A 144,179-nucleotide genomic window follows, 5' to 3' on the forward strand; every position below is an offset into this window, starting at 1 on the left:
TGAGCATATCACAGTTCTTTGTTTGCTTAAGGCGTGGCCCAGTGCTTTGGTCTTGTCCACCTCACTTAGTAACAGCAGGCAACTCCGGGGAAGGAGACCAGCAAGCACCTGGCCTGCTCTCTAGTGTTGCAGGCCTCTGGCATCTGAACCCTTATTCCTGAAACGGTTATAGCTCTTGTGTGGGTGTAAGAAGTCGGGATTCTATAGCCCTTAACACCAGCTGGTATTGCTGTTCCGCTTAGCACTAATCACAGCTATTGAGGTTTGTTTTGACAAATCACAGTATTAATCAAACTATTCCTCTGCTAGACCACCAAGGGCAGTCCTCCTCCTCCTCTTCCTCCTCCTCCTCCTCCTCCTCCTCCTCCTCCTCCTCCTCCTCCTCCGGCACAGGTAGAGCTGAGTTCTCATTATCTAGAGTTCATCCGGGCTTGTCATAGCCAAAAGTCTGGTATGAACTGCCTCATGCAGCAGAGCTGAGGAGTTGGGGCCACAGCTACAGGCAGCATGTGGTTTTCTCCAGGCGGCCACAGAACGCTCTGTATGACTGGCACTAGCAGAAAGATCATCCAGTTGGCCATTTAACTGACAGTCCCGTTATTTGAAGATGCCAGGGCAGGGGAGAAGCGTCCAACAGCTACTAATCAGATATTCAAGTTACCCCATCCCCCGGTGTCTTTACTTATAGGAAAATGAACATCAGAAGAAATGCTTACAATAGGAGCTCATCACTGGGTTGGGGAGCTGGCTTAGCAGGTAAAGGTGATTGTTGCCAAGTCTGACCATCTGATTTGACCCCTGACCCCATGCTGGAAGAGTAAAATAGCCTATTGAAAGTTGAACCCTTCCACACAGTGTACTTACACACACACACACACACACACACACACACACACTACATTGAATCTAAAAAATTTAAGAATTCATTACCTAATAATTATTTGAATGGTTCTTGACACCTGCCTAGTCCAGGCCCCTTATCTGTCTCATACATACAGTTACAATGGGAGCTACTAAGGAATTAATAAGGACAACATAGTACAGTAATAATGGGTGCTTGGTTTGGGGGTTTTGTTTTCTTTTTTTATACAAGTATTTCCTACTCTCCTCAACCCCACACTTGGTTAAATACAATAATTAAACTCCGACTCTGTTGTATCAATGCCTTGTCTTGCTGTTTCTCTATTGTAGACATTGAACAGTTACTGGAATTCTAAACAAAGTGATATTAAGGTAGGACTGACCAAACGGTACGTGCAGTGGAAGATACATGGCTTGTCAGTTATACAGTTTACTCCAACGCAAGCACAGGACAGCTTTTACAACCTAAGAGAGGTCATATGCCAAGTCAGAAGGCTTTGTGTGCCGTTAGGTCTCAGTGGGGCTGGAAGGGACCCTCCTCTCCTACCTCTTCTGCACTAGACTCTCTGCCATTTCGAACTGCAGACAGTTTCCCTGTGTCCAGGCAGCCGCTCCCAAACAACCGCACTGAGACTAGGCCTACAGTGAACGCTCATACAAGCTGGAGCACAGTTCGGGACCTAAAGTGTCTGCAGAATACGTTCACCACTCCAGGTAGCTCCCATCAGGCTTGCTCAGCGCTGGTCCTTTCTGCCTTCTGATGTCAGACACAGGTGACGGAAGGCGCAGAGCCGACACTATTACCACGTGTTTTCTAACAAGCTCTTTTTCTAACAGATGTCTGTCACCCTACTGGACAGTTCTCCTGCCACCAGGGTTGGACATGGACCTTCCAGTCTCCTTGGAGACACTTACAACTATAACTCAACAAAGGTGTGAGTGACAAGCAATAAAGACTGTGTGCCACGTAAAAAGCAACAGGTCCCTGAAGATCCATTGGTGAATGTGGTTATTAAAAGGGTAATCCTCTCCTGCCTTTTCTGGAGAGCTGTGATGGACAGATATGATTGTAGGAGGAGGGCTTGGACCAGGGTGGTGACCCAAGCTGGTGACTGGGGACACTTAAGAGGGACTGTAGGTGGTAGGTTGGTCAGATACTGCTTGGTGGCAGAGGGGAGCAGATATGGAAAAAGGAGGCTGAGGAAGCTATGTAGTGCTGGCTAGAATTAGGGGTGCCTGGATGGAGCATAATTACATTTAAATGGTAAATGGGGGTGTAAACAGAGAGGAAGGCAGATGTGTAAGTGCATGCACACACACATAAACACAGAAATTTCCCCCATCTCTGCTGGTCTTCTAGACAGTAGTGATCATACCTACCAGTCATTTATTTCTAAATACCCATCTTCTAGGAGCAATGGCTGAGCCCAGGGCTGGGAAGGAACAGAATTGTGCCAGAGAGAAAAGTGCTCAAGGAATGAAAAGCTATTAAAGAGAGCTCCTGTTGGTGAAATCTGGATTATTTGATTTCTCCAAATCACTAAAGGCAGCCAGCTGCAGCCAGCTGAGAGAAACAAAGCAGGAAGGAGCTCAGGCCACACCGAAGACAGTAAGCAGTGGGAGAGAGGACACTTTCCTATTCCTGTCAGGATAGGAGGGAACTGGGAAGTTTGTCTGAAGCCCTAAATGCTCACCTTACATAACCAAATCTGAGAACATTCCAGTTACAGAGAACAATATATTTGCATGCAACAATCACATACCCTCTGGTGCATCCAAACTTGGGTTGCTTGTTACACCACACACCTGAGTGCCGCATGCATGGTTGCCGCACTGCAGCAGTGCTTAGGGGAGCAGGTGAGAGAAGCCTGCAGATGATCAAGGAGACGCCACTTTTAAAACCCAGTTTTTTCTATGGTTGATGGAATCCAAGGGTGGGAAGCGGCTCACGGACAAGATCTCTGGGTCCTACTGCTCCTGAAGCAGTTTCAGAAACCAAGACTGTATAGAAATGGCTGGCCATTGTGCACCTGGGACTAGCTGGAGTGAAGTGTAAGATCTCTCACCACTCTACAGGGCTTTGGTGCCGAGGACCCAAAGACTGGATGGGTCAGCAGAAAGCTCTCTTCATCAGTCCAGAAGGACATGGGGCAATGTGTCTGACGGTAGAAGGCACTGCATTCTGAACCCTTTCCTAGGGGACACTTGATACTTGATACACGTGTGGAAAAATTCAGTGTGGGCTGAGCCAGAGATGTCCCCAAGCCCCAGACTATCTGCCTACATTCAGACAATATCCTTACAGCAGTACAGCTCTACTTTCCAGCCCAAGGAAGCCAAGAGACACCCTGGGACTGAGACAAGGGATAGTTTGAGTATCAACACCACTACCACAATTTCCGGAGGGCAAGAGTGAGCCAGGGAAAGTGCCCACAGAGAAACCTGGCCATGGAGCCCTACTTGATCCCTAGGGCTATCACGGTGGTCAGGAAACCAGCCTTTCCCTGCCTCTACCTTCTAGGGCCCAACCCACCCAGCCTGCAGAAGGTGGCCCAGAGCCAGGGCAAGTAGTACGTTCTTCCCTGAACTGGTAGCAGCTGTGGAGGCCTCACAAACCTCAAGGTCATTTACCAAGGGCAGAAATACGGCAAGGCTGGACAGGACATATGCGAGCCCATAGGTGAAACTTCCGCACCCCTCCACGGCAGGTCTCAAGACAAGCGGCCTTGGGGTCACCTTACACATGGGAAGGACTTGAAACAGCCGTACTCCACAGCAGCAGATCTGTCCTGAGCCTACAGCACCACAGAGCCAAACCTTCCAGGAGATAGCACGAAGGTACAGAGCTGCTTCCCATCATCCCTCCTCCCCATCCTGCATCTGCCCCTTCTGCTGCTGCCTGACCCAAACCAGAGGTCCGGTGGGCCCCAAATCAGCACTCTTGACTTGTTACTGAAGCAGGAGTAAGGACTATAGGGTCTATGCAGCCTGGAAAAGTGGCAATAGCCAGGTACACTTAAAGGCCAGTCGTCAACACGCTGGACCAGGCCCACACACTGCAGCTCACCTAAACAGGCAGGTCTCGGTCACTTTCATTCACCCAAGTCACTTTGAAACACTGCTCACATGACAGAGGAACAGAGTGTGCCCCAGAGGAAAATCTGGTCAGCCCCGTGCCCCTAGAACACACTGGACACGTGGTCACCACTCACCCCAGGCCACAAGAAGTAAATACACAGGAGTTTTAAAATAATACAAAAACTATTTTTATTGTTTTAAAAGCCAGCACAATGGCTTTTGGCATAACTATCCATTTTCTAATACAAAACTGGATTAAATAAATATTATCCAATGTATAAATAGACCATGAGGCAATTCTGAAGATAAAAAGAGAACTTTTCTGTAAATTAAAAACTTAACTTTGAATTTTCTTAGTGGCGGCTGAAGAACAATCACTATGGCATTTTAGAACTTGTCAAATATACAAATCGTGATTCGATACAAAAGTCTTCATGCCGTAAGCATCACACATAGAAAAGATCAAACAGCACGATGTTTTGATTACTGCCTATTGCCCCCGACACACTAACAAATCTATACCACTCAGTCCATACAAAACATGACCACAGTGCCTGTGTAGGTAGGGTGTGAGGTGGAACACACGTTCGCCTAACCGTGAGGGTGTCTGGGAAGACAGGCAGAGGCAGCAGTGGCCGACCGACCATCACACTGCCCGGGTGTGCAGTGCAGGCATCCAGCTTCCCGTGAATTACATAGCTCTCATTTTTAGACAGCAAAGAGGGTGCAACCAGATTTCAAGTTGTTTCACTAAAATAAGATTAAAAAAACAAAACAAATAAACATATTAAATGACAGTAAATTGGGCTCTCGTGGGTAGCTACTTTGAAATACTTTACTTGGCTTTTGGTTTTGTTGTTTTGAGACAGTCTCAAGTAGCCAGGCTGGCCTGGAACTTGCTATGTAGGAGAGGCTGACTTTGAGGTTCTGATCTTCCTGTCTCCCAGTGTTGAGATTTCCCAAGTGTTGAGATTACAAGTGTTTGCAATCAGAGTCCACTTGAGACTTTCCTCTAAATTACATGAATTTTACCCACATCACATGAATATAAACCAGGTGCAGAGAAAGAATGGACTACAGACCAATCTCACTGGGCACGATTCATGAGTCAGCAGCACCAGGCCCTGGAGTCACTGTTGATGGGGTCTTGGGAGGAAGGGCAAAGTATGGATTTTGAAATAGGGTATGGAGAAAACCCTTATGCAAGGAGACGTGAGCTATCCCTCGACCCAAGAGCAGGCCTATAGATACACAATTCCTTATAAAATGCTACTTACATACATCTGTGTGGTGCCATTTACGTTGGAACCTGAGTCTTAGTGAGTGAATACACTTCTCAAAAGAAGGCGCACTGGAAGAACTGAATCTCTCTCAAATCTGGACTACACAGATGTGTTCAATTCGTGGTGTTCCTGAGAATTCGGAGGAACAGAACTTAAGGTTCTTATAAAATGGTGTAGAGGATACACAAAGCAATGCACATTTTCTGGTGCACACAGCCCACTGTACTGGCACCTCACTATGGAAGCCATTTCTGAGGAGCCTCTCTGGCCTCCTAAGGCATGCTTCTCCCCTCCCTGATTTCTCTGTGCTGCTACATAAGCACCCCAGCACTGACAAGTGCCCCAGGAGAGCTTGCTGGGTGTGAGAAGCATTCCTGTTTACATCACGTGTCCACTTTGATCTATGGCCTTCTGAACTGTCTGTCCATGCCAGATTCTCCTGCTCCTCGGCCTCCTCAGCTGTACTCATGGGTAGCTACACCATGCCTTCAGGGATACGCTTAGCTGTTCTTCTCCCACCCAGGAGCCTCCTCCAGGGACCAAGTGGCTCCAGAGTACTGAAGGAGCAAGCGGCACCCGAAACAGGACTTGTCAAGGGCCATGTCCGACTGTCAGCCTTCAGGGAGATGGCAAGAGGAGACGCACTCTCCGGACTTCACACAGGTAAAAGAAATAGCATTACAGTTTTGTTTTGTTTTGTTTTCTGCTAAAAATACCTGAAATTTATTTCCCACTCAACTAGTGATTCTGAAACATGATTTAAAAACAAAAGAAAACACATACAGCACATTTCCTAATGTCATTTTGCATTTAGTTATTTCAAAACAGATATGTTATATAGAGTGAGTTCTAAAAATAGTTCTCTATCCTCCAAACCCTGGTTATACATGAGGCTAGAAATCACCTTCCTAAAACAGTATTTCAAACATTAAAATACAGAGATCGACCTGTAAACCACAATATTCAAGTGAGTTATCTTCTCGAAACCTTGTGTTCTCAAGGAATGTTGGCAAAGAAGCAGCTTTGATGGTAAGAAGTAAATCAAAATGCACACACGTCATGTCTGTCTGCTAGTAAATCGAGACAAGACACAAAAACTGATTACTGATCGATTTTCTTTTCTTTAACCAAAACAAAAGCAGGCTTCCGCTTCCCTGGTAAAGTCTTCCTTCACAGGTGACTGCCAGTCAGCTCTGGCACTCACCACACAATCAGGAAGCAGCCACCTCTACACATGTCCTGAGATGACATTTAATGCTGAAAGGAAAATAAATAACCCAGCAAGAACAAAACAATTTAAATCCAATCATTTCAATTTGGGGGTATCTGTTCATTAAAATTAATTAACATTTCTAAAATACTTTAATAAAAAGTTAAAGAAAAAGTGCATCAACAGCAGAGACTTTAAAACTCTCTCACGAGTACAACTCTTCTGAAAACACTATCTCAGCCGGTGTACACCGACATTCAGGGAGCCTCGGGTTTTTAAGTCCAGTATTACAAGGAGTCAAGTAAGGCTTTTTTCTTCTTAAAAAAATATACAATACACAAATCAGTTTGGAAAAAAAGTAATAATATTTAACAATTCTCTGACTTAAATATTTTCACATAACAAACGTTTTTATGTCACTGTCAATATTACTTATATACAGACGACAAAACGAACAAATCAAAAGATGCCCTTTAAAATAACAGTGAAACGTCTCTCTTCAGGACTTTTAGGAACAAGTCCACATAATATTTATAATAAAACTGCTCTCTTCTGAAACCAAGGAGGCAATGAGAGAAAATAAAGGCAATTTTTTTTCAGAAAAAAAATAGAGCCCAGCTTTATGTTACAATGAAAAAGATATCCATTTATTAACAGAATGAACACGACACCGGTCTGAAGTGCACCAGGGAGTGGCCTCAGATGCGCCCTGTGATGAGGACTAGTGCTTCTATTTACAAAATATACTTCTCAGCCACACGGAGGCCCAGATATCTGTCTATGTACACAGGTATTCACATATAGAACATATAAATAGTTGAGGGACTGATCGGAAGTGGGGACCTACTGTCTTTGGAATGCTGAGGCGCACACACTGCTCAGTGCAGGAGGGTTTGGTTTGGGACACGTCTCAGGTAGCACTGCTGACCCGGAAGGACCCCCTGAAGTGGCAGCACATCTCCGCAGGCCTGAGGAGGAAGTCGCAGGGGTGGGGGTCCTCAGCCGTAAAACACAGGTAATCTACTGAGGTGGACAGGGACAGCTTCCTGTCCCATAGGAGACAGTTGTCTCTCCCTGCTCACAGGGTATGGCTTGTGCTTCTGCAGTGACCTAGTACATGTGACTGGACAGATTCATGCAGCAAGCGTGTGGACATCCATGGGAGCAGCTGGTCCTTGCCTGCGGTCACATTTTCTCGTGGCCCTGCTGTCGCCAGATCTTGTGTTCTTCTAACTAGGGATTAGGTGTCTGTGATGGAGAGAGAGCTGGTCCAGCCACCTCTCAAGGCATCAGTTACATGAACAGAGTGGGCTGAAAAGAACTGACTGCTACTGATTAGTAAACCACGGAGTGAAAGTGGAAAACATCCATGTGTGGTGGCACCGCTTCTGAACTTCATGAACTACCATGCAAGTGTTTTCCCATCTTGTCTTTTGCTAACACCAATCCCACTGCAATGATATTCAGATCCAGGTCATCTGCTAAGGACATACCCTGGCCAAGAGAAGGTAAAAGTGCCCACGGTAGTGCTCGGGTTCTGTGATCTGTAGACCAATGAAAACAGTGCCTTTGCATTTTTTCCTATTAGTCTTTGAGTAACAATGATTCTTCAAATAATTTTAGTTAAAAAACTATTGTGGTAGATTTTTAACACCAAGTTTTAAAACAGAAACTCTGAGTGATCTAATCTTCACAAATGTAGCTTCATGGATGCTCTCAGCCTTCTTCCATGGCATCAGAACACATTGGTTAGGGTCTGCCACTCGCCCGCCGCCTCCTGCACCACTTCCTCTAAGTGGAGGGTCCTTAGCTCTTCCCCATCCTGTTCCTGGACCACAGCAGCTGCCTGCAAGGTTGCTGCAGAAGCAAAGAGAAAGTCAGCCTCACATCTTAGAAGCAGGCCAGCATGCATTTTAAAACAAGAGTATATGGGAACCAGAGAAAAGAAATCTCTAGCTTGCTTTGCTTCCCATCTCAGTGAAATGAAATCATCTGGGCCAGTACATCAACAACACAGACAACTTCTCTAACAACATGCGGGAACTGCTGGCAACGGTGACCTTCCCCCACACAGTGCACAGTTCTTCTCCTTAGGCACCCCAGATACATCTAGACACTACTAGCGACTACACAAAGGTTATCTTCGTTCACTAATAAAACATATCCTCTTACAACTAAATGAACTTTACATACACAGCTGTAAAACTCAAAACCCACCCCAGGGCTTGACTCAGATTTTAATATTCCATACTCCTGCTTTGTGTAGCTCCCGCCACCAGTGCAACAGGACCTAAATGATTTAGTTTGTTAAATAAAATGCTACTGCCATGCTACTTTGAGGTCCAAACCTCAAGCAGGACACAGTCATGCCCTATGACCCAATTCTGATGGCATCAATACTTGCAAAGCACAGAGAAGGCCCGACTTCTGGCCTGGACCCAGTAGATAGAATGGAGGCAATGGCGTTCAATGTGGAGTCTACAGGCCCCGCCTCCTGACACTAAGGTGACTGCTGACCAGCTCTCCAGACAGTCATGATGCCCACACTGCTTTAGAAAGCGCTGTCTGAAGCTGGGCATGGTAGTGGAAGACAAAATCCCAGTCCTCAGCAGGTTAAGGAGGAGAGTGAGAGTTTGAGGCCTGCCTGGGTTCTACAGCTAAACTGTTTCAGGAGAAAGAGAGAAGAGGGAAGCAGGGAGAAAGAGAAATAGCAAGCAGAGGAGGCGGAGAGGGAGGGAGAGAAGGAGGAAGGGAGGCAGGAAGGGAGGAAGGGAGGAAGGGAGGGAGGGAGGGAGGGAGGGAGGGAGGGAGGGAGGGCGGGCGAGGGGACAGGGAAGCAGACACAGCACAGGCTTCCAGCCCTGCCCAGCCTCTCCCCAGCTCCCTTCTGGGGACGGACAGACATCTCACCCACGAAGCTGTGCGCTCGCTTCATGTGCAGCTTCATGTTGCTCTTCTGCGTGAAGCCCATGACGCAGTAGTCACACCTGTAGGGCCGCTCGCCAGTGTGCTTCTTCATGTGCACCTGCAGCGCACTCTTCTGGTTGAAGGCTTTCTCACACAGAGTGCAGTGGAACGGTCGCTCCCCTGTGTGCGAAAAGCACGTCACACTCAGTGTCACTCCCACAACTGCACACACAGCACACACTGTCCCTCAGTCCACAGATGGTCAACACTGAGAAAGACTCAGTGACATCCTCCTCTACCACCACCTGAGTGCTGACTAGCAGGATGCTGGCAAAGGTACTCCATGCTGAGACAAAAATGAAACCTTATTCAGTGAGTACCCAGACCCACAAAAACATCCAGAAATAGAATACACATAATTTAAACAAAATGCTCTAATATAATTTACATGATACAAGAAAAAGACATCTGAACATGAGACTATCAGCTCTATTTAAGTGGGCTTTTCTATAATCTTTAAAATGCTACTGAATGGCTTTCAGGTGAATGCAGAACCCGAGGGAGCTGCCCAGATGAGCACACACCAGACTTCAGTGTCTCCCTCGGCCAGCCATGGTGGTCCTGCTTTCTGGGAGCAATCCCCCAACACTGAACCATTTGGGGGACCTGGGGTGAGGTACAGCCTCCCCCTGGCATCCTCTTACTGCAGTATCAGGGCCTTTTCCCACAAGGCCTCCCAGACTGTTCCCGAACAGCAAGGATCCATGACTCCCTGACTACATGTTGAGCTGGTCCTGTTCCTTCTCATCAGGCACCATGCATAGCAACTGGGACTTCATCTCAGAATCCTAGGGTGAAGCCCCCAACTGAAAAGGTTCTGACCATCCTCCTCGGTGATTCTGAGCTGTTCCCCAGCTGCCTCTAGGGGAGGAGATAACAGGCAGGCCTGGCTAATCACACTGCTCTTAGAGCAGTTATCTGGCTGGGAGGAATCCACACCCACAGGAGCTGGGTTTGGCCAACCTAGAAGTCAGAAATGGCCTTTTCTCCAGAACGCCCAAGCAAAGGGCAGAGCAGCCCAGCTCTCCCCACTAAGGACTGGGAGGTAACAGTGGTCTGTGGGGGCAGCCACACCTGCTACAGAACAAAAGGTGACAAGACCCTACCCCCCTTGCACGGGTTAAGATCTCAGCAGCCTATCGATCCGGCCCTAAAACCCGGTCAGGAAAGTTCCTGCCCTCAAAGGGAAGAAGAGCTCCTGGCCTGACTGCAGCTGAGTGGAGCAGCAGGCCAGGAGCTCTGGAAGCATGAGCACAGGGACCATCTCACTGCCTCTTCTGCACAATGACGTCCCTTCCAGGACATGTGTGCTCGGGGCTCAAGGCCCTCCCAGTCAAGGCAGTATGTCTACCCCACAATGACCACGCAGTATCGTTATGGACCATCAATGCATATTAGAGGGCATGAAGCAACAGCCATCAAGTTCAACATTTTCCTCAAAAAAAAAAAAAAAAAAAACACAACTTTAAAATGTTTAAAGTTCAATCTCCACCACCCTTAGCTATAGAAAGTAAAGTACTGTTAGCACAGTGCCTCACTACAGAGGAAACAATGGAAAAACTCAGAAACAAGAACATAATTTTCACCAGCCAGTGGTGGCTTCATGCCTTTAATCCTAGCAGGAGGCAGAAGCAGGTGGATCTCTGAGTTCAAGGCCAGGCTGGTCTACAGAGTGAGTTCCAGGACAGTCAGGACTGAAACTCTGTCTTGAAAAAACAAACAGAAAACCACAATCAACTGGAAGCATTGTCTCGACTCTGTGTATCCTTCTATGCATTTGTATGTGATGGGGCACACAGGCTTTGCAGGGGAGGTGGTCATGCCCCAGGCGCTGTCTATAACGACTTTTTCTGTTTGTTTTTGTTTTTGAGACAGAGTACTCCTGCTGGCCTGGAACTTGCTATGTAGACCAGGCTAGCCTCGAACTTACAGAGATATGTCCGCCTGTCCAGTGCTGGTTTAAAGATGTGCGCCACCATGTCCGGCTTCTTCATTGCTTTTGAGACAGAGTCTCTTCCTGTCTGGTACTTGACAGGAGGCTAAGCTAGCTGGTCAGTGAGCCCCAGTATCCTCGTCTCTGCCTCCCCAGCAAGGCAATGACAAACATGCTACTGGCCAAGAGAGCTTGTTTCTCTGCCTGCTTCTCCTCTGAAGAGGCTCAAGCAGAGGCAGGCAGAAATGCAGCAGAGTGCAGTCAGCAGAGAGCTCACAGCAGTGGGCCTTGAGGGCTGGAGAGGTGCCCTCCACCTTCTCAATCAGAGAGAGAGGAGCCACAGCCTGGAAGCACTCCTATTCCCCAAGGTCACAGGGAGAACTGTCAAATCTTAAGTGAAAGAGTTAAGGCGGTAAGTTGATCAAAAACTAGGGCAAAGTATCTCGTCACATGAATCTTTGCACATGTAACCCCTCCTCCTCACCAGTGACCCCATTTCGAGCACAGCAGAATGTCTCGTCTCACTACCTGTGTGGATGCGGCTGTGTCTCTCCAGCTGGCTGGGTTTGGCAAACGCCTTTTCGCAGGTGTCACATTTGAATACCCTGGGCTTCTGAGAGCTGAGCGAGGGGCCAGCCTGGTGTGTCAGCATGTGCTCCTGGCAGGACACACAGAAACAGCACGTTAGGACACACGGAAACCAGCACACATTAGGCCCTAATGGAACTGAGAGGTCTGAAAGAGCAACAGAAAGGAATCATCATTAAATCCAATTAGCCTCTCAGGCCAACCTCATGGGTGACGTCTGACTGGGATTTCAGGACCTGGAGCCCATCACAGTTGCATGAGGGTGAGGAATCATGGCCGTGGCAGCTTCACGTCCACACAAGTGGCAATATCTCCCTCCTCTCAGGGAGACTGTGGCCCTCACACAGTATACTCCAGTGAAGCCTCTCTGTTCCCACATTTCATAAGTTCACCTGGAAGTCAAGGCCCACAGCCAGCTCACAAAGGCTTGGCCTAAAAGTCCAGGGAGATGGAAACTGTCTCAGAAACTCTCACAGCACACGTGTGGCTCTGGGTGGGTTCTGCCAATTATATAACAACACTGGACAACACATTCCACATCTTCTGACAGCATCAGATAATTGTACTTTGTATGGGTGTGACTCAATCTGTCAGTGATTCTACATCTGTGTGATTTGGCTTTCTGAGAAATATGACAGCCACTATGCTGTGTCCCCAAGGCTGGCATTGAAGCTATTTTCAAAGTTTTATGAAGTGCACAGTCACCCTGACAGAGGAGTCTTTAGACTGCCTTTTGCCCTAAAGCAGGGTTCAGAGAAGTGAACTCTCCACTGTTTGCCCCTGCACCACAGATTCATAGAGAACACTACTCCAGCAGACAGCCTGTGAGGTGGGTCAAAGGACAAACAGAAAATGAGAAAATTACTCTTAGCCTAGGTGCTGAGGTCAGGCTGCAGAGCACAGGACTTCACAGTGACTTTAACACTGTGCTGTGCCTACTCTTAATGCCTGGAACTCACACTTCACTTATGGAGAATTGTGTGAAGTCATCTACTTATGGAGCTACTTCTTTTACAAACCCTAGGCACTTGATGCTTAGAAGGCAGAGGGATATAGGAGAATAGGTCATCTATTATTGGGAAGGACCGTGTTGTAACTCTATAAGCCATGTCCAGAGAAGGGAAGAAAGTTGCTGCAACACTGGTAGTGTGCACAGCATGGGAGCTGCTAGTTGAAGCTGATGCAGTGACAAGCTGCACTCTTTCATGCAGTAGGTAGAGTGTGCTGCACAGAGACGGAGAGGCTCTCCAGAAAGGATGAGCATGCAGGCAGGCCCCTCAGGTGCGGCTCTCACATTGTCACCCCGGACGCTGGCATGTCTGTTCTCTGCAGGGAGCTCCTGCCTAAGTGCTGAGCAAAGGAAAAACTGAAGTATGTAGCAGACAGACAGACTTCCTCTGTTTGGCCAGGTAGACAGAGCGGAGACTGAGGGAGGGGGTGTCATGGCCCTGGGGAGTCATGCCCAAATGGAGCGGGTCCAGGGAAGGAAGCCATGCTCTCACTAACCTTCCTGTACTGCAGATCAGTTCCTCCAGGCCATCAGAAAAGGAAAATCAACCCTCTGCCAGGAGTGATTTGTTTAGGGGGACGCAAAGAGGGTTACCCAGCAGCCCCTGTGTCCTGTCCGGGGATGGCCCCAGATACGGCCCACATGCTTTCCTGGAGCTTCCATGGGAAAGAGCAGAGGCTTAGAGGGCATCAGCAGGATAAGGACAAGGACTTTCCAGCAGGGAGACAGCTGGGGAGATGCATGTGAGTGTTGTGCGAGCCCTTGTGTTAGGTAAATGGATTTGGGACAACTCACATTTCAGCCTCAAAGCACAAGAACATGGACAGAGAAGACATTCCTCCTGGAGATGACGGCACAGGACTGGCTTTGTGTAGGCCGAGAGGTCCACTACAGGGACCTCTCAGGGTGAACCCTGCCAGTGATCCCCAAAAAAGCAGACTAGAGCTTTTAAATGTCTATCTACCCTGTCTAATGTTTCTCTTTCCAATCAATTTCCTCTCCCTCACTCCTACCAAGGCACTCTACATGATCTGTAGACATGGAAAAGATCACAAGCAATCCTGGTTTCTTTCATCTCTAAGCCTTCATGTGTAAACACTGGTTAGTGAGGCTGTGACTCTGATGAAAAGGAAGGAAGGATACCCCAGGCCTATAGAGTGAAGACTGGAGTACCGCACACAGCAGAGATGGGGTAACCGGCTCATTTAAAGTGAGGTCCGCTCCCCATGGTAAAGGCAGATGGAGGATCAGACTGTCCAGGTTCCAAGAAAACAAAGAGGTTGAGCTCAGGTGTGCATAGTAAAGGGGAAGCATTTTCAGGCTATCTGCAGACACAGTCCTGCAGGAGCCTCTCCAGGAACACAGAGCCCAGGTTCACAGTAGGCCTCCTTATGTATGTGGCTGACATAAGATTTACAGCAAAGTAGGTGAAAAGTACATGGAGACACCATGTAACTAACTATCCACCCCTCACAGGCACAGGTTCCCCAGCCTTACCTTTTCTACTGGCATGGAACATTGTTGATTCAGAATAGCAGTGATACACTATTATCAGCTTGAGTGGACACTAGTTCTTTCCTGACCAGGCCCAAGACACACATTAAGCTGTCATGTTTCCATACACTCCTCTTTGCCACAACAGGTTCTCAGCCTCTCCTGGATTCTTATGTTTTCTGAAGGACACCCCACCGGGGATTTGTTGGATACTTTTGTCACAGTGAGGTCACAGCTTCGTTTCTATCACATACTAGCTGTGTGATGCTGGGTCTGACTATGGCCACTCTCTCAAGCAGCCCTTGTCAGGCTTTTCCACTGCAGCTCTGCTGGTGTCTGCTACTCTCCTTCCTCCTACCCTGCTGTCCACAGGGTCCCTTAAAGGAAAAGGGAAGGCTGAGTATGATGGTGCACACCTTTAATCCCAGCACTTGGGAGAGGCAGAGGCATGTGGATCCCTATGAGTTCAAAGCCAGCCTGGTCTACATAGAAAGTTCCAGGTTATCCAGGGCTAATAAGTGAGATGTTGTCTCCCTATATTAAGGGGATGGGATGGGACCTTACATTGAAATTACTTCCCAGGGTTCTGCATCCTTCCTGCACATATGTAAGGCCCTCCTTGGGGATGCCCATCCTTTATCTCCCACCTTGCTGAAGTGGCCTACAAGGTGAGGAACCCTAAATGCTCATCGTGTGTAGCCAAAGGGGTCCCTGCAAGGCTGCTCCCAGGTGAACAACAAGTTTTGTTAGTCACCCTGTGCTTATCAGGGACACTGTGTCATACTGCTGATATGTTTTCCCATAGCCTCAAACATGCTGACAACTTTTCACATTTCTGTCAATATGATGAGTGAAACATGATAGTCTGGTGCAACTTCAATTTACATTAAAATTGATTTTGAACTGCACATAAATGTGTAATCTATTCACAAAACACTCAACAGGCCTATTATGCCTACAACTGGGTACACACATTTACATCACTGTTTCTAGAATAGCGGGAGATATGTGTCATCACTCAGTTTTTACTTCGCTAGAAGTACAGTGGATCCCGTAACTGGGGGCTGCCCACTGCCCCCAGGGTGTACCTTGAGGTGTGTGGCTCGCTTGAAGGCCTTCCTGCAGACCCGGCAGCCGTGGATGCGCTCCTTCCCGTGCACCTCCTTGCTGTGGTGCATGAGCACAGCAGCTGACGAGAAGGCACGCTCACAGTCCAGGCACTGGTGTAAGGGGCCCTCCTTTTCAGGCTGGCTGTTAGGGGTCAGCTGGGCAGAGACATCAGTCACCTGGAGAGAGACAGGAGTTCTAGATTACTAGAAAAGTGTGTTCTGCAACTGCCAGATAAGAAAGATAATTGCTATGCTACCTAACATGAGCACAGCTGTCCACCTTATTCCAGGGAAAGCCTTAGAAATTCTACAAGGCCAGAAAACACAGCTGCCTTGGCATCACTGGGGTACTTAAGGATACTGGCTAATGAAGGGTTGGGGGATATACCCACCAAGATCAGCCCAGCTCCCAAACTGCTCTCTTGAACACAGCAGAACAACCATGAGGGACCACAGAGTCACCATTGGGGCTGATAAAGACCAGATAAGGCATATATGAAAGGTTTTGGCACGTAAAATATCAGACATTGCTTTAAAATGCTGTGGTTTGGACCAGTATGATGTTCAGCTGATACAGATACCTATCTCCAAGCCTAATGACCCTGGGACCCACATGTTGAAAGGAGAAAACCAACTTCTCCATGTTGTCCTCTAGTTTCCACCCCATGTACAACTGTCCTCCCATACACATGCATATATAAGGCACACAAACATAAAAGACAAACGTAACAAAATGCTGTGGTTTGGATCTCCTTATACTGCCCTAAAAAACTTTTAATAGTAATCAATGGTGTTTCATTAGCTTTGTTTGAACTAAGTTATTATACCTAAACTGTGGGTCACCACTGAGTAGGTTTTCAAGTCAATTTCATGGGATGCCACCAGAACTTTCAAAAACAGCAAATAAAACAGAAGGCTTACTGTGCATCCCACAGAAACAGGAGACCTCAACTTTAGAGGTAAGTAATGATCTAATGAAACAAGTATAAAGAAAATTTATATGACCTGCCAACATTTTTATTTCTAGATCGTTGAATACTAGAACTAGATGTTTTCAAAACATCAGAATATTCAGGAATGGCTACAAAAAATTAAAAAGAACAAAACAGAGGCAGCAGAAGACACTGCAAAGATGGCATTTTGAAATATTCATGTCAGAGAGAGTATATGTGTGTGTGTCTGTGTGTGTCAGTGAAAAATACACAAATATATTAAGGTATTCACATAAAATGAATTACTTGTGAATGAAAAAAGTTTGAAAGGCCCTAGAATAAATGATTATCAATGTCATTCTGTAATAGTGGATGAAAGACTGTGGTGATGGGAAAAAACGACCAACCAAGCTGGGGAGATGGCTTGGCAGTTACGAGGACGTGCTACTCTTGCAGAGGACCTGGGTTTTGTCCCAGCACCACATGGGAGCTAACAATGGCCTGTAATTATGGTTCCAGGGCTCTGGTGCCCTCTTCTTGCCTCTGCACACACTGCCAGCACATGACACATAGGTGAAGGCAAGACACTCATAAACATAGAATGAGTCTTGAAAAACAGAAAGAAAGAAAGGAAGGAAGGAAGGAAGGAAGGAAGGAAGGAAGGAAGGAAGGAAAGAAAGAAAAGAAGAAAAAAGAAATGGTAAGCAATGAAGACTGAGTGCAACAGAAGCCTGCTACCTCACCGTTGGAAATGTACAAAGCTGCTTCTGAACAAACATTTTAGTCAGGAGACGTTGATCCTTGCCCACTTCACTCATTCCTGCCAATGACTTACCATTCTCTCTCTAAAGTTCCCACTGGAGCCAGCTGACTCAATGAACAGGAAAGCCAACACAAATGTCTACAACTGCGCTCTATCCATAAACAGCATAGTGTGCTGTTACTGGGAAAACTTGGGTTCCTGGGCAGCTCTGGCTCTTAGCAGCATATTTTTATCATTCAAGGTTATCCCCACATCCCAGTTCCCCATGTGCTGTAGTGACGGCTGGACACAGTGGAACCACACTGAATTACACTGACGTGTTCTGGAGTAGAATCAGACTCAGCACGCAGGCAGCTTTCCCTCCAGGAAGCGGTGTGAGGGAGGGAAAATGCCAATGGCTGCAGTGCAGGCTCCCACTATGTAAACCTCAGCTGACTAGTCTCAGGCTGGCACCAGCTCAGGCTTCCTGATCCTCAGGGGAAGACGATGGAAAGAGTTACTCTGGTCTTTGAAAGGCAGGCTATATGTGGCTTGTAGGAGAGCTACAGACAGAAGTGCATGGAGAGTATTCGTCATAGCATTTCAATTTGGATTTCTCTCCAAATGAACTATATGAAGAAACAAGAGAAAGAAAAGACAAGCCTTTTGCTCAAGGATTTGACTATGGAACAGCAAGATCCCACCTGTCAATCCTTGTAACAGTTATTACCAGCTCAACATGTGCTCTGCTAGGACCTGGACTCAGATTCCTTACACACACTGTCTCTAGGATCTACTGATGAGATAAGCAGACTTCACACCAGTGGAGGACTCCCTATAGCTAGCTAGCTAGAATGTGTTGGCACAGGGAGGTATACACTGGCCAAGGGTAAAGCCCAAGTTCCTCACCACTTTCACAGTCTTCTACCAAAGGCATGGGGGCAAGCAAGCCAGGCAGACTAAACTCAGGGTCTAGAGGCCTTAAAGCATGGATAAGGCTCAAACACTGCCAGAGGCAAACAGTAACTCACAGAAAACACCTATGAAAATGCCTCATACTAATTGCTCACTTATGCAAATTCATTGCTGCCCCCTCGTTTTTTTGTATTTAACATTTTAAATTCTGAAAAACATAACCACAAGCTAGATCAAGTTTTTGGTATTTGGTTCACTTCGTGACTACTACTACTCAAATGGATTAGAGAAACTTCAAACTAATTTTAAAATAGGAATGCTCTGTGGCACTGGAGCTATAAAAACATGTGCTCTGCTAGGACCTGAATGCTAGAGAAAGGCACAGATGCAAGGACAGCATGTACTAATCACACACAATAAGTGGGGAATGGGTACCTTGGTACTGAATTGGGAACTTAGAAACTCAGGGGACTAGACAGAGACTGGAAGCCATGCAGTGATAACCAAGGTGGACAGCTGAGGACTAGGTGCTAAAACCCCATAGTATGACTTGAAGAAAGGACTCCTCGGGCATCCTTCCAGGTAAATGCACTCTGCTGGTGACATCCTTGACCATGCCAGGCAGTTTGCTAACTGGTCATTGATGGTAGATACCTTGTTTTGTTAGTCTGGGGACCTGGAATCTTGAGTAAGCTGGGGTAGACGCAACCGGTAGCTAAGTTAGCGACAGGGGTCTCCATTCCTACCTACCCAACTCCAAGGCTTGGAAGGTATTGTCCTATCACCACTGGGGACAAACAGCACTTCCTAGAACACTCCATTGTGGCATACAGCTAGGCCCAGGTGCTGATCTGAGCTCCTCCCAACCCTGCTATTTCTACTCTGCACCCGTCCACTGAGGCAACACACACCAGAGCTCTCTGTGCAACACACACGACTCCACATGATCACACCAGAGCTCTCCGTGCAACACACACGACTCCACATGATCACACCAGAGCACTCTGTCCTGGGAGTCTTTGTGGTAGGTACTAGAATTTGACACAATGAATTAATTATACACACTGAGATGCAGCTTTAAGCTCTGGTCACTGAAGATGAAATTGGGGAATTCCTTGATACTGCTGATATTCTAATCTTATGAAAAAACAAGTCCCTGTCCTGCTGAAAAACTGGTGAACTAGCTGATGTCTCATTTCCTAAGAATGTTCACACAAAGTTTAAAGCTCCCCAGATTCACATCATCAATCACCTACTCTTTACTTCTGACTCAGCCAAGTGCTGGGAAATGTTTGTAGACTTTATTATATTCAAACTGTCATTTCTACAAGTATGGGTCCTAAAACAATCAAACAAGAAAAATATCTTATCTATACATATGCAGGTAATATATACATGAAAAGTAAAGGAAGAAATAAAAGAACCAATAAGTACTTCAAGAAAATATACAAAAAGAACTAATACATTCAAGTAAAAAGCCCTACAGCTGAGCAGGAAGCAGACACCAAACACCGATTTGCAAGCACATCACATCACTGTTGCCCACATCTACTACTGACCAAGGTCTGGGAGCTGTCATCTGCCCTGGCCATGAGGGCCATAGAGCTCAGCACCTGTGCCCTTGGTCTGACAGGGCACTCTTCACTCACAAAGGGCCACCCCACATGGCCCCTTCACTGTCAGTCCTTCTGATGCTGACTGTGAGTAACACAGGTGCCACATACCTGGTAAGCTATTTCTTCCCCAGCAGCAGATGAGGACTGTGGAGTGTGGCTCACTAATATGACTTGTGGTGAGCCCGCTCCACCTTGGCCTGAGAGAGAGGGATCCGTGAGCAACGCTGGGAATTGCTGGCCCTGGTAAAAGATTATTATCATTTTAGAAGTTGTCACATTATCAAACCATGAGTAGTATTTTTTAAAGACCTTTAGGGGTTGACAGCGTGGCTCAGTGGGTATAGAATCTGCTGCCAAGTCTAAGGGCCAAAGTTTGGTCCTCAAGACCTACATGGTGGAAGGAGATAACTGACTCATACAAGTTGTCTTCTGAGCTCCGCATGAGTGCCAGGGTACAGACCTGCCTGAACTCACTCACTCTCTCTCTCTCTCTCTCTCTCTCTCTCTCTCTCTCTCTCTCTCTCTCACACACACACACACACACACACACACACACACACACACACAAGATCTTTTATGGCACAATCACTTTGGAAAGTGAAATTCACCATATGACCGCAATGAAAGAGGTCCATTTGATGCCTGGCAGAATGTCTCAGGAGCCTGAATGTGGGAACTACTAGATATGTAATGGACTAAGGGGTATTCATACAAAGGAGTATTATTGTGACCTAGCCACATGAAGGAATATTTTTCAGCAATAAATAGGATAAAGAAAATACATGCTATATAACATGGGTGAACCCTGGAAACCCATCCAAGTAAAAAGGGCCATTCCCAAAGCCCCACATGATGTATGACGACATTTACATGAAATACACAGCACAGACAAACCTGCGGAGAAAGAGTAATGATTGCAGAGGCTGCAGGTAAGATCAGGTTAGTGCTAATTGTCAACTGCATCTAGACTCACCTAGCAAACCTCTGGACATGTCTGTGAGGAAGTCTCTAGACTGAGTGACTTCAAGAGGGAAGAGCCACCCTGAACGTGGGCAGTCCATCCCGCTGGACGGAATTAAAACAAGACAGCAAGCTGAGCGTCAGCAGCGTTCATCTCTCTCCCTACTAGGGATGCCACGTGACCAAGCTGGGGAACTGGCCTGGGCTAACCAGGGCTGGACACCATGGCTGCCCAGTGTGGTGGTTTGATGAGGAAGGCCCCACAGGCAGGCTCATGTATTTGAAGGTTTGCTTCCCATTTGGTGAACTGTTTAGGAAGGACGAGGAGGTGTGGCCTTGTTGGAAGAAGTATGCCACTGGGGGGTGAGCTTTGAGGTTTCAAAGCCCGGGCAGTCCCAGTCCCATGCTCTCTCTCTGCCTGCTGCCTGTGGCTCAAGATGAAAGTTCTCAGCCACTGCTCTAGCATCATGCCTGGCTGCCTGCCAACTGACAACTCCTGATGACAGGCTAACCCTCTGACACTGTAAGCAAACCCTCAATTAAATGTTTATGTTATGTCTCTTCATAGCCACAGAAAAGTTAATAAGAGAGCAACTGATTATCATCAGGTACATACAAGTCAATCTAACTTGCTACTCAATGTTATAAGAAATCTCCTCAGCAGTTCATAACTTCCCCTTTCGATACTTAATATATTATTTTAATGAGAAAACAAAACTACATATTTAGTAAAGAAAAAATTCATGAAGCCTTTTCAAAGGGTCCAAGAAGTTCTCTCTAAAGGACACTCACCTGAGAGGTGATGTTCAATGTAACCGTGTCCAGACCTCCAGACAGCATGCCCTGAGTATCAGCCAGGGTCAGTGTGACACTGGCATCACCACCCACACCTGATGAAGACATGACCAGGTTCTGGGTTGAAATGGCTGATGGTGACATCGGTGTTGTGGTAGGAAGGCTCCCACTTGTAGGATTAAGTTCTGAAAAGAGAAGCAAAATAAATAATCAGCAGAAGGCTGAGGAAGTGCTCTCCTAGGGCCTGGGAAGAGCAGTCTGAGAGCTACTCTGAAGCCACAAGGAAATCACGGGACATCTTTGACGCACTCTTCGTTGGTTTCTAAGCACGAACAAGGGAACATCCCCTGCTTCTTCCAAATAATCCTGCAGCTGTGTCCAACCTTTTGACTCTTCGAAACAGCACTATCATCTACAAAGTTCATGCTTAAGAACCATGCAATTAAGTTACAGAAAGGAAAAAAAAATCATGTTTAAAGTAAATTCACAATTTTGTGTTGGTCAGTGCCACATACAGTTTTGCAAGTTAGACATGCCTGCCTGATATAGAAAAACCAGAAGAAGGAAGATAGGCCTCTGGCCCTAGTCAGTGCTGGCACCACAGAAAGAAAGCTCAGAAAGGATTTCTAGGACCACAGACCACTGAAGAAAAGAACCAGGTGAGACCCCTGAAGCAACTAGTTACAAAGTTTAGTGAACAAATTTGACTCTGGTATCTCTTCACACTCACAATCCTAAAGGTCTATTTATTCTGAAATGCAGGCTGTCAAAAGAAATCTCACACAATTCTTATAGTATTAACATATCCAGCATGACATCTTCATTTTCTTTTGATGCAACAAAACCTTCAAACGTTTTACTGAGCAGCCAATGCTAAGAGAAAGGAAGATATCCAGAGCAGAATAAGCAAAACCAGACACACCTTTCCTTTTAGAAACACACTCCTGTGCTCTCCTGGCAAGTGAGATGGGCTAGAATAGGATTATCTGTGTCCTGCAAGGGCACCAGCATTAAGCACACATGCACAGCCAGGTCTACATGCTTTGTTCTCACAACCCTGAACCCTTAACCTACAAACATATGCTCATCATCCTGGACCAGGCTGAGTTCATAAAACTACGTCCCTGTAAGTTATAAAAAGAAAACAGGCTCCTACCAATAACTCTCTGTGACCTGTATGACACCAATCCAGAGCCTCTCCTAAGAGTCAGGGGCCAACAGGAAAGCCAGGCTACTTACTTGTAAGTGGAGTTCTCCAAATACAAGGCCTCCATAGATCCACACTCGTGGAGTCCCATAATGTGCTGCACAGACCTGGAACCTTCAAAAGCAGTATAACCATTAGGAGGCTAGGATCGTGTGCACAGAAGCAGCCGCTGGGGCTCCCTCCCACATGCTCCCACCGTGCATATTGCTAATGCACCAGACAGGAGTATGGGTCTGTGGAGGGTCTCATGCACCAGCACTACAGTTACAGACCACCACAGGTAGGGCTCCTTGTGCTACCTACACATGTCCTCGCTCATGCACTAACACACAGTTGCTGCACAAGTGAATAGAAACAAGAAAAGAAAAGTCCTAGGTGACACTGTGAAGAGCAGTGTCAGAGAGTAACTGCCTGGAAGTCCAGGGTAACTGGACAGAAGCCTGTTTCTCAGAGTCCCACCTCAAGTCACTTAAAATGAGCACACTAAAGCTGGCACTACTCATCACTACTGGATGGCCCAGAACAGCCTAACCCTGCCTGCTGAGGTCAAGGGACCAAAGGGCCTCTCCACTTGTTCAGGGAGCAGCTTCAGATAATGCCACAGCTCCTACTCTACACAAACAATCTTTCACAGCAATCTCAAATCACTTTTCACAGAGACAGATGCCTGCTGAGAAGAGCTGCCCTTAGTACAACTGAAAAGGACACGAAGCTACAACAGGAAAGCAAAGACTTTCTCTTAAACATACAATGAGGATAAGCTATAAACAGCTCTTGGTTACTATCTGTTAAAATCTCAAGAAGATACAAATGAAGTCTAATATTTAAGTAAGTACTAAACATTTCTTTTTTGTTGTTGTTGTTGTTCCTCTGGGATACAACTCAATAAAGTCTTATTTTACTTTATAATTACAATAAAAAAGTAATCTTTAAGAAGTACTGAATAAATCAGATATGAAAGAATATGCCGATAATGCCAGTATACAGGAGACCAAAGGAGGAAGAGCAGGAGTTCAAGGCCAACTGTAGCTACATAACCTGAAGCCAGCCTGGGCTACCTAAGATCCTGTTTCAAAAACAAAAACAACAATGAAACAAAACAAACAAAAATCATATTCTGTGAAGTCACACTTGTGTCAACTGTTGGCCTTAATTGTTGGGCAAATGAAGTCCTATTCAGGAAGTCCTTTTCTACACCCACATCATGTAGGGTACAGCCTACGCTTTTTTCTAGTGGTTTCAGTGTTTCAGGATTCACATTTACATCTTTGATCCATTTTGGTTAATTATTTTGCAGAGCAATAGATATGTGCTTAATTTCATTCTTCTGCATGTAGACATCTAATTTTCCCAGCCCCATTTTTGAAGATGCTTTCTTTCCTTCAGCATATATTTTTTTGGCTTCTTTATCATCTATTAAGTGGACTCATGTTTAGATCTTCTTCAATTCTGTTTCATGGTCTACATGTCTGTTTTTGTACCAGCACCTTATTGTTTGTATTATTATGGCTCTGTAATATATCTTCATAAAACTAAAAAGCTTCTGCACAGCTATAGAAGCTGCCCACAAACTAGGAGAGAATCTTTGCCAGCTATATATCCGACAGAAGATTAATTTTCAGAATATATAAAGAACTTAAAAATGAGTTTAAAAAATGATCCTTGGTCCTGATTCCTGAACAGAGTTCTCAAAAGAGGAGAGGCGTGGCTAAGAAATATCTCTAAATAGGTTCATCATCCCTAGCAACTAGGGAAATGCAAATCAAAACAACTTTGAGATTTTATCTTACCCCAGGCAGAATGGCAAAGATCAACAAAGCAGCCAACAAAAAGTATTGGACAGGATGTAGAGAAAAGGGAGCCCTCATTCACTAACTGATGGGATTACAAACTGATTTAGACACTGTGGAAATTAGTGTGGAGAATTCTCAAGAAGCTAAAAATAAATCTACCATATTACTCAGCTACACCAATCTTGGCATATGCCCAAAGGACTTAACAACCTACTCCACAGATACTTGCTCACCCATGTTCATTCACAATGGCTAGGAAAGAAAAAGAACCAAAATGTTCTTTCTTCAACCAACAAGCAGATCATGACAATGTGGTACATCCTCACTGTGGAATACTACTCAGCTGCAAGGAAAAATGAAATCATAAACTTTGCAGGTAAATGGATGGAACTAGAAAAGACCACACTGAGGGAGGTAACCCTGACCAAGACAGACAAATGTTTCATGTTCTCTATCATTAGAAGCTCCTATCTCCAAATATGTAGATGTGAATACATATTCTGGAATAAGTACAGAAGCCAGGAGAGTAAACAGGGACCAGTGACAGGGAAGAGGGGTTGGGGAGCAACAGAGAGAATAGCAGGGTACAAGGGATCTGATCAAGGAATGGGGCAGGGGCTCCTTGAGGAGGGGAAGGAAGTAAACACACAAGAAGGTTGGAGGAGAATAAAGGGGAATCACAGGATACAAGTGATCTGATCAGGGAAAGGGGGGGGGAACTCTTAGGGGACCAGAAGGGAAGAAATACAGAAGTGGGGAGAGTAAAGCAATAATAAGGATGTCTGGAAAACTTACAAGAAATCATACTATTAACTATTTGCTTTAAGAACCCCTTATAATACATGTAATTCTGTGTATAAATATACATATGCAGTTTAAATGAACTTCCTTCATGTAGGCTGACCACACTCCCTCCAAGTGTCAAAGACCACCTAACAAAACCCCCAATACCAGACATGAGAAGCCCGCCTTTGAGTTGTTGGTCAAAGCTGTTCATGAGATTCCCAAAACATATTGCTATTGCCCCTCGTTGCCCCTCAGAGGTGGAAGGTAGATCCTTATTGCTGAAGACACCATGCACTTCAGAAACAGGGACAGAGAGGCCCCTGAGCTGGAACTGACCTGAATGTCTCCTCCCTGAGGCTCTGGAAACATTGTGGAAGAGCGGGCAGCAGGAAGATTTTAAGAGCCAGAGGATCACTGAATTTGCTGTAAGATTGTGTCAACTGGTACCACAAGAAGGTGTCATGCAAGCTTCCAAAAAAGGGAAGCAACCAACAATCCTCCCAGCTATGATGCCGAGGAATCACACAAATGGGCCTGGCACAGGAACCTTCATGAGGTGGTAACAGTGGAACACACACCTTCACAGTAACCAACAGCTCCCTAACGGGATTAAGACCTGCTCAGCAGGGAAACCAGGACTGAACTGGAAACTCAGAAAACTGCTCAGTGCTCATGAAGTCATAGATCTTGGAGGAGAACCTGTAACTACCTACCACTTTACTAAAGCAGCATAATCCCTAACAATGATCTAAACATCTGTCCTTACACCCACAGCCAACTGAAGTCCTCACTGCTCATCAAGGAAACTCTCTTTGCAATAGGCAGAGACCACAGAAAACCACAACCAGTTCAAATTTGGAATTGTGGAGCCCAGTCCCAGTGGATACATCTACAAAATACTTCCACAGCTAAGGCTCAAGGAACACTGTGGAAGAGAGGTGTAAGAGGCAGAGCACCAGACAAGGTGCTGTGAGACTGTGTCTATCAGGAATGTCAGAAGGCATACTCAGAAGGTCTTACCAACATGAGCACCTAGACATGAGCTCCAAAAGGACAACAAACGACATGTCCAAGTGGATGGGGAAAGCCCAGGAGGCCTACACAAAACCACAGGCGCCTAAGAATGCTGGGAGCTGGACAGACGGTCCTCTACAGGGAAGAGCACACTGATTAACAATCCAGGAGGAAACTGTCAGCCCTCAACATATACGCAAGTAACAGCAAACAGACTGCTCAGGTTATATTCAAGAATATATAGTATATGCAGATACATATATACATGTAACAACATTCATGAAAAAATGCCACGAATCTGAATAGAAGCAAGGAGGAAAGGGTTTGGAGGAAAAGGAGGAAGGGGAAATGATGTAATTATATTATAATCTCAAAAATAAAGAAAAAGCATGTTAATAAAAGCAGAAATTGCTTTAAGTTTGTTGAGATAAGGTCTCATCTTCTAAGCAAGTGTAATAGAATTTTATAAAACTTCAGAAGTAGTTTAAAGATACACTAGTTTTTCTCGGAAGTCATAAAAGCAGAAGACCAGAGATGGAGGCTCAAACAAGGGAAGGCTCAGCCTGGCCCTGACCCCTAGGGCTCCTATCACTATCATGATGTAGCCACAGGCGCGGGAAACGCTTCCGCTGTTGTAAAAGACGGGAAATGTTGTTTTTGAACTGTTAGAAAGTAATGGACTGTTCTTAAATCTAGAGGGAACTAAAGCTAAAATAACCTATCCAGTACTAGCAAACAAAGAAATCGCCTTTTACTTTCACAAAAATTGAAGGGAGGAAAAGCAAAGCAAAACAACACAACTCTCTCATTTCAAATCAATAAGTAACAGAATTAAGTCCTATGACACTGCACTTTAGAACCAGACACAGCAAGGCAGGGACTGGGTAACTTTACAGCAGCCAGGAGAACAGGGGGCGAGCCAAGGGTACGGAGGGATGACGGTCCCCAGTCCTGGTTTTGGACATGCGTGCACATGCTAACGTGCCATCCAGACAAAGCTCTCAGAATGCCCTTGATCAAATAAGAGGAAGAGACGGTGGCTGGGAAATTCCTCTGAGGTCCTATACAATGCCTGTGCTTTCAGCTAGAGCCTTCCTCAGGTCAGCAAAGGCCAACAGAGTTGAGCAGAAACGCACTACAGACTTCCCAGAATCCATTTCAGCTCACCTTCAGGTGTGCTCTCACAGCACCATCTTGTGCTATAGTGACAATCATACATTGACTCATGGATTTATCAACACCTGGAATACAGGTGAGCACAATTACCCTGATCAGTCAAATATTCTCAGATGTCATACAATTCTGCCACACAGTAGATGCGCAATCTTTTCCTAAATAAGCAACTGGTTAATACCGTATTTTGACTGAATATGGAGGATTAGTAAGGGGCCTTTTAAAACAAAGGGGGAAAGTCACTGCATCAGTCAGTGCACCTCTGCTCAGCCTATCGCTCCCTGTTCTCAGTGCCCTAGTACCTGTCACATACTGTATATTACCATATTGCACTCAGTGGTGTCAGAGTAGCTCTACTGCATTATGTAGCCTTGGTGTCATGGTCCTACAGACACAAGATGCCCCATGAGTTTGTATGTCACCACATTGAGGAAGGGGACTACACATGTCTCTAAGACAAAGCCCCACGCTCTGAGCTAGGCCTTTGGATGATGTGAATCCACTGAGCCAGTGCCAGTAAAACTGAAAGTGCTTCCTGACAATCCTCAGGCTTGTTTCCTGTAGGAGGAGGCCGGACAAAGACACTCTACTTTTCAGTACAAAATGCAGAAGACTATTTTCTAGACTGTTTTCTCCTTGTTTGATACAAAGATCTGGAAACTAAAGCTAACGAAGAAGACATCTGTGAAGTAGAAAACTAAGTACACATGCACTCCTGAGCTGTTTGTTGGCTGGGTTTTTCATTTTGTTTTGTTTTTTTTGTTGTTTTTTTTTTGTTTTGTTTTGTTTTGTTTTTGAGACAAGGTTTCACTTTGTAGCTTTGGCTGTCCTAGAACTTGCTATGTAGACCAGGCTGGCCTCTAACTCAGGGATCCACCTGCCTCTGCCTCTCAAGTGCTGGGATTAAGGGTGAGCACCACCACCACCTCCTGGCATAAACTGTTACTTATGAATCTGTAATTATCTTATTTGAGCTCATTTACTAACAAGAGTCTGACTACCTACCTACCTACCTACTTTATCTATCTATCTATCTATCTATCTATCTATCTATCTATCTACCTACCTACCTACCTGTCTGTCCATCTATCTATCTATCTATCTATCTATCTATCTACCTACCTATCTACCTACCTATCTATCTATCTATCTATCTATCTATCTATCTACCTGTCTGTCCATCTATCTATCTACCTATCTATCATCCATCCATCCATCTATCTATCTATCTATCATCTATCTCTATCATCTATCACCTATCTCTCTCGATCATCTATCATCTATCTCTATCATCTATCTATCACCTATCTCTCTCGATCATCTATCATCTATCTCTCTATCACCTTTTTATATATCTATCTCTATCATCTGTCTATCTATCTGTCTGTCTGTCTATCTATCTATCTATCTATCTATCTATCATTTGAGACAGAGTCTCTCTACAAAGCCTTGGATGTCCTGGAACTCACTCTATAGATCAGGCCGGCCTTGAACTCACAGGGATCCATCTGCCCCCACCTCCCAAGTACTGGGACTAAAGGCATATCCACCATGTTTGGCCTGAATCCGACTTTAGATGCAATATAGCCAGAAGTCCTCAGAAAGCCTTGTTAGTCTTGTTGGTCTGCCATCCAGAGCTGAGAAAGTCATGGCCCAGAGCAAAAGTATAAAGCAGGACAGAATTCCTCCACAGAATTACACACAAAGCATTGATCTTTATGAAATAACATGTCACATGACAAAACCTGAAGCTGATATATTCTTTGTGCTTTAAAGGGCATCTTCCTCCTCCCACCTCCTTTGGAAACAGGGTCATGACACAGAGCTTAGGCTGACCTAGAACTCCTGACATTCTTCAGTGCTGAGATGAGGTGGAGCGTACATACTCTAAGTTACTCCACACTGTATGAAACATTAGTTCTCAGCTGAGTACCACCCAGATTACAAGCAGCTTCTCACTCCACTCTGAGAACAGCTGCATCCCTGGGTGGATCAGAGACTGCATCACCTGCCAGGTACCATGCATCCAGCAGACTGATCAAATACTTATTCCTAGGAGTAGAAAGGGAGCTACTCTATAATTTACTGGGGTGAACTGAGGTTGTAGGGGTACATAGGTGTCTTAAAATCAAACTTGTGGGACACAACAAACCAAGGTAAGGGTGTAACTCTCTCACCAGGGCCCCAAATAAAGCCATGGACACCTAACACTATGATGGCATGGCCTCACAACAACCTATCATCTGATACTTGGTGCATATGTCAAGGATCAACAAGCAGAGGACTCCTCAACTGTCCCTGGTCTTTCAGGTTGGCTTGGTGCCTGCACTGGACAATTCTATGTCAACTTGACACAAACTAGAGTCATCAGAGAGGAGGGAGCCTCAACTGAGAAAATGTCTCCATCAGAAGCAGGCCTGTAAAGCATTTTCTTAATTAGTGGTTGATGGGGAGAGCCCAGCCCATGGTGGGTGGTGCAAACCCTGGGCAGGTGGTCCTGGGATCTATAAGAAAGCAGGCTGAGCAAGCCTGTAAGCAGCACCCCTCCATGGCCTCTGCATCAGCTCCTGCCTCCAGGTTCCTGCTAAGTTTGAGTTCCTGTCCTGACTTCCTTTGATAACAGACTGTGATGTGGATGTGTAAGCTGAATAAACCATCTCCTCCCCAAGTTGCTTTGGTCACACTGTTTCATCCCAGCAGCAGCAACCCTGACTAAGACAGTCCACTGCTGGAGTTGGCTGACTCAGCTGCCTGCCTGTTCATCTGTTCAATGGTCTGGACCTGAACCCATTGTATTCTGTTCTCAAACCCTGATTCAGCCTTTTACCTCACACCTGGAACAACTTCCCTCTCCAACCATGACCCTAGCAGCCTCCTCCTGGGTCTGGTTCATTACCTTATCAATACAGACTCTTTCTCAGCCCACTTCTGAATGAAACTCCTTAACTCTACCGCAGCCTCTTTATTAGCTTGTATTCATTCTGTAAACCACATATATAGAAACACTTACTGTATGCTTTATGATACAAAAATATTAGTAATTAAAACTAGAATAAAAGAACCTACATTCATCTAATCCAGGTCACCAGGGTAGGCAGAACTATACGACAAAGTGCTGTCACTGAAATGGCTAAACCCTGTATATTTACTGCTATTTAAAAGATTCTGAAATTGTGGAAAGGAACAAACATGCTTACTGTTTCACGACACTAAGCCTCCAGAGTATTAGACTTATAGGCATGGGCCACAATGCCCAGCCCTAAAATACAGTCTAGTTCCTCCACTTATTAAGTGCAAGCTCTTTACCTAGATATGATGATGTCTGCCACAGTAAAATCCATGGCTATGTGCCTACCTAGTGTGATAAGGAAAGGTGCATGAAGAGCTACCTACAGACTGGTCACTGGTCAGAGATACCAACAACAACCTTATTCTTCACTTAGTTCACTATATCCAAAGTAACTGAGCTCAGTAAGCTCTCCCCCTCCACAGAAATATATCTCAAAACAGACCCAATCTACTCTTTACTAAGTGTGCTCAACATGCAGTACAGTCCTCAAAACTTTGGGGTTGCTTTTGCTTGTTTTTTCAAGACAGTGTTTCTCTGTGTAGTTCTGACTGTCCTGGAACTCCATCTGTAGCCTCCAAATTAAGAGATCCGCCTGCCTCCACCTCCCAAGTGCTAGGATTAAGGGTGTGCACCACTACACCCAGCTGTCAAGCTTTTGTTTTTTAATAATATTTCATAACGTTCAATAAGTGTATGACCTATATTTCTCTCAATGGAAGCATTTATCATTACTTTTTAAACTACTTTATTTAGGAACTTAAAACCATACCCCTTGTTGAATAACACTTTGAATGAACTGAAAATACTTCCAAATGTAGTCCACTGCCAGATGCAGTAAAAAAATGTTTAAATGTATGTAAGTGACATCACCAAACGCTAAGAGAACCCTCCTTAGCCGACTTCCATACAATAAGCTTCCCGACTCAGCCAATGCTGAGCATCCCTGTATTAGCATGCTGTAACATGTTCCTTCCTATAAGGTTCAAAACCTGCTTGAGCAGCTCTATTGCCTACTGTACCTAAATGATATACAACACAGTGAAACTATCTACAGAAGCTTCGATGAAAACCACACTAATGCTTTGGAAGACTTAAAAAAGACCAGATGCCTTGGGACTCTGTTGCAACATCAGGAGTGGGTGAGATAAAGACTCAAGGGAAAAGCACAGCAGAGGGTGAAGATGCTGTACTGCAGTTCTGAATGCTGACCTGGGCACTCCACACAGATAAGAAGTGCAGCCACGCAGTACAGACCCAAGTCTGGACAAAATAAAGAGAAAGTGCTGCTGTTATCAGCGAAGCAGGCCAGGCACTCAACAGACCCCAGGACGTGCTCCAAGTACTCAGGGTCACGTTATTGATTCTTACTAGCTATCACTTCTTATTAACAACTGGCTGCAAACGTCCAGTGAAGCCACCTGCTGTATATGGACACATCCATTTGGGGAGGAGAAGACTAGCCTAACTTTTATACAATGTTTTGTTTTTTGTCTCCAAATGCTAGGACTTACACACCCCTATAAGTCTACATGACTTAAATAACATGTATGTTCACACAACATATCACATTGTACATTATACAAACCAAGTGACAATTTGTATATGGCACCAAGATGCTTCCAGCAAGCGGCGCACAGAACTCTGAGAGCTGAGTGACTGACCAGAAACTGTCTTTGACACAACAAACCTTTTAAGTAAAATAAATGAAGACTCAATGGTATATCCTGCTACCTTTCTACTATCCCACAGCAATAGTATAAGAATATGGCTAAGTATAGGAAAACAGGAAATACAAAAGTGAAGAACTTAATTTCTAAGCTATAAGCAGAATTCTGCATATGTTTTTGATAAGATCTAGTACATATCCAACACTGAGAACACTCCCCCAAAAAAGGTTTTCAACAAAATAGCTATTCATCACCACCCTGATCAAAATAGCTTTCTTCACATACCCTTCTATATTTCTAACATGAAAACTCAATATTTATAATCAGAGACGAAGGGCTACTGAACCATACAAAATCCAAGGTTAATGTGTGTTGTCCTGCAGCAGGTCAAAGTCACAGCTTGTCATTCAAAAGTACAGCACATATGAAAGTAAGGCCCTCCTGGAAAAAAAAAGCTTTTACTCGGATTTTTGGTGAACATGTCCTCATTTTTGCCTGTAACACTGTAGGTTATGAGGTTAAATGCACTGTTAAATGAGAGCAAGTGCTATTCGATTCATTAATTCAAAAGTAACAGTGGGCTGGCTGGGGGTGCAGCTGCCCGCCTAGCAGCACAAAGCCCTAGGCTTGATCCCTAGCCTTGATGCTGGATGTGGTGATGTGGATGAGAAACACCTCCATAGCTTGTGTACTCCAGGACTTACTCCCAGCTGCTGCTGCTGTTGGGGAAGTGGAGAGCCTTCTGCTGGAGGAAGTAGGCCACTGGGGCATGCTCGGAGTTTACAGCCTTACCCTACTTCCAATTCACTCTTTTCTGCTTCCTTGGGAAGCTGAGATGTGCTCTCTCAACTTTTTTCTGATCCTGATGCTTGCTACCATGCCTCACCTGCCATTATGGGTTCTCCATCTGGAACCATAAACCCAAATAAACTTTTCCTTGTATAAACTGCCTTGGTCATGGTGTTTTATCACAGCAACAGAAAAATAACTAATACATTAGGCACAGCGATACATCCTTATAACTCTGAGCACTGAGGAGGCAAAGGAGGGAGAATCAGAGCTTCGATATTATTCTTGGCTACACGATGAGTCTGAGGCAGGCTGAGCTACATAAGATTGTGGCTTTGTTTTTTAAAAAGACTTCGTTTACATGAAGGAATGAAAGCTGCAGAGCAAGGAAGCATGTGGGCACATCACAGCAGGGCACAGCACAGCAGGGCAAAGCACACCCTGAGAGGACTCTGAGGAACAGGGAGGCGCAGCAAGGAAAGAGTGACAGCGTAGACCAGTGGCTGACATTTGGAGTGACTTGGTAATGTACTTCCCACTTACTTGTTTTTCAATGCTCTTAGCATATTTAAAAAAGTCTATATAATCTTAGTAGTGTTCTAAAGATACAACAGTAGGAGAAGTTTTTAGCTTCCTGTTGTACACAGCTCAGATGAGTGATGTTTCTTTCGAGTACAGAATAGGAGCAAGAGTCAGGAAGCTCTTCATGCTGCTCTTGGCTAAGCAAAGCCATATGGCAAAAGTGGCCTACTCTAAAGGTTAATTCCATAATTAGCGCTACAGAACCCGGAAGTCGGTAGGAAACGATACTAGATTTCACTAGATTTGAACCTGTCACATAAATGAGATGTGATGTCTTTACACAGCCGAGTGCTGAAAAAGACACAAACAAGATGGCCCGATGCTGTAAGCCAAAACATCTAAAATGTGAACTTACTAACCAGAGATTGTCAGCGTGATCTCCTGTGGAGAGCCCGAGGACGAGGTGGCAGAGGGGCCAGCAGCCTGGGCAAGGACCTGGCTGAGACTTGAGTTGTTGATGGTCAGGGTGATCTCGTGGGGGCCCGTCGAAGTGGACACGAGGCCTTGTGAAGTCATCACTTGAGTGAGGTCCTGTGTCCCTGCTCATCATCACAAAGCGAATTAACACTAAGGAAACACGTTTCTCCTAGTTTATATGAAAAGCATCTTAGTTAAAGGATTATTTTTAAAAGACAAACACTCAGAATAAATCATCAGTTACTTCTAATTACTTTCTCTAAAAGGATAAAACTTGCCCTAGAATTCATAAGACCCTGTGATTGAAAGAGGAGGTAAGTGAAATGATAATACAAGAAGCCAGTGTGAGAGAAATAATTCCATGAACAATAAAATGGACATATGCTGAGTGAGCACCATCGACACTAAGAAAACTTTAGGGTTTTTATTTCTTTGGTGAGCTTTACAAAGAAATGAGAAGTGGCATTACACTAACCTAACAGCAAATGTGGTACCATGAACAACAGAATGAAATCCCAGCTTCTACAGTAAAGAGTAAGGGGCTCTTACCGCTGCTGGTGGTGGTCAGCACAGAATCCTGTTCAGAGAGCGGGCCAATGGTGAGGTTGGCAGACGTCACTGTGGGCTGTAAGGACAGGCCGGAGATGGGCTGGATGACGACACTGGCTGGGACAGAGCTGTCGGACGTCTGCACAGAGGTGTTCTGTGAGCCTGTGCCAGACTCCCCTGTAACCGGCTGAGCAAGCAGGCTACCCTGCTGCAGTGTCTGCTGCAGAATACTTGGGTCAATCTGTAAAGCAGCACAGACATGTGGATGTGAAAAGTCTGTGCTTCCATGTGATTCAGCCAACGTTGAAGCACAGAAAACAACGGCAGTCACCACACCTGCAATGTGATGTTGTTGATGCTGGAGGGATCGAGTCCAGAAATCTGCACATTTGGGCCAACCAAATTAGCAGCCAGCTGTAACTGGATACCTTCCAGGGTGGCCAAACTCCCATCAGTCAGAGACACTGTCAAGTCCCCACCAGCTGGTTCGAGAATGAGAAACAAAAGGACTTAATACTGTAAATGCTTTAAATCTAAAAGAATTCACTTTTTCCATAGAGATTTTAGAATACAGAAGTTTTACATGTTATAGTAATATATCTAGTTAAATACTACAAATATTTATACTACAGACATATCATCTGCCTTATAACAAAACAGTGCCTATGAAATAATCTTTCCATTTCAGACTTCAGAAAACAGGCTGAAAGAGATGACTGATTGGGCCACAAGTAAACACACAGCAGCCACTGAGTGGCAGTCTGGCTTTCAGGCCTCAAGTGGAACGACACAGAAGAGAAAGACCCACAGGTGTCAAACGCCTGCAGGAGTTGTGGCACTTACTTGTAAGTGCACAAACAAATCCAAGTGGTGTAAAACTTTTTAAGCCTTGTGTGACCAATGTCAACAAGATAACTCCACTGGGTTAAAGTGGTGAGTATATGCAAATGACATGGCTCAGGACGGAATCTAGGAGCATGCCAACCGGGAGGGAAGTGTGCTGAGACTCAATGAAGCCAGAGCTTATTGGTGTTTAAAGCAGACACCGTGGGAAAAGAAAGCAGCTTTCCCCACTGCCGTGTAAAGGAAAGGCTCCAAGGACCATCTTACTTTGGGAGCAACACAGGAACATATGTCGGTCTCTTACCTGAAACAGAGGCGGGAAGGAGAGCTTGACCCACGAGCCCTTGCTGCAGCACACTCTGTTCAAACTGTCCCGTTAGCACAGAGTTGTTCATGATGAACACATTGGGGTCAGGGGAAGAGGAGTTGAGGAGGTTCACAGACTGGAGACTTTCTGACGAGCTCCGGGTCACAGGCTTCCTGGCTTTCTTTGGGTCTGACTTGTAGTGGAACTGCATGTGAGTCTTCCTTCGCCCAGAGGTGCGGAAGCGCAGCTCACAGTGAGGACACTTGAAAGGCTTCGCCCCCGTGTGCAGGCGCATGTGCACCTTCAGACTTCCTTTTGTGGAGAAGGCGTTGCTGCAGACATGACAGCTGAACAGCTTCTGGCCTATAAGAACATCAGTACAAATAAGCGGGCACCAGTGACAACCCGAGCTCACAGGAAGTGTGGATACACTGCACTGGCTTCATGGACCAAAGTGCTATAGGTAGGCTCTGGAGCAAGGATCCTGTGACAACACAGGCAACTGTAGAAATCTACCTGTGCATTGTCTCCAGTCTGGTTAGTGTTCCCACAACCCTCTGAGACTTCCTAATCTGAAATCACTACATTCCATGGAACCTTGACTCAAGTATTTGATTTACTTTCACTAGAAGACTTAGCCCTGGACAACATTCCTGTCATTTTTGTTTGTACAGAGGTTATTAAAGATCTCAGTGTCTATTTTCTCTCTGCCAAACTGGAAGAGATGTGCCCGCACAGACAGCACCACACGTGAAGAATGGGCGTGGGAATCCCATCGTGAGCCCGCAGGCCTTGTGTCCAGTGTTATGTAGCCTATTACTGCCCCCCTGCTTCTTATCATCACTGCACAGTAAGAGCCACCAATGCCACTGACAGTGACGGCCCCAGAAGAGCTCAGGCTCAGAACCCAGGAAGTAAGTGCCTCCTTTTACCAGCAATGATCAGGCAGACTCACAGAGTAAGTCTGAGATCCTATATTGTTGAGGGAGGGTGGGGGAGTCTCCAGAAGTCATCTTGTCATTCCAAAGGGGGAAAACAGTTCCTCTTACCTATGTAGCCTAAGCTGAATTCCCACCCCATATAGACTGGACAGCTCTGCTGATCTCAGGGAACACACTGGGCACCAGCATGGGAACACAGTGTACTGGACCTGGGTCTTCCAGGCTCAGCAGAGTCAGCCCATCCACCCTCAGCAAGTGCACAGCATAACATAAGAGACACTGGGAACCTGACGGAACAACAGGACAACTGTGTATGAGGAAGTCTTAACAAATGAATTCATCTCTGGTTAGTTGCCAAAAATAATCCATCAGGAAAGAATCACAGAACTTTACATAAACATAAAAAAATTCCATTTGTAGTTACTTGTTCAAACTCATGACCAGAAACTCTGGAACATGGGTAACTTCCATGATGCTACCCAGTGGAGCCCAGTAAAGACGACAGACATTCACTGAGGAGTTCCTGTCCCACAAGCCCAACACTCTACTGGCTAGTTATGTCTTAATACAAATGAACTCTCGGTGGAGGTGGGGACTGAGCGACTATTAGCCTCATGTCACACACCAGGTGCCGGCTCCGAGAAGATGCCTTCGAATTCAGTTCTCCCCTTCCTAACACTGGGGCCCTTTAATGCACTTCCTCATGTGTGGTGGCCCTAGCCATAAAACTCCTTTCATTGTTACTTCATAACTGCAATGTTGCTGCTGTCATGAACCGTAATGTAAACTATCTGCTTCCTAACAGCAGACCTCAAGGAGCAAAGAGTTGTATTGTTAATGCAACTGATGCTCATATCCTCAAGTCAGATAAAGAAAACGGCCAAGGTACAAGACACTATTTTCCCCTTGATAAGATTTTTCTCCTCACATTATAATGTGATAACTGTCAACAGACTTGCCGGGTCCCAGCAAACTCAACCTCTTTGGCCCAAATGAAACTAAAGGGAACCTTATGAAAGAAGAGGAATAAGTCTGAGTAAGAACACAGGTAATTTACAATTTGATTTTTGAGGTTTGACCCCTCCATCCCTTTAAGAGTTAAACCATTTTCCTTATATTAGAAATAAAAAAAACAAAACTTTGTAATCTATTTTTTCATAGTTCCTAATTTTGAGTTCTCTGTAATTTTGAAGCATTTGTGCATGAAACATTCAGACACAGCCGAAGGGATCTTCGGTGCTGAAGGGTCACTCCTTACCGGTGTGAGTCTTCACATGACAATCTAAAGTGGACTTCACAGTAAAGCTCTTTCCACATTCATCACACTTATACGGCTTTTCTCCAGTATGGATTCTAACATGCCTATTAAAAAAGCATTTCTAATTAAGGAATTTTATTTTTCACTGTATACATATTTACAAACAACTTCATAAATTTATAATCATAAAAAACCATTTCTGAATAACTCTTAAACTTCACTGTATAACAAAGTGTGCAGTCTGCACACACTGCACTAACTGAGGGCCACACTCCGCTGTTTGTCACAGTGTTCCATGAGCCTGCCCTGCTGGCTCTGTGAGTTCCTAGAGCCAAGCTCAGTGTCAGGACCACAAACTAGATGACAGCATCACTTCTTCCCACTCTACGCAGCCCTGCACGCTTTTATCTTCTCCTAGAGTGTAGGGTCCCAAGTTCTTTTTTTTTTTTTTTCTCTGTGTAGTTTTGGTGCCTGTCCTGGAACTCGCTCTGTAGACCAGGCTGGCCTCGAACTCACTGAGATCCGCCTGGCTCTGCCTCCCCAGTGCGCCACTACCGCCACCCAGGTCCCAAGTTTTTAACCACTCTGCTACACTCCCTCTTGCACACCAGCCATCAGTTACATCTGGTGGTCTCTATAGTTTGTTCTGTGCTCTGTAAGAACTTATCTGCCAGTCTTCTATACCTGGCACAGCCCAGCACTCTGGGTTCCTCAATTAATTTGGCTCATTTTCTACTTCTATCACAATCATTCAGAAAAATGCATAAGCAAGAGTTCTTCATCACCATTCTACATGAGCTCACTCTCAAGTTGATGCAGACTTAGAACCATACTCCATGGGTAACGTCCCATACCAGAGGGAACAGTCTGCAGGAGCTCTGGGCACAGGGACAGCGTCCTCACCTCACCAGGTCGCTGGGCTTCTTGAAGCTCTTAGGACAGTATGAGCAGCAGTTGGCATGCTTGGGTTCTGCCTCAAGCTCTGCCTGCTTATCCTTCATCTCACTGATTCGGTCCTTCTCCGCAGCCGACTGCACCAGGACCTTCTCAGATACTGTAGCACTCTCCTGGGGCTGAATTTTGGCCAGCTGGGCTGTCTCCTCTTCTGTGAAAGTAATGACCTCAGGACGAGGCTTTCTTGAGGTACTCCTGTCAGAAGTGTCTTCCTCTTCCTCCATACATGTGTCTATGAAAAGCAGAGTGTGGGGTAGGGCACAAAACCCCCATTAAAAGCCAGTTTCAACACGGGAAAATGAAGACGAAACATGTCAAGTTAGTGTTAATGACCGAACTAACCACATTTCAGACCTCTGACGGGAACTCACGGGAACTCACCTGACGTGGGAGAAGGAAGACAAGGGAAGAAGGACCAGGAATCTGCGCTGGTCCAAGGCTAGCTTCTGCCAGCTTATAGCCCAGCAGGAGTTCAAGAACCACAAAGCCTACAGAGACACCAGGATCTGGACATATTCACTATGGGCCAACACTGATTACTAGGTAAATACAACCAGATGCCCAAATATCAGAGACAAACATAGCAAACTAACAAAGAACCCTCAATTAATGAGAATGACCACAAAGAAGGAACTTAAAACACACACACATACACACTCATCATAAGAATAAGTTCCAGTTGCTTAACAAGACCAAACTGCTATGAAAATATAAGAATAAAAAGTATAGGACTGAGAGCAAGGGACTCATGACTGAAACACTTAAATCCAACATAAAGTTGAAACAGGAAAGTGAATAGTGTTAACTCAATTAGTAAGTGTGAAGAATTACTGGATTAATGTTCTAGAACATAATGAGTGAGAAAAGAGGCGACAGACAGGAAGGAGAGAAGGGCTGAGAGGAGGTCAGTCATTGAAGACAGAGCCAGGAAATTCAGTATGTACTCAGAAAAGTTCTAGAAAAAGGACATACCACAAATAAGAACTTCATAATACATTTGTAAACTCTGAAAGAGTTAGAAGTAAGTAATAGACAGTGGCCCCCACCAACACCAACAATGAAATATGGAGATGACTGTGTTAAAAATTTTCAAATTACCAAGATATATATATAGATCCATAGAGAACAAATCGTGAATAAGGAAAAGACAATAAAATGAAGCAAAATTTACAGCAAAAATAGAAGACGACCCAAGTCAAGGCGAATGGCTAACCGTTCAAAATGATAAGGTACTAAAGTCCACTCACAGACACCGGTGGGGCAGAGCAAACCCCAGGCAACTCTCTCCTTTGGCTAGGAGAGATGCACCACAGGAAAACAAAAAGACTCATTACAGTATCTGTAAATATTAGCACAGTGTGGCAAAGCCCTAACAGGGCCCACACATCAATCCTAATATTGACTTAATGGTATCTTTCCTTTTTTTTTTTTTTTTAAGATTTTTTTTTTTTAATGTATACAGTGTTATTCTGCCTGCATGCCAGAAGAGGGCGTCAGATCTCATTATAGGTGGTTGTGAGCCACCATGTTGCTGGGAATTGAACTCAGAACATCTGGAAGAGCAGCTAGCCAGTGCTCTTAACCTCTTAGCCATCTCTCCAGCCTCAGTATCTAGACGTTTTTAACTGCTAAGAAGAAACATGTGACTGGACTGGAACATGCATGCTTGCTCATTAGTGGACACTATCTAAACTATAGGATTTGAGGAGAACTGTCTGATACCCTTCACTGAACTGTCTGTTGATGAAGTTGCCACCTTGAAGTCAAGGTTTTTGTCATTTAAAGTGGTTTAGGCAAATTGTAAAGACTCGCTTTTCAAACTGTAAGGCAAATCTACACTACTTTCACTTTAGTCTACCACAAGAGGGATCCTATGGCGACTTGTAACCTCATCAGTAGATGACCACAAGTCGGGGATAAACAGCTGGGAAGAAAGCAAAGAACTCCTCAGCATAGCTCATCTCAGTGCTGACCAAAAGACCGTTAATGGCATGGGCAGGACACTGAGCACCATAGTAACAACACCAGCTGTAACACTAACAAAAATGACACACACACACACACACTACATGGCTGTGTGAGAACTATGCGCATTAAAACATGACACTGCTGTGTGCTGGTATCACATCTGAAAATAAAACATGCACATTCTAATACCAGCTTCACTTGTGGAATAAACTAAAAGGAAACAACCCAATAAACAGAAGCAGAATACGTATACTTAAGATGTAGGAGTTGGGCAAATTAACTTGTATAATGTTTGGTAGAAAATGAGGTTAGTCTCTAACCACACAGTGCCTAATGTGAGTTAAATGAGGTAATGCAATATGACACTGAGTAGACCTCTGGCCAGGGAGGGGGCTTCTCACAAATGTGGCTCTACAATTTCAGGAGAAATCAAAAATTAGCTCTGCCTTCACTTACAGCAGCACATCCTAATAAAACACAACTACACGGACACATGTGATACAGACCTGTGCTCACTGTGTCAAATGCATTATGAAGTACAGCACAACTCCACCACATGCATGCCAAGTGCAGCTGCAAGGGCACATGCTGAATTAGAAGCCACGGCAGTGCCTGGGGACTGGGAAAGCCAACGCCTTCACTGTGATCTCTGAATTTTTTCTCAAAGGACATGAGGCTTTCATATTCAGAAAATAAAACTATATAGAGACATAAATTATAGCTATATTGACTCAGGGGCTTCTCCAAGGCAGGTAACAGTACTTGCTACATAAACCTGGGAACCTGAGTTTAATACCCAGGACCCATGTGAAGGTGGAGGAGAGAATCAACACCATAGTTGTCCTCTGAGCCCCACACATGTAGCATGGCACATGCACCCACACACAAACATTATGTCCATTCAATAATACATTCTTAAATTAAAAATTCAAGGTACTACACTAAGCTTACTTTGTAAGATTACAATATCAAATCGATTTGTAACTTATAAGTAAAATGGACTAGAAAACTTTCAATCCAAACAGAAACTACCTCCTCCCTCTGTCTCTGCAGCTGTGGAGGTTGCAGAAGGGACAGACTGATGTCTCTTCATGTGCTTTTTACAATGAATTGCTGTTCGAAAGCCCTCTTCGCAGAACGGACACTTGTAAGGCTTCAAGCTCATATGTGTGGCCATGTGCCGCGTGAGGCTGCCATTGGTGGTGAAGGAGGCATTGCAGATGCTGCAGCTGAATGCCTTGACTCCTGTGTCAACAGACAAAAGCAAGTCAGGGAGAGTGGAACTTTGTTATCCCAAATCGTAGGCATTCAGGGGCAAACAAAGTTGGAAGCAGAGGAGTTCATCCTGCTTACAGATTTAGATTTTGACTGGATAATGCTAGAGACATGGACATGGACAGGGCATGTCTGATTCTATCCCCACTAAAATGGAGAGCTCCCAGGCGAGGCTGCTCACAAGCCAAGACTGTCCCCATCTTTGACATCTCAGCTGTAGCTTGTTTGTGGAAAGGACCTTCAAAATGTTTCTCTGGAGCATCTTCTGGAGCTGTGCAGCCACAGCTAATGGCTTGTTAGTTAGACCCAGGAAGGCCCTTTGAGCTTTCCATGCCCTCCCTTCTGATGAAGTCCAGGGTGACAGTCCCTGTCTGACAGAAGAGAGCTTCAGAAGCACCCAGTGTGACCCTGCTTTCCCTCAATGGACTAGCTCTCCCTGACTCCAGAACAGTACTTCCTATGGACCACTAATCTCACTACTACCTTTTCAACAGCCCTAAAATCACCTAGTCACCAACAGATACATCCATAGGCTTTTCTTCCTCTGCATATTTGTAAGTGGTGCGCCATCATTTTCAAATAAAGCCTTATGTAGAATACATACTGACGTTAAATGTCTATATTACATATTAAACAGAATGTGTTCAACAGATAACTATAATTAACAACAAACTATATATCTGATAAAGATCCAATGTCCAGGCTATATTTTTAAAACACTTTATCAACTTGATAATAAAACAAATAACCTAACTTTAAAATAGAAGAATGATTAGAACAGAGAATTCTCAACAAGTACAAGGGAAGAAATTCAACACCATGAACCACTCAAGGTATATAAATCATGCCCTCAACAAGTGATTGCTTCCCACTCAAGTATGGCAACAGCAAAAAGACACACAATACAATTATTGATGGGAGGAGGAAGAATCAGGACCTTCATACATTTGCTGACAGACATGGAAAAGTTACTTGAAAGTTTGCAGGTGGGCTTGATTTTGCAGTGTTTTGAACCTAGGGCTTTATATATGCTAAGCATGTGTTCTCCAATAATCACTATCCCCAAACCTAAATTGGGTTATTCTTATGGTCCAGCAATAGTGTTCCTTGATGGAGAAATAGAGCCATATCCATACAGAATTATTCACAAAAGTCAAATGGTAGAACTGATAAGTAGGTCAATTAAGCTTGATTTATCCATCTAATGAAACATTATGGACCATAAAAAGGATCATAGTACTAATGCTATAACACAGATGAACCTCAAAAAACGCACTGTACTAAGTGAAAGAATATGACCACTAAAGACCATTTAGTCTCTAGGACCTTTCTACAGGAAAGAGACAATAACCTGTGTGTGTCTTCTCGTGAGACTTGAGGACACCAGAGGAGACAAAACCACGCCCACAGAGCTTGCACTTGTAAGGTTTCTCCCCTGTGTGTGAGCGCACATGCTGCTTCAAGTGGCTAGACTTCTTGAAGCCTTTGTTGCAATAGTCACATCTGGAAAAAAACACAGAGAACTCAGATCCTGTTCACTCAGAGCATGATTGCCAAGCAGCCAGACACCTGGCAATAGAGGGTCAGTGTTCTTCAATAAATCATGGCACTGTTCCATAATCAGAGCACAGAACAGGCAGTATAAAATAGATGCAAGAACAATTAATTGACGGATCCAGTTCTGTACAGGATATTTGTAATCTTAAATGTATTATTCTGAAATTGGTAAATGCTGTAACTCCCCAGGAGACAGTATTTGGTTTCATCATCATTCAAGCCCAACAAGAACCACCTTCTGGACCCTTTATAAACGGGTGACGAGGAAACCTACTTCCCACCCCGAGAACACTGTAGAGGCACAGTTAGCACTCAGTCTCAGGAGCAGGGGCTGAGCAATGATCACCTGTAAGAGCGCCTGCTCTGGTCCTCGCTGTCCTCCAGGAACTGTGGACGTTGTGTTTGTAGGTCTAGATCCTCTTGAGATGACTCTGGAAGCAAACGAGCTGCCTAAAATGATCAGGAATATAAAGCAAAAATAATGACTACCTATAAATGAGTATAAGATGACTCAATAAGAACAAAGATATAAATGCTCATAACACAGTTTTCAAAGAAAAAAAAAACCACAAGTAGTCCATTGTAATAGTCTGAAACAGAGAAAGTATAGGTGATTGACACAGACATGATTAAGTATGTATTTACTTTCTATTAAACTATTTATCCATAGGTTATTGGAAGCAGAGTTAAGTCCAGGTAGCCAAGGCTAGCCTGGAGTGTGCTATGGTGATCAAGCTTGTCTCAAACTCATGACCCTCCTAGCTCAGCCTCCCAAGTGTTGGGATTATAGATGTGGACCTCCATGCCTGACTAATAAGCCGACTCAGTGCAAAGTATAAACAAATATGATTTGCCTTAATAAGGATTAATAAGGATTCTTTCATCAGCTTGACTTTACTGCCTGTGAAGACTGGATCTTAAACATCCTATAATACCCTAAAGGACTGACTGCTATTCTGTGACACTATTAGGGACTGGTAGAACCTTTGTCGAGAAGACCCACTTGAAGGATATTGTTATTGAGGGCATGCCCTTGTAGGGGAAGTTGGAACCCCCAACTTTCCTCTCTCCCCCAGATGCCACAAGGTAAGCATTTTTCTCTACCACATGTGCCCTCAGGATGACTCTCTGCCATGCCACATGAACCAAAATTTCTGAAATTATGAAACAAAATAACCCTTTCCTGCTTTGAAGTTGGTTACCTGAGATATGTTGTTAGAGCAGTAGAAAGTAACACACTGCTTTGGATAAATATGCTACTTTCTGAGAAGACTAAGACCTCTCTCTTGTCACAAGAGCCTAGGGAAAGAAAAGCCACCTCTACCTCTCAGAGACAGTACCAATGAGCAGTCACCTGACCTCTATTCTGACACAGTACCAGAGCCCACAGCAGCACAGCAGTCAATGCTTTCTGACTTCAAATCAAGACTTCAGAATACCTGGATAACTAAAGGGTAGACTGTAAACATGCTTGCATGGTAAGAAGCAAGGTCTTTTCTTACCCAACTTCCATGACCAAATGAGACCAAGTCCCATCTTGCTGCATCACCTGCACTAGGCAGGCCAACTTCTCTTCAGAGGGCTGTGCAGCCAAGCTCAGCTACTACGCAGCATGTTCTCCACACCAGAGTCATCACCTGCTAAAAACTACCCAAAAACTACGTGGTTTCAACATCAAAGGAAGTGCTCTGGCTTTTCATGCCTACTACTAACATCGGTAGAGTTTTAAAGAGGTAACTATTGATTTGTCTGTCATTTTTAACACTATCTAAAAACTTGCAAAAGAAAAAAAAAGTCAAACAAACACTTCAGTGTCTCTAACCTGAGTAAGAGAAAAAAATTAATTATGAATGAAAGTGTTATAAGGAAACCTATTAAAGAAAAATGTTTTGTCTTACATTTGTTTTTAATTTGTCAACATGAATTTTATTTTCCTTCTACTATTTATGATTCTGCAAACAAAATTATATTTTGTACCTAAAGCAACATTCTTCAACTTCTTACATAACACACTAGCAAATTCCTGACTTTCAATCAAAATGGCAGAGCTGCCCATGGTGTCCATCAGATGAACTAAAATTAAGATGCTTTATGAAAAAAGATGGTTCTATGTACTGCACATGATGCATCACAGGTGCTAACCCGAGTGTACTGGACCTAAATGTTATAGAATATTATTTTAAGGTGTGTTACTTCTGTTTGTGTTGTATCTGTTTAACTCTGTGATGCTGTGTTACTGTGCCTGTGTAAAACACCTGATGGTCTAATAAAGAGCTGAATAGCCAATAGTGAGGCAGGAGAGAGAAATAGGCAGGGCTAGCAGGCAGAGAGGATAAATAGAAGGAGAAATCTGGGAGGAAAAAAGGAGAAGTAGCCAGAGAAGGAGGAAGACATCAGGGGCCAGCCAGCCAGCTACACAGCAAGCCATGGAGTAGAGTAAGATTTACAGAAGTAAGAGTACGAGAAAGGCCCACAGGCAAAAGATAGACAGGATAATTCAAAGTTAAGGAAAGCTGGCTAGAAACACGCCAAGCTAAGGCTGGAATTTATAAGTAAGAACAGGCCTCCATGTGTGATTTATTTTGGAGTTGGGTGGTAGGCTCCCTAAGAGACAAAGAGTAAGAAAACATCACTACAGTAAGCCACAGTAAGCAAGTACATTGGAAATGATTGCAGCAGAAGACAGAAAGGTAGCTGCTGGATAAAGAGCTGTTCGGCCCTTCTGCACATACTCACCACATTGATGGCATCAGAATTTGGGACCTGCAGTAAGTTTTGCTGGTGGAAACTCGTAGACAAGGCCTGGGACTCAAGTGTGCTAGAATCCTGCAGCTGCTGCACAGGTGGAAATGGGGTCTGTTGATTGTATGTGTCAGTCACTGTGAAACCTAAAACAAATTAGGTACAGGAGCTCTACAAACGTTATACAACAGGTAAAAGTTAATTTATAAAGAAAAGATGTTTAGACAATTTCTGCTGCTTGAATAAGAATCACGATTATGGTAGTGTTTTAGCAGCTCTAAGTTGACTGCTAATAAGCAGGCAGGATGCTGTGCCCAGTCCATGTCCCTGGGAGACAGGCTTTATAATCCAGCCATTAACACCAGTTCTCACCTATAGTGGGAATTTTCTCTGGTCCTGCCAGGCCCCAAGATCCAGACAAATCTCTCCCACCCATGTCCTGCAGCCACTTGGTTCCAAGTAAACACACAGAGGCTTACATTAATTACCAACTGTATGGCCTATGGGTCAGACTTCTTGCGAGCTAGCTCTTATAACTTAACTCAACCCATTTCTATTAGCTGCCATGTGGCCATGGTGTTACTGATCTGCTGGCATCTTGTTGCTCCTTTGGTGGCAGCTGGTGTCTCATTCTCCTTTCTCCTTTCACTGTCTCTCTTGGATTTTCCCACCTGGCTCCATCCTGCCCTGCCATAGGCCAAAGCAGCTTTATTTACTAGCCAATGGGAGTAACACATATTCATAGCCTACAGAAAGACAACCCACAGCACTTCCCCTTTTCTGTCTAATCAAAAAGTACTGTGGGATGTCTTTCTATGACATATGCTGTGTATATATATGCTGCTTTGACTTGCTAATTAAATGAAGCTGCTTTGGCCTATGGCAGAGCAGGATGGAGCCAGGTGGGAAAATCCAAGAGAGACAGTGAAAGGAGAAAGGAGAGTGAGGAAAGACGCCAAAGTGGCCACGTGCCAGCAGACCGGTAAAGCTATGGAACATAGATTAATAGAAATGGGTTAATTTAAGATACAAGAGCTAGCTAGCAAGAGGCCTGCCATAGGCCACACAGTTTGTAGATAATATTAATGATTATTTTATTTTATAAGTGGCTGCAGGACCGCAGGGCTGGGTGGGACCTGAGAAAACTTATGGCTACACCCACAAGATCTTCACCTTCTTGGGGATGGGACCCTGCATAGAATGGCTGTAAAAGTCATTTTTAGGAGATGAGGAGATGAGAAAATATTATGTAAAAAAAACATAAATGCATGAAATTAAGCCATAAAATTTTACAAGAGCCCTCAGAGAAACACTCTAAGTTTTGCAAACTAAACACAGCATAGGTCAGCTGGTTTACAAACTCACTGAAATTCACACTGACCTTGTGAAAGTCCTGCAGACTCAAAAGACTGCTGTGGAGTAGTCTGCTCTTCAAACTGGTCCATGTGCCCTGGGAGAGGATCCTGGGAAGCTGCAAACCCATCTAGGGCAAAGAGAAAGACATGCACAATGTCTACGGTCATCTCCCATCTGCTGATCCATCTCAAAGTATACAGTCACTTTCCAGAAATTAGTCCCTCATTTTGAAAACACAAGAGGAAGGTAATATTCATTGTTCTAAAAAGTATTATATATATATAATATTCTAAAATGCAGCTATACTTAGTAATTATGTAAAACTCAGGCATCATAGGGGATAAAACATGTACAATCGTGCCAAAAGACTAAATAAATTTTAGGACACCCACAGAATAAAACCATAAATTGGCCAGCAAACTGTCTGCTAACAAGCCTGGTAAGATGAAGCTTGCTGGGACGCAGACCATCAATCACAATGAGCACACTGAAGTGGCTCAGCTGACACTTTCTGTTGACCAATACTGCTGATGAAACACAGCAGCATGCTGCTTTACATTCTCTATCAGGAACCCCGTCTCCCTGTGACTGTTGACAGTTACCAGCCTCTCTGGTCTGGGAATCTACATGGAGTCCCTGTCACAGAATACTAATGAGCATGGCTAAAAGGAAAAAGGTTGACAATATATCAGAAGTTTATAAAAATTGCAGAGAAGATCTTATATTTCTATACGACATGCATATACTCAACATGGACACATGGACACACAGAAGGCCATGCTGACACATTTGTTTAGAAAAAAATCAGAAGAACTTAAAACAAAACATGGACAGTAAGTTTTTCTATAGACCTAAGATTACAAGTAATTTAAAAATTTGCCACCAAGAAGTCACATTGCTTTGTGTTTAAAACAGGCAACAACCCCGACCCACATCAGAAAAAAAGAAAAACAAAAATCACCAACCCCCAGAAAATAAGCATAAAGTTGAGCAGCTGGTGTTCGGTTAAGAATGTAAAGGATACTGCTAAAGCCCTCACATCACAGCTGTGTATGTGATGTTACTTAGCACAAATTGTGACTTTCAAAAGGCACGCAGGACAGCTGATGTATACCGGTGATACAGTGCTCAGCCTACACAAGGCCCTGAATATTACCCCCAGCACCAAAAACAAAGGCAACAGGGATTACATCCTGAGTCTGAGGACCACAAGACTCTGCTGGGATCATCAGAAAAGCTCAAAGTCCTGAAGCAGTACCTTCCTCGGCTCCCAAAGGCTCATCTGCCAACTGCTGTCCAAGCTCTGCATCTTCTGTGCCTACCACATGCTGTGGCCCCAGTTCTAGAATCGCCTCGGGGTCTGCCGCCACAGTCTCCGGGGTCTGCTGCAGTTCTGCACTCTCAATCTCCACAGGCAGGGGAACTGACACTTGCATGCTCTGCTGGTCCACGGTGCTGTCATCCATGGAGGAAGCCTCCTGATGTTGCTGGAGCTGCTGGGCTAGTTCGTATCTTTGGGAAAGCAGCAATTCATAAAGTAGACACTATCAACAGCATAGATACATGTGTGAAAGATGTCATTCGCTAAAATGGCATTTTTATTCTTCAATTATTTCATTTTGAAATCATGGTGTGAATCTAGCTAAACACTAACTATTTTGCAATCTAAAGGAAACCCTGTTGTCTTCAGTTGCTATTGGCCGACACAGGACTTGAAGGCATGAAGAGACAGGAAGAACAGCACATGCAACAAGATACTAAACAACAGCGCACACCTATAATCTCAGCACGGAGGAGGCTGATGCAGGGAAACGGCTGCGAGTTCAAAGCTATCCTGCACTACATAGTGAACTGATGTCTCAAAACTCCAACCCTTTAAAAGCAATCTTGCAATCTGTTGATTCTTGGTCCAGGGCAGACAGGTTTTTTTGGTATTTATGTGCTGAGGACTTAGTTTCCAATACAGCAATGCTCAGATGTGAGCCTCTGAGGAAATGACTAGATTAGGAGGATCTGATGTGCTCAATGGATGAATGAATCCCTTGCTCAGTTCCTAATATGATGGCTTTTGAGTGAAGTGGTGAAGAATAAGAAGTAGGACCTTGTTGTGGAATATGATTTTAAGGTGTGTTACATTTGTTTACACTGTGGAACATTTGTTTAATGATGCAAACATGGGTTGCATTTGTTTATGTTGCATTTGTTTAACTTTGTGAAGCTGTGTTACTGTGCCTGTCTAAAAAAATACCTAGTGGTCTAATAAAGAGCTGAAAAGCCAATGGCAAGGCAGGAAAAGGATAGGTGGGGCTGTCAGGCAGAGAGAATAAAAGAGGAGGAGAAATCTGAGTAAGGGAGAGAGTGAGAAAAGAAGAGGAAGAGAACAAGGAGAAGGGGAAGCTAGGAACCAGCCACACAGCCACACGGCCACACAGCCAGCCACACAGCCAGCCATGGAGTAAGAGTGAAAGTAAGATTTACAGAAGTAAGAAAAGGAAAAGCCCAGAGGCAAAAGGTAGATGGGATAATTTAAAATTAAGAAAAGCTGGCAAGAAACAAGCCAAGCTAAGGCTGGGCATTTATAATTAAGAATAAGCCTTCTTGTGTGATTTATTTGGGAGCTGGGTGGCAGACTCCCGCCAAAAAAGCAAAACAACCAACAACAGGATCTTGTTAGATGATGCATGCCTTTGAAGAATGTCACTTGTCCTCTGGACCTTTCTTTCTGCTTCCTGAATACCAAGAGATGAGTAGACTGTTGAATTCATCCTCTACCATAATATCCTGCCTCAGCACAGCTTAAAAGTAATGGTGTTGGCTGACCACCATGAGCTTCTGATTTGTGATGTAAGATAATCATACATCCTTTAAACTGGTTTGTCAGGTACTTGCCATATCAATGATGAAATCAACTAATAAAATGGGCTAATCAGTGTGTTTCAAAATACATACTATCAGGCAGAGTCCTTTCTGATTTTCTCATGTTAATGCTATTCATAGCAATATTTACATATATAAAACATACCCAGTATATATTGCTTAGGATCAACAATTTCTCTTTCAAAGAGAAAGATGAACATTGAATTTAGTGTAAAAATCCAAGAACTTTAAGAAAACTACAACAACCACCTAATTAACTGGCTAGTACCATACAAAGAACCTAAGATAACTCCTATGTGCACAGTTAAGCCCACAAACTGTAAAATGTATATGTTCTACTCTAGAGTCTCCATGTATCTAGATTTCAAAACCTTGCCTCTTCATTTCTCAATAGCCAACTCAATTCTCAATTCCTTTCACTACAGAGCAGATAACAAATGCACACATAACATCAAGGAGTCAGAAAACATGTCTACTCCCTACGGCAGGTCTCTGTACTTCAACAGTCATCTGTCCATCCTTCCCTGGGGACTGTCTCACATGGGGCTTCTGCTTCCTTCTGTAGGTGCCTGGTTTTTGTTTTTATGAATCTTACTTCTACTCATGTATGTCTATTTATAAGTTATTTCTTTTAATTTTTGAGGTTATAATAGTCACATCATTTCCCTCATCCCTTCTTCCCTACCTCCTTGCTTTCTTTCAAATTCACAGCCTTTTAAAAATTAATTGTAGCACCAGGGAGCCTGCATGGGACTGACCTAGGTCTTTTGTGTTTATGTGACAGTTGTGTGGCTTGGTCTTCTTGTGGGACCCCTAACAGTGGGAGCAGGAGCTGTCTTTGACTCTTTTGCTTGCTTTTGGGACACTGTTCCTCATACTGGGTGGCCTTGTCCAGCCTTAATACAAGGGGGGGGGGCTTAGTCTTACTGTAACTTGATATGCCATGTTTTGTTGATAATCATGGGAGCCCTGCTATTTTCTGAACAGAAATGGAAGAGGAGTGGATTGGGAGGGGTGGGGGAAAAGGGAGCAAGGGGTGAGCCTGGGAGGAGAGGAGGGAGGGGAAACTGCAGCTGTTTAAAAAAATTAAAAAGAGCATGAATAAATAAATAAATGGCACATGTCATAGTTGTTCAGAAAAAAATTAATTGTAGCTACATAACATATATGTATATATAGCTACATAATGTGTATATATATATATATTTTTTTCAATACATAAATATAACCTGCTCAATTTGAATAATGTTACTCTATGCATATTTTCAAGGCTAACCATTTAGTATTGAATGAACAAGGAGTGTGCTCCTCCCTGGGGAAGACTTGCTCCCATTCTCAGCATTCCTTAGCTGCCTGGACTTCTTTATGTAGGGTTGCGGTCTCTTGGGCTTTCTCCTGTATTTTTAATATAAATGTGTATTAAATTTTGGGAACTCCAAAATAGACCAAGGAGGAAACACAGGATATATCTCTCCTTGTAGGACAACTCAAATGTACAAAATTTGAAAGAGAAAAGTAGTCGATACCTATGTACAGTATGACAGGCTGGTTGGTCTCTAACACACTGCAGAGTCACACAGTGATGCATTCTCCCTCAGAGTAACCATGACCCACAGACCAAAAATATTTGACCTAATTCAAGAGACCCAGAGTAGTAATAATGCCACTGACCATCATCAAGAGAGGTCCGAAACCTGTATTCTCAACATTTTCACAGAAGGTACACTCTACAGGCTTGGCTTCCTAACGAAAATAGTATTTACCATGCCACAGAGCACCCCAACTCCTATGCTCCAGGCCTCTCTATAGCTTGTGAGCCACCCTACTCCAAAGTGGGAATGGCACTAAACAATCCCATCAATAGGGACTCCCAGGTCCCAAACACATCACAACATTGAATCACCTCCACAAATTGCAATGTGGCACAGCCAGACATGCAACTTTGAGGTCTACTACATCACCACCAATACAATGCTGCCTGGGTGATCCGTAGCAGCAAGTAACTTCCTGGCTAAATATTTCAGAATCAAGTCAATGCATCTTGTTAAATGTGCTGAGAGTCGGGAAAAGACCAAAACAAAACAAAATGACCTATTTCAGCTAACCTATCTACTGGGGGGGGGGGCTGTCTTTTAGGGAATGTGCAGGTGGATGCATCTGAGTTGAAATGTTGTCAGTGTTCCCAGACAGCAGGTTTAACATTCTTCCATGGTGGGCTGAGGCTAGCCCTCACTTAAGATGAGCAGATATGCTCTGCACAGAATGCTTCACAGGAATGCTGGCCTCAGTCCTTGGTCAGAAACATGCCTTTTTTATATCACATCCATCACCGCTAAGCTGGCTTTGTACCAAATAAAATAAAGGTTATGTTGAACAACAGGCTCATAGCATATCTGAGACTGATGGTCTATAATTCAGTATTAGAATACCACTGAAATTCATTTATAAACCCTAGAAATCAGGCCAGGGAAATGGTTCAACAAGTAAGAGCTCTTCCCATTCAAGCCTGGTAACCTGAATTTGAGCCCCAGAGCCCACACAGTGGAAGGAGGGAACCAACTCCTACAAGCTGTCTTCATAACTTCCACATGTATATCATAGCACACATGTGCACTGACACACACACACACACACAAAAGTTTTGCTGGGCAGTGGTGACACATGCCTTTAATCCCAGCACTCAGGAGACTGAGGCAGGCAGATCTCTGTGAGTTTGAGGCCAGCCTGGTCTACAAAGCGAGATCCAGGAAAGGCGCAAAGCTACAGAGAAACCCTGTCGGGGGGGGGGGGGGAAGAGGTATTAAACCTATAAATCACAGGACTGAGTAAAATTTCTTCTTAAAAATCTTCCCCATCTAGCCATGTTAGAGCTAGCCTTTGACTACCAGCTTAAAAAAGAGTTTACAGTAAGGCATTTAGCCTAATATGGACTGCCCCAGTATTAAGAGTAAAAATGTTAACTGGGTATGGTGATAGCTACATGTGTAATCCCCAGCCATCAGCACCTTGAGGCCATCTGGAGCTATACAGGAGACCCTGTTTAAAAGAAAGGAAGGAAGGAAGGAAGGAAGGAAGGAAGGAAGGAAGGAAGGAAGGAAAGAAGGAAGGGGGCAAGAGAGAGAGAGAGAGAGAGAGAGAGAGAGAGAGAGAGAGAGTGTGTGTGTGTGTGTGTGTGTGTGTGTGTGTGTGTGTGTGTGTGTTAGGGCTGGTTTGGGTTCTTTGTTAGAGACAGAGTCTCATTCTCTAGCCCAGTCTGGTCTTGAACAGACCTCAGCCTCTCCTGTCCTTAGATTATAGGCAGGAGCCATCACAGCGAAGTTTAAGCTGTCATCTATGGCTCTCACTAATCCCTAAGCATAGACAGCCAAATTTCTCAACCCAATACACTCCAAGTTAGAACAATACAGGCATCCGACAATGACTTCTCACCTGATTCCCCCCACATCTGGGAATTAGGAAGATAATTAAATAGCAGGCACATCAACACCACACCTACCTATGGGTTTTCATGTGTTTCTTGCAGTTTAGGGAGGTCTTAAATGTCTTCTGGCAATAGGGACACATGTAGGGGCGGAGGTCATTATGTATGCCCATGTGTCTCCGCAAGCTGCCCCCTGTGGTGAAGGCTCCATTGCAGATCAGACACTTGAAGGACTTCAGGCCAGTGTGTGTCCGCACATGCGCTTTGAGCACTCCTGCAGAGACGAAGCCTCTACCACACTGAGAACATTTGAAAGGTTTCTCACCCGTATGTGATCTAAAAAGCAGGGGAAAAACCCTTAATATATTTATTACACATTCATAACAAGTGTAACTCATACTTCACTCTATGACACTCTTTTAAAGGCAAGCAGAAAAGTCTCCCTTCGTACACTTTATGTGAGCAAATCTGAGAACTCAGCTGTGTGACTTGCTCACAGACACCGAGCTGCACACACTGAAGTGAAAACACATATCTTCTGCAGAGTTCCATTTTCAGAGTACCACACTACCTCTGTGAACAAATTCTAGCGTCAAGAATTAAGCTCTGGTGAGTACATCTGAAAAAGTTAAACATTGTAATTTTTTAAAAAAATGCTGAAAATTGCAAACACAAAATATAATTGGAATATAAATAAAACTCAGGGGCAATTTCTGACTAAAACATTTGAATGAATATATTCAAGAATTTAAAAAGTCACAAATCACTATTTTTTGGTCAGATAAAATATTTTAACCACAAGCTCCCAGCACCACCCTACACCCTTAGTCTCTAGATCACTGACTCTCTGTAACCCTTGCACTCAATCTCCGCCTCCCCTCAGACCTTACCTGATATGCTGTTTAAGATGGCAAGACTTTTTGTATGCTCGCTGACAGTAAAAACATTTGTATGGTCTATCTGCTTCATTGCCATAATTATTATTAAAATAATTTTGGAAAAATTGATTTTTTGGAATGGGCTGGATAAGACCTACAAATCCAAAGAAAAGCAGGAATAATTCATTGTTAGTGCTATTACTTCTATGTAAAGACATCTGCTTTAAGCTAAAGATAAGAACTCCAATGGACTATGGGCTCCAGTGTCACAACAATGCATATTAATTATGTCGTGAACTGTCATCTATTAATCAAGTCACTTCAATGCCTGTGGTGAAATAATTATCCAATGCTATTTTCTGTCCCTTAAGAATGTGTATATTATTATAAATATACACTGGATTCCAGATCCATTATTTAATGGCTTTCTACATTTACTTTCAAAATATACATGAGCTGACATGGAATTTATATATGTACATCCAAAACTTTTGTCAGGATTTTAAATATCTCTGTATCTATTATGAATACTGCATGAAGTACAATAATAAACTCAAAACAGAACTACTTCTAACATGACATTTTGTTCTGTAAAGGTCAGCATTTTCCCCAAAGGTTTTATTAAAGAGGTATTTGTGAATGGCAAGATAATTAACTAGAGGCTGGAGAGATGTCTCCATGTTTAAGAGGATTTTGTTGTTCTTGCAAAAGACCTGGGTTCAATACCCAGAACATACGGTGATTCACAACCATCCCTAACCCCAGTTCCAGGAGTTCTAACAAGCACACATGTGGTACATCTACATGTATGTAGACAAAACATGTACATAAAGTAAAATACATATATGAACACTTTTTAAGATTATTGACCTATGTATTTCAAGATTTACACGCTTTCATTAAATAAAGGATTCCCTTGGTTTGATCACTAGCAAACCCAAAGTGATAATGCCTTTGGGCTACGCACACAACCCAACACAAACTTAGTTGTCAAACTTCAGTAACTGAATAATTATCTGGAACATTAAGAGGAAGACTGGAATGTCCCTCCTGATGTCAAGACGAAGCACACACTTGCCAACACTCTGCCGTCCAACCCTCCTTCACCCCTCAGCAATGCCACTAACTTCAAAGCAACTATGCATCTTTTAAGACATACCATTTTTCCTGGCTTTCCTAAAAAGAGCAAACTGTGTCCCAACTCTTTTCCCTAAACTCACTGCTTATACCTGATACAGACTTCTAAGTTATTCCAGATGGCATCATCTCCCTTGTTCCAATACGTTTCCCTAAAACTAGTCACTGCTTCTGCTTCTGCAGACCTTAACCCTTTCCGCAGGTCCTTGCAGGTGACATTCTCCTGCTTCCCTCCCCAGCTGTCAACACAGAACTCTACTGTAATTCTGTCCGGGGCTCTGTGGGTATTCTCTGAATGGGTGACAACACTGACGTGCACAATTCTAGTACACACAGTAGCACTTCAGTGTCCTCCTCCTGCATGTAATTACAGTCTCTGAAACGGTTTCCAAGTATGTGAGTCCCGAAAACAACCTGAGGGGTTTGGACTAGAAGGCAGGGGAGGGGCCCTCCTCTAGGCCATTAAATAAAGTAGTTCTCATTTTTATCTCTGCTAATTTTGTTCTGACAAGGTTTATCAAAACAAGGCTAATTATAAGCCCTCTGCCTTGAGAGCTGGGATTAAAAGTGTATGTCACCACACCATTACCTGAACTTTGGGTTTCTTGACTTCAAGTTTGTGAATCTCTTATTCTACAGAACTTTTTGTTCTTTATCTTCACAGATGTAATAGTGGAATTTTCCTTTTGACCTCGCTGAGATACAGGAGGGAAACAGTTCTTAGTGTTAGCTGCACAGGGCAGACTATTGGGATCCTTTATCTCTCCTTAATGGATGTGAATATATTAGGCAGAGTTGGCTCTTTAGGGGCTGTAGAGAAGTTTTGGCTGTGGGATCAATTCTGATACAAACAGGACAGGGAAGATTTTGGAAGGGCACTGTTACAATTATTTGACCATTGAGGAGGTAGATGGACTGTTTAGGTCAGTCTGGTTACATTCAGCATAATGTTTGATACCCAAACTGTTACCTTAGGTAGTATTAGAGTACATTAATATACTGTAATAAGTAATTTCACCGCCGGGCCGTGGTGGCACACGCCTTTAATCCCAGCACTCGGGAGGCAGAGGCAGGCAGATCTCTGTGAGTTCAAGGCCAGCCTGGGCTACCAGGTGAGTTCCAGGAAAAAGGCGCAAAGCTACACGGAGAAACCCTATCTCAAAAAAAAAAAAAAAAAGGAATTTCACCTCTTAAGGAAAGTTGTTTGCTAGTATAGATCCATATGGTCAAAGATTTTTCAGAACTTTTAGAGCTGTGTAAGAACCTCAATTCCTTCCCCCAAACCTCTCAACACTGCCTTCCTCTATTTTGATGGACATAAAAGCTGGGGTCTAGGGCACTTTGCTTTGGGCCATGTGACTGGCTTAACCGAGATTTGATTTCTAGGCTGGACTCACGTGTCACTGAAGCTGATGTCTTTTCTGTGTCCACTGCCACTGGACCCCGGTTCTGAGTGTGGTCAAGAGCAGTTGTCCCTTGGTGAGGGTGCTCTCAGGCTTCCCTCGGTTGAGCATTACCATGGTTATAGCATGGCATGGTTATAGCACGGCCAGATGATATTTTGCTCGAGCTTCTTGGGTATACTTTATATGCTTTTTAAAGTTAGGATCTAGGCTTTAAATAGAATAACAAGCACCTAAATTTTGGAGTTGGGAATAATCTCCACATAGGTTGAGTACTTCCTACTCAAAGTGATTTGAAACAAATGTTTTGAATTTCAGGTATTTTACATGGATGTAGTTAAAAAAAAAAAAAAAAAACATTGGGGGGGATGGGACTCAAGTTTGAAGACAAAATTCATTATTTTTCATGTTTACTGTATACACACAAGCTGAAGATAATTTCACAAAATAATTTTAATATCTCTGCCATTTGTGACCTGTCACAAGAGAACAGATATGGAATTTTCCCCTTTCATTTTCAAAATGCCTGGATTATGAAACAGTTCATACTTCAGATTAAGAATCCTCAACCTGTATTCTTATCTACAGTTACAGTGTGTGTGTGTGTGTGTGTGTGTGTGTGTGTGTGTGGTGTGTAGATTTAGGTGTATGAAATAAAACTTGCATCTTAGCACATATATGCAATATCTGGATTAATTGTCATATGTAAAAATAACATCAATGTATAGTGGTTTATTTTTTGAGTTTATGTTTGCTGTTTTAGTCATTGTTAAATATACTAAATATGCAGGGCGGTGGTGGCACATGCCTTTAATCCCAGCACTCAGGAGGCAGAGGCAGGGGGATCTCTGAGTTAGAGGCCAGCCTAGTCTACAGAGCATAAGTTCCAGGACAGCCAGGGCTACACAGAAAAACCCTGTCTCAAAAAACAAACAAATGAATAAACAAAAACAAACACAGAAATCCAAAGATGTTTAACCTGATTTAAAACCTGAAAATGCATATTAGACATTGTTTTGTAAATTACAGAAGAAACCCAAGCCCCTATGCTAGTATTCAGCGTGTTGCCTATCTCAGAAATGATCTATGGGACAGTTACACTTCCCCGGGCCTGGCAGAGCTCACACTAGAGAAGAGTGTGCTGGCGAAGAGTTCCACTGTCTGTCATCTGCAGCATTGGTAGTCTCCATTCCCTACAACATCAGTCCTGGTGAGTACGCTCACCAGAAAAGAGCCAGTTCACTTAAATTTTCAAATGCTTTTTCCACTAGTTGTAGAATATCTGCACTTTTTAATCTCATTTGTATTCATTGCTTTTTTTCATTCCCTGTAGATTTTCTCATTTTCACTTTAGTTCATTGTGGACAAGTCATGCTATCTACTTTACTATTTTTAAGTTTTATAAAATCACTACTTTATCTTAAATTATTTACACACTAATAAAACTTCCTGCTACTTTTTTCATTTTGTCATTTGATCTTTAGAGAAAAACACTATGTATTTCATTCTTACTTTTAACAAGAAGCACTCAATAGCCTTACTTTTCTGAGGACAGCTTTGGACCATACACTATGTTTATTCCCATTTGTAATAAATGACTTACTTTAAGTCTTTCTTTTCATAAATAAATTTTAGACATCTTTTATATTTTCATTTAACTGTAATCAAAGATTATAACTCACATTAAGTTCCCAGGTTTTATTGAAGCTTTTCTATACCTTAGAATGTGAACTATTTTATGCCTTTTTAAGAGTACATATTTGGATATAAAAGATGATATCACTCTAAGAAACCTCCTATGGGGCTGAGGATACAGTTCAAGGGAGAGTGCTCACCGACCGGGCAGGCACACAGCCCTGCCTTCAGCCCCTTAGGCCTTGTGAACAGTGACAGTGCATGCTCACCGTCCCAGTACTCGGGTGAAGGCAGGAGACTAACAAGTTTAAAGTTATCCAAAGCCTGAAATACAGGGCATCCAGTCTCTAAAGAAAAAAACAACAACAACAACAACAACAACAACAAAAACAAAAACAAAAACAAAAAACAAAGAAATGCACTGTGTTTAACTGATCTGTCTCCCTATATTTCAGAACCTGAATGTTTCTCTTCTCAGTTGTTCTGGCTTATATATTTTTATGTCATAATCTTAGCTATATGAAAATTCAGAGGATCTTAGAGAGGTGGCTCAGCAGGTAAGAGGACACAATGCAGTTGTAAAAAACTCAAGTTGAGTTCCTAGCACCTATATCAAAGTGGCTTGTAACCACCTATAACTCCAGCTCTAGGCCCTCTGTGTGCACCTGCACTCACTTGTATAGGTCCAGTAAGATACACAAACACATATATAAGTTTAAAAATTATAAATCTTTTAAAAGGGTCAATGGCTATATTGATCATCTCATTGTTAAGCTATAACTTACATCAACCTAAGATGTAATTCCATACACCCCTTAACCCTTGTCATACTAAGTCACAGTATGTTTGGTATTAATTTTGCTCAGGTTAGATTACTTTGAATTGAAAAATTACTTAATATGGAGACTGCATAAAATGCAAATCTACCTGTAAAACCTAATGAATACTCCAGTCCAGATGTTTGCGCCCCCATGGAAATCTGATGTTGGAGTCTAAACTACAATGTAACAGTACTGAGAAGGGAGCAGTGCATGAGACGACTAGTCACTGAGGTGGAGCCCTCATGTATGAGATGAGTGCCCTTCCAAAAGAGGCCTGTAAAAGTCAAACTGGTCAAAAACGATGAGAAGAACTGACTGTTTGGACCTCAGACAAAATGCAACATGTATACCACCCTTATCCAAGATCCAGAGAACATGATGGAAGAAGGAATATAGAAGGAAGAGCTGGAAGATGGGAAGGGTTGCTGTGAAACACTATCTTCTGGGAATGGCATGGGCTTTGCAATTATGAACACAGAGATGAACAACAGAGATGACTTCCTGCATAATGTCTGCATAAAATAAAGACAGAGAAGCAGAAGGGGGCAGGCTGGGAGGAAGAAGAAGCTCAGTAGGAACTGGAGGGAAATAAAAGATGGTAATGAGCTGTAATTGTGAGCCAATGCATGTAGAAAACTGATTTAAAAAAAGAAAAAAGAAAAAAGAAGCCCTGGAGAGAGAGATGGCCTGGTGCCATCTGTGAGAAAGACAGGGAATGTGCCACTGGCTAATAAAATCATATTATGTCTTAATTCTACTATCAGTGACAGTAAAACAAATTTAGAAACAGGTCGAGTTTCTTCTTTTTTCTAATACAAAGACTGAGCAGCCAGAACAGGAACCTCTGACACACTCCATGGAAATCCAAAGACACAAATAACTTGCACTGGGTGTTCTACGTTAACATTCCTCTTCACCTTCATGGATCCACAGAGGCAGAAGTACCTCTTTAATGAGGACTCACATGAGACTACTTTTCCTTTCACACTATTTATCCAAAACAAAAACCACATTTTGCACAGCACTTTAAGATTTTAATCTGATTGTGGAACATGCTAGACCAACAAAGCAATTTCTAATGACAACGTCATCAATTCTATGCCTAGGTATTCCTGCATACACCACAGTATATACACATCCCTCACAAGGTCCCAAAGGAAGAGCACCTGATCAGCCACAGCACTCTTACCTAAGTCAGTTATGAGAATTGGTTCTTGCAAAGGAATGTCGGGGACAGGAACATTGCTCTTGCCAACCCGAACCTTCGCAGGTCTGCGCTGGTGCCTCATCTTCCTCAGTTCCGTGTGTTTAAAGTGGGAAGCTATGTGCGTCTTCCTATGGCCTGAGGTTCGGAATTTTTTATCACAGTGAGGACAAGCAAAAGGTCTAACTCCTAATAAAACAAAAGGACATTTTAGAATTATTTCAAGGAATTACATGTCAACAACAACATAAAGGTGTCCATATAAAACACTTCAAAGGCTTGACTATGTGTTGTTCCACACTTGGGATTTCATGTATTTTATAAATCTGTTATTGTCTTCTTGCTTTTAATTAGTACTATTATAGATGTTAAGCTACACAATAGCTTTTCAAGTAAGAAAGGACATATGCTATTTTAAGGACAAATCCTTAAGTTGTAAAATATGCACATTCAAATAACAAGTCATCCTGAATAAGCCCAAACTGTGTCAGCCCTGTCTCTCCAACTAACATGCATAAAATAGAAAGACACTCTTCCTGGGAGGCAATTGAGATTAGACACACCAGTGTTCAGACAACAATTGGTATCTTGTAAAGAAGCAATAAAAGGCAACTGTCACTAAGTAGTAATGATAAGGCAGAGACATGCCATCATCCTCCACTATGGTATCCCTTCTATAAAAGTAATTTCCTCTCATAGTTTTAGTAGGAAATGAAAATGAAGATAACAAAGAAGGCCAGTCTGAGCTTCTGCACTCTCCTCAATCAGCCCAGCAAAGGAGTTCTGGGCTCATGACTGCCAGTGAATATGGAGCTTGAGGTAGGGAGAGTAATAAAAATGCTGTGTACTTCATGAATTTTTTTATCTCAATAACACTGTTGCTTATGAATATATGGAGCCCCAACTAAGGTATACATGCCTCCTGAGATTGTAGAATACATGTCTCTTCCTCTAGGTTTGATGGGTCTAAAGCAAAGTCAGGTCTCCCATAGGAATCTTCCCACCCACTGCCAATGTGTTGATTTATAATATTACTTTTCTGATGCCTCTCCCACCATATCCTTGTTTCCATGGGGATCGAGGTCACAAATCATCAAAAGAGGGGGAGGGAAGAAAGACCTAGGAGAGTTTTGCCACTGCACTTGCCACACCCCTACCAGCATCAGCACACCTGTGTGGAGGCGGATGTGCACCTTGAGGCTCCCTGAGGTGGAAAAGCTCTTCATGCAGTACTGGCACTTGAAGGCCTTGATGCCAGTGTGAGTTTTGATGTGAGCGGTCAGTGTGCTCTTCACGGCAAAGGCCCGGAAACACTGTGGACACTTGAAGGGCTTCTCATGAGTGTGGATGCGAATGTGGCGCACAAGGTCACTGGGCTTCCGGAACTCCTTTGTGCAGTAGGGACACACGTGCCACCGAACCCCGTTTTCCTCCCGAATGGAGCCTGCAGAGACAAGGAAAAGCAAATAGTCCAGATGACCTAGAAACTATAGTAGCACATAAAGGTCCTGCAGTGTCCCGTCTCCTGGAGAGGCAGGCTACAGCAGCTCACTGCATCAATGGGAAGCTATAAGCGTTCCATCAAAGACACACTATCCATCACTGAAAAATGAAAGCTCTACATTATGAACATTATCAAGGATAATAATCTTGAAGAAAGCCCTAAAATTCCCTGAAGATGCAATTTGTAATTCCCACTTCAGGCAGCTAAATGAACATGCAGTAATGTGTAAATCAGGGTTCAAAGAACAGAGTTCAGTCTGGATAAGAAGGACAGCAAGTGTGATCAAATGACTCCATGATGGTGCAGAGTAATAGGCTGAAGAATGTTCAGCCCTCAATGGAACTGCACCCCGATAAGACTCAAGGATCACCAAGGAAGAGGGCAGGAAAGAGCATAAGAGGTGGTGGGTTACTATAAGGAAACGATGTGTTCTGGACACAGCAGAGCCACTGTACATATAGTACATGTAGTTGGCAACAATCCGCAGGAAACCTGTACAAGCCAAGACAGACTAAATCCTAGCCTGGAGAAGGAAGTTAGGCAGGAAATCCTACCCACTAGCCATGGAGCTATTGGCAACTGTCAGCTGCTGAAAGAGGGCAGAGTTAGGGAAAGGGATGAGTAGAATTCAAAGCACCTTATATGAAACTCTCAACTAATAAGTATTTGTTTAAAAGTAACTCCATGATCAACTTGAAGGACAAGAACAGAAGGGAAGATGCCTGAGATTTACTGAGCATCTTAAATGACAAAGACAAGCTCATAAAAATGCAAATCATTTGAAAACAGAAAGCTCTAATAACGTTCTTTTCAAGAATTATTCAGACAGAAAAGAAAACGAGGAGAGAGTAAGAAAGGGAGAGGAAGTAGTTACAGAACTAGAGTACAGATTCGCTAGACCTGAGAAGTCACCTAGAGATCAGGTTTAGTTTTGGACATGAAAAATACGTACTTCGATCTATAAGAGGACATAATAGAAAACTGTCAAGCTGTAATTATTTCTATGACTAAATTATAACAGGGACTGCAAACTGACAGCACCGAGGCTATCTCAAATATAAGATGTAGATATTCGGAAAAAAGAAAAACTGAATCCAGATTTCCAATGTGATCTTCATTAAGTAAGTTTCCCTAGCTGGGCAAGTGCTTTCCTCAAATACACTCTGATCGGGTTCTTCAAGATGAAAGTTAATTTTCTAAAACTCGGCATCTAGTGTTAACTTTTACAAATAAGTCCAAAGCCAGGAAAAATTGACTATACCTTATCAATATAGAAGGAAATGGCTGAGGGAGGAGACTAGAACAGTCTGCAAAACCAGAGCCAACTAGATCTGGAGGGAGACACTCAATAAAGGTGGCACTAAACTTGGCAAGCCAAAGTAACCAACTTAACAGTGGTGTTTGTGCTCAGAGGTGTGGAAGCACCGGACTGCTCTGCTCACCAGGAAGAAGTGTCGGAAGGCTAAACCAGATGACTCAGATTCAACCCCTGGGCTAACATGGTGCAAAGGACCAACTCCTGTAATTCTCTGACCCCAACAAGCACACTGCTACACAAGCACCCAACACACACAAATAAATAATCAAATAAAATTTAAAAATTTAAAGAGAGAGAGCCATGTTTCTGTCACATTGTTGAAGTATAAATGTCACAAAGCCTGAAATGCAGAACATGTTTGAAAACTGCAGCTTTACAAACATGAAACATTTCTCCCACACAGACAAAAAAGGCTAACTAGGAAGAATGGATAAGAAAATACTACACTTTTTAAAGGTCCAAGAATTAAACAATAAAAGAATACAAAAGTACAAGAATAAATGCAACATAAAAATGCAGGCACTTCTTATCATGCAGGGTGGTTCTCTCACCTTGTTCCTTAAAAGAAAATATAAATTGAAACTACATAATGTACCATTTTTAGCCTATCAGTCCTAAAATTTAGTAACAATCCCTTTAAAACACTGTTAAGAGACCAGTATTCCAAATAACTCCACTCAACCTAGTCAAAGTAAACTGTAAATACATATCAAAATTTCAAGTTATATACAAAATAGCAACTGCTGTGGTACACACCTGTAATTTCAGCACTAGGAAGGAGGTGGGGGAGGATCAGGAGTTCGGGGTCATATTCAGCTACAGAGTTCAAAGCTACAAGGTTTATAGGAGACCCTATCTTAAAGGCAGAAAACAACAGAATGAATGTACCATGTACCTTCTGACAAAGAATGAACTCTGAATAAGATCTGCAGATGGGGTAATATTATTAATCAAATTTAATTTCCTGATGTTCATCAACTGTTATGTATAGTTACACAGAAAGACATCCTTTCCTTTAAGAAATGTGCATCAAAGTATTTACAGTGAAAGGGTGTACCCCGAATCACTTGGAAAATTCATTCTGGAGAATCTGGATGAATGCTATAGGGGAATCCTTTGTGCTCTAAACCTTTCTGCTGAGACTGGAATTATTTCAAACTAAAACCTTTTAAGAATGTTCACACACAAAAATAAAAATGAATAAAATTAACAAAAATGTTCATAGAATTTATTATTTGAAACCTTTGCTACTTCTAGAAATGTAACCTGAAGATAAATTAACATGAGCTACAAACATCTGCTGCAATATTGTGTGAGTGCAAGATAAATAATCATATCCATTTAGTGAATAGTGAGCAGGTCAAATAAACAGAGAAACAGCCATAAAACTATGGCATATAACCAGGAAATTTTTATCATGTGGTAAAAGTAACCTGAAAAGCAAAATACATAAATTGCACCTTTGTTCACAGAAGGAAGAACTGCTTCTCCACCTTTCCTAGGTCATTTGCATCTTCTGAGGTATGATATGACCAAGTTCCTCCTTTCTAGACACTAACCATGTGTACTCACTGAGTTCTGTTACTCATGTGTTAGACACCATGCTACCCACGTTACACAGACTTTCTCACTCAATTCTCTTCTGTCCTTGCAATCATTCACCCCAACATAGATGAGAAAGCTAACAAGCTGACATGCAAAGTGCTAACTGATTGACTCGGGGTTCAGATGAAGACCCCTGTAGTCCAGGAGCCTGAGTGCAGCTACCTCAAAGAGGTCTGTTCTCCTGTTCTCCCAGCTTCCCATGGCAAACACTACACCAAGCTCCAAGGAATCAAAAAGTCCCTCGAGGTGACAGCTATCTCCAGGAGGGCAGGTCTTCAGTTGGAAACATCAGAAGTGCTAAGATGGATACCTGAACTCACAATGACTAACTCCAAGGGAAGAAAAGTGCTCAAGAACTTCTCTAGCAGGGAGTGGCTCTCTACTACTGGACCCTGTGGCCAGGTACTGGATGCCAAAACCTTTCTGTCTTCCTCACTCATCAAACAGCTTTCCCAAGAGACAACACCTGGGAACTCCATCTCCAACATGAGCAGCAGCCACAGCAGAGAACGAAAGGACAAGGTGGGCTCTCCCTGTTCATCGGCCCCGGCAGTGTAAAGGGGTGATAAAGAGGGGTGACAGGGAAGCTGCCTCGGTTTTCTGTGGTGTCAGAGGTAGACTTTGTATAATGAGAAAACTCTCATCACAAATGAAGACAGTATGGAGTGGTGGTAGCGCATGCCTTTAATCTCAGAACTCGGGAGGCAAAGGCAGATGGGTCTCTGTGAGTTTGAAGACAGCCTAGTCTACTAAGTGAGTTCCAGGATAGCCAGGCTGATACACAGAGAAACCCTGTCTCAAAAAACCAAAAAGCAAAAAACAAAAGAAGACAATAGTGTGTCGGTGTTAGTTACCTTCCTGGCACTGTGTCAAAATGCTTGACACAAACCACTTACAACAATATTTATTACCCAGTAGTTTCAGAAGTACCAGTCCACCATATAAGGCAGGCAAAGCAGAACAAAACAGCTCCTATCCAGTGCAAATAAGGCCCAACCCAACCACGCTCCTCCCACTTTGATTTTATCTGGGCCTATGAGATGGTGCCACCCACATTCAATGGGTCTTGCCTCTAATCCTTTCTGGAAATATTCTCAAAGACAAACCCAGAGAGATGCTTTCTAATCTCCAAAGACAACTCTAGATCCAACTAAGTGGGCAATCAAAATTAACTACCACAGAGAAAAGGTTAGGCTTATCCAAAGTATCAAGGGATTCTCCCAGACACCTGGCAATCACATGCTGAAGTTCCAGACCACATAACACATTAATGGTTTTCAGCTTCAAAAACAAGAACAGCAGTGCTAGATCACAGGTCAATAGAGTTGCTGTGGGAGATGCATGGGATGGTGTGTCTGAAAATATAATTGGACTCTACTGACAAAGTGAAACTAGTCCAGTCTTTGAATCAAGTACTTGAGCGTGTTTGGTTTGCCAACACTCACCAGAAAGATGTCGCCCTCCTGGCCAGATGTTTCAGGCTCACAAGTGCAGAAGGACAGTCACCAAGAGTCAGCTGGATTCACTGATGTGGACTGGATATCAAGAGTGCTTAAGACGCACTTGGAGCTGCTGAAACAAAAGTGGTCCTGACATTGCAGTGGCTAACTCATGATGATCCTGCTCTCAACACGAGGCAATTCTGCTATGGGAATCTTGGTATTTCAAAGCAGCCTATATCAGCAAAAGTCAATGGAGATGTAAGCACATTGTCTACCATGAAGAAACTAATGAGAAACAATTCACCTTTCAAACGATGCTGAAGATGAAGCCATATTTGTGGACTAGAAGAATGGCTGATATCACCGTTAAAACTGGCTTACTTATGCTTTAGATATTGCTACCTGCTACTACTTGCCAAGATCTCAATCCTACAGGTTCCAGGAACAGATTTCATGATTTGTGGCAGCTGAACTGTAACAGTGACCCTGCTACATGTGTGTGCAATACCTTATAGGGCAGGGCTTTCAGAGGATGGTCCAATGGATGGTGCTTCAAAGGGTATAACTCGGTTACTGTCAGCTTCTATCACAAATATGCAGACACTCTTGTTAGGAGAGCTGGCAAGACAGCTCAGCAGTTAAGAGAGCTTCCTGCTCTAGCAGAGGACCTGAGTTCAAATCCTAGCATCCACACCAGGCAGCTCATAACCACCTGTAATTCCAGCTCCAGGGGAGTTGCCCTCTTCTGGCCTCTACAGGTACCTCCACATCCATGACATATATTCATACAAATACACATATACAAAAATGAAAATCAAAATTTTAATTTAATTTTAAAATCAACTCTTGCCAAATATGGAAAACTTCAGAATTGAACCTCAACACATCCTGCGAGCACCAACAGCTTTCTTGGATCGGTCTCAACAGAGAAAATTTCTGGTTTCCAGATGTATCCACTCTCAGGAAACCAAGCAATGCATCCTTGAGGATGCTCTGAACACAAATGACTAGCATTTCCTCTACTGAGGTAAGTGATGGTCACCTGTTTATTCAGGTGAGACAGTGGGGTGCAAACTACAGACAGTGAGACGTTCATGAGATAGCAGAGGCACCAAGGAGTCCACTGCCTTAGCAACGGAGCAGCTTTAAATTCTGTTAGAAAAGTTGTTGCTGACACAAGATGAACACATGGCATCTCTGGCAGACTTTCTCAACCAGGCTATTAAAGATGCCAGATGACCAGCAAAGCCCCCAAGAGTAGGCAGACCACAAAATATGGCTCTTCTAAAAGTTCTGTGGATTGCTCCGGGAGTTCTTGGCAAGTCTCAGGTGTGGTTCACAAAAGATATTCTCAGCAGGGCTGTGGACAGGCTCAGTCATTAAGAGGACACACTGCTCTTTCAGAGTTTAGCTCCCAGCATCCCTGTCAGGTGGCTCACAAACTCCAGCTCCAGTGGCTCAGACACACCTCCAGGTGTCCACAGGCACCTGCTCCCATGTGCACATACCCATACACAGACACATACATACTTTAAAATAAAATTTCAAAATACTTAAAGAAAGAAAGATATTCTTAGAAATGGAGTTAATGTGCTTCTTCAACACCAGACTACTTACTGTCTTAGGGTTTCTATTGCTGCAGCGAAACACCATGACCAAAGCGACTTGGGGAGGAAAGGGTTTATTTGGCTTACACTGCCACATCACAGTTCATCACTGGAGGAAGTCAGGACTCAAACAGGGCAGGAACCTGGAGGCAGGAGCTGGTGCAGAAGTCATAGAGGGGTACTGCTTGCTGACTTGCTCCTCATGGCTTGCTCAGCTTGCTTTCTTATAAAACCAGGACCACCAGCCCAGGGATGGCACCACCCACAATGGGCTGGGCCCTCCCCCATCAATCACTAATTAAGAAAATGCCCACAGACTTGCCTACAGTATTTATCTAGGGTAAGAAGTTCTGTCTCAACCACCTCATCAGTCACATGTTCAATGATAGAAGGAAGAGCCAGAAGCTCCTTCTTCTCAACTAGCAGCAAGGCGGGACAAGACACATCAGGGATCCTGATGATGACAGGTGCTCACCCCTCAGCTCAGTGTTGAGCTGTACTGTGACTAGCACTGGAAGGACAGGGGCTGCAAAGACATTAATTTCTATTCCCTCAATCAGTTCTGGAGGTTCACTGTGCAGCAGAGTGTGTCACGGGCCTGATTACTGTCATCCAAAGAGAAGCCAAATATCCATGTCCAAATATCAGAAAGGTGCTCTCCCTTGCGATCAGCAGAAACTCTGGAGAGCCACCAATGGACCAGGGAGATCTGAATGTTCTCTGGTACCTTTACCATAAACCTCGGTCTGGAAAACACTACCAGTGTTGGCTTACCAAGCTGTGCAGACACATGGCCTCAGATATGCCAAGCACCCTCAGCAAGGATGCTGGCATTATGTAAAGATGCTCTACAGATGACTTATAACTTTGTGAAATATGTCAGCAGTCCATGATAAAGTTTCAAAAAACTATTCCCAGCTCTGCTTCCAGGGAAAGAGGCCATAAGGACTAGATCTCCCTCTGTTTCCCTCAAATGCTGGGATTTTTAACACTGTTTCAGGCTTACTGCAGTGTATTCATTTGGAATCATCTGTAAACTGTGGATAACTCCTACTAAGTGGAGCAACCAACAGACAAAGAGTTTCTTGCTCACTGATCTGCTCTGCATCAAAAGCCATGGCAGGACCATTCAAGCACCTCAATCTCTTTATGGGAACTTTAAGGCAGATCTGATCTAAAAGCCATAAGACTGGAAAATGTTAGCCTTAGTAAAAATGAAATTAAATAAAGTAAAAAGTTTCATTTTTATGTGTGCAAGCACAAAATGGGTAGACTCTGTCAAACTAGCCTTTTGTAAATATCAATCACAATTCTTTAAACTACTTTAATGTGAATGTGTATTCCACAATGGAATGATATAAAATGATTTAAAAGTAGGGGCTATATAGTTCTTTTTACCAACAGATGTACACATACATATTAAAGTAAAAATCTAAAATAACAAGGCCAATCAAATCTAGCAATGTGTTACTTTAAAAAAATAAATAAATGGATGGGGTGAGGTTAGGTGAAGGGCTAAGGATGGAGTCCAGCACCTAGCATATCTGGCTCTATCAGTCCCTATTTCTTTCCATTCAGGGTAAGAGCATAGGGGAGGATTTTAACCTAAATGCAACATGATTTGTTTCACATTAATAAACCAATGACTATAATTTACCACACTCTGTAGTAAACATAACACAATATGATCACAAAATAAAGAAAAAGAAAGGGTGTTGGTAATACTCAACATGAGTACAAAGAACATACTTGGCAAAATAAGCATAGAAGAGCATTTCCTAAATCTGACTCATTCCCTTAAAACTGAGAAGGTAGCAAACTTCTGTCAGTACATCTATACAGCTCCATGTGTGCTGGGAATGTCTTTCTGTATGCTGCGAATGTGTTGCTCTGATTGATTGATAAATAAAACACTGACTGGCCAGTAGCCAGGCAGGAAGGATAGTATAGGTGGGATAAGGAGAGAGGAGAATTCTGGGAAGTGGAAGGCTGAGTCAGAAGACACTGCCAGCCGCCGCCATGAGAAGCAAGAGTAAAGTACCGGTAAGCCACAAGCCACATGGCAACACATAGATTAATAGAAATGGGTTAATTTAAGATAGAAGAACTAGACAGCAAGAAGCCTGCCACAACCATACAATTTATAGTAATATAAGTCTCTGTGAGTTTACTTGGGTCTAAGCGAGCGGGACTGGAGAAAACTCCAACTACATGTGTGAGAAGGACAAACTGATACAGTAAGAACAGAAATACTAGTCAGGTAGGATAGATATGAGCACACCCATAATCCCAGCACTTAGGAGACTGAGTTGGACTTTCACCTAAAAGCAACCTGTATGTAGGACCCTGTCTCAAAAACAGTAACAACAACAACAACAAAATGAATTAGCCAAATACAGTGATAAATGCTTTCAGTCCTAGCATTTGGGAGACAGAAGCAAGTTAAAGAACAGTCTGGGCTACATAATGAGTTCTAGACCAGCCATGGCTATACGAGGATACCATGTCACAAACAAAAAAGAATTGCAAAACTGCCATTGCTTTTACACAATAAAAATGCCTATACGGGGCTGGGAGGTGGTAGTGCACGTCTTTAGTCCTAGCAATTGGGAGGCAGAGGTAGGTAGATGTCTATGAGTTCGAGGCCAGTCTAGTCTACAGAGCCAGTTCCAGGACAGCCAAGGCTACACAGAGAAATCCTGTCTTAAGGGGGGAAAAAATGTCTACCTGGGAGCTGGAAAGCTGGTTCAGCAGCTAGAACTACACATTGCTCTTACAGAGGACCCAGGACCCACATCAGGGGGCTCACAACCACCTGTATCCCCAGGACCCACATTAGATGGCTCACAACCACCTGTAGCTCCAGCTCAAAGAGATGAGACACTTCTAGCATCCCTTGGCACCTGCACTAACATGCACATAACCCACACACAGACATACACATTGATACATAATTAAAATTTTAAAAGGAGCCAAGCAAGATGGTTCAGTGAATAAAGGCACTTACCACCAAGTCTGACCTGAGTTCAATCCCTGGACCCCTTCAGCTGTTAATACCCTGACCTACACACACATACCATACACACACACACACACACACACACACACACACACACACACACACACATGATAGATAGATAGATAGATAGATAGATAGATACATAGATAGATAGATAGATAGATAGATAGATAGATAGAGATATAGGTAGATATAGAGATCAATAAATAGTAAATAAAAATAATCTAAGCCAGGCGGTTATGGCACACACCTTTAATCCCAACACTCGGGAGGCAGAGCCAGGTGGATCTCTGTGAGTTTGAGGCCAGCTTGGGCTACCAAGTGAGTTCCAGGAAAGGTGCAAAGCTACACAGAGAAACTTTGTCTCGAAAAGAAAAAAAACAAAAACAAAAACAAAAATAAAACAAACAAAAAAAAAATCTAAAAAAATTGCATAGAAAACACAAAAGCATCTAGAAATGAACTGCCACAAAAAGAGACATTAAAAGTTGCTGGCCGGGCGGTAGTAGCGCACGCCTTTAATCCCAGCACTCGGGAGGCAGAGGCAGGCGGATCTTTGTGAGTTCGAGGCCAGCCTGGTCTACAAAGCGAGTTCCAGGATAGCCTCCAAAGCTACAGAGAAACCCTGTCTCAAAAAAAAAAAGTTGCTGGATTCACAATTAATACATGTAATCACCTTTCCATATACCAACCAAAAGCAGGAAAAGCAATCTAACAACAATTCATGCCCCCAAAAACAAGATAAAAGAATAAGTCCAATAGAAAATTTGCCAGATCTTTAGACTCTAAGACATCAATAGGAAGAAAACCACATTCACGGGTATAAAAGATACTAGGGACTAATTTCATCATTAAGCTAACTGGGAGTGGAATCACACCTGTAAGTGTTTCCAGAGAGATCTAACTGAAAAAGAAAGACCCACCCTGAATGTGGGGAATGTGAGTGGTCAAATTCCACAGACTGGGGTGCCAGGCTGAATGAGAAAAGAGAAAGTGAGTTGAGTACCAGCATCCATCACTCTGCCTCCTGACATGAAATGACGCAATGACACCAGCTGCCACAGTTTCCCCATTATCATCTGCTCTCTGAAATCATGGCTGAAATAATCCCTTCCCAGATTAAGTTGCTTCTCCCAGAAACTTAGTCAGAGCATTGGAAAAGGACTCATGAAGATTATTCCTCACGCAGTGGCCTGCAGACAGATCTGAGAATATCTTTACTTTAGCACAACTAGACAAGAGCTGTGATCACACACGTAAAGGGTTTCACACCATGGGCTCTGAATTTGCATCTGTTCATTAGAAGCATATGTAGACAAAAAGGTTTGTCCTTCCCTTTTCCTTCAGACCGTGAAGTTCAGATGCTCCATCTCACCACCCCATTTCTCTCACAGGGAGCAATGTACCAGATCAAGGGAACCAAAGAATGCTGTTGTGATGTTGGTTGAATGAGAAACCAGTGTTCCCCATTCACATGTCATTGTGCCCACAGAGATGGCCATGTTGCCCAAGACTTACAGTCACAGAAGAGGTCTGTACAGCACAGGACTCTTGGCGAACACCTGCTGCTGTGAAAGAGCAACAAGCAACCCAGGGCAGCCAACTGAGACCACACTCCAGGCCAGAGGCAGTGCAGCAAAGACATTGCCAACAATCCTCATCGAGCATCACACCATCCAGCAGCAGTATGCTGGATAGATGGGGTCGGAAAGAGCTCAGTCGAGAGCCTTCATGCATCACACTAAAATCAGTCTTGAGAGATAGCCAGTTTATAGTGACTTGAAGGGTAAAGACAAAGACATTCTCTATGCAGAAAGGCCCCTAAAAGCAGGGTTGGGATAGCAGGAATCCAGCTGTAAAGTAGGAGGATGTCTAGAACAGCACAAGAAAGCCTGAGTACAGGCTGGGCCAGGTGAAGGAAGACCCAGAACAGTGGAAAAGGGTCGGCAAGGAGTAAGACAGGCTGGCAGTTCAGGTGGAATAGGCCTGAAAGCTGTCAAGTAATTCTGTCACCTGTGAAGAATGAGGAGAGTCTTCCAGGAGGCTGTGGGGTAAGGGAGCCACAGGGCAAGTAGCAGCCAGAGCAAGAATTGAAGAAGCCATGGATCTAGAGTTGCTCGAAGCCCCCAGATGAAACAGCAAGAAGATAAAGACACTCTGAGAGCCAGCCCTGTGCCCAGGCACAGGAAAGCAGCCTTCTGAGAAGGAGGACATGAAGAACTGTGTGGTTATCACTCTTCTCTTCTCAACACCAGTCAGCTATAGTGAAGATGCAGAGCCTGATGTGAAGACATCACTTCAGGAAAGTGCAGGCACATTTCCTAACACAAGCATAACACCATCAAAGTATCTGAGAGGAAAAGTATATAGTAAATTACCAGGCAGAAACGGTGACTTCTTCTTCATAATTTTTTTCTCTTTCTTATCCATCTTCTCAGGGCTTTCCTGTCCCTTTTCCTGCTCAGCATCCATGGAATCAGCTTGTTCAGCAGAGACACTAGAGGCATGTGGACTCTGAGGAGACCCTGTGGACGTCTGAGCATGGCTGCAGTCGCTGGGAGGTGCTGCAACTGGAAGTGAAGACAGCCCACTGTTTTCTAAGGCTTGCTGAGACAGAACAAAACTATAAGGTTAGAAAAGGCGACAGCCCAAATGTGCCTACCAAAAGCTACCCAAGATGCCATAAAGTCTTACCCACAGAACGCTAACTCACTCCAAGAAAGAAGCTCTACAATTCCTCTCGGAGGCTGCAACACCTCTTCTAATACCTGACATCTCACCCCCACCCAAAACATGACATAAGTAGTTACAGTTCTTAAATTAATGGGATTAAAATAATTAATTAACATTCAGAAATCTTAGCTCAAACAACTTGAGGTGTCTCTAAACATATTTGAGTCATAAGTGACTTTGGGTCCACCTTTGAGGCACACCCTAACCAACTTATCATAAGGTACAGAGAAAAGAGGGCAGCCGCCTCACTGGGGGAAAACACATCTGTGAAAGCAACACTCTGGCCCAGAGCTGGGAGAACTGAGAAACTGCTACCAACATCCCTCCTCCTCATCTCCCAGAAGTGCTGGGACCATTCATTCACACATCAGTGACACAACCAACATCCACGTCCTCTATACTGTGCATGCCTAGGACCATCTAACTAGTAGACCTGCATCTCAGGAAGAATGAACACTTCAACTCTCTCAACAGAGATAGATGGACACAGGACAATCTTTAAAGAACCTACCCATGTCTAGTTAGCTCATTTATGGAATTAAAAAAAAAAAAAGGTTCCATTTTTCTTAAGTGTACAGTTTCTTAGATTAACAAATTGTTTAGAATCCACCACCTCCTGTTGGTGATCACATATTTTGTTACTACTACCATTTTCAATATGGCCACATTGTTAAACCACACTCCTTGCATCTCTACTGCTCATTAATAAACCCTGATTTCTGAGAACCCAAACATGAAAGCCTTGCCCAGTAGGTAAGCATGCTTCACCTGGAGGATGTCCTGGTTGATGCCCACTGTCACACTCAGTTGCCGCCCAGACTGTGGGGACTGCTGTGCCTCTACCGGCCCCGGCTCAGACAGTTCCAGAAGCTGCTGAATGACATCAGTCACTGCCTGAGAATTCTGCTGACCAGAGACTGATGAGACCTGGGCTTCCACCTGCTGCAGAGGCAAAGTCTGAAAGATCGTGGCCTGGAACACAGCAACATTTTCATTAAAAATGCATCTTCTAATTTAAACACAAACTATATTAAGGGAGCATCCTCTCTAATGGCATCAAAAGCTACTGCTGCTTCCCAAATTTAAAGCTGAAATGCAATTCCCCAGTGATTTCTGTGAAGCACAATGTTAGATCTTATAAGAAGACACTCAATAAACCCTTCCTCAACAGTCTAAGAGTTCTTAGGTGAGGGGTAGAGGCTATCAACCTTCATCTTTCCATTATCTACCAAAACAGACTGAGTGAATTAAAAAACCATAACATTAAGGAAAGACAGACATGGAGGCAAAGAAAGGGAGGGAAGCCAATGTGGACAAAATATTTAACACATTTCTGATATGCTATAGCCAAGAAAGTACTGGAAAATCCAGCCTGACTTCTGCCAGACCTCAGGAGCTGAGATGCCAGGTCCAATGTCGGTTAAGGGCAGTGCAAGTTAAGCCTGGTGCGGCAGAGGTGGACAGACTCACCTACATCTACAGAATGCAATGGCCAAAGGGAGCTACACAGTTAGTAACAATATATCTGAAGTCACTCACCAGTGACAGCAAGTGTACCCCAGCAACACATGGTGTTCCCTAATAACAAAAGCGACTGGCAGGAAGAAAATACTGGGAGGTCACTGTACATCCTGTTTTAGTCTTGTATTCGTAAAACTGCTAGACAAATAATGCTGAAACGATGCTACAGAATCTCGTGCCATCCTCCATAGAACCACAGGGAATTTACCTTCAGGCAATGGATGATGGATGGATGGATGGATGGATGGATGGATGGATGGATGGATGGATGGGTGGGTGGGTGGATGGAAGGAAGGAAGGAAGGAAGGAAGGAAGGAAGGAAGGAAAGAAGGAAGGGAGGAAAGAAGGAAGGGAGGAAGAAAGGGGGGGAGAATGGTTTTTAAAAAGAGGCCTACCTCTACCAAAATAAAAAGAACAAACTATCTAAAGAGACTTAGGGTGCTTTCTATGGCATTTAGTCCCTCAAACTAAAGTCCTCTGTGCTCTGACACCATACTGAAGAGTGGGTTCCCAAGGAAGAGGGATGGAAAGAACACGAGCCAGAGGCTGGTGGGACATGTAGCCAAAGAGAGAAACTGGCACAGCCTTCCCAGTCAGGAACTCACTGCAGCTAGGATTATCTGCACAAGGGTAGACACTGGATCCCTCGACAATTCACTATGGACGAGGGGGCCTCTGGGTCTACCCCTCCCCAGAGGACCACTAGCAATTCAGAGCTGCTGAAGGAGGTGGTGTCGTTCTCTAGGGGTGGAGCCACGGCTCCCGAAATTAACTCTCGGCCATGCTCAGGCAAAGCCTCACATACACTTCACTGACCACACACAGAAAGTAGAAGGGGCTTGTTGAGAAGACAAGGTCTAGCAGGGAGGGGAAGGATAAAAGAGACGGATGAGAGCCGGGCCGTGGTGGGCACGCCTGTAATCCCAGCACTCGGAGGCAGAGGCAGGCGGATCTCTGTGAGTTCCAGGCCAGCCTGGGCTACAGAGCTAGTCCAGGACAGGCGCAAAGCTACACAGAGAAACCCTGTCTCGAAAAACCAAAAAAAAAGAAAAGAAAAGAGATAGATGAATGGAGGGTAGTGAAAATGACTAGTCAAACAAAAGATTAAAACTTAAGAAAAAACAAGCAAACAGGTTCCTTGGTGTGGTGGCCATTCTTGGTTGTCAATTTGACTACATCTGGAAACGAACTAAAACCCAAAGAGGTCTGGGCATACTTGTGAGAGATGTTTTTCATAATTAAATCTTTTGAGTTGGGAAGATCCACCTTTAATCCAGAGGATTCAAGGTGCGAAGTTCCACCTTAAATCTGGGCCAGCCCTTCTATGGACAGACTATATAAGGACATGGAGGAAGGAAGCTGGATCTCTTTGCCTGATTGTCCTCACTCTCACTAGCAAGTCCATCCCTTCACTGGCATTAGAGCCTACTCTTCAGGATTCTGGGGTATACTGAAGACCATTCTGAGACAGCAGACTTGTGCACTGTGAAGCTATTGGATTCTTGGACCTTCTGTTGGTAGACAGTCATTGTTAGACTAGCTGGACCATAGCCTGCCTGTAAGCCATCTAATGAATTCTCTTTGGGGGAAAACCATATGATAGACAGACAGACAGATGATATATAAATAGGTAGATGATTGATAGATGGATTGATGGATGGATGGATGGATGGGATGGGTGGATAAATGGATGGATGGACAGACAGACAACAGAGATAGATCAGACAGACTGGTGATAGATAGATTTAGATAGATAGATAGATAGATAGATAGATAGATAGATAGATGAATGAATGGAGGATAGATAGATAGACAGACAGACAGACAGATAGACATTCATTCTGTAAATTCTGTTCCTCTAAAGAACCTTGATGAATACACTTGGTCACATGCATACAAAGTAAGCCTTCACCAGGTGTGCATGGCAATCTGGCTTAACTTTATCTTCTGAGACACAAACAGGCCTCCAGCGAGGGCAAGAGTCGTGAAGGATGGAAGAAGGGAGAAGAAAGAAGCAGATCAGATGCAGCAGGAGTGGATTTCTGAAGAAAGTAACACACTTCAGAAAAAAAGAGGTTTAAAAAAGAAACAATCCAGCTGGGTGGCAGTGCATGCCTTAATCCCAGCATTCAGGAGGCAGAGCCAGGCAGATCTCTGTGAGTTCGAGGCCAGCCTGGTCAACAAAGTGAGTTCCAGGAAAGGCACCAAAAGTACACAGAGAAACTCTGTCTCGAAAAACCAAAAAGAAAAGAAACAATCCTATTGTGGACGCAGCTCTCTCTCTCTCTTATGCTCACTCTCTCTCCTCTCTCTGTAGCACGCTCCCTCTCTCTCATACACACACAAGTTATTATCCAGATTATTTAGTATAACCACCTTTTGATTTACATACTGTCAAAGGAAATGGTGAAACTATTATTTGGTTACTGACATACTAAAATATTCAAAACAGAATGAAAGCTCTTCTGTACTTGGTAGTCAACTTTAACGACACTACATTCTATGCTTTGATTTTGTGATTTATTATCAACTGATCAAATATGGTAGAAGTTACTGATTAATCTGTTATAAAATCCTAGGAAAAACACACACATAAATGTGTGTGTGTCCATGTGTGCATTTGTGTGGGGCTGTGTTTTTCTGGGTAACATGTTTGAGTATGCCTGTCTGTACTTAGAGTCATTCCAGTTCTTAATACATGTACTGGAAAGCAGAATCTGATATTCCAAAAGACTTAGGAGATATTATTACTGCCACATGAGAAAATGAGAAACATTACCTACAACGCAGATTAACTCTTAAAGATAAATAAGGTTTAATGGTCATCAATAGCATTGACTGCAAGAATTGAACTCCATAAATTACTGATAATTTTCCCCAGTTCTACAGTTTAGATGACAAGCTATACATCAAGACTATGTACGTTTAGACAGATTCATTTTTATTAATTAGGAAAAAAAACAAAAACATTGTACTTAGAAAACCTTAACTGTACTTTTTGGTACTAAATACTTAACTTAAAGGTTCATATTTAAGATGAGATTTGAGATTTTTGTTTTTTAAGCCCCTCTAGAAATCAGATGATAAAACTTACCGTTATAACATGCGCAGTCTCTGAAGAACTTGTGGAATTCGAGGGTCCACCCATGTGCATCTTGCTGATATGAGTGTTTAAGCTACCTAAACTTTTAAAAATGCAGCTACATTCTGTACAGTTATAAGTAGGCCCATTTTTTACCTTAAAAAAAGGAAAAAGTTTTAGGTAATAGATGAACATATTTAAGTTATAGCAAAGAAAATTTGCCTAGAACTTGCTGATTCAGCTAGATGGACTGGCCAGCAAGCCCTCAGGATCTGCCTGTCTCTACCTCCACAGCACTGGGATCACACACGTGTGCCATCACACCTGGCTTTTTTTCTCCAATGTGGATTCTGGAGACTGAACTCAAGTCCTCATGTCTGCAAAGCGAGCACTCTGAGCAGAGCTATTCCAAGCCCTAGCTTTGTTTTTATTCTGTTGGGTTTATTTTGGTTTTTTATTGTCATTATTAAGACAAAATTTTGCTAACTAGCCCAGACTGCCCTCAAACTCACAATCCTCCTGCCTCAGCCTCCTGAGTGTTGAGATTATATGTGTCAGTTATTCAATTTTTGTTACATTTTTAGCTCCCCAGGTGGTACTTAAGGTTTAACTCCATGAAAATTTAAAGATACATATTTGTTTTTTTTAAATGATAGTTTCTATTGTACAATAAAAAAGTATTTGTGTTAAAATATTCCTTTATATTCTGAAATTAGGCCATAACTAAGACACTATAACTAATAGACACACTGCTACTAAAACAAAGTTTAAGCCAGGCACTGGTGGTGCACGCCTTTATTCCTAGCACTTGGGAGGCAGAGCCAGGTGGATCTCTGTAAGTTCAAGGCCAGTCTGGTCTACAGAGCGAGATCCAGAACAGGCACCAAAACACAAAGAAACCCTGTCTTGGAAAAAAAAAAAAAAAAAAAAAAAAAAACAACAACAAAGTTTAACCTAGTAAACACAAATGTTTCCTGGAGATCTACAATTAAGCCAACTGCAATCATTTGAGCTGCCCCACGCAGTAAGGCAATAATGTATAAAAGTGTGCCACGTGCCAGCTCCAGGCTGTCTGCATAAGACCAGCACTTTCTGTTATGCTTCTTGTCTTTCACTTCTTATACTTGACCGTGTCTATTGCTGAAACTGATGATTATGGTCAACAGGTCACACCTACTAAAAGTATTATCATTCTCAAATACTTAGTAAAAGTAAGAGGACAAGATAAGATTTTGTATTTCCCCCACGTATAATAAACCCAAAAGTGTCTGGTACAGTGGCACACATAATCCCAACACTCAAGAAGCTGAAGGACTTGCAATGAATGCAAGGTCAGCCTAAGCTACATACTGAGTACCACACCAGCCAAAGCCACAAAGCAAGACCTGTCAACAACAACAAAAACAGTAGGTTCCCATCAATGTATTTCTGCTAAAATAGGTTACTGTACATAAGCTCAATCTGTACTTTTCAAAACTGTGACATACTTTCTCAGGCTAGTCATGAACTCACTCTGAGATAGTGCATAAAGCCCAAACACCATGCTCACCTCTGAGTGGACCCTCTGCACATGGGACTGCAGGTTCCCCTTCTGAGAAAAGGCGGCAGGACAAAAGGCACAGGCGTGCGGCTTTTCTCCTGTGTGCTTGATCATGTGGGTCTGCAGTGCCCCTTTCTGGTTAAAAGCTTTTCCACACTCACTGCATTTGAACGGCCTTTCACCTAGCCAGAGAGAAAAGGAATCACCATGTGAGCATTTTAGGAGGAGAGAAATACACACGGCACATAAACTCAAAGCTCCAACCTATGGCTCCAGCCAAAACATCTCCCAGGGGTTCCGAACTCATGTACACAGGTTTCTCTTAAAATGTCAACCTGTCTTAGACAGACCTTTCCATACCCCAGGCAAATCCCACGGCAGTTCTTGCAGAGCCAATCCTCCATGGCTTTCTCTCAGCCTACTTACTCCCTGGTCAGCCCTGCTCACTGTCTCCAACCACCGCCTCCGCAGGGCCCAGCCCCATCCTTCCTCCTAAACCCTGAGCAGCCCTGGGGCTTCCTCCAGGCCCTATCCGGGCTGCCCTCAACAGAGGGACTCTTTCTGAATGATAGCACAGCAAGCTTGCTTTGCTCAATGCCTCCAGAGCTTCTCAGTCCCACTCAGCTGGGTGGTCTCTTCACACTACTGTTCTCTACTGAACCTTCTGTTCCCTCACACAGGACACAGCTCCATGGAAGGTCTGTCACCTAGGCCTGCCCATCCTCCCTGAGAACCCCCAGAGCTTGCTCCCTCATGGTTCTTCTGCCCCTGCCACAGTATCACAAGAATGACTTTTCAACCAATTCTACTTGATTTCAAAATCCCCCATGTCTATCCTGTAATCCTTGATCCCCTTTTCTCCTTAATTCCCTCCATATGACCTGTAATCGGTAACTTTTGACAGTTCACTTATTATTCAACTTCTCTTATAATACATGCGCCAAGAGAGAAAGGTTTTTAACTGTCCTGTTCATGACTCTTAACCTCAGTATGTCACATGCATTATCATTCTATGGGGTCATTCACTTATAAATGACTGAAAAGGGACACTTACATAGCTAAACTCTAACCACAAACTAGTTCAATGTCTTAAAAATTCCATTCCCTGGGAAATATATGAGCAGATAGATTCCCTACTTCTCTGAACTGACCTTGGAGTTAAGAGAATTAGTAAGATGGAGATGGGAGTGATCTTAGAGAAGAGGTACCATTGGGGAGGGACACACAGCTAGGATGCTCAACAAGAACCGGGGTCCTAGGCATTGGGTGTCCTTACCAGAGGCATCCTTTCTGCTCTAGTGCTATTAACTGAGATGCACCTCGCCTTTCCTGGATGGGGTTCATAGAACTGCAGTAGCCCATGAAGATCACCACATCACATCATCACGTCACATGAGGTACATCCACTCAAAGACCAAGCAGAGAACACATGAGCCTACTTCTTAGGAGCATGTTTATTAGCCTACCTGCTCTCGAGCTTTGCAGGCTAGTAAGAAGATGCTGAGGACTTCCCCAGCACTCCATGTACTCAAGAGGCCAGCCATGATGACATGGTCAATTCCCAAAATCACATGAAAGTGTCCAACAGCATTATGACAGGGAATGTGCTACTCTGATATATGCATTTATGGACGTGCATAAAAAAAAATCTCAAGGAGCAGACATCAAACTGTTAATGGTATAAAAGGCCTAAGAAAGCAGTGTTAATACTGTTTTCTTTGCATGCTCCTACCTTAAGAGATGTAACTCCCTTCAAGCTATTTTTTTTTTCATTAAAGGAAGATAAGCTAGAATTTAACTCTCTAAAACACAATGTTTTATCACATTTTTTTCCTTTTGATACAGGGTTTCATGTATCCCAGACTGGCCTCAAACTTACTATACAGTTAATGTTGACCTTAAACTTTACTCTTTTTGAGACAAGGTCTCATCATATATCCCTTCTGGTCTAGAATTCCCAATGTAGACCAAGCTAGCCTTGAACTCACACAGCTCCCCTGCTTCTGCCTCCAGAGTATTGGTATCAAAGGTGTGCATTACCATGCCTGGCTGACCTTGAACTTTTGATCCTCCTGCCTCCACCTCCCAAATGCTAGGATGACAAGCATATACCACCACATCTAGTTTGTGTAGTACCAGAAACCGAACCCAGGACTTTAGGCATGGTGGACAAGTACTCGACCACCTAAATCATGTCCCTATGCCAACAATCTAAAGACTGCACTTTTTTCCTTCCCTTGATTTAGGGAATATAGAAAGATGCTCTGAAAATATCAACTTTATACTGGCATATAAATGAGCTAAGAAATTATCTGAGTGATTCTGCAATACAGTATATGAGACATTTCATTAGGACACACACACACACACACACACACACACACACAAATAATGGAAAAAGCAGCAAAGCCCAATCAGAACTGGTCAAAGCAGCCAGCCAAACAGCAATAAGTCCATGCTGTTCTGTCACTGTAAATGAAACAATCCAGAGCACGAGTCATTATTATCTTAATTTTAAATATATACATGTTGGTATTTCCTTCATCCTTCTCTAAAGAACACATGCACTATTCACAATAGCATAAACTGTCTTACACAAAATGGCAGACTATTCAGTTGTGAATAGTGTATTCATTTCAAATACTCAAGCAAGGTAATACATGGAGAAATAAGGGTTTTGTTACTTTAATGCTGTTTAGTTGGTTAGTTGGTTGGTTTTGTGAAGCAAAGTCTCAAACTGTAGACCAGGCTGGCCTGGAACTCACTATGTAACTAAGGTGTCCCCAAAGCCCTATCTTCCTACCTCAGCCTCCTGAGTACTAGGATTACAGGTTTGTTCTGCCATGCCCAGCTGCCTTAGCGTTTTGTAGCCTGCTTCATTAAAGCCAAATTGTCACCCACACAGACCCTGTGCTGCCTTTACTTCTGTAGACCTAACTAGGCCAGGTGCCACACAAGTAACAACCATAATGTCAACTCCAACTGACTGGAGCTCTCTGACCCAACACTTCTCTGCATTTTTTCATTTATAATCTAGAACAACTACTTGACACACACAGACTCTCCGCTTTTCAGAGAATGAAATCAGAAACATTAGCTAACTACAGCAAGGTTACACAGGGAACTACAGAAAAGCTAGGGTTAAACTACAAGTTGAGTTAACAGTAAGCACATTTTCTTCCCTTCAAGTCACATCATAAACCATGGGAAAGCATATGTTTCTCATACCTGTGTGTATCCTTATGTGTCGCGTTAACTGACTGGGCTTTTGAAATGTCTTTCCACAGTGTGGGCACGAGTATGTGAAGCTGCTCCTGTCAACGTTCCGATTGTAAGATCTTGTACCTGATGCCCTAGTACGACATACGGGGAAAACATTGAGTCATCCTTACATTACAGTTTCTAAGTGAACTACTACCACAGAGGTCAGCTGGGTGGTCATCAGAACATGCTTTAATGATAAATCAGACATTTATCTGTCCAACATACAAACACAAAAGCACACATTTACGAGTCTTGTGAAAAGCGAAGCTTGGTTTGTTCTAGCCCTCACAGTGACTGGGAAGCAAAGGAGAAGGTATCTTTTAAAGCATGTTTTGTTGGTTCAGTCAACATAGAGGCCCATGCAGATAGGAGTTCTCCACCAACAAGTCCATGCTCTCCCACAGCTCTTTGTGATCAGTAGTACCTTCCACCACACAGCTAGACAAGTGACTCTTTACTTGACCTCCCTGGACACTGGCCAGCACCAACAGGCAAACATCAAAAAGAACCCTGTGCCCCTGGCTCAGCCTCCGAGCAGTTACACCATCATCACCTGCCACCAGGTGCTTTTCCACTGTCAGCTCTGCGACATGTACCCCTTAAAAGTGCCTGTCCGTCAGTCCCCTCTCTTGTTCCTCTTGTTTTCCTGTCTGTCTGTCTGTCTGCCTCTCTCATGTCCCCACTCGAAGATGTCCTTTCACTTTTTTACTCTCTCTCCCCTCTCCCAATAAATCTCTCGTACTAACAAAAAGAGAAGAAGAAGGAACCCTGTACCATGTCAACCTGTTCCTTCCCATGTCAAGAAATGGAAACTCCTTAGGTTCAAATCTTAAGACCTCACACAGGAGTCTCCAAACCCATCTTCAAAAGCTGCTTGTTTTACTCTCAAACATGCCACCTACCAGCCACCAACACTGCAAGAGAGCACGGCCTACCCACAGAACAGATAGCCTCCTGGCACCCTGCTGCCCTCCTGCTAAGGCTGTCCATGAGAAAAGCAACCAGCCGTACATTTCCAATCAGCTCCTGAACCCAGTGTGTGCAGAAAGCATGTCTTCTATACACATGTATACGGATTCACATGTAGAGAGAGAATGAGAACATTCCCAGTGATCCTGCCTCTACTTCCCTACTGCTTAGAGTACACACATGCACCATCACACATGCTAGAGTGCTGGGGACTGAACCCAGAACTTTGTGCATGGTAGGCAAGCACTCTATCAACTGAGATACATTCCCAACCCACACTGTATTTTTAAAGTAAAAACCACTGAAATAGCAATGGATGCCTATAACCTAGCACTCAGGATATGGAGGTAAGAGATGGTAAGTTTAAGGTCAGCCTGGACTACACAGCAAAATCCTGTCTCAAAAAACAAAAACAAATCAGACACTAAAGTAATGGGTATATTAGTCAACAATAGGCAAAGTGAACGTGAAAGACAGAAGGCAGGAACCATCTTCTCAGTTCCCCTGTCTAAAGTGCACCCTAGGAGTATATTACATGCTGCCCAGTGTTTATAGACTCCACAAACCTTCTGAGTTAACTGGTATAAGACTTCTTGTTAAAAATAAGACATTTCCTAACCATTGGACCTTGGCATGGTGGCAGACTAAATTGATAACAGAACTGTTGAACAATCGCCGACACTGTCCTTTACAGCAGTCTGTCAGAATCAGCTTGGTGACCAGCACAGAGGCATACACCTGTTATCCTAGTACTCAGGATCTCCATGAGCAGGAGGCCAACATGGGCTACAGAGAGAGACCCTATCTTTAAAACAAACAAACAAAAGCCCACATACACAACCAAAAACAACAGAAGACATGGGAAGTCAGCTCAGTGAAAGTGACAGCTGATGGCCACCAACAGGAAAGGGAAGCCCAGCAGCCAAGACAACCTCCTTTACTTCTCTGTTATTAAGAAACAAAAATTCCTTCCCACCAAAGGCTCAGGGACCAATGGAGGAGAAGGAGCATTAAGAATGAAGAGCTGGAGGCTGAGGAGGATGTTGTGAAGCAGCTTTCTAGACAAGATGTGGCCACCGCACTCATGAGCACACAGCTGTGCTCACCTGCACACATCTGCACAATACTGACCCATCAGCTCCATGGAGCCTCCATCCTGCCTGAGGAGCCATTGGCAGTCAATGGCTGCTTGTGCCTCAGGAGGATAGCCACTTGTAAGCTGCCATGATCCAGGAAATAATACCACAACCGTGCACATGCAAGCAAACCCAACTAAATTTGGTGACAGTGAAAACAGGAATGAGATGAGTGTAGTTGAATATCTTGAATATAACTCATGCCACTGAACTGTGAACTTGAAAATGGTTACAACTGCAAATATTATGTTCATTTAAAAAATTAAGATGGAACATAATCACCATACATTATATGTGTGTATGAAATTGAAGACAGCAATGTTCTAAAATAGAAAGTGGTGATGGTGTCAGGGGCCTATGAGGATGCTGGACTAAAGTCTAGCAAATTGTGCAAACGGGCAAATTGTATACTAGGTGAATTATTTGTCAATAAAGATTTTATAAAACATTAAAAAAATAGGAATGAGAAGTGTTGGAAAGAAGAATTGCAGAGAGGGAGTAGGAAAGAAAGGAATGGGTGAATATGATCAAAATACATTATATACATATATCAAATTGTCAAAAATAAATTAAAAAATAAAAAAAATAAAGAAACCACATAAGTAAGAACAGGTAAAATGTAAGAACCTGCAAATCTGATAGGTGTGGCCAGGAGTGTGTGTGTGTCCCCAACACGCATAAGGAAACTAGACTTCTACTCGACATGTTAACAACAGTTAGACACCAGAACAAGTCAGCTGCGTGCTCACATTTGTTGCTTGTCTTCCTACACACCAAATACTTGAGTCAACCACAGCAAAGCAGGCCAGTTTTCTGTATCCCACAGGGTTTTATTGTGCTAGTCTGGGAACGACCCATACCTAACTTTACAGTGAGTCTTCATGTGCTCCTTCAGCTCGGGCGTCGTCTCGAACTCCTCCTTACAGGCCTTGCAGGTGTGGGCTCGGTTGTTTGCCAGCTCCTGCCGGTGCTCCTCCATGTGTATGGCCAGCTGGCTGTGCAGCGTGAACTCATCCCCACACTCAGAGCAAATGAGGTTCTGGAAAAGGAACATTTCCAAGCCACCGCTCCTTAAAAGACTGGTGCCACTGTAAACATCAGTCCACAAATGATACCTTCCTCTGGAATAAGTATCACCCTCGCCTCTCAAAACTGCACCATTGTGTCCAAACTGCAATGTATAACAATCATTCCTACCAGTAAAGGATAAAAAACAAAAACCACAATTTTCAAACAAACTGAATTCTATATCAAAAGCTATTGGGCACTTGACAACTGGTTCATGTGTTCCATGAAAAGTTCAGAGAAACAGGACTTCAACACAAAAGGTCAGAAAAGACTTCTGGGTGAGATTATAATCTACAGAACACCATAAAACACAATGGCAGGTGACACATCTGTCAATGGAAATGCCTCACTGTCCACTGAGTTTTAACTATACGCCAAGTAACCTACATGGGAAGCTAGACTGCTAAGTTGGGGACACAGAGGACTTACCCTGTGCCCAAACCAAAGCCATCAAAAACCCTCCAGTCTTAAGGACTTGAATAGCTTATATCTAAGTATATTTTAACAATCATCTCACCTACTTAATGAGGGGTTTTTGCTTCGGTTTGGGCTTTTGGTTTTTGTTAGACAGGGTTTCATTCTGTAGCTCTGGCTGGCCTGGAACTCACTACATAGGGCAAGCTAGCCTCAAACTCATGAGATCTGCCTGCCTCTATCTCCCAAATGGTGAGATTAAAGGTGTGTGCCACAATAACCAGCTTAATGAGGGTGTTGTGGGGTGATGTGGCTACTAGAAGGCAGTTATTCCAGTCCATTCCGACTGGACAGTGTGGGCTAGCCACTGTGGAGTAGGGTCTGATTTGACCATGGACCGTCTGTGATAACTGCATGAGCCTGGTGTGCTCACTTCCAGCCCCCGCAGAAGAAAAGGACAAAGTGAAGAGACATGATAGAGATGACAAAAGAGCATGGCACTGACAATTACTTCTACAGATGGCCAGTGCTGGATGAAGACAACGTCAGTCCATGAACACATGTGCAGTTTCATGTGCAGCATTGACTTATGTCATGACACTAGTGAACTGTCCAAACATGAAAAGAGTACTCTGCCCATGAGTATAAACTATTATTATCAGTTCCAAATCACAAAAGGTCATTTTTCTTTGTTGTGAAGCATGGTTTCATATAATCCCAGCTAGCCTCAAACTCACTATGCACCAAGGATGACCTTTAACTTCTGATCTTCCTTGATCTATCTCCCCTGGGTAGGTGGCTAGGGTTACAGGCCTATGCCACAATACCCTCTTTATATAGTATTGGGGGTTAACTCTGCCAGCTGATTCTATTTCTTTCCATCAGAATTCTTCTGTTTTTCTGTATATCCGTTTTGAATGCAAAGCTCAGTAATATTAGCTTATTAACTGACTGTACTTATAGCTCTGCTGTAGAAAAAGGTTAAGAATGAAGGAAATAAACTTAAAAAAATCTAATAGTGATTTCAAATTGACATTATAATACAATGATTTAATGAATTAATAAACTCTAGATTGTTAGTAACTTGGAAAATAATGAAAAATTTACTCTAGGATACTGCCAAAAGGAAAAAAATTAACAATCCCAATCCATGAATGAGTTTGGCAAAGAAAATATTTATTTTTTATTAATAATTTTTTATGAATAATTCTATCCCTTATCAAGGCTCAAAACTACAAGACAGGACTGGAGAGACGGCTCAGTTGTGAAGAGCACTGACCACTCTTCCAGAGGACCTGCACACATTTGGCAGCTTGCAACTGCATGTACATACAGTTCCAGGAGGAAAGATGCCTCTTCTGACCTCCTTGGGTACCAAGAGTGCACACGGTGCACACATGCAAACTCAGGCACACATATGTACACATGGAAATAAGTATATAAACACGTCATAAATGACAACACTGAGCTGGACTCTAACATCCCCATTCCCCACCTTGTTCCCTTGTTGCTAGGCTCACACCCACCACCTTTTCTGTCACTTTTTTGTTTGTTTGTTTTTTGAGACAAGGTTTGACTGTCCTGGAACCAGTTCTGTAGACCAGGCTAGCCTCAAACTCACAGAGATCCTCCTGCCTCTGCTTCCTGAGTGCTGGGATAAAAGGCGTGCACCACCACCATCCAGCTTTTTACAGAATGGTCAAATGGTCAAATTTGGGAAGCAATCTACATGGACATCATGCACACATCTCTCAGAATATGCCTGTGGGAAGACACTGGTTGCTTACAATTGGCTCAGGTGAAGAAAGGATGATGAAACACACCTCTAGAACCAAAGTCAAGACACGCCATCATTGTCTCTCTACTACTGACCTGACCACTCAGAAGCCAGGACCTCCCTCCTATCTCTGTAGCCCAGAGATAACTGAGGAAGTCTCTGCCTCCTCCAAATCCTCAGTAGCATCATCAAGTCTCCTCACACACTATCTTAAGTAATTATGATGCTCCTGAGTAGCCAATGGAGTACATGGAGGAAATTTCACACAGCACTTTCTTGGCTGACAATATACCATCTCTGAAGAGCCAGAGTACACAAGATTAAGACTGCTCTCCAGCCTCAGAGCTCCTGAAATGGAAGCCTTCCTTCAGCAGGCCTGAACACTGACTCCTCTCTCATCAGCCTCTCCAATCTCAATATGCTGCACTGTTATACCGAGCCCCAGCATTCCAGGGGCCAATCTCTCCTGTCTCTGTATGGACTCCAAAGTGATGCTCAATGCATCAAGTACTCCAAATTCATCCCAAAGAACACCACCTCCTCCATTACATAAACAGGACCCACCCTACATCACAATAATCAACAAGTGTGCACAGCCTCCCTGTGAACTGCTAGGTCTGCCAAGTATTGGGGGATGCACCTGCTATTCCCCAAACATCCGATAGCACGCTGTAATGGAGATGACTATACTCAATAAAGAACATTAACTTTAATAATTATGTGAGTTGTAAAAAAATATTCTTAATATTTAAAAACTACAGTTATTTTTCTTCCCTGGTTTGAATAATTTGATAGAATACTGATCTCAAGGGATTTAAGACTATTAATTTCAGCAGAGTAGTAAGGAAAATAGTTTACAATGTTCTAAAAATGCCTCTATCAGGGGGTAATCTTGAACTAAAAAGTCACTTATGCTTCCTAACTACATATATCAAAATGTGTTTTTATGTTTTTCAAATCAATGTATAAACAACAAGCACAGGTTTCAAGAGTAACTTTTAAAAATCATATTACTGATTTTTATTTTATCTCTGAGTGTTTGGTCTGCATGTATATAAGTGTACCTACCACATGCATGCAGAGGCCAGAAGAGGGCATGAGATTTTCCGGAACTGAAGTTCCCGGCAGTTGTGAGCTACCACGTGGGTGCTAGGAACCAAACCCAAGTCCTCCCCAAGAGCAGCCTGTGCTCCCTACACAGAGCCATCTCTCTAGCCCAGGAGTAACTTTTCACAGCTGCACCCCTTGTCGCTTGGAGCACCGTCCCCACCTTTGGTGACCCCATGACAACAGAACACGGGCCCCAGCAAGTGGAGCCAGTAGCAAACAACTGCAAACTCCTCCTGGAACCCACCTAGAAAAGAACTTGAACCTAGTTTGTAGAAGAATAAATACAATGAAGGCAGGGTTTTGAAAATATTGTGTAAAAATCCAAAGCCTTTTAGAAGTAATGAATAACTATACATCCCTCTTTCGAGTCACAAAGAAAAGCAAAATCAATGTTAACTTGTATGAAGGAGAGCAGAGGAGAGAACAAAAAACTGTTCTGTGTCTTACACAGATGCTGGGGTGAGATGACATATAACTAGGCTAGGTATGTGGGCTGGCTGAAGTGCTTGCCTCATAAACTGTAGGGTGCCCTGCGTCTGACCCCAGCAACGCAGACTGGGTGTGAGACAGCACACCTGCATCTCAGCACTCCTCTACAAGCAGAGGGAGGAAGAAGTTTTAGGTCATCCTTGACTACACAGGGATTTCCAGGTCAGCCTGGGAGACATCAGACCCTATCCAAACAAACAGAAACAGGGTAAGTGTGCCCATGGGAAAGCATGTCCATTCTTTACTGTGACCCTGGAAACAGGCCTTGCCAGATACATAGAGTACAAGCAGAACTTCAAAGACCGTCACCCAATGATCTTACCCTCCAAATTATTACCATGCCTGCATTTCACCTCCCAGCCTAGACTACACAGCTCATCCCAGACTCTCCTACCATCACCCTCTGGGCTCAGGCCCCTTGTTTGCCCACAGCCCCTGACTTCAAAGACCACCACCTGGTCTGTGCTGAGCAGCACAGATGAATGCACACATGCTCAGGCCTCACAATTACTGGTTCTGAGCAGTGTTGGACAATCTGTGTACTTGCCCCAACCTGTACTCTGTTCCCATTTCCAAAACAGGGTTCCCACGTGCCTAGGGCATTTAACAGGATTAAATCCACTTCAACATTTGAGAAGAAATCATTATTAATGTCAAAACCTAGGTGGACAGGCCTGTAATCCCAACTACTTGGAAGGTTGAAGACAAAAGGCTGTATGTTCAAGGCCTACATGGACTACAGAGTGAATTCAAGGCCAGTCTGGAAAACTTAGGAAAACCTTGTTTCAAAATTTATAATTAATTAATTAAAAACAAAATGTATGCATTGGGGTACAGCTCAGTGATAGAGCATTTGCTTGGCAGGTCAATACTTACTGCTGGGAAAAGCAGAAGGCCAATACGTAAGGTATGTCTTTTGTTTGTTTGTTTGTTTGTCTGTTTTGGTTTTTTGAGACAGGGTTTCTCTGTGTAGCTTTGCGCCTTTCCTGGAACTCACTCTGTAGCCCAGGCTGGCCTCAAACTCACAGAGATCTGCCTGCCTCTGCCTCACGAGTGCTGGGATTAAAGACGTGTGCCACCATCACCCGGCTCGAATGGTATGTCTTTATCCTGAGCATTCTGATGTTCACTTCCCTTCAGGAGTGGCCAACACTGGGAGTAACAGACTGCTTCTAGTGCAGAGCAGTCTCTCCTTTGCCCACTGAGTATCACCATGGCAAGCCACTGTCTGGACACTTCAGATGTTTTCAGAAGCTATGCTCAATGGACAGTGTGGCACACACCTTTAATCCCAGCACTCAAGAAGCAGAGGCAGGCAGTCTCTGTGAGTTCAAGAGAGCTAGTTCCATACAGATAAACCCTGTCTCTAAAAGAAGAAGAAGGAGAAGGAGGAGGAGGAAGAGGAGGAGGAGGAGGAGGAGGAGGAGGAGGAGGAGAAGGAGGAGGAGGAAAAGAAGCAGCAGCAGCAGCTAACCTCCAACAGCATAGCTTCTCCTCCAGGACTTGCTCCATCACAATCACCCAGACAAACGACATCAGCTTAGGAAGACTATTCCAGGAAAGACAAGCCTTGAAGAATCTACATGATTCTGTCATTTCTCAAACAAGTCAGAGTGAGAAGCACCACCACCACCCCGCCCCTGCTCTGAATTTAAAAAAATTAAATTTCTTTAATTCATGGCCTATTGGTGCTCATGTGAGACTTTGCGATTGGTGCAAATTATAATCATACATTTGTTTGCCACAACCCCCTCCTGGCTGTAGAATCAGGCTTTTCAGATTACTATTCAAGTCACCCAGAAGATACTCTACTATGCTGCCCCTCTACACTGGAACATTATGTCAGATAGTCTCCTGAATGGTCTTTCTTGCTTACGTGTGATCTTTATCATGGGTAGAGTGGACTGAGCTAGTAACAGAGGTAGCTGATGTAGTAACAGGCAAATGCTCTAGAACTGAGGTTTCAGAAGTAAAGAAGCTATGAAGCTTTTAAATAAAGAAGCTTTTAAAGTCAGTCCTGTGTAAAATCAGGCTAACGATTAATGCATTTAATTATCAGTAACAAATACATGTTAAACACTTACCTCTTCCTTCTCATGGAGCATAATATGTGCTTTGAGACTGGCCACTCGGGAGAACCGCTTGTTGCACACAGGACAGACAGGATCTTCTGCATTGTGTGTACATTTATGAAGCGTCAGGTTGAATTCCACATTAAATGTTTGGGGACACTGATCACATCGGTGTGGCTATTTGACAGAAAAAAAAGAAACTGAGTTAAGATCTTTCCACAGATGTTATTAAAATAGTAAGTACTGGGTATGGTGGTGCACACCTTTAATCCCAGCACTCAGGAGCCAGAGGCAGGTGGATCTCTGTATATTCAAGGCCACCCTGGTCTAGAAAGTGAGCTATAGAACAGCCAGGGCTCCCATGTCTCAAAAAGAGGTGCTCATTCTAAAACAGTTTCTTTTGGATCCATATATCCAAAAGCACATAGTAAAACTTCTGAGCGAATTTTCAAAGGACTGCAAACAGAACATTACATGTAAAAATATTGACTTTCGCCAGGCGGTGGTGGTGCACACCTGTAATCCCAGCACTCAGGAGGCAGAGCCAGGTGGATCTCAGTGAGTTTGAGGCCAGTCTGGGTTACCAAGTGAGTTCCAGGAAAGGCGCAAAGCTACACAGAGAAACCCTGTCTCAAAAAACAAAACAAAAAAAAAAAATTAAAATTAAAATTAAAAAATTGACTTCCCAATGATTTCCTAAGAACAGAGTTTCTGCTTTGTGTGATAGAAAAGCCCCACAAATGGACAGTAGTAGCACGACATAATATAATAAATGCAATAAATCAATATAATTAATGCAATTAATGAATATCATAAATATAGTTATTAAATGAATACTGAGAATGTAATCAATGAATACCACGAATGTAATTAATATCTTGAATGTAATTCATGACAATGAATTGTGAACTTAAAATGGTTACAACTGCAAATATTATGTTCATTTAAAAAATTAAGATGGAACATAATCACCATACATTATATGTGTATATGAAATTGAAGAGAGCAATGTTCTAAAACAGAAAGTGGTGATGGTGTCAGGGGCCAATGAGGATGCTGGACTAAAGTCTAGCAAACTGTGCAAACGGGCAAATTGTATACTAGGTGAATTATTTGTCAATAAAGATTTTATAAAACGTTAAAAAAATATTGACTTTCTTTTCTTGATGGTAGGGAACATTATATTATCCAGTCTCAAACTCTCAATTCTCCTGCTCCCAAGTGCTGGGATAAGCATGTGCCACAATACCTAACTCCAAAACTATTTTTAATGTGAAATACTGAAAACAAATCTATTGGGTTGTAGTCCCCTGTGAGATGTGAGAAAGTTCAGCCCATTAGATGGGTTTTCCTTCCATTTCTGACAAACTCAATCATTGTAAACAAAATCACTTCAAGAAAACTTAGGAAACTAAATTTTCCTCGAGATTTCAGCAGTTGCTTCTCTCCGTCCAAAGCTTCCTTGAAGTGGGTAAAAAAAGGCAAAGCAATGGCTGGTGTTTCTCTGCAGCCTTTCAGACTGGGACTTGGGAAAGCACAGGCCATGTCTTCCACCAACACCATGTGACAACTTGTGAAGTGAAGCCTGAGCCATTCATTACTCCTGTCTCCAGAGAGACCAGCTTGCTCTCTGAGCAAAGGAACATCAGTACCCCTTTTCACTGTACTTTAAGCTGCTTTCCATCTATCCCATTATGTCATATCTGGAAGGATTAGCATAAAAGGGTTCAACTCTCTCTTTAGAAGGACACAAGAGTATAAAAGGCTAGAAGGAGCAGCTCAAAGGTAGAACACATGCTAAACACACACAAGGCCCTACATAGAATCCTCACCTCCAGCCATGCCCCAAAAGACAGTAGTGACTCCTGTTAAAATTTAAAGCCTCAAAAATGCCATAAAGACAATTTGAAAGCAAACTGACCTCTAAGGAAAACACATTTCAAAACAACCACCCTGAATAGTTGTATAAGAAACAAAGGTACCAAAAATTCCTATTTCTGTCTACTCATAAGTAATTTCAATATAGACATTCACTAGAGCACATTCTCAAAAGAATGCCAAAATTTTTACACACCTTGAAATGAGCTACAATTTTTCTCTCACATGTTGACTCTATACCACCTCCAAATTCAGAACCCTCATTCTGGAGTCCTTTTAGGAACACCCACCTTGTCATTTTGCTCATGCTCCCTCATGTGACGCTGAAACTGTGACTCTTTTGGAAAAGACAGCAAACAGATTTCACATTTGTGGAAACTTGGTATCTGACAGTCATCGTCAATGTCATCATCATGCAACGCCAAAACGCCATCTATAAAATTTCATGAATACCAGGTGTTAGTCCCATTACATAAATAAAACTACATCATTTGGTTATTTTCAATTCTTTATATTGTTATTTTACATTTATGGATGTTTTGCCTGCATACATGTCTTGTGCACCACATGAATGCTGTGTCCTCAAGAAGCCAGAACAGGGCATTGGATCTCCTAGAATTCGAGTTATAGATGGTTGTAAACTGACATGTGGGTGCTGGGAATTGAACCCAGGTCCTCTAGAAGAACAGTAAGTGCTCTTAACCACTGAGCCATCTTTCTAACCCCTCACTTGGCTATTATTAAAAACACAGGCCGGGCGTTGGGGGTGGCACACGCCTTTAATCCCAGCACTCGGGAGGCAGGTGGATCTCTGTGAGTTCGAGGCCAGCCTGGTCTACAGAGCAAGTTCCAGAGCAGGCTCCAAAGCTACAGAGAAACTCTGTCTCGAAAAACCAATACACAGATTTGTAGGAAACTTTTAGCTAAAATTAGTAAAGCACTAAATTTGAAAAATGGACATGTTTGAAATTAGAAATAAAAAATGTTGGGATGCTTAAAATATGGGACAAGAAAATTCAAAATACTTGGTAGAATTTCTAGAAACGTGATACACACACACCACACACACGTACCCCCATAGGAAGGTTCTTAGAACTTTGCCAACTTATCCAACATTGTTTCCCTTTCCTATAACCCACGGAGGCATGTGAGACCTAACTCACACTATCTGCAGGCATAACACCAATGCAAGTAAAATAAAAAATAAGTTATTTTTTCAAATACCACTCAGTAGGCTCAACTCCACAAAAATATAAAAGCCTTCATCTGCTAATTCATTTATCTCTGAAAATTGCTACAAAGAAAGACTAAGTCAAAGAGAAAAACACTTTTGTTATCAGAGAGTGAGTGACTAAAACCCCATCAATTTTGTTGACACAAAGGGATTTCCCAATCAGGTATAATAATACTGTAAACTTACAAGTATTTTCAAATATCAAAAAGCATAACAATACAGTACAGGTACTCATAAATTTGCCAAGAATGTCAAATAAAGATGTTCTAGATAATTACAGTACATGCACCCCAAGTCTTGGGACTGGGTTATAAATAAATAATGCATCGGAACTATGCAAGGATGACAAATAAATTACATTCCATTCTGCATCACATCTCGGGACTGGGGAAGGAGTTCAGCTGGTAGTTGCTTAGTTAGCATGCATGAGACCCTGGTTCAATTCCAAGAACCATAGAAACCAGGCACAGTGATGTACAATGGTAAACCCAACTCTCAGGAGATAGACTCAGGTAGGATCAGAATTTCAAGGCCATACGAGATGTGCCCACACATGCAATAGTGCCCTGAAGGTTATATAGGGATAACCAAATGCCTTTGATTGGATTTGAAGACTGCTCCACAGAAGGCAAGTCAGGCTGGCTCCAGAGATCACAGGCCCGAGGGGAAAAGCTCGGGCTGGTGCTCTGCTAACTATGTCAGACTGCTTTCTAAATATTTATATGTATGTACAGACTAGCAAATACTATTCCCACCCTTGGCCAAACCCCTGGTTGGTTCTTAAATGAGATATATGTCCTGATTTGAATTTACTTTTCTAAGTGGTATAAAGGATGTGAATATATTATTTTACATATAGCCAGCCACCCTCCTGTCCTGGTAGCCATTTGTTGAAGTGACTGACTGGCACTCTTGGTAGGCCGTGAAGGTTCACTTCTAGACTATCAGTCTGCTCCACAAGTCTCTATCTACCCTGTCTGGGGTGCACTTACACTTTATACTAATATACGGTAAGTGCACATCCATTAAAATTGCAAACTCTGTGTGTGTGTGTGTGTGTGTGTGTGTGTGTGTGTGTGTGTGTGTGTGAGAGAGAGAGAGAGAGAGAGAGAGAGAGAGAGAAGTTATCTCCAAATGATTGATGATACATGTATCAGGCCCAGAAACTATCCTGTATGTAGGAAATCAGTTGTTATATGTCAAACAAAACTATCAGCCTGGCAGTGGTGTTGCACACCTTTAATCTCAGCACTCGGGAGGCAGAGGCAGGTGGATCTTTGTGAGTTCGAGGCCAGCCTGGTCTACCGAGCAAGATCCAGGAAAGGCGCAAAGCTACACAGAGAAACCCTGTCTTGAGGAAAAAAAAAAAAAAACTATCAATTAAGTTTTCATTTTCTTGGGGGCTGAAAGGATGGCTCAGCAGTTCAGAGAGCTAGCTGCTCTTCTGAGAGACCCGGGTTCAGTTCCCAGCACCCACATGGTAGCTTATGGCTGTCTGTGGCTCTAGTTCCAGAGGATCTGACACCTTCACACCAATGCACAAAAAATAAAGTTCTAGAAAAAAAAATTGTTTTCATTTTCTTACTACTAGTGTTGGTTCCGGGTCTCGCAATAGTGGGGGACAGACCATCAAAGTCTATTAAACCAGAAGCAAACTTTATTCCACAAAAAATAAAAAAATAAAATTAAAAACAAAAACAAACAAACACACACGTAGAGCACAAAAGCTTATCACAACCAATGTTGGAATTCTGAGGCTATGGCTTCTTTTTATAGTAAGGGGTAAGTATGAGACATAGACAAAGGAATTTTTACAATTTTGAAGTTAAACTTTTAGAGACAAATGGTTTTATGTTTTTACAATTTTCCATCAACAAGGTTTTAGGGGGGGTTGGCTAAACAATACTTGTATATCCCTGCAGCACTTCCTGACTCCGTTAATTGATGTTTGTCCAAACCTGCAGCTTCTCCTGACATAGCTGGGTTCCCATAGGGAGGCATACAAACGCAGGCAAGGCAGGTTGTCATGCAGAACTCATTAAAAGTGAACTTTGGTTTCAGTAGTGAGTGGTAGGGGTTACTGAAGAATAGCTAACCCCAGGGCTGCAAAGGGCAATCTTTAGCAAAGAAAACTAGCTTTTGGGTTGTTGACAGAGCTGCCCATCATAAAACACAGAGAGGCCCAGTTAAAAGTTAATCTTTTTTTTTTTTTTTTTTTTTTTTTTGTTAGCCAAGCTGATGGCTGTCAGTTTCCATTCCTTAAGTTTATAATTTTATATTTCTATACTCCTGGACCCTTAACTAGCTACAGAATGGGAGAAAACATCTGCAAGTCAATAAGTCATGTATCTCAACATTCAAAAGGCAAACCAACAAGCTTGAAATGAGGAACAAATTTAATAACCATTTTCCTAAAGATATAATAATGTCAACAAATACAGAGGAAGCTAGTACTGTGGTCTAGATATAAAGTGTCCTCCAAAAAGACTTGTGTTCTGAACGCTTGATCCCATCTGGTTGGTTCTGGAAGCTCTGGGAAGTAGGTCACTAGGGACATGTCCCTGGGGACATATGGTGTCCAAGGCCCCTCTGTTCCCTTCTCTATTTCCTATCTGCCATAAAGTGAGTAGCCTCCTTAAGATCCTGCAATACAATGTACAGCCTTACTAAGGCAGGCAAGAACCAACAGGCCAGAACCTCTGAACCCATGGGCCAAAATGGGTCCTTCTTCCTGTCAGGATCAAAATGTCTACACAGATGTTCAACACCATTAATCATTAATGAAATGTAAATCAAAACCAGAATGAGATACAATTCATTAGAATGGTCAAACATAAATTATAAGGGAGAAATAACACTTTCTAAGTTATTCAGCATGTATGATGACAGCACACATGAACTACATAGCAAATATGGAGCAGAATCTATGAAACGGGTCTCAGGAAATCCAAGTGACTGATCTAACACAGGTCTTCCAACAACCAGGCCACAAGTCAGTAACAAAAAAGGGTAATTTTAAAATATCAAAGTAAGCCACATTGGAATTTGCTTTAAAAAGATCTTGAACTTACTGAAAAACAGAAAAAATATATAAAAAATCAGTTGGGAGACACAATGGAAATGCCAGTCCGAGCACTCAGCCTTAATGGCACAATTCTGTGTGAATTATATGAGTGCTGGCTAATCCATCTACAGGTGGGGCATATCTCTTTCTTCCTCCTTCCCTCCTTCTCTCAAGACAGGGTCTCACTATCTAGCTCTGGCTGGCCTGGAATTTGCTCTGTAGATCAGGCTGTCCAAGAAACCACACAGATTGCCTGTCTCTGCCTCCCAAGTGTTGAGAATAAGGATTGTGCACCACCACACCTAGAGGCTGAGTTCTTTATCTATATACCCTAATCTTACTTCAAGAGTGTGTTTTTTGTTGGTAAACATCCCGTTTTTTGGTTTTAGTTTTTGTGTGCTTTTGAGATAAGGTTTCAAGTAGCCTGGACTGAGCTTGAACTCACCCTGTAGCTAGGAGTGGCCTTGAATCTGATCCTACTGTCTCTACCATCCAAAGGCTGAGATTACAGACTGCAGGACCATGCTCTGCTGCCAGTCACTTCAGATACTTCAATTTTCCTATTTTCTCTAGGAAACTCAGACTACTATTTGCTATCCTAACACATCTGTATCACTATCCCTGGCACTGTCCTGAAGAGTGGCAACAGAGATCAGGTCTCTGGGTTTAGTTTGTACCCCCAGACCCAGCACAATACCTACCTGTCATAATGTGTGTTCACAACCAGTCTGGAACAAACCTATTCACCGACATGAAGAGGATTGTTTTTATCAAGCAGAACAAGAAAATGAACATTCTAGATTCTAACACAGATAGAAAACTTCAAGCTCCCATGGCTCCTGGGTGGATTCACCTTCCAAATCACTTAATCTCTAGAACTTCAGTTCCTTCCTCTCAACTGCAAACAAACTCAGAATGACCCTTAAAGTTCATAACATGCTGGGCATGACAGTGCATGCCCAGACAGGAAGACATGGAATCCTAGGTCAGTCAAGGTTACACAGCAAGACACTGTTAAAAATAATAATCCTGCCAGGCAGTGGTGGTACACGCCTTTGATCCCAGCATTCAAGAGGCAGAGGCAGTCGGATCTCTGTAGAGGCCAGCCTGGGCTACAAAGCAAGTTCCAGACCAGCAAGAGCATCAGAGAAAAAATAAATAATAATAATAATAATCCCAAAGTAGTGACCAAAAAACTGAATAAAACATCACAGATTATAAAATGATAGTGACTGACAGAGCAACAGGCCTCAAGCATCTTACATACATCATAAATATTAACAAGGACCCCAAGACCTGCAACTTATACACATTTTATTAATACTTATCTTTTTAAATTTTTCGAGACAGGGTTCCTCTGTGTAGTTTTGGTGCCTGTACTGGATCTCGCTCTGTAGACCAGGCTGACCTCACAGATCTGCCTGGCTCTGCCTCCCCAGTGCTGGGATTAAAGGCACACGCCACCACCACCTGGTGTAGTATCTATCCTTATAGAAAACTAAACTAATCTTTAAATTGAAAGTGGTGGCTAATATCTAATCCCAACAGTTGGAGGAGAAGACAAAAGGAAGGCCATGAATTTGAGCCCATGTGAACTACACACGAGACCCTCACCAGCCTGGCCTACAGTGAGACTCTTCCTCAAAAACATAAAATAATCAGGAAGCTGGAGAGGGCTCAGCAGCTAAGAGCACTTACTGCTCTTGTACGGGACCTGCTTCTCATCTCCAAACACCAGGCATGCATGTTGTGCAAGAAACACTCATAAACATCAAATAAAACAAACCTAAGTTCTTTTCAATCAGTTTGTTGCCTGTGAACATAATACACATTTTGTGTTCCTTTTTTCAGCAGCGTATAACTATATATCCCTGACAGGCCTGAAACTTAGAAACCTAAACTTAGAAACCTGCCCAATTGCTGGGATTAAAGGCATGTACCACCATGCCTAGCTTACAAAGCTTTTAATGTCTGTCTTTAAAAAGTAAAGCTGGTTTCTCTTATCTGCCTCTGAATGCTCCCTTCTGTGGAGAGTTTGACTAGATGCATAGTACCACAATCACACAGGTCTGGTCCACCACCAGAATACTGTATGCTAAGTTGGCTTCAGTTATACCCACAACTGTTTTCATATAACTAAAGCATATACATGTTAGCCAAGTGAAAAAGCCAATAACTCTTCAATAACACCATAAAAATATTTGTCTTACATACTTCTGAAAGCACCTCAAGGAGCCCTCAAGGGTCTACTAAGCACCACAATTTGAGAACCACTGTGGCAAGCCTAACTGGTAAGGTGTCTCTCTGAAGAAGCCACAACACTTGGGGTACATAGTAAAAGAAGATGGTCTCTAAAAGGAGAGAATCAAAAAGGCCAAAAGCAAAGAACAAAAGTTTAAAAAAAAAAAAAAGCCAAAATTGGCTCCATCAAGGATAGCAGCAAAAGCTGGTGCCGGAGTCAAGAGAGCTGAAGACTGAGGCCTAGGGGTTTGGGAGAGTGTGTGATTTGACCTACTCTTCAGTTTAGCCAGGGTGTGGCCCTAGATTACATTTGAAAATATCATCCACAATGGAATATGAAAGACTGGAAGTGATGGACGGAGAGTCCAGTTTTAAAGCCCCACCTTTGGACTTGTGGATACCTTGGAAAGGTGTGGTGGACTGCAAACCCAGTTGTGAGGAAGCAGCTACCAAGTTAGCTATGGAGCTGGAGAGATGGCTTCATGTGTAAAAAAGAAGTTGCTAACAAACATACACAAAAAGAAAAATGCAATTAAAATTTTTAAAGACTTAGTTATGGAATGTCTTGGAAAACAAGAGAAACAGAATTATTCTTAAATTTGGTCCTTTGTGGACAGTGGTACCATCTGGTAAAATGTAGAGTGCTGGGAAAGAAGTGAATTCTCAGCCTTGTCTCAATGGAAATGTTACATTCTTTCTCTCTAAACCTGCTTCCACACTGCACCTTACATTATTATTAACATAAAACACGCTATCAAAAACAAATACCATAAACACAGGAGGGAGCGCGCGCGCGCGCGCGCACACACACACACACACACACACACACACACACACACACACACACCATGAAAATGTGGCCAAGGCCAAAGCTGTAAGGCATCAGCCACTGATGAATATCCTGAGCAAGCAATTCTTCTCAACCACAGATCTTCACACCTAACATTACTATACAGCCACCACTGCTCCAAGCAGTCCACGAAAACAGTGTGAAATCGCTGGCTGTAGTTCATCAACAGTGTTCATACTGACCTAATTGACAACGCCTGTTGACTTTGTCAAGAGCAACAGCAGTACTAAGTAGAAACTTCTACTTGGGTGTCCTGTTCCCAAGCTCGAACTGATGCCAACTCCTCACCCCTTTCTCCCAAAGGACCAACTTAGCACAGTCCTTTGTAGGTGCAGAGCCCATCTGAGCGTGGGCGTCTGCACCTGGGCTCCTTGATGACAGCTCTCGAACCTCAGTGCACTCATCCCCAAGGACAGTCAAACCCTGAGTCACCAAGCAGCAACCGGCTATGTAAACATAATAGAAGTTGGGGCGATTCACCTTCCATTGCGTCCCAGACAGGCACCGCCTTCCCAGCGCCCAAGCAGGGTCCTTTCCCAGCCAGCTTGACTGCACAAACGGCCCAGGGCTGCTTCGGGACCACAAACGCTGGGACTCCAGGGCAGGTATCTCCCAAGACTGACACTAAACCCTGGCTCCTACAGCCGAGCTCTGTGCCTCTCCACCCGATGACCCCCATCCCATCTCAAAAGAACGCTGTGGCAATGGATGCCTGTTTCCTCCTCCTCCTCCTCCTCGCGCTGGAGGAGGGGCCCCCACTAAGCGCCAGGCTGAGGGGAGGCGACGGTGCGGGTGACATGTCCCCCATCACTTTGCCTGCTGTAAAAACTGTGCACTTCTCCTTCCTGAAGGGACAGACCCGAGTGATCGCCCACGAATTCAGGCAGCGGGGCATACAAGACAGAGAGCAGTGCTTCCCGAGGCCTGCTGTGTCCAAGAGAGCCTACTGTGCGCTCTCCCCGCGGCCTCCGAGGCTCCCTGGTCCCCGCCGGGCTGGGGGTCCCTTAGAAACGCGGAACCAGGGACACACCGGAAGAGCGGGCACTCCCTCGGGCCTGTGCCGAGGACGGCCGAGGCGGGCAGGGGACGGGCGGAAGGGACAGGGAGACATGGAGGGAGGGAGGAGACTGAGGGGACGACGACGCGGAGCTGAGCAGGCGACACGGGAGGGAGGCTGGAGGATCGGGACTCGGGAGGACGGCGAGGGGGGTTCGAAGGGCTGAGACTCTGCGAAGCCGCGGAGCCAGGGGCTCGGGGAGGGAGCCGACAGGAACTCGGGAGGAGGAGGAGGAAGCCGCCGCCCGCGCCGCCGCCCCCGCGCCGCCACGGCCCGGAAAGTAGGCCCAGCGCGGAGGGGCCCGGCCGCGGCGCCCGTATCCGTCCGCCCAGCGCTGCGCCCGCCCGGCCAGTCGCTGCCGCCCGCCCTCCGCGCCGCTCCCGGCGCACCCCGCGCCCATCCGGGGACTCGGTGGCCGCCGCGGGCCTTACCGGAGTCGCCGCGCGCCGCGCCGTCCCGGGACTTCGGGGGGCGGCCCCGCGGCATCGTCGCGGCGGCCCACCCCTCCTCACTCGCGCTCTCACTCGGCGGGGCGCGCACGCGCGGCACCGGCGGGCCGGCGGGCGGGCTGGCGGGCGGCGGCACCGGCCGGACCCAGCCCGCCGGGCTCACAGGGCCACGGCGCCCGGACGCTAGGACAGCAGCGCTCGGACCGCGCCGGCCTCGGCGGGTTCCATGGCCCGCGGGCCGCGGCGGGGGCGTTGGGAGCGGGCAGTGGGGGCGGGGTGCGCCGTGGTGCGCATGCGCGGCCGGCCAGCCAGGCGGCGGCGGCGTCACCGGGCTCGGAGAGCCGCGGGCCGCCGAGGCCTGCGGGCTGGAGGCCTGGGAGTGCACTCGGCCTCGGAGGCCTCTCGGTGTCGCCGACTCTGTCTCCACCCCGGACCTCAGAGGCCGGTGGGGACATCAACCCTCCCATCCCCGCACCCACCCCCACCCCAGGGAACGGAAAGGGTCCGAGTGTGGTCTGGGTGTCACTTGGGTTGTGTTCACCTCTGGTCCTAAGCGCTTCTTGCTACTCCGGACTCCTTTTTAAGCGTACCTGGCCAGACCTCCTCCGGAGGGACCAAAGGCCAGGGGAGGGAACCTACCCACAGAGCTGATGCCCTTGGACTACCGGCAACCGGCTGACTTGAGCGACGCACCTCTCATAGGCTCCATTTTAGCCTTGAAGTCTACCATGTCGGGGGTGCCTTCTTTGAACTCCAACCAGTGATCTAGTCACAGCAGGACAGACTGAAGCCAGGTTAAGAATCCAGTATCTGGCCGAGTGTGGTGACTCGCCTTTAATCCCAAGATCGGAAAACTATAATATAAAGTTGAAGCTAACCTAGGCCATATGGTAAGTTCCAGGCTTAAGTGAGAGAGTGAGAGCTTGTATCAAAATGAAAAAAAAAAAAAAAAAAATTAGTAAGCCAGAAGTATTATATGACCTCAGAATTCTTAATGGAGTAGTTCAAAGTAATAGGCCATGTTTACCAACTTAGTTTCCTGAGGCATACAAAAATAAAGTCTACAAGCTGAACGATTAGAGCCTGGGTGATGGAACAAGAAAGACTCAAAACTAAATATTTTAAAAGTCAAAGATTTGTGAGAGAAACCAGATAATAGCTCAAATGGAAAATAGGAGTTTTTAAAAATCTTGGGCAACCGGGCGGTGGTGGTGCACAACTTTAAATCTCAGCACTCGGGAGGCTGAGGCAGGTGGATCTCAGTTCAGGACAGGCTCCAAAGCCTCGAAAAACAACAAATCGTGGGCTAAGGGGATGGCTTAATGGGGTAAAGCATTCCTCCCGAAGGCCTAGGAAGGCCTAGCAGCAGGAGTCGGTGAACCCCAGGTGACTCCCGACACGTGTGCTGTGTCACTCAGGCGCCATACAATAATATATTCTTTTAAAACAATGTACCAGAGTAGGTTTTTGAAAACAAGATTGGTTACAAGTAAAAAAGTAGGAAAGAGGCTTTTGAAGTGAGTCTTGGGAAGTGGTTACATTTTAACAGGCAGTGATGGTGAAAATCTTTGCAGGTAAGAACCAGGTTACAAAGGGAGAAAAAAAGTTGAAAGTTGTGTGTGCCAGGTACATTGTTCCTGTGCGTGGTTGTCGCTGGAAAAGAAACCTCAGGCAGGCACGGAAGCTGAATTGAAGGATAGTTGAGAAGAAAAATCCCTGAATAAAGGCACTTGCCACACAAACCTGATGACTGGAGTTGAGTCTCAGAACTGACTCCACAGGAGCATCCTGGCATGTACACCCACACACGCTCATGCAGGCGTACACGTGCTATTTTTTAAATCATAATTGTTTTTGTGAAACAAGATTGCACTGTGTATGCAAGCTGGCCTGCAACTCGTGATCCTGCCTCAGCCTTGGGAAAGCTAGTGTGGCAAGGATGTTGCACTGGGCAGAATCTCAAGTTAACAGAAAACAAGGACTCAGAGCCAAGATCTAACAGCCAGTGACCAACAAGTGATTACTAACACTAAGGCGTGTTTTAAGTAAATGTGTAGTCCTTCATAGAGAGTGTCTCCAGTCCTTCCAGCAGCCAGCCCTGGGAGCTGTCACTGAACAGGTGAAGAAACTAATGGAAAGAAGTTAAGAAATTTGCTGTTTATATCACCACTCATCAGCTACTTAAGACCCAGCTCTTAAAGGTCTCACTGCTTTATTATTATTTTGGGGGGGAAGGGGCGGGGGGGGGGGGGGACTGGAGTTTCAAGACAGGGTTTCTCCATGTATTTTTGGTGCTTGTCCTGGATCTCGCTCTGCAGACCAGGCTAGTCTTGAACTCACAGAGATCTGCCCTGCTCTGCCTCCAGAGTGCTGATATTAAAGGCGTGTGCCACCGCCACCTGGCGCCCCACCACTTTGTTACCACTGTGAGAACCAAGCTTCCAACTCACTCAAACCATCCTCAGATCTCAGCAAATGAATCTGGAAATGGTCTTTCCTTTTCAACAGTTTGGAAGAATTTCAAAAAGCTCGGTGTTGATTCTTAGGTAAATGTTTGGTGGAATTCACCAGTGAAGCCACCTGGTCCTCAGCTTTTCTTTTGGGACAGTAGTATCAGGACATAATATCATGAATATAAAAAATCAATGCAATTAATGAATATCTTAAATATAGTTATTGAATGAATACTGAGAATGTAATCAATGAATACCACAAATGTAATTAATATCATGAGTGTAATTACTATCTTGAATGTAATTCATGCCACTGAATTGTGAACTTAAAAATGGTTACAACTGCAAATATTGTGTTCATTTTAAAAAAGGTGGAATGTAATCACCATACATTATATGTGTGTATGAAATTGAAGAGAGCGGTGCTCTAAAATAGAAGTCTGTCTATTGCAAACAGGCAAATTGTATACTGTGTGAATTATTTGTCAATGAAGATTTTATAAAACATTTTTAAAAAGAGAAATTTACTAAAGGCCACGTGGGTTTTCACCAGATTTGGGGGCTTGAAGCTCTCGCTGTTCTTCTGTCCTGTTTGTAGTTGCAGCCATTAGGAATACCCTTGAGTTTAGGGGGGACACATCTCCATATGCACTAGGGCTAACGGCGGACATTGGCTGAGAAAACCTTTGTGGGGGTGAGAGGGTGGGAGCTGGGGAGATGGCTCAATGCTTCAGAGCAGGCACTCTTCACAGGGGACCAAGTTCAGGTCCCAACACCCATTCTGGCGTGCTTACAACCACCTGTAACTTGAGTTTCAAGGGATCTAACAACCTCTTTTGGCCTCTGAAGGTAGTGCACTCATGCACAAAGCCACACACGGACATACATATGATTTATTTTCTATGTATATGACTCTACTCAAATTGTACATATATGTGAATGTATATCCTATTGGGCTGTGAGAAGGATTTGAAACAACTTTATAAGAAATATACGTAAGGTGAAGAAATAAATGAGTAAATCAGAATGTTTTGGCAAGAGGAGAATATAGATATGAGGTAGATAACTGAATCTACTCTGAGAAAAAAGATAAATAATAGGATAAATGAGTAGATCATTGAATCTACTCTAAAAAGAGAAAGAGAAAGATGACAAAAGGTAGATTATTGAATCTATTATGAAAAGAAAAAGAATATGAATATGATAAGATAAAAAGGGAGATTATGGAATCTACTTTTAAAAAGGAACTACTTGTTTTAAATAGGATAAGTAATGAAAATTCTTTTGTCTAAGTTTATCAAATGTTACTGGACTGGACATTGTTATATATTAATGGAGTTTTTCATCTGAATCTGTCAAATGTTAATGGACTAGACATCATTAATGTAATCTTGACTGTGTATATTGTATATACTTATTGGATATGATTTTTCTTGTATTAGTTATAGCCTTTTTTTTAATTTTAGACAAAAACGGGAAATGTGGTGGGTATTGTGTTCCCTGAAATATTGTGTGTTCCCCGAAATAAACATATCTGGGATCAGAGAACAGACAGCCACGTTTAGAACAAAGCCAAAAATGGTGGCTAGAAAATGGGAAGAGTAAGCCATAACAGAAGTTGGGCGGTGGTGGTGCACGCCTTTAATCCCAGCACTTGGGAGGCAGAGCTAGCCGGATCTCTGAGTTCAAGGCCACTTTAGAAACAGCTAAACTTGGTGACCACGCCTTTAATCCCAGAAACTCAACCTTTAATCCCAGGGAGTGGGGGCAGAAAGAGAAAGGTATATAAGGCGTGAGGACCAGGAACTAGAAGGGTAAAGCATGTAGTTAGTTAAGCATCTGGTTGGTTAAGCGTTCAGGCTTTGGAGCAACACAGTTCAGCTGAGATTCATGTGGAGGAGGACTCAGAAGCTTCCAGCCTGAGAAAACAGGATCACCTGAGGAACTAGCAAGGTGAGATAGCCGTGGCTTGTTCTGCTCCTCTGATCTTCCAGCATTCACCCCAATAACTGGCCTCGGGTTTGATTTTATTAACGAGTACCTTTAAGATTCCTACTACATCAGAGTGAAGGGGGAAAGGAAGAAATCAGAACCAGTAAGTACATTAACTAACCCAATCAGTCATACAGTAATACAGCTGAATTAAAAGTCAATCCAGGCAGAAAAGGTTCACTCACAGCACGTAAAAATCACACCAGTCTGTTGTTTGGGTGACGTGGTCTTTTTAATGGAGCCAAAATGAATTATTGCAGTTACTGATTTGTGTGGTTATTACAGTTCCCATTGTACAGGTGCTGGTTAGTATCTGCGGTGCCCCAATCTTACAGAATTGATTCTTTATAGAATCCCTTCTAGAAAGCAGTTACCTCATGTCAGGAAAATTAAGGGGAAGCAAGGACCTTGGCAACACACAGTGGCTGCTTTTCTCATGGTCTTGCCTAAAGCACAGACACAGTCTGATCTAAAGCAGTTATCTCCAGTACCTCAGAAGCAGACCAGGTCCAAACAAAACTGACTAGAGATCACCCCTGATCATCCTTTTTTTTTTTTTTTAAACTGCCAGCAGCATGTGGGTTTTCCTGTGAGCATTTCCCACCCTTCTCTCCCAAGCCTTAAGTTTGGTTCAACCTGTTATATTTTACCCTGCTGCTAGTGAACATGTTTGAACTAAGAAAAAAAAAGTACAGTATGGTGCTTCTGGGCAAGAGAACTTTTCATGTATGCCATGAGACCTGGCCATCTTAGTTCTAGAGCAATGGCCTGTGGGAGTCTACCAGAGTCCCCCTCCAACCTGCTCCCACCTTTCAAAGGGTTCTTGGGTGGAGGAGAAAGGAATGAAGAAATGATAGAAAGAGATGATAAGAAAGATGGAGACACAGGATAGCTTGGGGAAGGCCCTGGGGTCAATACCCAGCTGCCCAGTTGTTTATTCGAAAGAGATTTTTATAATATGCCAAGGAGACAGCCAAAAGACCTCCTCCTTGCAAGATCAAAGCATACCATACAGCCAAATGTAGACCCTTCCAAACACCTGGTAAATATGCCCATGGGCAAATCATCTCCTTTGTGCAGTCCTGCTGGGTAAAGCAAATTCAGATTCTCAGACCTCGAGTAAGGTCTCACTAGATAGCCTCTGTGGCCCACCACAATGCCCCACAAGCACAACCTAGGTGTTGACCTGTCCTCACAGAGCCCTGATCCAGGTGATCTCAGTCCTATCCGGATAGTTTTCAAGTGTGTGGCCAATAGAACACCTGAGGGAAGAATGCTGTGGAAGGGCTTTGTTTTAGCAACCTGTCCTAATAAAGACATGAACACTGTGTCTTTGTGGATCCTAGTTTCAGATGCCTGTCTTCCTGAGTCCGTAAAAGCTATCCCTCCCATCGCAGACTAAACCAGAATAAAGCCACTGCAGCCTGCCTCTCACAGCTCCTCTAGGGGAGGCACACATCTGAGTGAGCACCTACACTGAAACTCACTGCATGTCAACAAACACGCCCATCACCCTAACATGCCCCTCCCACCTGTCACCGTAGTCTCCTCCCGTGTCCCTGGGCAACCACTCATCTCTTTTCTGTCACTACAAAGTTCTGAATTCACTAATTTAAAAGAAGTAGAACATTCTACTGGGGATGGAAGGTCCAGTCCTTTCCAGCACATGTATTTTGAAAATTATCTATGCTTTGACGAGGCCGTTCCATTGTTACCAACTATCTAGAAACAATTCCTGCTTACTCTTCACTGCAGACCCCTCATGTGTCTCCAGTAGATGAGCCAAACTCAACCACTTCCCACCCAGCCTCCCCAGTGCCACGTCACCCAGCTCACAGGCACAGCCCGGACTGTCTTACCAATGGCCGGTGAGGTCATTCTTTGAATAAGCCAAATGTGTCTTTCACATTTTTTAGGCTTTTGCGTATTAAGCATTAACACAGTGAATTAACAAACTCACGTGGTTAGAACCCATCAAATTCAGCCACACAGTTACATACATGGTTATTTTTTGTTTGCAAAAATATTAAGGTTTTTAAGGTTGGGTCTGGAGGTGATGCTGGCATTCACTCCTTTTTGTGATGTGTTTCTTACAGTGTCAATGATGATGGCGTCCCCAAACATACTGGGAAACATTCCCAGTACTTTTCACTCACAAAGAGTTTCCAGTCTTATACTTGTGCGAAATTAACTTTTGGTCTATTCTTATGAGTGTCTTAAACTACAAACTCAATTTCAAAAGTGTTAATGAACTACTCATTTTTTAATTAGTGCTGCATGTGTTTTAAAAATTGATGCGTCTCATATGTTTTCAAATACATTGACATAGACTTTTTATCGTTTCCTTTTATGACTTGTTTAATACATTTTGGGTCAATACAAATGCCCCCTTGTCACTCCTAATATCCCCAGTCTGTGCCTTTGTGATGATGTTACAGGCAAACTTGACTGGATTAAGGAATATACATAGAGGTCCAAGGAAAGCATTATTTTATTTCAAGTGCAGCTGCCTGTGCTGGATAGGCAAGACCTGCCGTCAGCTAACATGGGAGCTACCCAGTGGGCTAGAACCAGGAGAAAGAAAAGCATGAGGCAAACATGGTGCCTGGGACAAATAACAGAACTCAGGGCTTACACCAGCAGCCTCCTCTCCTGAAATGTTTTGTCTTTGCTCTTTTTTTTAAAAATTATTATTTTAAGTATACAGTGTTCTGTCTGCATGTATGTGTGCAGGCCAGAAGAGGGCACCAGATCTCATCATAGATGGTTGTGTATGGTGGTATTGTGTTCCCCAAAATATTGTGCACCCTAAGAAACTTATCTGGGGTCAGGGCACAGAACAGCCACTAGATACAGAGGCTAGAGAATGGTGGCACACATGCATTTAATCCTAACATTCCAGAGGCAGAAATCCATCTAAATCTCTGTGAGTTCAAGGCCACATTGGAAACAGCCAGGCATAGTGACACATGCCTTTTATCCCAGGAAGTGATGACAGAAAACAGAAAGGTATATAAGGTGTGAGGACCAGAAACTAGAAGCATTTGGCTGGTTAAGGTTTTAGGCTTTGGAGCAGCAGTTCAGCTGAGATTCATTTGGATAAGGACTCAGAAGCTTCCAGTCTGAGGAAATAGGATCAGCTGAGGAATTGGTGAGGCAAGAAAGCTGTGGCTTGTTCTGTCTCTCTGATCTTCCAGCATTTACCCCAATACCTGGCCCAGGTTTGATTTTATTAATAAGACCATTTAAGATTCTGCTACAGTTGTGAGCTGGGAGTTGAACTCTGGAAGAGCAAGCAGTGCTCTTAACCTCTGAACCATCTCTCCAGCCCTGCTCTTGTTCTTTTTAAAGAGATTTTACTGCATTTATTCATTTATGCTGGTGCGAAGCAGCAGGTAACATGCCTACATGGAAGATAAAGGACAACTTGTAAAAGTCAGCTCTCTCCTTCCACCACATGGGTCCAGCAGGTCACATTCAGGTTTAACAGCAAGCACTGTTTGGGCCATTATCCACTGAGTGCTGGGGCTGTTCTGGAGACTGCAAAAGAATAGCAGATCAGTTCTCAACCTGTGGATCATTACTCTTTTGGGGGTCAGATATCCTGCATATCAGACATTTATGTTATGATGCATAACTAGCAAAATTACAGTTATGAAGTAGCAACGAAACAATTTTATGGTTGGGGGTCACCACACATGAGGAACTGTATTAAAGGGCTGCAGCATTAAGAAGGTTGAGAATCGACCAGGCGTGCTTGTGCACACCTTTCATCCCAGCACTCAGGAGGCAAAGGCAGGAAGATCTCTGTGAGTTCAAGGCTAGCCTGGTCTACAGAATGAGTTCCAGGACAGCCAGAACTACACAAAGAGACAATGTGTGTGTGTGTGTGTGTGTGTGTGTGTGTGTGTGTGTGTGTGTGTACATATATCATATACATATTATATATATGAATGTTGATAACCACCAGAATAGATGGTTGAAGGCCAGGCCAGATTCTTAGTTGGGACTCCAAAGGGGCTGGAGGAGTTGAGATCAAAAACCGTTTTGACTAGAACTGCAACCTGAAAGGAACCTCAGGAAAGCTTCCTGGGTGTGTCAGTTGTGAGGTGTACTGGCTAGTTCAACATGCTGAGGACCTTGGAAGGAAAAAGCAGCTTGTCATCCTCCATGGGCTCCAGGTTTTCAGCGATCATAGTACTGTTCTTTGCAGAGGATCCAGCAGACTCAGTAGGGACAGCTGCCTGCTGTCTATGCTGCCTCTGCAGCTAAAACACATGGATGACCTCCTCCAAGTACTGATATATCTATCCTATATTTGTGATCTAAGGTTTTATATCTAACTTATCTTTTATCATAACTAAGGAAATAATAACTGTCTAGTCTTCATCTACATCAAAGACCTCAGAAGGATATAATCTTACCTGAGAAATGGGAGAAGGATACAAGCAACTTTTGGGAGTCTTGCAAGAGTAGATAGAGACAGCTGGCAGCCTGAACAGTCAGTCATCCCAAGTTCCTCTGTAAAGATGGGGCATCTGTCTTCAGCCCACAGATCTAGAGTTTCTCAGTCACTTTTCTCTGTGTCCTGTAGAATGTCTGGCAGTTTCCTCTGCAAAGCAGGAACCTGAAGGACCATTTTGCCAAGCAAAGTTCAGTGGTCACCTTCCTATGGGTCCTGTATGTCCAGTAGATCAAGCAGTCCAGGCAAGAACAGTTTCTTGCCCAAGTGGCTATTTTTTTCCAAGAAGAAGATAAACTCCATACAGAATGTCTTTGATGCCCATCCTCCTCTCTGAAGTAAATTGGTGCCCCCAGGAGCAGACATGTCTCATTGTCCAGAAAGTCTAAATTTTTAAAAATATTTTAAATTCCAAATTCTGTAGATCTTTGAAGTATTTGAAGATTACCTATCTATCTGAAATATATCTTGTATACCTAGAAAACTTAACTAACATGCTACAAGTTTGACTGTCATAGACTAATTATTAATCTGTATTTCTTAATTATCCATTACAATCTAAATGAGTTACATAAACATAATACCTCAGATGAGAATATATATATATACAGTAAAACAAAATTAAGTTTAAACTTGTATCAATAAACTAAAATCCATATCAATGTAAAACATTTTAAACAAGTTGCTCTTTAAAAGTAGGTTCAATAATCTACCTTTTTATCTTATCATTATCTATATCATATCACCTTTTCTTGTTTAGAAAGAGATCACATTTATAATCAACCTGTTTTAAATAAAAATATTGTTTTTTCTCTGTCCCACACCAGAGGGATCTTCTGATATGGGACAAAAAGAATCTCTTAACCTTTTCTTTTAGTAATGTGCTTAGGTTTAGAGAACAAGTGAGCCAATTCCATCTCCCAAGCCAGCTTGGTATATTTGGGAATTTGGGCATAGTTTCTCTTACTACTTCCTGCTGGAGGGGAGCACTGTATCTTATGTGGACACAAAGAAAATTTTAAGCTTATGTGGTAGTCTGTGAGGCCGTATCATCTGAGTCAGTTGCCTTGAATCCATTCTGGGTGTTGGATCATCTGGGCCATGGTGTCTTCAGAGACCTTTCAGGGGGTCTTGGCCGGTCAAACTGGATGTATCTTAATCTGGAATAAATCCATAGCCTCTGGCTTTCTGTGGAAACAGAAGCAGAGCCTCCTTTCCAAAGCAGCATATCCTTAGATCCAAATTTTGAAGTCAAGGTATCTTTAAAATATACATATTGTCTTAACTCAACAGCTTTTAAAATCATATGTCTTTTTGCAGTTAAGAATATCAAAGACACCATAATCCAGATTCTCTGTGTGATATCCATCTTTATGTGGCTTATTTTTTATATTAATTTTACTGTCTCTTTAAAGACTTTATTTTTTAAAACTATGTATTTCTTTATATAACTATATACATCACCTTTTTCCATCTCTTCCAAGCCTACGTATGTTTTACACACATTGTAAACTATTCCATCTGACTCTGTCTTATTGTGAACCTGTTGCTTTAAATTGCAGCATTCTAAGACTGAAACGGTGCTGTGGCTGCTGGCTCCACCCACCTCAGCTTCCCAACACGGCCGCCAGGTCTGGGAGGCGTGACTCTCAGAAACAGTGGGTCTATGCTTCTATCAAAGCAGTGTGTAGCCTAGAAACCTCTTTTTTTTTTTTTCTTAACTAGTAAAGGCTAAATCCACCATGCACCATGTTGTGCGGCTTACAGAACCATCTGTGTATTTCGGCAGGATAGGTAAAGCCCACATGTTGCGAACCTGCCATAGAGTAGTTCAAGCCTGCATGTTGCGTCGTCTAGCTGCCCGTATAAGACATGAAGCAGGAACCTGGTCTGGGCTCCGTTTAGAATTGCTTATTAAATATTCTCAGGTTTAAGGTAGAAACTCAAGCCATTGGGCACCATTTGTGTACACCATTTGTAGCTAGAGTTTTCCTGGTCCTGCCTGGCCCAAGGTCAGGACAAATCTCTCTGGGGTGAGCTTTGAGTTCTAGGCTGAAGCTATTCCCAGTGTCAGAGACCATCTCCGGTTGTCTGCAAGATGTAGGACTCTCAGCTCCTTCTCCAGCACCATGTCTGCCTGCATGCCACATGTCACACCATGATGATAGTGGACTGAACCTCTGAAACCATAAGCAAGCCACTTCAATTAAATGTTTTCTTTAAGACTTGCCGTGGTCATGGTGTCTCTTCACAGCAATGGAAACCCTGACTGACATATACATACAGGCCCCAGGCTAACAGACCCACTCCTTCTCCCTTCCAGCCAGGTAGCCTGACTGCAGTCAGGTATGTAAATACCTAAGAAGGGACCCTACATTGTCCCTCATGTCCTCAGGGCCCCCACTGCCCTGCTGTCCACCTATCTATGCAGTTAATAACAGTTGAGTCTTTTATCCAGAAAGATATTCTGCTTTAGTGTTCCCCTGGAGCCGCAAATCCAAAACCGTTCCATTAGGACCAGGGAGAAGCAAGCACTCTGAAGACCGCCTCTAATAGGATGTTAGGACAGATTGCAGAGTCAAGCTTCTCTCAACATGTGAAAACTTGCAGAAATACAACAGTAACATCCTTAGGATTAAAATGACAGCTACAGCCGGGTGGTGGTGGTGGTGGTGGTGGTGGTGGTGGTGGTGGTGGCGGCGGCGGCGGCGGCGCACACCTTTAATCCCAGCACTCGGGAGGCAGAGGCAGGTGGATCTCTGTGAGTTCAAGGCCAGCCTGGTCTACAGAGTGAGTTCCAGGAAAGGCGCAAAGCTACACGGAGAAACCCTGTCTCGAAAAACAAACAACAAACAAACAAGACAGCTACTGCTGGAGAGATGGCTCAGGAATCAGGAGCACTGGCTGCTCTTCAGAGGACCAGGGTTCAGTTCCCAACACCCACACGGCAGCTCACAGTTGTCTGGAACTGGAGTTCAGTTCCAGGGGCTCTGATACCCTCTTCTGGCCTTAGCCGTCAGCCATGTACATGGTACACTGACATACAGGCAGGTGAAACATGTAAATATTCTTTTTCAAATTTTAAGTAAAAACAGATTTGGTCCTGAAAACTGCTGAAGAAGGGGCAGGCAAAACACTGGAGGTCTGAACAAAATCGTTTTGGTTTGTCGGGTTGTCTTTTTATGTAGCTGCCCGTGATGATTTAAATGAGAATGTCCTCCATAGGTTCAAAATACTTGGTCCCCACTGGTGGCGCTGTTTGAGTCTGTTTAGGTGATACGGCCTTGCTGGAAGAAGTGTTATGTCCCGTGGGAGTGGGCTTGAGACTCTCAAAGCCACACAAGAAATCCCACTTCACTTTTTCTGTCTCCTACTTGTGGTTTGAGATACAAGCTCTCGGGTGTATCTGCTACCCTGCCTGCCACCTGCTGCCACTATTCCCTGCCAAGATGGGCTCATCCCTCTGGAACTGTAAGCTCAAATAAACCCTTTTAGACATTACCTTGATCACGGCATCTTATCACAGCCACAGAAAAGGACTAATACCCTGCTTCTGCCACCTCAGGGCTGGATACAGACACCACACCCAGCTTGTACCAGGCTAGGGATCCAACTCCAGACTTGGTGTGTGCTAGGCAAGACTCTATCTCAGTAACGAAAGGGTACAGGGACCTGAACTTCCATTTGGGGGCAGTTTGCAATGTAACTGTGGATCCATTAAGAGTCACCCAGCTTTATCCATGAGTATAGTGAAACCTACAAGTGTCAAGTACCATCCTTTGACTAGTTCATGGAAAGTGTGTAGCAGAGCCAATCTTTACATCTCCTGGCCAGTGCTTTTTCCATGTGATATTTTCTGACTAATTCCAGCTTTCATGTGTGTTTACCTCCTACCTGGAGCCTTCTTGACAGTCTTCTCCCACACCCCCACCTTTTCTTTTTTTTTTTTTTTGGTCTCACACCAACCAAACCTTTAGGCAAAAGTAACAAACTATTTGCTCTCCACCCACACTGGGGATGCAGTAGACAGTATGCTCACATTCATCACAGGTCAGCAGTTCAGCCATGTCACTTTTTTTTTTTTTTTTTTTGAATGCCAAATTTGATTGAAGGAGGGAGGAGGTTTACAGCACAATGGGAGAACCCTGGAGGGCAGAAGTTCGCTTCCAATGTTTTACAATCTTGCATCTAAGCTGTTGACACCCAATATGCTGGATATGCAGACAAGGAACTTCCCTTAAGCCTTCAGGAGAGTGGAATGTCATAGGGAATTAGCATAGGGAGGATATCAAGGTCAAGGTCAGCAAGCAAGGCAACAGTTACCCAAAAAGGGGGCCAGGGACCTACAGTTTCCCCGCCTTTTACTAAAAAATGAGCTTTTGACTTAGGTTGCAGCAGGTCACCTTACCCGTCATGGAGACACCTGTCCAGGCCACACAGGTGCTCTGTCTTAGGTTGGTGAGCACCCCCCCAAACATTACCCGTCTCTGAATACTCATTATCATACAGGCTCAATTGTGTGAGAGCTGCAGAGTTAACTGTTGCCAAAGATCTCTAAGTGGTGCTGGGCTTGCAATCTGTGTGTTCGATACAGAAAAGACCAACAGAAGTCTTAACCCACCCATAGCCGGTAGGCTAAAGGCAACTGAGCCATTCCCTTCCTTAACGAGCCTTACTGCAAACTGGAGTCCTTGTAAGAACGTATCCCAAAAGCAAATGGAACTTGAGTTTGTAATTTATAACTTTCAAAGCCAATCGAAATGTATCTAACTATTGATTTAAATTTGTCATGCCCAATAGAACCATGCCACTTTTTTATCACTAAGGACTTCACTACAGTGGGAAGCAGTACTAGGCTGTAAAAGAACCACAGGGCATGTGTGTCCCCTGACCCTACACACTTCTCAACAACTGGCTCCTGGGCAGAGGACACAAACCTTCCTGGGAAGGAACAATTACACTTGTCCCTCTGATAGGACCACATGGCTTTTCCAAACTGCACCACTAGCCTCCCACCTTGGGGAAATAAAATGGAGGTTCATGCTGTGCTATTGTACAATAAATCTTAGGGCTTCCATTTCTATAAACCATTCAGGGCAGTGTGCGTTATGAACCGCGGCGACATGAGCTCTCGTTTTGAAGGTAGGATGGATGTGTGTGTTCCACGAGTAAACACATGCTGGAATCCTGCAGACTGGCCCTGCAGCAGGTTCCTGGCTGGTTGACCTTGACTGACAGTGTCAGCTTGGAAAGCAGTTTTGCCTTCTGGGTGAAAAGATCCGGTGACTTTTCTCCTGAACAGACACGCACATGCTTTCCCGTCCGGAGGTAGGTGATCTCCTGTGTCAAATTCCTCTCTCTGCTTTTCTACCATCAAGTTAGGCTCACCTGCCCAGACAGGACAGAAAGGATGCTCCACACCTCCCTTACCTCAAATTTCAGGAAAAGTGAGTATTCTAAAAGTCAACATGTGGAGGTGACAGGCTGTAGAGCTGCTGAAAAACAACATAAGCTTCCACTACATAAAATCATGTGTCAAGCAGGATGACCCCCAGGAAATCATTTGACTTTCCTAAGTCTCGGACTACAAGAGGGAACAAGGATCCTGCTGCTCCTCGGGGACTCCAAGGTTTAACCAGCTACAACTGTTCCACGAGCTAATGTAAACACTTAGCACTCCCTTCTCCTGGAAGCTGGCTGGATGAGGCTTAAATTTTGGGACACACCCTCCAGGGCCAGGCCACACCTGCTCGCCTGCCTGATCACAGATGTGAATCACTCTTCACTATAATGAAAAGTTCATCAGTGCTGCGCGAACTTCCTGATACAATGGACTAGCCACACAGGGGAGGTGGGGGGTACTCAGGCAGCCTCCCACTGTCCTCGCTAATCCTGGGGACTCTAGCCCAGCACCTTCTGCTTAGCCCGGAGCCCGGGAAGGTAGGAAGCAGGAGAGATGTCTTGTGAGGATTTATTCACTTGGCCCTGCTGACACAGGTATACTCACTCTCCCTCTTTTGAGACAAGACCTTATGTAGCCCAGTCTAGCCACAAACTTGTTAAGTGGCTAAGAATGACTGAACATATGACTTGCACATTTATTTAGTGTGTGTGTTTGTGAGTGGGGGGTGGGGGTGGTGTATACACTAGCACGCACATTCTAAAGCAAGCCTGTAGAGATTAGAGGACAACTTGGAGTCATTCTCTGCTTCCATCGTGTGGGTTCTAGGGCTCAAATTGAGGCAGTCATTATTGGCAACAAGCTTCTCCTGGTGAGCCATCTCTGCCCATGGTCTTGAACTTCTGATCCTAGAGCTTCGATTAACAAGCCCCATGAGGCACCATGTAGACAGTCATCCAGGCAGGCTCCGGCACGACCTATCTCACTGTATGGCTTCCAGGACTTCTTCATGGCAGCGTATTTACTTTCAGGCTCCTCCTGCTTTCTCAGTAACTAGACTTCATCTTCCATCTTCTGCCAACTTCACCCTCTGAGAATCTTGGCTTCCTCAAGACCCTCCCTGGACCACCGCCTCCTGGGGGTGGCAGCTCCCCTAGCCACCTGTCCACTCCATTCTCCCTAGAGAAGCTTCTGGTGGATCTGTAGGGAGCTCTGGTCTAGTCCCAGCACATGCTGGCACCCAGGTTTCAAACACCCGTCAGGCTCACAGACCTCCTTTGTTCGGGTGGTGCTCCCTATGGCATCTGTGACCTGTGATGTCCTCGCTGGTCTGAGCTGCTCAGTGCTGCCCTGCCTGTGGCCCTGTGGATGTTCCCTGCAGGTGGTCTCCAGAGGCATTGGGTTTTCCCTCATCTCTTCCTCTCTCATCAGCCCCCAGAGCCTGTCCTCAAACCTGAGTCCTCCCAACATCTCATGACATCCTCGTTCCTCACCTCATGACATCCCCTGCCCTCCCACCCCCCTCCATCTCCTGTTCTGCTGGCAGAGTTTCAGTCTATCCTTTTCATTCCTACGCTCAAAGAATTCTGCTTTGCTGATTCCCGCACCACAGAACTGAGAGAGGAGATCATACAGCAATTGAGGCGCACCACAAAGCTACTGGCACCTGCATACCATCACCCTGTTTCTGAGAGGGACAGTGGGAGCCCTGTGTGCACACAGGAAGTGTCACCTCAGGATGCCGCCGCCCAGTTCAGGGCAGATGCAAAGGGCCCACAGTGGGCAAAGAAGCTGAGAGTTTCACCTTCCCACTCTCCCCCTCCCAAAAAGGATTCTCAGAGTCAAAGCACAGAAGTCGACACCTGTGATGGTTAGCATTGACTGTCAATTACCTGTGATGCTTAGCATTGACTGTCAATGACAGCAGCTAGACTCACCTGGGAAAGGTGTCTCTGAGCACACCTAGCAAGCTTGGGGGTGGGGGATGGGTGGGAATTGGCTTGATTGTGTTAATTGATGTGGGAAGATGCATCTTAATTACAGGTGGAACCTGATGGTGTAAGTGGAGACAGTGAGCTGGGCTCTAGCACGCCTGCATCCATTGCTCTCTCTGACTGAGGACCCTGTCATGTGACCAGCTGCTTCAAGTTCTCACCGGCTTACTTCCCCAACATGAGGAACTGTGGCTTGAACTGTGAGCCTAAATAATTTTTCTCCAGGAAAGGGTTATTTTCTTATTTTCTCCCAGTCGCTTTTGTCAGGGTGTTTTTATGGCAAATGGGAAGAGACTAAGGTATCACAGTCCCCTGTGTTTGAATCCCAAAGCTGTGTGGAGCATCATTTGACCCACCTCACGTGAGTACCCAGCTGTGCGCGTTTCCACCCATCTTCTTCACCGTTGTGTGAACTGCATTTCATTCACTTTCGGTGCTAGGCGGTGCTATAGATCTAGAATATTCTAGAATATGGATCTAGAATATTCTCTACAGTTTCCAGTTGGAGCACCTGGTCTCCAGTAGGTGGCGCCCTTTTGGGAGACGGGAACCTTTCCGAGGTAGAGGCTGGCCGGAGGAAGTAGGTTGCCACTAGAGGGAGGCATGCCTTTGAAGTCTGTAGCACCGCTCAGGCTCTAGTCAGACCCGGCTTTCCAGGCTGCAGCCCTAAGAACGTCCCCTGCCACACATCCCTGCCACCACAGACAGAGCTGCCCAGCCACTATTCCTTCCCTGTGGCGGACTTGAAATTTTGCTCCTAAAACTGGAGCAAAAGGAATCTTTTTCCTTCCTTAAGCTGTTTCTGCCAGATATTTTGGTCATGGTAACACAAAAATAACTATTCCAATAGCTATATTTTTTCTCTTGCAAAAAAAAAAAAAAAAAGGCTATTTCTGATTATTGTTTTTGTTTGGTTTGTTGTTGGGGCTATTATAAATAGCACCACTCTTGCAATTGCCTCCCCACATTATCAGAGTGCTTTGTTGGGGTTCCATATCCTCTCCAACGTGCTTGTTATATACAATTTTCCTGGCACTCTGTGCCCTCCACATCTTCATCACAATTGTTACCAGCAGACATCTTAATTTATGTTAGCCTGGGGGGTTTCTTTCCCACTGATTTCCCTGTTTTTGATTCTGCCTGTTCAAAATTAAGTTCAGGACTGGTTTTTTCAAGTGAGGGTCTTACAGAGCCCAGACTGGTCTTGCACTCTCAGTATAGCTGAGGATGACTTGAACTTCTGATCCTCCTGCCTCCACATCCTGTGTACTGGGGTTACAGGTGTGCATCAACACACCACACACAGTTGCACATTCTTTACCCCTGCTTGGGTGTAAATGTGGAAGTCAGGGGAGAACCGTGTGGAGTCGTCTCTTCTCCCTCTAGGTGGGCTCCAAGGACGGCCCTTAGGTGACCTAGCTTTTGTGGCAAGCGTCTTTACCCACGGAGGCCTCTCACTAGTCCCATCCACGTGTTTGATGTGAGCCAAGACCAAGGTCATCAGAAGCCTAACACGAAACCATGCCTTCTCCACATCTGCAGGCTAGGCTGAGAGTGACCAGGCACGATCAGGCACCCTTAGAAGTTAAGGGCCAGAGGGAGAGGATCAGGATAATGTCACCTAGTGGTGACACATCACAGCGCAGGAATCTCAGAGCTGCCATCTCCTGCACAGGCCTGACCTCCAGTGGTGGATGGCAAGGCAGGGTGCTTTGAATAACCAAGCCCTGACTGAGGCTTTAAAAAAGTGAATGGACTTTAGGGTTTAGGGTTTACCATGCTCTCTATCACATGCACAGACTGGTGACTCTCTGCTCCAGCCAGGAAGGTGCCACCAGAGGAGTCAGAGTCAGGAAGCAGGGCCCGTGTGGCCAGCTGTCACCCAGCTTTGCATCCTAAGCCACTTCACTTCTCAGACACCAGTTACTGATCTCATCAGAGTAGGCGCTGGTAGTCCCCATAGATCTGACACTTCTGCAAATCTGAAATTATAGAGGCTTTACTTGGAGACATGGAAAGTTGTTTTCTCAGAAAACCACAAAAGCAGCAGGATTGCTCCAACATCACCCCCCACAAACAAAAAGCATTTGCTTTATCTCCATGGAGACCTGGGACAAACAAATCACAGGTAGACCCAGAGCTGGCCCTTCAGATCACCATGACAACAACCATGAAAGTACAAATGTTGATGGACCAGCTAAACATGTTTAGCATTGGTAACAATGGCACACATGAACACACACACATCTCACACACATATACATGAAGAAGAGGCATTTAAAAAAACCTTCAATCAAATCTGCTGATTCTGGAGATAAAGCTCAGTTGATATTGTAGCTGCCTAGAATACACAAGGCCCTGGAGTTAGGGTTTCCATTGCTGTGAAGAAACATCATGACCATGGCAACTCTTATAAAGAAAACTTTTCATTGGGGTGGTGGCTTACAGTTTCAGAAGTTCAGTCCACTATCATCATGGTGTGACATGTGGCATGCAGGCAGACATGGCGCTGGAGAAGGAGCTGAGCATCCTACATCTTGCAGGCAACAGGAAGTGGTCTGTCACACTGAACATGGCTTGAGCATCATATGAGACCTCAAAGCCAACCCCTGCAGTGACACACTTCCTCCAAGACCACACCTACTCCAGCAAGTCCATGCCTCCTACCTTTGGGGGCCATTTTCTTTCAAACCACCAGAGTAGCCATGGTTAAATCTAGTCCACTGACTTAGTTTTGGTTGTACTGTTATTACTTTAGGATGACTCATATCAACAGCCCCTGGCTCACCTTAAGGCCCATGTAGTAGCAGCCAAGTCTAATCAGATCTTGGGAACAGCAAGGATGAGAGAGATCATCTGTGCCCAACTCCTGCTGGTTTGCAGAGCGTGAAGCTATGAGTGTCTCCCACGGAAGATTGCTGTTGACAGTGCTGTATACCGATACACCCACCCAGCGCTGCCTATAGCTGCCTTCAGTGAGGGTAGGATGGGGCAGGAGGGAGGGAGGAGGCATGCCTCCAGCAAGCATTTATAGCTGTGACTGCTGAGGTACTGAACCAGCACTGAAGGAGCTCTGCACACATACACCCTCAGTCCTCCCTGCCCTCCTCCATGCTGGACATTACTTATCTCCTCCTCTCTCTTTCCAAGCCCCCACTCCCACCAGTTACCCAGGGCTAAACAACCTCCCTTGAGGCTAAGGAGAAGGCTAGGAAAAAGAGGAGACACAGCATGTTTTATAGACTTTCAAATGGGTAAGAGTTGAGCCGAGCACGGCAGTGCAGGCCTTGAGCGTCAGCACTGGAAAGATGGAGTTTCCTGTGAGTCCTCATAGTTTGAGGTTACCCAGGACTGCATAGTGAGACTCTGTCTCAGAAACCTCAACTGGGCGAAGGCGTGCCTTCCTCTGCAGCACAGCATGGAGGATTTTCGCCATCACTCTCTCAGTTTCTTCCTAAGGTGCCTTGGGAGAACAGAGTCAGGATGGAGGGATGTTGAACTCTACATCAGTGTTCTCGGTCAGAAGCTTCTAGAGGTGACTCACACTCTAGCAAAAGGAAATGCCAGAAGTGGCCTCATTAGAGGCCCAGGCAGGGGTGCTGTAAGGGAAAAAAAACAGGCTAGTTCTAGCCACAGAAGGCTCGATGCCCAAGACTATCTTATATTAGCAGAGTAATGCTTGAGTGTGCATTAACAGGGAGAGAGCTGGGCTTGGGTTCTGGGCATCCAGGTCACGTGACACCAATCCTCAGCCTGACATAACCGGATAGGAGGAGGAGAAGCCGCGGAGCACCTGGCCATCAGGGGCCAAAGCTCAAGCTGCTGATCTACTACAGGTGCAGAAACCTGGGGGCTGACTCTCCCAGGGTCATCCAAGCAGGAAGTCACAGACGGCACAGCCACAGCTGCTCATGCACACCAGGAGGAAGTACTTCCGTAAAGCAGTTAAGTCCATACCTCTTCATTAGTTTTTCTTACATAAAATTTTTAAACAACATAAAATGATGAGTTTGATAATGAAATCTTCACACACACATACCGTGGGCTCTGATCATTCTAACACTTTCTCTTTCCTCTTTTACCTTCTGCTGGGTCCTTCCTTCTCCCGGATTGATGGTCTCCAGTCTACTTTCACATCACACACACACACACACACACACACACACACACACACACACACACACACGCACACACACACACACACACACACACACACACACCTCGATTCTGCATAGGAGAAGAAGCACATGTGATATTCTGTCTTTCTGATTCTGGCTCATTTTACTTAACACAACAATCTCCAGTTCTATCTATTTTCTGCAAATGATAAAATTCTCAGCCTCTTTTTTTTTTTTTTTTTTTTTTGAGTTATGGTCTCACTATATAGCCCTGGCTGGCCTGAAATTCCTATGTGGACCAAGCTGTCCTAGAACTCACAGAGCTCCACCTGCCTCTGCCTCCTGAGGGCTAGGAGTGTGTGTGTGTGTGTCATGGTACTTTTTTTTGTGTGTGGAGCTGAGGATCGAACCCAGGGCCTTGCACTTGCTAGGTAAGCGCTCTACCACTGAGCTAAATCCCCAACCCTGGTACTTTGTTTTAATTCACCCCCATCTCGCCCTCCTGGACTCCATATTCTTTATGGCTGAATACAACTCTACTGTATGTATCGCATTTGTTCCCTCCAGTCTTCAGTTGATGGGCATGCAGGCAATTCCACAACTCAGCTCCTGTGAACAGTAATAACGCATGGATGTAATAAACACGCTGAGCTGGCATCTCTCTGGTATGCTGGCACTGTTTATTTTTCCATTAGCAAAAAACCACAATTATATCTCTGAATTTTGTAGACATATATATCTGTGTGGCAGCTATCTGGTCTTTTGGGGAGCTGAGGGAATCTTCATCTAGATGGGCAGCAGTCCTTCTGAGTAGCTGAATCTAAAGGATAGTGCTAAGCCTTGTTATAACATTAATCCAGACACGTAAGAATTGTAGGCAAAGACTCACAGTGGGTCAGAAGAACATGCAGTCTACATCTCAAGGACAGTTTTCATCCCTGAGCTGCTCATCAACCACCAATTTCAAAGCACTCCCTATAGAGGAGGGCAAAGGAGTGCTTATATAAGCTTATGTGTTTACTGACTTCTTACTTAGTATTTATGGAAAGTAATTCTTCCCCAAAGATATAAACAACAAGGAGGTAAATACTGTGCCTATTCTTTTTCTAAGTGCTATCCAAAGTAGCAGGGGTTTTTGTTTGTTTGGTTGGTTTGGTTTGTTGTTTCCTGACCCTAGGATAGCCGAGAGCTGTGTGGACTCTCAGGGAGGGAATAAATACTGAAAAATGAAGACAGGACCATGAGTCTTTTTAATTTGCAACATCATACTTTTTACTGGTTTTCCTCTTTCCCAATACAGTGACAATATCTTATTTTTATAATCAGAAAAATCTCAGCTGAGTGGTGGCATATACCTATAAACATCAGAATTTAGGAGGCAAAGGCAGGGGTATCAGGAGTTCAAGGTCATATTTCACTAGGCAGTGATTCAAGGCCAGCTTGGGCTACATGAGATCTCGGATTTTAGAAAAGAAAAAGAAAATGTGTGGAGCTGTGGACAAGTGCTTGCCTGGCGTGCCCTCAGCTCCATCTCCAACACAAACTGAGCAGGATGGTGTTCATCTGAAATCCCAATATTCAGGAGACACGGGCAGAAGGGTCCAGAGTTCAAGACCATCCTTGACCACATAGTGAGTTTGAGGCTAGTCTGGGATACATTGAGACCATGCTTCAAAAAAGGAAGGAAGGAAGGAAGGAAGGAAGGAAGGAAGGAGGGAAGGAAGGAAGGAAGGAGGGAGGGGAAAGGAAGGGAGATCTTAATGAGCACAACTTAGCTACACAGTCTTCCCCTCAACACACAGATTTTCCATTACTGATGACAGCGAGGTTGGTGAGGTGATTCTCTGCACTGAGGAGAAGCATCTACTCTTCTGTATGGTGCAGAGAACCACGGTGTGCAGGACACACCTCTTACCTCCTAGCCAGTTTCTGTGACTGTGGGAAAGTGCTGACCAAAACCAACTTGAAGAGGAAAGGGTTTCTTTCAACTTCTGGGTCATCAAGGGAAGCTAGAGCAGCAACTCAAGGCAGGGACTCCAGAGGCAGGAGCCGAAGCAGAAACCAAGGAGGAACACAGCTTACTGGCTTGCTTTCCAGGCTCATGGTCAGCTTCCTTTCTTAGACAGCCCATGCCCACAAAGGTACCACCAACACTTGCCGGGACTATCCTACATCAATTAGCCATTAGGAAAATGCCTCACAGATACAGCCAGAGGCCAATACGATCCACGCAATTCCTCTATTGAGGGTCCCCCCTCCCTTGTGACCCTGAGTTACGCCAACTTGACAGCTGAAACTGACTATGATGATCATGTTGTTCATCTTTTCACTAGAAAGGTCTAGGTAGCAAACATCCTGTGAGAAAGAACCCCATCCGCACTACCCGCTGGAGACCCAGGTGGAAGTTGGGCCCCAATACAGCTTTTGCAGTTGGAATATGAAATGTCCCCCACATGCTCACTTTGAACACCTTGTCCCCAGTGGTGGTGCTGTTTGGAGAGGTGAAACCTTCAGGAAGTGGAGCCTGGCTGGAGAGAGCAGTTCATGTGGCAGGCCTTGAGGCTGTGTGGATTGGCCCCACTCCCTACTCTCTCTCTCTTCTTCACTTCAGATACAATGTGATTAATCAGCTTCCTGCTCCCTATGTCATAGCTTTCCTACCATGATGGACTGAATCCCCTTGGAACTGTGAGTCAAAAGAAGTCTTTTCTCCCTTCACTTGCTCTGTCATCATATTTTATTACAGCAGCAGAAAAAGAAATAGATCTATATTCAAAAGTTAAGATTGAGGCCTCTGACCCCATCAATGTAATGGATAGATGGGTCTGAAACTGAATGGACTATTAGGAGGTGATGGTTCCTGAGGAGACGGAGTCGAAGGGAGTAGGACATAGGCATTACTTTTCAGGGTATAGTCTATGCATTCTCTGTCTATCTATCTATCTATCTATCTATCATCTATCAATCAATCAGTCTATCAATCTATCCATCCATCCATCCATCCATCTACCTATCATCTATCTATCATCTATAAATCAGTCTATCAATCTATCCATCCATCCATCCATCCATCCATCTACCTACTTATCTGTCTGTCTACCTATCATCTATCTATCTATCTATCTGTCTGTCTGTCTGTCTATCTACCCATCTGTCTATCTGTCTGTCTATCTATCTATGTACCTGTCTATAGCTCCCCCATCTGTCTATCTGTCTGTCTGTCTGTCTGTCTCCTTCTTGCCACCATGAGTTAGCAGATTTGCGGTCACTCTACTACTCATGTCCCATCATTATGTCTTGCCTTCTTTGCCACAGGGGGAGTAACAGAGGCAAGAGACCATGGGCTGAAGCCATAAGCCAAATTTCCTCTTTTAAATCATTTTCTGGTCTCTGCCTCTGTGGTGAAAAGCTGGATAACACACCATTTATTCCACCAATAGCACATAATAAGTTTGCACATTTCCAAAGTCTTTGCAAAAACTAAGCATTTTCATTGGGGGTGGGGGGCTTGTCGTGTTGAGTGGACAAGGAAAGTTTATCTTACTACTTAGTTTTTTGTTTGTTTTTTGTTATGTTGTGGTTTTTCAAGACAGCGTTTCTCTGTGTAGCCCTGGCTGTCCTGGAACTCACTCTGTAGACCAGGCTGGCCTCGAACTCAGAGATCTGCCTACCTCTGCCTCTCCAGTGCTGGGATTAAAGGCGTGCGCCACCACCACCTGGCTACTTTGGGTTTCATTAGCCACTTGTGAGGTTGGACATTTCTCATTAGTTCTCTTGCTTTTTAAGCTTTCTCTTTGGAGAATACCTGATGGAGTTTTGTGCCATATTTTTCTTGGGACAGAATGATGAGATTACCTCTTAAAAATTGATCCATGAGCAGCACCATTGCCGATGTAATTAATCAGCAGCTCATTCTAAGTACGTCATTGTCTCTGATTCCACACTTGGTAGAAAATTCCCAGCCCCTGACCTTGCTCATTCCTTAGTCACCATGGCCCTTGAAATTCACTAGTAAATTGACTGTGTGCTACCCTGACCCTCCTGGTGCTGAGACAGCACTGTGGGCAGGAACCTCTAGGAGAGGACATGTTTCTGGGTAAGTGCTCCTGTCTCACCATCAATGTGTCCCAATTCCATCTGCCCCCTCACACAGAGAGCATGAAGACTCTCTCAGGGATTAACAAACTACACATTATACTTGCAGAATTATTTGACATTTCAATTGCCCTGAAGTGTGAAAGGGTTCTACTGTGTTCAGATTCAAATTCATCATGAGCATTCGTAATGTCCTGGTTAGGAGCCCATTTTTCATTGTCATCTATATATCATGAGCAATCTCTTTTTGCAGCTGGAAGACAGTGTTTCAGTTATACATCCTGGAAAGAATAGTTTGTGCCTGGTAATCAAATCAGCCAATGATTAATCCTCCTTAAATCATGCTTAGTGCCCGCATAAAGAATCTTTAAAGGTTTCTTTCCCTGAGGATTATGTAACTGGAGTCTGTGTGTGCTAATAATCTCAATGGGGCTGAACCCAGAGAATGGTGGGCAGAGCACAATAGGACAGGAAAGAGAAGAGCATTTATGAGGTTAAGTGAAGCATGTTGCCCTCCTTAGAGGGGTCAGCAGCATAAGCCCTGAAAAAGAGAAGCCATAAATTTTTATCTTCATTCAATTTATTTTCATAATATACATTAGAAAGAGAGTTGGTTAAAATGTTTGTTACTTCCAAAGCATATTGATCAAAAGGAGATGGTTAGCATAGCTAATGAATACCGGGGAGAAGGGGCCGCATTCTTACAATGTGAGGGAAAGCAGCAGACCATGCACTGCCTGCCTCGAGTGGTGCCTGAGTCGGCTTTGTCTGCCAGTAGCAAAATACCGAACTGTAGGCCCTACTTTGATTTTTTTAAAATTTCGTGGATAGGGTCATGCTATGGAGCTTGGGCTGAAATGTGTGTAGACTAAACTGCTTGGTCCCCAGTTGGCAGTGCTGTTTAGGAAGGCTGGAGGGGAATGGCCTTGTTGAAGGAAGGTGTCACCAGAGGCGGGCTTTGAGAGTTTAAAGACTCAAGCCATTGCCAGATCTGTCGCTCCATTTTTGTGCTTGGGTCAAGATGTGAGCCTCCACTCTACCTTCATGGTCTCTAACCCTCTGGAATCCTAAGTCCAAATAAACTATTTCTTCTGTAGGCTCCCTTGGTCATGGTGTTATATCACAGCAATAGACAAGTAATTAATACCTCTTCCTTCATTTTCTCTTTTTATTCAGCCCATGTGATGGTACTGCCCCACATTCAGGGTAGGTCTTCTTTGCTCCAGTTAGACCTTTCTGGAAACACCTTCAAACACATTCCCAGAAGTGTATCTCCTGGGTGATTCAATCCAGTTGTGCTAACAGTGAAGACTAAGGCACACCACACAAGTTAAATCTAGATCCTATATGTGAAAGAAGTGGTATTTTATCTTTCCTCTTCCCTAGTCCCTGCCCCCATCCTCCTTTAGAAATCTTCTTCCCTCCATTCATGCTTCCTGAAAAGTTTAAATCCCCAGTGGTGAGTAACGCCAATGGTGTAATAAGACATATCAGGCCGAATTAGGAAGTCCAGGTTTAATCTGATCAGAGCATTCCTGGGTGGTCCAGTGCTGCAGAAGTGTAAGCTGAATAAACCATTTCCTCCCTAAGTTGCTTTGGTCATGGTGTTCCATCACAGCAATAGTAACCCTAACTAAGATAGGGATGATCTCTAGTTACATCCATTTTTTTTTCTGCAAATAACCTAATTTCAACCTCTTTTACTGCTAAAGAAAATTCCATTGTGTATATATACTACATTTTCTGTATCAATGGGCATGTAGGCTTGTATCATTAGATATGAGATTTTTTTTCAATGTTTGTTTTAAAAATCTAACATACAACAGAGAAGACACTTTAAGGATGTTTTCTGAGGGACCTGTGGTGGGGCTTACTCGAAGCTTCCAATTTTGGTTGTGAGGAGTCTGAAGACTTTCCATGAAAGCAGGCAGGTGACCCGGCACCTGTCCTTCCCGTTCACTCTGCACCTCAAGGCTTTACTGACACCTTCCTGTAAAGCAGAGAGTATCTTATCAATGGGACTCACAGAAACGTCAGCAAACCTCAGTTTCCTGTCATGTCAACCAACCTTGGTTGTATTGTCTAGAAAGAAGAAACCACGGCCATATTGAACTTCTCATGGTGAGAGTCAGCAATCTTTATGTACATGGACATCATACGTGCTAGCAATCATTTTTAGTCCATATATATATATATATATATATATATATATATATATATATAAAAAATGTCCACACATCCATCTACATATCTATATGTTAATATGAAAGTCAATCCAGAAGGGAGATAGAAATGACAACTTTCAACCTTGGTGGGATGTGAGGTAGGACAGAAATATTTTTGGTACCAACTATTGTAGCTGGCGGCTGGAATAGTCTAGACAAGCACGCCACTACAGAACTATGTCCCTAGCTTCCTCCTACCAGACCTTTGGCTTCCTGCTCTTACATTGGTGGGGTGGGGTGGAACTGGCCACCAGACTCAGAGACATAGCTGCAAAGGACTGTCCCTGCACAGACCGCACTGTCCTGCTGCCTCTGGTCCCTGTGGGTGTGATGGCCAGTGAGCATGGGGCACTTTCTGAGGGAATTTGAACAGTATATGCAGCAAGCACATTGTGTCAAACCTGTATGTTCCTTTTTGGCAGTTTTTCCTTCTTTCTTCCTTTTTAAACATTTTTAATGATTTATTTATTCTTCTTTTATGTGCATTGGTGTGTTGCCTGTTTGTATGTCTGTGTGAGGACGTCAGATACCCTGGAACTGGAGCTGCAGACAGTTGTAAGCTGACTTATGGGTGCTGGGAATTGAACCTGGGTCCTCTGGAAGAACAGCTAGTGTTCTTAAGTGCTGAGCTGTCTCTCCAGCTTTCCTTCCTTCCTTCCTTCCTTCCTTTCTTCCTTTCTTTTCTTTCTTTCTGTCTTTCTTTCTTTCTCTCTCTCCCTCCCTCCCTCCCTCCCTCTCTCTCTCTTTCTTTCTTTCTTTCTTTCTTTCTTTCTTTCTTCCTTGTATGAGTGGTTTGTCCACATGTACATCTGTGAACTAGGTGTGTACCTGGTACCCAGAGAGGGCAGACGAGGGCATCAGATCCTCTAGACATGGAGTTATTGATGGTTGAAGAAAAAAAAAGTGCTGAGAGCTGAACTCATGTACTCTTTGCAAAAGCAAAAAATTCTCTTCACTGCTGAGCCATCTTTCCACTTTGTCTGTTTCTTGCTTGAGTAGAGGTATGGGTGTCTATACCACAGATAACGTACAGCATCTTTAATGTGTGTATGAATTACACATAGCTGGACATCTGCCGTTGGCAATTCCTACATCCCTACTCGTGGCCCCACCCATCAGCTGGGGACCGAGCAGCTTTCATTGTCTCTGACATCAAATTCTACCACTCGGAAAATCCCCAATTACTTCAAAGCCCTCCTCTTTAACACACCACTCCTCTGACTTACTCAAGTTCATCTCTCAGTAGGAAGACGGGACCACTTGGGACTCTCTCTGTAAGTAAGCCTGGAGCTGGAGAGACAGGCTGTCTGTGGTCTGTCCCTTCTCTCTGTCAGAAGGCACATTCCCGTAGAAAAATGAAAAATGAGGACTCACATCTTGGCAAACCTGAACATATACATGAAAAGAACAAAACAAAACTCCTGAGATTGCAGCTGTCTAGACAATGTGGTGCTAATCCTGAAGAGTTCTATCCAGAGGCCTCTGACAGAGCAAATCAAAAGCCACACTGCACATACCCTCTGCTATGTTGGTCTCTGAGATTCTCCACTTTTAAAGACGCAAACCAATCAATCCCCAGCTCTGAGTGGGCCCAGGACACCTCCCCTCCTGTATCAGCTGCCCCTTCTGATGTTTTCTCCACATTGCAGAGGAGGCAAGCAGACCAGAACATCCAAAAGTGCTAGAATCTCACCCTGGAGGCCCACCTTCGTGAGCCAGGCCCACTATGGTGAGATTCTAGCTTTCAAGTGTGGTTCTCAGGCCTGGGTGTGCTGAGACTAACATCTGGACTTCCTCAACCTGTCTCCCAGGCCCAGCAGAATCTGAGGAGCACTGGCAGGGTCACCCTCTCCACCTGGAGTAGTAACCTTCGGGACAAACACTGAGAGAGTTTGGAAGCCACAATGGAAGTGGGAGAGCAGCAAAAGATAGGAGGCCAACGCCAGAGCCAGGAGAGGAAGGAAAAAGGCCTTCCTAGCTTCTTCGGGACACAGGAAACCCCTGTGGCCTCTTAAACCTGAACTTCGGCTTACAGACCTGTGAAGGAAGAAGAGAAAAAGAAAAAGAAAAAATCTTATGCTGCCCTATATGATAGTTAGTGTCTTACCTAGGAATCTTTGCCTCCTCTACAACAGGGAATTCCTGAGAATGAAAGTTTGTCGTGTACAACTTTTGTGTGTGGTCCCTAGTCACCCTGGAGATCACAGCTGGCATAGATTGCTGGTCTGGCTCCAGAGGATGTGGTGGTATGAATGAAGGTAGCTTCTCTCTCTCTCTCTCTCTCTTTTTTTTTTTTTTTTTGCCAGAGCTGAGGACCGAACCCAGGGCTTTGCACTTGCTAGGCAAGCACGCTACCACTGAGCTAAATCCCCAACCCCGAAGGTGGCTTCTCACAGGCTCATAGAAGATTTGAGTACTTGGTAGTTGGGAGAGCTGCTGGAGAAGGACGGGGTGTGTGTGTCCTTGTTGGAGGAGGTACGTCACTGGGGGCTGGCTTTAAAGTTTCAAAAGCCCATGTTATTTCCAGTGATCACCCCCCCCCCCCCCCCCCCCCCACACACACTAGCAGATACAGGTGTAAGCTCTCAGCTGTTCCTGCCTCCAGCCTTTGCTCGGCCATTGTGATTCTAACCCTTGAAACTGTAAACTGAAATTAAATGCTTTCTTTTATAAGTTGCCTGGGTTGTGGCATTTTATCACAGCAACAGAAACTGAAAACAAGGGCCCACTTCAGCTAGACACAGATGGGGGCATATGCTAAGCCTGCGACCTTAACGCCCCTGGGGTCTTAATACAGTGGGAGGTCAGAGGTCATCAGAAGAGGTTATTTACTCTCTCCTTCAGGATTTAGTATGATTTCTGTGTTTCCTTTTCTTCCCAAGGCTTTGACAAAGAGGGAGAAAATAACTTTTGAGAGTTGTCCTGAGTCTGCAGGGCAAATGTACAGGGTCAACTTACATAATTAATGCTGACAATGTTAGCTCCATCCTCAGTGAGACCAGTCATCATGCCTGTAAGTATGACCTTGGGGATCATAGAAGACAGTAGTGCCAGGCCTATATAATCAGAAAGTAACTCCTGTTCCACAGAACGACACAATTCTCACCTCATGAAACTCACCCTCCAGCCCCCTATGTGTGGAATGACCAGCTTATTCCAGCAGCCTCCTAAAGTTCCAGAAGAAGGGTTTCCTTTCCCCGTGCATGGCAGGGCCTACCAGTCCACCACAGAATGAGAAACTGGAACAGCTGATTACATCCTCGAGGCCTGCAAATCCAGGCACGAAGAACATTATTCCCTAGCACAGCCTCCTAATTGACCCCAGACCTACTTCCTTCCTGGAATTTTCCCAAAGCCTTCTAAGGCAAGAGGCAAGATGAGTCCAGCTCTCCATAACAGCCCTGCCTCCTCCCCTGCACTGGGGTTTCTGAGAGGAAAGTAACAGGAGACACACTCCCCCTTCCACAACTCCTGAGTCACAGGGATCCCCCACCCTTGCCCCCTTTCCCCATAGCCTTTGGTAGGAAGGAATTCCACTGGCAGGAAGGAAGCCATCTCAGAGGCCAGGGTGGCGCCCCACTCAGGGTTGAGTTACTCATTCAGTCAATCTTGCTGCCCTGCATGCTGACCACACACTGGACCACAAAGGGTTCCTCTTCTAGGTGGACTGCCCGCCTTGGACAGGGACTCCATGGTCTGTCCTGGCTGTGCCCTCCTTGCCCTTCCAAAATGCATGCAACGCATGAGCAGAAATGCCAAGCCAACCACCCTGCAGTGTCCACCGTACCCACACAGCCTTTTCCCACAAGCTGTTCCTTGTTTCACGTCCAGCATGAAGGAGGATTAAAGGTTTCTGGTTTCTGCCACTGTGTACTGTGTCCTGCTGTAGCGCTGGGTGATAACAATGGTGCGTTCTGTAGCCCCGAGTCCAGGCCAGGACACTGCTCATTGGATGCATTATGATCCCAGGACATGCACCACCCTAGTGGGTGAAGCTTTAGAGAAGACCAATTCCTTTACAGTGTTTTTTACTTCCTCTCAAAATGTCTGCCTCTTTTACGTCCGCCCTTTCTTTCCAAATGTCCCAGCAATTATGTCTCCCCCGCCCCCATCTCCCTGGGGGAAAATCTTGGCTCACAATGTCAGTGCTGCCCACCCCTTCTATCATCTTTTTCTTTCCACTGGAGGGAGGTCTTTTTATTCATTTGTTTTTGAGAACTCGATACGTGCATACAACATACTTTGATTATATTCACATCCTGCCATGCCTCCTAACTCATCTCAGTCACCATCACGCTCCTTTTCTTCTTCTTCTTATTTGTGCTGCCCTTGTACTGCTGGGTGTGAGGCCCTTCACTGGGTGTGGTCAACTTAGTAGGGGACACACCCTTAAAGAAAACCAGCTTCCCCTTCATCAGCAGACTTTAACTATCTCTAGCTTCCAATAACTCTTTTTTAAATTTAAAAGTTACAAATTTTAAAAATATAAAATTTGAAAGTTAAAAAATTTAAAGTTAAAATAACTCTTTTTTTAAATTAATTATTAATTTATTTTTCTATTCTCAGCTTGATACAGTATAAATTCTTACCCTAATAGTGAAATGTTTCATTGAGGCTTGCCCAGTAATTGAGTAAAATCAAAATTTATTAAAAGCCACAGTCATCCTAGGGTGTCATCCCCCACCCCCACTCCCCCACCCTCCTACCCCGACTATATAGCCTCCCTGGTTCTGTGGGTTACAGTCTGATTGTTCTTTGCTTTGTATCTAGTATCCACTTATGAGTGAGTACATACCATGTTTGTCCTTCTGGGTTTGGATTACCTCACTCAGGATGATCTTTTCTAGTTCCATCCATTTGCCTGCCAATTTCATGCTGTCATTGTTTTTCTCTGCTGAGTAGTACTCCATTGTGTATATGAACCACATTTTCTTAGTCCATTCTTCAGTTGATGGGCATCTAGGTTGTTTCCAGGTTCTGGCTATTACAAATAGTGCTGCTATGAACATAGTTGAGCATATATCTTTGTGGTATGATTGAGCATTCCTTGGGTATATGCCCAAGAGTGGTATGGCTGGGTCTTGAGGTAGATTGATTCTCAATTTTCTGAGAAACCTCCATACTCATTTCCACAGTGGTTGTACAAGTTCCCTTTGCTCCGCATCCTCTCCAACATTGACTGTCATTAGTGTTTTTTATCATAGCCATTCTGACAGGTGTAAGGTGGTATCTCAGAGTGGTTTTGATTTGCATTTCTCTGATGACTAAGGATGTTGAGCATTTCTTTAAATGTCTTTCAGCCATTTGTGATTCTTCTTTTGAGAATTCTGTGTTTAGTTCTTTAGCCCATTCTTTAATTGGATTGTTCAGTATTTTGATGTCTAGTTTCTTGAGTTCTTTATATACTTTGGAGATCAGTCCTCTGTCAGATGTGGGGTTGGTGAAGGTCTTTTCCTATTCTGTAGGCTGTTTTTTTGTCTTATTGACCATGTCTTTTACCCTGCAAAAGCTTCTCAGTTTCAAGAGGTCCCATTGATTGATTGTTTCTCCCAGTGTCTGTGCTGCTGGTGTTATATTTAGGAAGCAACCTCCAGTGCCAATGCGTTCAAGAGCACTTCCTACTTTCTCTTCTATTCAGTTTAGTGTAACTGGATTTATGTTGAGGTCTTTGATTCACTTGGACTTGAGTTTTGTGCATGGTGACAGATATGGATCTATTTGTAATCTTTTACATATTGACATCCAGTTATGCCAGCACCATTTGTTGAAGATACTTTCTTTTTTTCCATTGTATAGTTTTGGCTTCTTTGTCAAAAATCAGGTGTTCATATGTGCATGGATTAATGTCAGGGTCTTCAATTCAATTCCATTAGTCCGTATGTTGGTTTTTATACCAGTACCAAGCTGTTTTTATTACTATAGCTCTATAGTAGAGCTTGAGGTCAGGGATGGTGATGACTCCAGAGGTTGCTTTACTATACAGGATTCTTTTAGCTATCCTGGGTCTTTTGTTTTTCCATATGAAGTTGAGTATTTTTCTTTCCAGGTCTGTGAAGAATTGTGTTGGGATTTTGATGGGGATTGCATTGAATCTGTAGATTGCTTTTGGTAAGGTTGCCATTTTTACTATGTTAATCCTACCTATCAATGAGCATGGGAGATCCTTCCATTTTCTGTTATCTTCTTCAATTTCCAGAAAAGAACTCTTAAGACCTTTCTCCCTAGCTCACGCCAAATGAGCTGTGTTTAGTTTTTGTTTGAATGACCTTTCTATTGGGGAAAGTGGGGTATTAAAGTTACCCACTATCACTATGTGAGGGTCAATGTGTGCTTTAGCTGTAGTAGTGGGTTTTGTTTGTTTGTTTGTATGTTTATGAACTTGGATGCCCTTGTGTTTGGTGCATAGATGTTTAGAATTGCAATAACCTGTTGGTGAATTTTTTCTTTGATGAGCATGTAGTATATTTCTCTATTCTGATTAGTTTTGGTTTGAAGACTGTTTTGTCAGATATTAAAATGGCTGCCCCTGCTAGCTTCTTGAATCCATTTGCTTGGAATAGAGATATTCCATCCTTCTGCCCTGAGGTGACATTAATGCCTTGATATTAATGTGTTTGTTGGATGCAGCAGAAGAATGGATCCAATTTTCTAAACCAATCTTTAGTCTCTGTCTTTTTCTTAGGGAATTGAGACCATTAGTATTGAAAGCTATCAATGAGCGTGTCCGCTGATCCCTGGCATTTTGTTATCATGGTCTGGGTTTTCTCCCCTCTGTTGATTTACTGGAATTATTTATTCCTTGTTTTCCTGGGTATGATTAATCTCTTCAGATTGGAGTTTTCTTTCTGTGGAGCTGGATTTATAGATAGATACTGCTTAAATTTGGTTTTATTGTGAAGTATTTTTCCCTCTCCATCTATTGTGTTTGATAATTTTGCTCAGTGGAGTAGTCTGGGCTGGCCTTTGTGGTGTCATAGAGTCTGTAAAACACCCATTCGGGCCCTTCTGGCTTTGAGAGTCTCCATTGAAAAGTCATGTGTTAGTCTAAAGGGTCTGCCTTATAGGTTACTTGATCTTTTACCCTTGCAGTTTTTATTAATCTTTCTTTGTTCTGCATGTTTAGTGTTTTTGAATATTGTGTGTCAAGGGGAATTTCTTTTCTGGTCCTGTTTATCTGGCATTCTTTATGCTTCTTGTACTCTGCTAGGCACCTCCTTCTTTAGGTTAGAGAAATTTTCTTCTATGATTTTGATGAGAATATTTTCTGTGCCTTTGACCTGAATTTCTTCTCCTTCCTCTATCCCTAATATTTGCAGATTTGGTCTTTTCATGGTGTCCCAGATTCCTTGGGTGTTTTGTGCTTGGATTTGTTTGTTTGTTTGTTTTAATTTTTTTTTTTCCAGAGCTGAGGACTGAACCCAGGGCCTTGCACTTTCTAGGCAAGTGCTCTATCATTGAGCTAAACCCTTCCCCCCTTTTTTTAGATTTAACATTTTCTTTCATTGCAATATCCATTGCTTTCAACGCCTGAGATTCTCTCTTCCATGTATTGTATGCTGCTGGTGAAGCTTACCTCTGAGGTTTTTATTTGATTTCCTAAATTTTTCACTTCCAGTTTCATCTCAGTTTAGGTTTTCATTAGTGATCTATTTGTAGTTCATGTCTTGAACTGTTTTCACTATTCCATTCCCCTGTGCTTTCACAGACTTCGTCAAGGGATTCATTCATATCCTATTCAAGGTCCTTGAATATATTCATAATTTTCATAATTGCTAATTTTTTTGAAGTCCTTGTCTTGTGGTCCAGCTGTAGTGCATTTCTCAGGACCTACTGTAGTAGGGTTACTGGGTTCTGTGGAGGCATGTTGTCCTGGCTGTTCACGTTTGTGTTTCTGCACTGGTTTCTAGATAGCTGGAGGAGTTAGGGTGATTGTGATTCTAGGTGTTGATATTAGGTCTCATCTTTGTCTGATTGTTCTGTCCCTTGGTTTCTGTTGCTCTCTCTGGATCTTTGGAAAGTGTGTTGGCTGTAGTTGCCAGGTAGAGAGTGCTTCCAAGGGTGGGTGGGTGGCAGTGAGGAATAGGGTGGGGAAGGAGAAAAGTTGAGGGGGTTTCAGGATGGAGCTAAAGGGATCCTGTCCACACCAAGTTGTGGGAAGCTGGAGTTGTAGGTGTGGTGGGAAGAGGGAATCCTGCAAGTAGGCAGTTGTAAGACAGAATAATCTGGAGAGACAAGGATAACAGAGCTGGGGGACCCTGGAATCTCTGGTAATGGAGTCAAGGTGGGAGGAGCTTGTGAGAGGACCAGGGCTGAAAATGGAGAGATGCAGGACAGGAAGGAAGTGTGAATCTCCTGAGACCCTGCCAGGTGTGGCCGCTGGGGCCCTAGGTGGAAAGTGTACAAAGGAATGGGGGTGGGGTAGAAGCGAGGCCTGGGAGTGCCTGCTGGGGAAGGACAGCTGGGTTCAAAGTGGGGTGTCTAGGAAATGGAGAGGAGAGGGAGGAGAGGCACCTGCAAGTGTCTGCCTTGGGGCGGGGTGGAGACGAGACCGGAGAGGCTGTCATGGAGGCCAGGAAGGATCGGGACAGTTGCCTACCTGAGTGCCAGCCTGGTGCGGTCACTGGAGGGCTCAGGTAGACAGTGATGACACCAAGGGGATGGGCTAGAAAGGATGGCCTGAGGGGGTCACAGGAAGGGGGAAAGCAGAGTCCAAAACAAGGCTCATCAGAGTCCCCAGGGAACAGAGCAAGAAAGAGTCTTTTGTGGGGATGTTAGAAAGTCTTTTGAAATGTTCTGGTTTCTTTTTTTTTTTTTTTTCTCAAGACAGGGTTTCTCTGCGTAGCTTTGCACCTTTCCTGGAACTCACTTGGTAGCCCAGGCTGGCCTCGAACTCACAAAGATCCACCTGCCTCTCCCTCCTGAGTGCTGGGATTAAAGGCGTGTGCCACCACCGCCCAGCTGAAATGTTCTGGTTTCTGACGGGAATGTTCTTACTGTGATCTCGGCAGCTTCCCCTTCATTGGTCTCTCAGTCCATCCTTGTGCCAGTTCCCTGTGGTCTGAACACTGCAGCTTTGCCGCAAAGTTTGTACCAAAGGCATGCAAGGATCTAGGACATCATCTTTCCCTCACTGTTCTGGTCACTCTGGATCACTGCCATGCTGCTTGTACCTTTGGGCTTGTACACTTTGCCATCCTCACAAATTAGATCTCGGGGCAGCTTTCCAATCGCTTAGGTCTTTTATTTCCAGCAGTGTTTTCCACTGGGTGGTGTTCATCTGTCATGTCCTGGATTGAGTTTATTCTTCGGTACTGCCTTAGTCAGGGTTTCTATTGAGACACCATGACCACAGCAACTCTTACAAAGGAAAACACTTATCTGGGGCTGGCTTACAGTTTCAGAGGTTCAGTCCATTATCACCATGGTAGGACATGGTAGTGTGCAGGCAGACATGGTGCTGGAGAAGGAGCTGAGAGTGGAGAAGGAGCTACATCTTGATCAACAGGCAGCAGGAAGTGATCTTAGTGTCACACTGAGTGAAGCTTAAGCTAAGGAGACCTGAAAGCCCACCCCACAGTGACGCACTTCCTCCAACAAAGCCACACCTCCTAATAGTGGCCCTCCCTCTGAGCTTATGCAGACCAATTACATTCAAACCACCACAACTACTTCAATATTTTTAGTTTTAGCTTGCATTTAGTTAATCAGTGGAGAGGGAGAGAGAGACAGAGTATGTTTATGGAGGTCAGAGGACAACTTTCAGTGGGGGGATTCTCTCTTTTTACCATGTGGGTCTCAGGAATCAAACTCAGGTCATTAGACGTGGCAGTAAGTGCTTTTTACCATCTCCCTGCCCCTCTCATCTCTGTCTGTCTGTCTGTCTGTCTGTCTGTCTCTCTCTCTCTCTCTCTCTCTCTCTCTCTCTCTCTCTCACACACACACACACACACACACACAAACACACATTTTATGTTCTTTCTCTTTCAAGATTTCTTAATTTCTGTCTGTCTGTCTGTCTGTCTCTCTTTCTCTCTCTCTCTCTCTGTGTGTGTGTGTGTGTGTGTGTGTGTGTGTGTGTGTGTGTGTGTGCAATCATGTGGAACTACTCCATGGCATGAATGGCAGTGGAGGTTGAGGATAACTTGCAGGAGTCAGTTCTTTGCTTCTACTATGTAGGTTCCAGGGATCGAACTCAGGTAGTCAGGCTGGTAACTGGCACCTTTACTCACTATCCCATCTTGCTAGCCTGCTCCCAATATTGTCTCTTTTGACAGCATCCCTTTCTGGTCTGAAACTCACCAAGTAAGCTAGACTGTCTATTCAGTGAGTGCTGGGGATCCTCCTGTCTCATCTCCTGGCACTGGGCTTACAAGTGCAAACCATCACATGGGTTTTAGGCATCAAACTCAGGTCCTCGTGCTCTTTAACAATGGGCTCTCTCTCCAGCCCCTCTGATCACTCTTTCCTGCATAATGAGTTTTAACTTCTTTGTCATGGCAGCAGGGCCAGTGTGTGGTCCTGCTTACTGTTTTTGATGTTGCATGAATCTTAAAAGGTCTTATTAATAAAAACAAACCTGAGGCCAGTTATTGGGGTGAATGCTGAAAGATCAGAGAAGCAGAACAAGCCACAGCTACCTCACCTCTCCTGTTCCTCAGCTGATCCTGTTTCCTCAGACTGGAAGCCTCTGAGTCCTCATTCAGAATGGGTCTCAGCTGAATTGCTGCTCGAAAGCCTGAATACTTAACCAGCCAAATGCTTAACCAGCCAAATGCTTCTAGTTTCCAGTTCTCATTCCTTATATATCTTTCTGCTTTCTGCTATCACTCCCTGGGATTAAAGGCTCACTTCTTGGGATTAAAGGCCTGAGTCATCGTGCCTGGCTGTTTCCAATGTGGCCTTGAACTCAGAGATCCAGCCAGATCTCTGCTTCTGGAATGGTAGGATTAAAGGCGTGAGTGCCTCTATTTTCTAGCCTCTTTATCTAGTGGCTGTTCTGTTTTCTGACCCCAGATAAATTTATTAGGGTGTGCCACTATTTTCTAGCCTCTGTATCTAGTGGCTTTTCTGTTTTCTGACCCCAGATAAATTTATTAGGGTGTGCCACTATTTTCTAGCCTCTGTATCTAGTGGCTTTTCTGTTTTCTGACCCCAGATAAATTTATTAGGGTGCACAATATTTTGGGGAACATAATACCACCACATTTCCCCCTTTTTTGTCTAAAATTTAAAAAAGCTTATAACTAATACAAGAAAAACTATCTGATAAATATATATAATATATACAGTCAAGAATTACATTAACAATGTCTAGTCCATTAACATTTGACAGATTCAGACAAAAAAAACCCATTTTATATATATTAATAATGTCCAGTCCAGTAATATTTGATAAACTCAGACAAAAAATTTTTCATTATTTATTATATTTAAAACAAGTAGTTCCTTTTTAAACGTAGATTCAAAATCTCCCTTTTTATCTTATCATATCCATATTCTCTTTTTTCTTTTCATAATAGATTCAATAATCTACCTTTTGTCATTTTTATATCTTCCTCTTTTTCTTTTTAGAGTAGATTCAATTATCTACCCATTTATCTTATTATTTTTTCTCAGGGTAGATTCAATGATCTATCTCATCTATATTCTCTTTTTTCTTTTTCCTTTTTTTAAAACAAAAACTCTGAATCTAATCTCCTTGTTCAGTTTTTTCCTGACTATTAACAATTAACAACTTGTAACCAACCATCATAAACAATGACAATATCCATAAATCATTAAAAACCAAAAAACACCCACCCCACCTCTTGGGAATATGGTGTCGTTTTCTTAAAATTACTTCCTGCTTTCTGGGGGTAAAGACATCTTTAGGGGATCCTGAAAAGAAAATTTTTGGGTTAAATGTCAAGTCCTGCATCATTTGTCCAGTCACTGCATAATGAGAAAGTGTAGGGCTTGTTTTCAAGTCCTTGTTCAAGTAGTCTGTCAGGCTGGATCATCTCAGCTAGTCATCTCGAAATTGTCCTTACCAGTTTGTAGTCCAAAGTCAATCTTTTGGTGGTGTTAATCAGCTTAATGGCTTTATCATAGTCCATGTGGAATCATCATTGTGGGATCTTGTCATCTTTTTGAAGATTTCAAAGTCACTGTTAGGTGTGGTCATTGTTCCATGTATGTATATATATATATATATATATATTTGTGCCTCCTCTGTAGTTTGAAGCAATCACAGTTTGATAAATGTCTGTCTTTCAGAACCATGAATGTTCTTCCCTAAAAGAGAATATCTTCCCAGCAATTTCTCCCCACCATTTGTCTTGCCAAACTTTTCCAAACTGTCCTTTGCCAATGGTTTCTTGTAACATGATGGTCCTGGCAATTCTTCTCTGAACAAGCAGCAGTAAACCCTTTGTCCCAGGTAGCAGCATCACCGCAGTCACCAACATGATAAGGACCTGGCAACTTGGAGCAGTAGCTGCTGCCTCGATGATACCACCACTGTTTGTGGCTGGGCCTCGGCCGAAGCTTCTCCTGGGTTGGCCTCAAACTCGGGATCCCCCTGCCTCTGCCTTCTTCAGTAAATCCAATGGGTGTGCACCACCACAACCTTCCGAGTGTAGCATGCATTCATACCACGAATGTTGGGCACCAGATGTAGCATGAATCTTAACAGAGCTTATTAATAAAAACAAACCTGAGGCCAGTTATTGGGGTGAATGTTTCCTTTATCTCAAAAAAAAAAAAAAAAAAAAGGTTACCAGGGCCTGCTCTTGTTCACACTTTACTTCTGACCTCTCCTGCTTTCACCTTTCTCCATCAACAGGAATCCTGGGAAATCTTCCCTGCTGTGGCTCCCAACAGTCCCAGTGCAGGCAGAGTGACTTCAACTCCCCATGCTTTGTCACCTACATGCACACGGTGGTCTTGTCTTTTTTTCAGTCCTTGATGTCTGTCCTGCCCAGTGCCCTCCCACCCCATCACTTGGTCCTTGACCTTCAGCAGTCGGTCCCACACTCATCCCTGGCCCAGGGAAACCAGACTGGCTCCTCTCACACCACTTTCTGCTGTGACTCCAATTGCTTCTGGGCATGTCAGCCCCGGGGCTCCCCAACCCATATACCTACTGGGTAAACTCCAAGAGGAAAGGAGGTCTCCTGGACCAGGAGCCTCACTTCCCCAGGACCCCACTCAAAATAAGAGAGAAAAAAGGGGTGTGAATGGCCCACTCAACAGATCATCTGAAAACTTGGCCCTCCACTCTGAATGCTGAGTGTGTTCATGGGTTTTCTTTTCTTGCAAACATTGTGTAGACGAATTTCTAAACAGTCTTATTAAATAAGAAACAGAGCCAAATACAGAGGTAATAGCCAAAGAGATCAGAGCAATAGCCATGGCTAGCCTTAGCTTACCACTACACAGTAGCTTCCACAGAGTGAGCTTCTTCCTGTCTAACCTGTGTTTTTATTGCCTTCCTGTTCGCCTTCTCATTGGCTCTAAGCCAAGCCACATGACTTCCTCATCACTGCCTGTCTATACAGAACTCCAGGTCTCTATGGTTGGTACTGGGATTACCTCGCTTGGCTGTGTCCTTGACCACACAGAGACTCTGCCTGCCAGTGATCGGATTAAGGGCATGGGCTACCACCACCTGACTCCTGTTTATGGCTCACTGACCTCTGATCTCCAGGCAAACTTTATTTATTAACATACAAATAAAATATCACCACAATATCATTGTTTTGTTTTTTATTTTTTATTTTTATTTTTTGCTTGTTTGTTTTTTCCCAGTTTCCTCTGCATGTTCAAACCTTACATATCATTTCAGGTTCAGAAATTTCCATGGAGTTCATTCTCTTAGCATCATGTTTTCCTGGGCTTCA

The 144,179-nt window shown here is 43.9% G+C and overlaps 1 protein-coding gene across 2 annotated transcripts; it reads right to left on the minus strand.

Annotated features, from left to right (window-relative positions):
* Positions 1 to 7,051: 7,051 nt before the first annotated feature.
* Znf236 (zinc finger protein 236) lies at positions 7,052 to 103,820 on the minus strand. Of its 2 annotated transcripts, none has more exons than XM_036204582.1 (31): positions 103,542 to 103,820; positions 94,955 to 95,097; positions 92,799 to 92,963; positions 86,717 to 86,895; positions 83,716 to 83,840; positions 80,497 to 80,669; positions 78,960 to 79,103; positions 75,113 to 75,316; positions 73,990 to 74,218; positions 62,288 to 62,560; positions 61,102 to 61,305; positions 54,929 to 55,070; positions 54,114 to 54,374; positions 48,999 to 49,252; positions 47,766 to 47,867; positions 46,379 to 46,530; positions 43,989 to 44,092; positions 43,437 to 43,588; positions 41,843 to 42,055; positions 38,792 to 39,074; positions 37,889 to 37,992; positions 35,687 to 36,052; positions 34,876 to 35,021; positions 34,540 to 34,780; positions 33,933 to 34,112; positions 21,490 to 21,677; positions 19,846 to 19,977; positions 15,512 to 15,709; positions 11,861 to 11,990; positions 9,343 to 9,519; positions 7,052 to 8,289 (listed from the first exon to the last, which is right to left on the minus strand). In XM_036204582.1, exons 1-31 carry the CDS (start codon positions 103,594 to 103,596, stop codon positions 8,168 to 8,170), a joined length of 5,541 nt encoding a protein of 1,846 aa, XP_036060475.1. In that variant the 5' UTR covers positions 103,597 to 103,820; the 3' UTR covers positions 7,052 to 8,167. The 2 variants fall into 2 exon arrangements, with proteins under 2 accessions (XP_036060475.1, XP_036060474.1); XM_036204581.1 differs by lacking the exon at positions 103,542 to 103,820 and adding an exon at positions 102,534 to 103,367.
* Positions 103,821 to 144,179: the final 40,359 nt, after the last annotated feature.

Source organism: Onychomys torridus, chromosome 13 (genome assembly GCF_903995425.1).
Source record: "Onychomys torridus chromosome 13, mOncTor1.1, whole genome shotgun sequence".
In the NCBI taxonomy this organism is placed as follows: Eukaryota; Metazoa; Chordata; class Mammalia; order Rodentia; family Cricetidae; genus Onychomys; species Onychomys torridus.

Excerpts from the sequence above, each read along its gene's own strand:
- Znf236 (XM_036204581.1), bottom strand. The coding sequence starts at position 102,732 with ATGGGGGTCATCGGGTGGAGAGGCACAGAGCTCGGCTGTAGGAGCCAG. Across the intron at positions 47,868-48,998 it reads GCCTTTGGGAGCCGAGGAAG|ATGGGTTTGCAGCTTCCCAG; the intron begins GTACTGCTTCAG and ends TCTTTGCCCTAG. Across the intron at positions 15,710-19,845 it reads GGGAAGAAATAGCTTACCAG|GTGACTGATGTCTCTGCCCA; the intron begins GTATGTGGCACC and ends GTCTCTCTCCAG.